The sequence below is a fragment of the Aulonocara stuartgranti genome, assembly GCF_965226115.1.
Source record: "Aulonocara stuartgranti genome assembly, chromosome: 20".
NCBI lineage: Eukaryota > Metazoa > Chordata > Actinopteri > Cichliformes > Cichlidae > Aulonocara > Aulonocara stuartgranti.
In genome coordinates, this window is record NC_138956.1 from 4,939,233 (window position 1) to 5,061,128 (window position 121,896).

Below are 121,896 nucleotides of genomic sequence, written 5' to 3' on the forward strand. Positions count from 1 at the left end.
TGAGAATGATAATTTGTGGGCTCCTCTGATGACCCCCTACCCCCTCTTCAATAGTGACTTCTCCCTAGGGACTTGATTGCTCAGGTCCCCGAGGGACATCCAGCCCTCTGTAGGAATCCTTTTCTCGACGGATTCCCTCCTGTTTCGTTTTGTACACAGACGATGATCCAAACTCAACAGCATGGGACTTGTACATTTGTTAGGCAATAAACCATGTACGCACGTTTAAGCAGTTCATATCTGGATGCAGACTAATAACCATAGGTGGGCTACCTCTTTCTGTGGACACCTCTGCGTCAGCTGTTCATATTTTTGTTGTTGTTGTTGTTGTTTTAAGAAACATTTACATTTTGCCACCGTCTCTATAAGCCTATTGTGTTTACCTTAAAGCAGCTGCTGTTGGGTAATTCAAAGCAAACAGTGAATATAGGATTTCTTTATCTTCCTTCCTAACTCCCAGCCTGTCCACAGAGGCAGCTTTAACCTGATTTGCAAACAGTTTAAAAAAGGTTGCCATGAAAATATGACGGACTCAGTTAACTTCTCTTGGGAGTATGTAGCCTAACAGCTGGATCCGAGTTCCCTCCCTTTAATCCCTCATGTTTACACCGGACCAGGCGCCCTTCTTGGCGGCCACGCGTGTGTGTATGTTCGCCTCCTCACCTCCGCAGAGCGGCTGCACGACCCGGCCTGCCAGCGGGGATTTACTGACTGGCGCTGTGCCCGGCCGCAGGCAGACTAGTTCGCTCGGTTCTCACGACCTCAGCTACACAAAGGCATCTCTGAACTATTAACTCAGACACGAAGGCAGTAGGAACAACCGCAGAACCCACACATGCTGCCAACTGGTGTTTCAGTATGCCTCCTCGCAGAAAGAAGCTGCTTGAGGATCACAGGCAGTGGGGTTTCAGTATGCCATGTACTGCCGGTGTCATCTGCAGGGCACTGCCACTTCAGGGGGGGGGGGGTGAAAGTGAGAACGCAAGTACACGAATCGACAAAGCAGTCCAACTGTAAAGGGGAGATTAAAACCAGGAGTTGTGACTACAAGGTATCACTGAAAAACACCCGTTAGAGGTCACGTAGGCAGTGCCACGGAACTGTGAAGAGATTCTATAAACAACATCACTTTATTTCGATTTCTTCACATGTTTTTAGTCTCGGAGCCTAAAACAGCTGCTTTTGGTTGGAAGGTATGAGCCCTAAAAGTTTAAATAACCCATTACGCTTAAAACTTTACGAACATAGATATTTTTCTATATTTGCGCACGCGTCTTAAATGAATGAAGCACTACAAATGTTTATTTTGCACGTGTTGGCGGCCAGGGCAGATAAAACACTTTAAACCCGTCTTACTTTTGGCCTGTGCCAGTCATGCACAGCTAAGGCGCGCCGGTGGAGTATTAAATGTTGAGGGGTTTTGACCGGGCTGTAACCTAATCCCAAGTACAGGGGCCCGCTGAAACACTGCCCTCAGTTCCGGACCCCACTAACTGGAGGAAGATATGTTTTCACCCAGGAGTAAACAGAAAGTGGGAAAAGGAAAGGGAGACCACTGTTACGCAGAATCTTCGCAGGGCGCTGTGCGGAAAAGTCACCTAAGCAGATGTAGGCCGCAGACTGGAAATAAAAACAAGGCAGTTTAAATGATTGTGTGTCAGCGCGTGGGATGGGGGATCGTAATCAGGTTACAATATTCCACAACCTGCAGTTTTATTTGTCTTCCAGTTCCACGACTTCCGCCAAGGTCCCCTGCCCTGAAAGCGAAGTCTAACCAAGTTCCCTCCATTCCGCTTGGAGTGGAATCGAACAATTGATCCACAAAAGAAAGCGAGGATCCTTCCATATTCTCCTTTCACTGAAGCAATCTGTTAGTGACATTAACCCCTGAGCGCATTTCCCAGGCTCTTGAATAGGGTTTGAGACTTTTTAAAGCTCCCGCTGCATACAGGATGAGACCCTTTTCAAACTTTTAATTACCTTTGTAGCAGCAGAAAAATACACCCTTATTGTCCCCGGGACCATTCTTTAGTGGGCCAGATGTAAGGAGCTCCCGCCAAACTGGTGACAAGGTGGCCACTTTCAACCTGTGGTAGCTTAACTGATGCAGGGGTTTACACTGTGAACATGAATATTAAAATATATTGTTTACCCCCTGATTTATCCTTAACTCTAACCACAGTTTGATCCTCGATATGACTTTTACGCGTTAAATAGAAGTTTTACGCATGGCGTGTGACATAATAGAGGCGCATACGGATACTTCATAAAATTAATTAATGACGTGATAGAAGCAGGCTGAAGACGAGACATAATTTCTGAAACCTCATTTATTAAAACAGTGGGTGAACACCCAACTTCTTCTCAAACACAAAACAACAAAGAATATAAAACACAGCTTTGGTATAACAATCAATGACACCGCTATACAAAACTAAACCTTTTCATAAAAAGTACTTCATCATAACAAAAAAAAAACAAAGAAAGAAAGAAAATCCTATAAATCTTCCATCTGCATGTTTACCACGGACATCCAAATGTTGGAATCAACAATAAATTATATATATAGATATACTTATAAAAACATGCGCCATTAGAGGCAGCACCTGTTCCATAAAACGAAACAACATGAACTAGTGGGAGGGGGTATTAAGTGGTTAGAGTTACCATCCCATAGCGGAAAAGTCACAGGTTCAACCCCCGTAACGTTGTGTGCAGTCACTTAAAAGTCTACATTGAAAAAGTAATGCGAACTGGATTGAAGTGCAGTCTCTGGTCCCTTTAAGCTACCACGGCCGCCACACAGGCTCGCTGCTCTCGGAGCCGGTGCTGACCCCCACTGGGCTGACCGCCTGGGACCCTCCGGAGAAGGACGTCATGCCATGAACAGGAGATGCTGCAGTGGGTGCTGAGCTGCCGTGCACCGGGCTGGCGTTAACCGCAACAGGCACTCCTGCGTTTGCGTAAAGGGGGATGACAGGGGCCGTGGTGGAGGTAAAGGCCGGGTTGGGGATCAAAAAAGCAAACTGTCCATCTGTTGCGGGCACCAGCTGGAACCCACCAAAGACCTTGGGGGACACGGCCTCAGCGGGACTGAGCTTGGGGCCCATTGCGGCCCCGCTGATGGGCAGAGTGGATGGAAGCTGCACATGCAGGGGCTGGGCCAGGTGTGCCTGCTGAGACGGGGACTGCTGCTGGTAGTTCATAGACATCATCTGGCTCAAGCAGTTGGATAGATGGTTGAGGAGCCTCGACCTCACCTCAGAATTCACCCCCTCTGAGGTGGAGAGAAAGCGGGTGACCTCGTTCATGCATTCGTTGAATCCGGCTCTGTATTTGCTCAGGACCGTGGCGTCAGCTGAGAGCGCTGCTGGTCGGAGGAGGGAGGACGCGATATTAGTAACTTATAAGCAGCTTTGAGACTCTTTCCAAAAGTCGTGACTTTACGACCCACTTTTGTTATTATATCAACTTACCGCTCATCTGTACGCGCTGCAGGTTTCTCAAGTGCTTCACTGTCATCTCCAGGATGTCTGCTTTTTCCAGCTTGGAGTGTCTGGAGCTCTGTGGAAAGGAATAGGAATATTTAAAACCAACTCATTATCTACGAATAAGAATAATACAAATATTTCATTACAAAAAAGTTTCTAGGATAATTTTGAACTTACATCTTTTTTAAGCGCGTCCAGGATGAGCGTCTTGAGCTGACCCAGGCTTTCGTTAATTCTGGCTCTCCTGCGTTTTTCCATGATGGGCTTTGAAGACTGCAAATAAAAAAGAAATTCTTAAGTAAATATTTTATTTACTAATCGCATATACGGATTTGCACGACTGCACGGTGATGTCATATCTCTAACATCTCGTAACTAAAGGACAAACTTGTACAAATATTCCTCACTTGAGGAGAATCCCCTCCGTTCTTTTAAAACATTAAATTACTTACTTTTCTGTGCTCGCTGGCGTTTTTTGGCTTGTCCGGTGTGTGCGATCCGTTTGCAGGTGCGCCGGCAATAGGGGATGCCGTCTGCTTTTCCATAGTGTCAGCTGGCATTGTTGATTAAACCAGGTAAAACAAAAAGGCGTGAAAAAGTAAATCCTTACTGCGAGCTCACGTATAAAAGGAGAGAGAAAAAAATCACTCGGGGCCACTGCAGAATATAAAATAAGATATATGCCTGACAACCGAGTCCCACGGACGAGTCTGCCTTGTGCCGCTTGTTATCACTGAACTGTCTTGTGAGTACGGTGCGTGCGGTGCGCCGCTCAAAGCCACTTTCCACTTCTGTCGCTGACACACGCCGCAGCGCTACTTATACCCGGCTCGCGTGCTCCCAGTTCGTGTGAAACCCTCTCTGCATTCTTTCCCACACTCGCTTTCAGCCAATAGCAGAGAGGACTCACCCATTGGGCGCGGGGCAGACCGCTGATTGGACAACACCCCCGCGGGCCGTCAGTCACGCGCTGCTCAATCAGCCCTGCAGAGACAAACAACAAAGCGGGGCGAGCGGCAGCGGCCCGGCCGGCCTGTGAAGTGATAAGGGAGGCAGGGAGGGAGGAGGTGGGGGTATTTGCTTCCAACTTTACTCCGTCAAAAAATGTTGTAGTGCTTGTGTGTAGCTAAGTGTGTGCTTATGTGTGTTTGTGTGAGCGATATGAATGGAGAGTCTATACACAAAACTTTACTGGGCAGACCTTCCTTTGACGTGTTTTCCCCCGGCAGCGATAACAATCAGTACGGGTTATTAAAATATTTGACGCTACATTGTTTTGATGCCGTGAATTAATTCATGCCTGTTTTAGAGGAATATAGTCTGCTTGGTGGTGACTGTATCCCCAGTAAATGCAGAGCAGAATACTTTTTTCTACCCCCGACACACACATTTTAAACTTCAGAACAAATTTACACTCTTATTTTAAAACTCCTCTCTGCCTCCGAGGAGGAGAAGACGTCTGTAACGACACGCGAAGCGGTTTGCAGCAGCACGCACCAAGCCAATGGCGTGCGGTCACTTTATGCAAATAACGCGGAGGGCTCTCTGATTGGCTGTCTGAACAGCTTCACGTCAATCATGCCGGCGCGGGAGCCAGCTCAAAGAGGTGGCGGTGGTGGAGGAAGAGAAGGAGGGGGGTGGCACATCTGTCCGCGTGCCATCCGCGCACGGTGTCTTCCCGTCTTCACGGAGCACGCGCCAGAACTCGCAGATTAGAGCTTGCAGACCAAGAAGGGATTGGCAATATGAAAACGTTATATTTAACACGAATAGAACAAAATAGAATAGAGTAGTTTCGGAAGATATTTAAACTGCAATAATAAATACTCGTGCTTGCAGCTCTGATCTTTCGGTGGAGCCTCTAATAATTGCACCAATAATCATATATTCAGTTTAAAGTACATACGTACTTGTAGTGGACAAATCACAGGTAGTCACAATTTCTTTTAAAATAAAATAAAGTCGCTCCAGCCAGACGTTTATGTCGACACAGAATAAGAAAACCTGGGAATCTGTGCGGATCTATTCAGTTTGTGCGGCCATTAAAACACACGAACACCTTTCGTGTACATTTGTGTATGGACAAGGACGTCCTTTCGCTTAAAGCTGCTTGGACTTTGTGCAGGAGAAGGGCGCCATCTAGCGATTGATTTGTAAAAGTTAAAAGTTAATTTACTTCGAAAAATAAAATAAAGTAGACCAAAGTTTAGGCTTTGTAAAGAATCGAGACATAAAGGCTTAACTATATTTACAGTGTAGTGTAAGCATCGGTTTTTACATGATTGTAGTTCTAGTGCGTCCCTTACATGAGATGCACCCACTGTAGTTTCCACGTGGCCGTGCTCTGCAGTGACGTCCTTTTTAAATTGGATTTCCTTTTCCTAAGAGTCCTCAGAAAAAAGAGTTTCTGATATGTGTGTGTTTTTAAATGTAAACTGTATGAGAACAAGTTTATGCAGTAAGGCAAGGATCACAGTCTTGAGATGACCACAAGGTGGCACAGCTCTGTTTAAACTTGCACCAAATATAAGGCTATTAGTCACTTAATTTATTTTAAATAAATAAAGAGAGTAATAGATTAAAGGAAACATATTACTTATGCCTAGAAAATATATTTATAGTATTAATATAAGATATACACACATTCATATTGAGACATCTAAAATATTTACATTTAATTCATGTTCAAGTTTGTTTCTCTACTTGTTCTTGTTGCCAGTAATAGAGGAGAATAGGGTGTTACACAGTAAAGGAGAAATAAAACAACTTTAGTTGGAGTGTTTCTCTCATTGCAAACATTATTTATTTGAAATGGACTAAGCAGACATCCACATAGTGTAAAACAAAGGTTTTTACAGCCTTGGACCTTCATATGATTAAAAAAATATATAAGTAAGATAAGTGTTTAAATCTCAGGAAATAAAATCAACATAAGTTATCAGTAAATATTTGAGACTTACACAGAGCATGTGCAAGTCATCCTTCGATAAATGAATATGTTAACTTTATATATGCTAAAAGCATTTAATTTTTTTCTTTTTACATAATAACAAGTAAGATTTGAAACTGATCAAATCCAAACCCCACACAGACAAAGCAACAGTTTTTGGTTACCCCACATGGATCTGCAGCCGGGACACAAATTAAAACTCAAACCACCAGATTTCCATGTTAAGCCAGTGGGCGCACTGCAACAAAAGGAGCATTACCAGCTCTAAGGAGGCGAAGATGTCATAGTAATCTTAAAACTGACGACAAAGTCTGGGGTCCTCTTTTGGCCGGCATCGTATTGAAACAGGCCAAATGTAATAAAACTTTGCTAAGCCGCGCATCAGTTCAGTGTATCAGCCATTGTTCAGGGTTTCATGGCCCCCTCACCCATGGGTGAGCTGTGCTGAGGCATGCTGGACATTTGTTTGCCCAGGATACTGAGTCTCAAGGGCCAGCTGTGTGTGCTTGGGTTCACGTTGGCTTTATTTGCTTTCGGATCGGCCCAAATGAAGCAGATCTAATTCTGCTCAGCTCCACAGGGATTACTTTGACTACTCCCTGCAGCAGAGGAGTTAATGGGATTTTGCTGTAATAATTCTGTACAGGTGAAATAGCACCTGTTGAACCTGATCTGGAGTCAGAAAAGGCCTCATAATTTTGATCCATCAATAATTCTCTCTCTTCATTCCTGCATTTCAAAGATCTGGACCCAGACAACAAAGAGAACAAAAATTCCCCTTCAACTCAAAGAAACTTTTCGAGTGACTTCATCACAAGAGCATCGTTAAAAGCTCATGCCGACATCGCCGGCCTGAGGAATGCAGAGAAGAGAAACGGCAGCCTTTAGTAAATGATCAACATTCGCCAGACGAGAGAGTACTTGCTTTTTGACTTAGCTTTATGAGGCGGCGGTCTGCAAGAGGAGATGTCGGGGGAGATGAAAGGGCCCAGAAGGAGGGAGAAGCTGTGTTTGCAGATTTAGCAGAGTTCAGTAGTCTGTTGTCCAGTCTTGCTGAATGCTCAGCAGCTCCTTTTGACCACTGCCTGCTTAATTTGTTGTTGTACAATAGGTCTGTGCACTTCTCCAAATCCATGTGCAGAATGCAGAAGGAGAGTCAATTATATCTGTATTAGCTGCTGTCGGCCTGGCAATCCCTTTATACACACTTCCCAATCAAGTGCTGGTAGATGTGTTTACCGCAGTGACTCCCCAACACTGAGCAGCTACAATGGCTTTTTGGGTGGCTGTGTTTTGTTTCAGATGCAGTGACCGATTTGGAGCAGAAAAGCAACAACTAAACATGTGGAATCATTACTTTGGTTTATGACCAATGTTCCCTCTAATTTTTCACGTGTCTGAGCGAACACACAAACTCCCTGAGCGGTCCCTTGGGCCACTGTGAGCAACAGCAGACATGTGCACTGTGGTCACGCCAGCATTGAATCCATCCAAGTTACATGGTTTATTAAAATAATCAAATTACAGCAATTACATTTATGTTAGACTACTTTTAATTAACTGCTTTAGCCCACCTACAATGAAAATTAAAAAAAAAATCTTGTTCATGACCTGTGTAGTATGTTAACACTATTGGAAGTAAAAAATAACTTGAACTCCAATATTGAAAACACAACTTTCTTTCTTTTCTTCTCTCTCTCTCTTTTTTTTTATAAAGCTCTGACTTGTATTATGAGTCTGTGGTCTGGGAGAGAGTCCTGTAACTCTCTGTCTGCAAAATACAGTAAATAATGACCAATGTTGGGCAATTAATTATATAGTTACTTCTTCAAAAAAGTAACTGAGTTATGCAAACAACAAAGTTTTTTGCAGCTGTTTACCTAAAAATGCAGCCAAGCCGTTTTTATTAAATAAACATTTCAAACTATTTACAGAACAATCAGCTGTTCTGCATCAAATTTGATGCCACACAAATTATTTGTGCCACTCCAAAAATAATTTCTGTCCACTATGAGATAAAGGAGAACAACAGCCTGATACCTGCAGGCCTGACAACAGGAGACGTATCACTGCTGTAACACCTGTAACATTCAGCAGACGCCTCATTGTTCTGACACACACAACAAAACTTTTTTTTTTTTTTTTGGCGCCTGTCCCGTTTGGCTCTTTTGCCATCAGAATTGTTGTCTAAAGGCAAAGAAAGATGCCCAACGGATTTACTTTACCAAACTGACCATCCCAGCCTTGCCGTAATGGTCCATTTGATTCACCTTTTATTGTTTATTTTATTTTCACTTACTGAATACGGGACAGACTTGACTGGGGGAAAGAAGGGGAGAAAGAAAGAGGGAAAGAGAAACAGCTGAGAAGAGGGACGGGGGAGAAGGGCAAAAGACAAAAACCAACAGAACGGGCAGAGAAAAAAAATGCATATATCAATCACCTGGATCACCTGCTGAGAAAGAAAAAAGAAAGCAAGCAGAAGAGAACAAGAGTAATAGAATAAACAACATCACAATGATATATGGGAATATGACAGTAAATACTAAATGTTAAACATTATTGTGCAGCACATAAGATCAACAGAACACAGTGTGCTTTGAGGTAGGAGCCAAAAAGGGTGTAGTTTGTGGGTGTGATCACCCGTGTGTACACCTGTGAGCATGGACGCGCTTGTTTACACAACAAAACTTTTGACTACACTACACACTAACTACACAAGATTTGCGCTAAACGTCGACAATCTCTCACATCTCAAAACACCGCCGTCAAACTTCCCCCTTCCTAAACAACTAAATGCCATGTTGCAATATCATTTTTTGATTGGTCGACATGGTACATTTTTCCACCAATAGGAAAGGGTAGGGAGAGGGGTTTGGTTTTGTTTTTGCTCACAGGCAGAGAGCGCTTTCAAGGTTTTCCTTATAAAAAGCCGTTTTTACCGTTTCTTCCCGCAGTAAATATAAACAACGATAGTATTCAGGAAGGAAACCAAACATTGCAGATATTTTTTTTATCATAACTCCAGTTTTACATGGCCTATCAACACAATTTAAAAATTGGTATAAAGTCCACAGTTTCCCGTCAATTGTTCCGTCTGTCCTGCTCACATCTCCAATGGTTGTATGCGTTGTCATTAACGTGGCTTCACTCCACATCAGGCTTTGCTAGCTAAAACACCGGTGTCACAAGGACGCTGTCATAGCCTGTCAACGACGTGGATTAGCTTCATATATACGAATGTGAATCGCGTTATTGGCTGGACTATGGGATAAGGCGGCATCGTTCTAATCCCATACAGCCAGTCACTCACTGACTAACACTGCAAAACAGAATTGTTAAAGTTTTAATTTTAATTTCAATTCAGGTTAGATTTTTTTTTTGTGACCAAGGCAGATTTTCTGTGCGCAGAGACCGTGCCAGCAGTGCGCAATTGCGCACGCGCGCAGTTTAGAGGGAACATTGACTATATCACAGAAATCATGGCAGTCATCATAGATGGTTAGAAATCTTTGCCATTTGAGTTTGTCCACAAGAGCACATTTGAGGGACTTTATAGATCTCTAAAGCTAAGAGGGAAGTATACTTTCTGCTGTAGTCTTCTTTAATGTAGCTAACTGTTAAAGATTAAGAGTATAAATATTCTAATTAGTATATTCACAAATTGTGAACAGAAAGCAATGAGCAAAATGTTCAAGCCACCCTCCATTTCTTTATATTTTGTGTAATTTTTAAAGTGGTCTTGAGCAACAGTTCTCCAGGCTTTTTGAAGGTCCTCTAAAGTTTCTTTGGATGCTGGCTGCTTTTTCCACTCATTTTCTGTCGAGTCTTTGCACCTGACCATTTTCCGAGGAATCTTCTTTGTTTGTTAAGCCTCTTAACACTGACCTATGAATTATTCAAGCATTAAAAGTCACCTAACTCAAGAGATGAAACAGTTTTGTGTCTGCACATTACAGATAACTTAGCAAAGAGCAAACTTTGAATTCTATCTTTAGGTATCTATGTAAAAATGCTAAAGATAAAACAGTTTGACAGGCATAAAATAATATTTTTTGCACCAAGAAGGTGATTACCAAAGCGCTTTGAGCCAAAGACCTTCGTGTGCAGCATGTTCTTAAAAGACATTAAGGAGATAACAAGTGGAGGGTTAAAAGAAGAAGTGGCAGACATGAAAACCTGTCTGCAGCAGATTAACAGTAACAACAAAACTCATGTCCTGAGAAAGAGGGTGCAAGTCCAGCAAAGACCTGAAACTGTGGCTGTCAAGAAGACGTTCTTAAGGAAGAAAAAAAGCACAGGTATACCCAATTAAATAATGTCTCATTGCCTTCAGTTCATGATAACAGTTTAATACTCATATGGGTCATTCAGCATGATAACACTTAGTCTTTCACTTCAGTCATAAAGCAGAACTAAAACTCAAAATGCAGCATTTTATTTATTTAGTGCGATATTAACCTGAATACTTCTTCCAGCATTGATTGATAAAAGTGAGGACAAACTCATCTGAAGGTTTCCAAATCTGAGATGACAGCAGGACTTCAGCGGTGCTAGTTAGTGGTGTGAGGTTTCTGAAACAAGTGAAGCCAGAATCCCGACCAAAGCAGATCTAAGCTTGCAACTGAAAGGACACCTGCAGCTGCTGCATTCACCTCTCGCTTTGGGGAGGCGGATTTACAGAGTACTGAAAACACTGGGTGGATAGTTTATTATGGAATGTGATTAAAGCAAATATTAAAGAAGGAAGGTGTGCAAAAATATGGACCTGTGTCCTCTCAGATACTGCCAAGCAATGTTTAGGGATTTGCCAAGTTGAGATATTTCATGCGTATTGTTGCTGGGGATTTGTCCAGTCTGGGAGCAGCCAGATGTTTTTCTTTAACACCAACTAATTGTGCTGGTATTAAATCAGCTATTTCCCTCTTCAGCTATTCTGTGTTTGATGTATAACCACGACCGCAGGGTGCCTTATAAGAAGTCAGTATTTGAATAAATTAATATGAATCTGGAAATATTTCTCATGGCATTTCAGGCATGGGTGCATTTAGTCAAAGGCTTCAAGGCTGCATGTTTGCACCACAAATGTGAGGGAAAAGTGGTATTTTCATTTTATTCTTCCTTAATCTCATTACTCCCTTAGCTGTTTTCATACCTGCAGAAAGGAGAAAAAAAGCCCCGAGATCAATTATATTTGCCTCACTTTTCAAGCGGCTTGTTGTCATTTTGCCATCTGCAGACCAGCATGTCCAGTACAATGTGGTGTATTCACTGAGCCTCTGTGGCTTTCTGAACAGAGAGAGAGAGACCCTTTTCTCTTGCCTCTCGCCCCAATTCAAGGCTTTCTTCTCCCTTTTAAGTGGGCTGTTGATGAGGTTAGTCTAATCAGATTAAGTCAACTCACATTGGTCTCCGCAGTTTGTTTTCCTTCCAAAGGCGTCCTGACATCTCCTATACTTTTTCTTTATCCTCCTCTTTGCACTTTTCATCCAGGCTTCCACCCCAAAAAAAAACCTTTCAGCGGAGGGCCCAATGGACTCTTTTATAAACAGCAGTTCCCCAATGATATAGGTTATTTAGAATGGGTCACTAGGCTGGAATACATGGGAAAGGCCTTTAAAGTTGTGCAGTGACGCATTTGGACATTTCCACCGGTGTCTGTGTGAATGCCAGAGATTAGGTAAACACAAAGCGCCAAATCAAATTTTGGAAATCGCTGGAACCTTTAATTTGATTCCCAAATAAATGTTCGAGGGATGTTTTGTAAACTACAAAGCTAATGCAATCTCCACTTTTATCCTGACGCTCGTACTTGAGCAGCAGTTTCACAGCTAACTTGTTAAATGGTTTTTAAGTGATATAAATACGATCTGATTGTTTACATAGCTCCAGACGTGACAGTTGTACTCAGTGGATTTTAGCAAGAGATTAAATTACGATGCCCGGTTCACTGTTTCTACGGAAGAAAACATAGCCAACCTTTGTGCTTTGTAAGAAAAGTGTTTGTTTTGTTCAGGATCATTTAGATTATAAAATAATGCACTAATAATACTGATGTGAATTCACAGTCATGTGCTGATTATTGTTAAAGTCCCTAAATAATTCATTAAGAATCGGAAGAGATCACTAAACTAAAAGTTATTGCTTCACATCTACGAGGGCAAGGTATCATTTTTTGAGCGTGTAAAATCTCTGAAGTTGTTGTCAGCAGAGGGCCGTAACTTGATTCCCCTCACTAATAACAGGCTTACAAAGACAATGAGCACAATGAGGACAGAGGAGGTCTTTTCAGATGACTTCAGAAGCCCCCCTGCTAACACCCCACCCCTTAGAAAAGACGTGGTTGCCCACTGACTGAATGAGGAGGGGGCGTGGGGCTGTAGCACCATTTCAAGCTAATGGATCTGAGAGACTGTCCACATAATTACATTACAGCATTTCAGCAGGCCTTTGAGCTCTCCACACTTGCAGCTCCGGCACACCACGGCACTCCACTCACGGTCCCACAGTGGAATGCACCATGACAGATATGGTCGTCCTGGGCGCTCTGGAACAAGGCTGCGCTCCATGGGACGGGCAACCCCACCCCCCCTCCTCATCCCTCTGTATACAAGTTGTTGGATTTGAAACAGGGGGTGGCTAGTGGAAGACAAAGGATCAAATGTGGGGGGCAAAGAAAATGTAAAAAGTTGACTTGGTGTCTGTTTGAGAGCTACAGTTAGCACATTTTCCTGTTAACTTTTATTATTCTTACTTCATGTCTTTGCACACGACTAAAAAGAGAGAGTTTCTGATAAATACTGCAATACATGACTTTTTCACTGTTTTACGTTGGTTTTAGTTCACACTTTACCATCGCGTTTGTCTTTTATGGTTTGCTCTTGATTCAGTTGGATTCCTTTCATACTTTTTTGCAATTTTACTTCATGCAGTTATTAAAACTCCAGGTAAAAATGAAGTTTTATGCACTTTATTAAAAATTAATTTTAAAAAAATGCTAGTTTTATCACAAACAACCAACACAAACACAGATGAATCAGGCATAAAATTAGCCTTTTTCACTCTTTAGGCTTAAATTGAGCTTGTGTCCAATCCATTCCAGCCAAACCAAACACAGCTACAAGGAGAACAGGATTTTTTTCACAGGCCACGGTGAATGCCGCTGAATGAGTCGAACACACACAAACACAATGTGGAAAAGAGAACATTTGTTTGCTGCATTAACATACTGACTCTTCAGTCAGTTTTTGATTTATAAAGAACCTTTTTTTAACCTTCCCAGGCCAAATTATTTAAATTTAGACTGATGTTTTCTTAATTTGTGACCGAGAGCGTAATTTCCACACAAAAGTCAATGTCTATCTGTGACTGCAGACCAAGTGGAAAATCCCCCAAACTAATAAAACACAAAAGCACCAATTTTGAGATTTCTCTTCCCATATTAGAAAGTGCTATTGATCTTTTTGTTTGGCTTTGTTGGATAAGGAAAATGCTTTGCTTTCTGGTTCGTCTTGGAAAAAAAAAATTACTCCTTTTATGGTGGATCAAAATCAATGCAAATTAATCCTTTATTCATTTCCCTGTGAATAATTCGAGTCTTTGCACTTTTGTTTGGGGCCCGTGAGCTAAACAAAATCATAAGAAAGGTGCAGAATGCGAACGTTTATTGGGCAGTGGGAAAGAGAGATGACCCTGCTCATGGGTGACAAAGAATCCTTTATGGCGTTGGTGTGAACCCATGAAACAGGGGTATTCCACTCTGACTGACCAGCACCGCAGGAGTTCCAACATGTGCTGAAACGGTGCCCCCGTAAAACCAACTCTTTTTACGCACGCATAAAGGAGGAGACGCCTCAAAAAAAGCAATAATCTTTGCCCATTCTTGAGTGCACGCTCTGAGGGACAGGGGCTGTGTGGCAGCTTGACACTGACATATTCATTACGAATTACTTTAGGACTTTTTTTTTAAATGGAGAATTTTAGACATGCTTTATATATCCTCTTGGATTACTGAAATCCACTAACAACTTACCTTAAAGAGTGTCTGCAAAAATCCAAAGGTTTATTAAAAAATCTGGAGATGCAAAGCTTGAAGGAATTATGAAGCATAAGGCCTGATTTTCTGTGGGGAATCTTTTTTAGAGCCTGTGACGTAACCTACATAAGTGGCTGATGTCACTGCCGACATTCGTATCCAGGTCCAGGTGTTTTATATGGAGTGTCTCCCTTGACAGACTGCCCTCAAGTTTTTCCACTTAGATGTCATGGTTTACCTCATCTCATATGCCTCATATGGACACATATGCTTAAGTTGCAGTGTCAAAAAGGGGAGATGGTATATTTAACCTCCTAGGACCAGGCGTCCACATATTTATTATGTGGATGGGTTATTTAGACCAAAATACTCAATTTTGCTCTACAAGGGCCTGATATCCACTTACGAGGACATTATACTGCTACTGTTCTATTTAAATTTTTAAACGACTATCGTCATATGTGGCTCTCATTTTTCTTAGAAATAAAAATTAGGTAAAAAAAACAAACAAACTGGTAATTGTTTGTTTTTCATTCATCAGGTCCCAGTCAGCCCAAATATCAAAGAGAAATTAAAAATGCATGCCATGAAAGAGTTCGGGTCTTAGGAGGTTAAAGCCAACAGGTTGCTAGTGACCAAGTAAAGTATGAAGTACATGCAGACTCCTTAAATCTGGGACTCTCCACCATTTGACCCGAGAACTGAAGAAGCTTCTCGGATGAGAGGTGAAACGTCTTCAAGTAACTTAAAGAAGTCCAGACGCTTTTCTTTCCAAGCTCCTTTGACTACATTGACCTGGATGACTGAGAACCTTCACACACATCCAGACTCCTTCTGTGCCAAGAACGATTAAGCTAGGTGGCTGATATGTATTTACACGTAAATGTGTTAGTAACATCTCTTTGGATGTTTTCCCATTACTGTTTTCATGTCGGTTTAAAATAAAATATACCCTTAGCAGGCATTGCAGCTTACTGCAAGTTACATTTCTGGGGAGGTGCACATTGTGCACAAGTTACGCTGTAGGGTTTCAAAGAGGTTTGCGGTCATGACGAAAACACAAATCGCCTCCTGGGTCTCTAACCAAACTGTCACTAGCTAAGCCACACTGTGAGTAATGGATGCAGATACAGGTTTCGCCAAGAAAGCAAAAAAAATGCCTCCGTTATAAAAGATGATATCTGAGCTTCTGCTGAGTTGGTTTTCATTCTCTTCGTTTTAAAACTGTACGTAATGCTACAAAGTGAAATCTACAACTCAGCAGCCAGACCACCGACCATAAGCACCAAAAGTTTTCCCCTTACATCAGTCTTGGTGTCTTTGTTGTTTGAACAAAACACGAGATGGTGACAAACTACACTTTCGCTCTCTTTCCAGCAGTTTGAGAGCAGAAGATGCTGAATTTACACTGCTGGTTGATTTTGACGACAGATTTTATGTTGAGGCTATAAGCTCAGCACATTCCTGCACAAGGCCAGAGTTTAAACACAGAACGCACACCATTAAGGACAATCTGACGAGATATTATTCTTCCAGACTGAAATGGCACAGGGAGCTATTGTGTGGGCTGTTCATTGTTGAAGTCATCTGAATGCACCGCTGACTAGCATTCACAATGGCTGAAGCGGGGGCAGAGGGATTATCGCATCTCCATGTTTGTGGTCACCTCAAACATCATCCCATCATCAAAGTCCCCTTTACACCCCAAACATCGCCGCCCTTCTTTTTTCCCTGTGATGTGGAGACACCAACAGCACGTACCCTCCCTTTAAGCTTTATTTTGGGCCAAACACTGCAGAGGAGATGATTTGTGTCTTTGAAAGCACACGTTTCAATCACATCAAAAGCCCGGGAAACAAAAGTGGAGGCTGGCAGCATCAGACAAACACTCTCATTAGTCACTGCTTTCTCTTGTATCTCGTCGAGGATGAAGGAGGGGTTGTTTACTCTGGAATATCTCATACTGTAAAGCAAAGGGAACCTACCGCCTGGCCCATTCAGCCGGCGTGCAAACAAGTGGAACAGTGTGTGGTCAGTCACAATAAACACAGATCAAAGAGCACAAAATGCACTTCTGTTTCATAATGCACCCTGTGGCACAACCTTTTTCCTTGCATGGCCCTCACACTCGATCTTCCCACACTCATGTACAAACTCACCATTAATAAGGGCTGAAAAGTGTGATTTTCAGCTCTCACTCTGGTGTTCCTCATCCTTGTCCCATCCTCAGCCCCCTGCCTGGTGCTGACCCTGCCAGCAGACTCTTTCTGCCCCCCTCCCCTCCACAGCCCCCTCCAACCCTGGGAAGAAGAGGCCCACACCAGTGCTAGAGCTGGGGCTCATTAGCAGCGCCCACCTGGAGGCTGGCTGGGGGCTGACAGAGAAGCGAGGCCTTGATCTGCTGGCTGTGAGCAGTGCTGTGGCACTCAGTAAGGACAGGACCACGTGCAGCGTGGTATACAAGCACAGGGAGCCATCAAATATATCCAGCGCTTCAACAGTCCTGAGCTGATCACATTTAATCTGTTTAATTGTTCAAGCAGACAAAAAGGCACAGCGCTCTCTGTCAGCCCAGGAGGAGCACCGTTTCATAAGTTCTCTCACAGAGACAGACAGAAAACGAAGAACTCCTTGTGTAGATTATGAAACTGTTTGTAAAACAAGTATGGAAGTGGATACCCTTTGTGCATGTGTTCTTTGAACTCTAACCATCTTATCTGCCCTTCCCTCTTCATTCTTATTTACAAATCTGTTTGTTTGGGGAAGTTGTTTGCTATGGATGAGTATTTGTTATGACAGCTGTTGGGGTTAGGGGGAGTGATGCTGAGGTATGCTAGTGTGTAATTAACTGGTGTAAAACGAAGGTATGGAGCCCCTGCGGATCAGCTGTCCCTGCTCTGGGAGGGGGCACACAAAAGGATCCCAGTGAAGGAACAGCAAGCCTCCCAAGTCATGCGGCTCCGGTCACACAAACTGCATCCAGAGATTCATGTCGCTGTCTGACAGCACAGCATCTAAACGACAGCATTTTAAGGGATTGTGGTGGTTAGAAACATGCAGGACTGTGCAAAGTGATGAACCTACTAGCTTTTTTTTCTTTATCTGACCGCTGACTGACTTTCTCATATTGAGATTGGGGCTCTAACTGGGCAATACCAGTTGTTGGGATCCTCATTCTTTGTGCTGCTGAAGATATTTCTTAATGACTCTGGCTGTATATTTATATATGGGGTTATTATCATGCTGAGAAAAATAATTCAACACCAGTTAAATATCTGCATCCACGATATATAAAAAACAAAACATATACACACAGACATGCATGAGTTTAGTTAGTGATGCTTTGTCTTGCTTCACAGTGCTGTGCAAAAGTCTTGAATCCCCACTCGTTCCTTTGTGAGAAGTGGCTCTTATCTCAGAACAAGTGGAGGACAAAAATAAGAGATGTCAGGCCTGAAAAAAAAAAGTATGACAATGATCCCAAACACACTGCCAATGAAGTAAAAGCATACCTGTTAATAGAAAGAAAAACACAGTGGAACACTGTCAGTCATGGATTGGGCTCCACAGCTCAGATCTCAACATTATTGAAGCAGTGTGTGCTATCATCTTGACAGAGAACAGAACAAAAAGCAGCCAACAGCCAAAAAAGATCTTTGAATGTCCCTCAAGAAATTTGGAGAACTATTCCTGAAGACTTTTTAAATAAATTACAAGAAATCTCCCTAAGAAAGTTTAGGCTGTGTTGAAGAATAAAGACAGTCATACAAAATATTGACTTTTAATCTCCTTAAAATTCTACAAACTCAATTTTTGCATTTTTTACTTTCTATATATCTTTCCACATTTTTCAAAAAAATCACTGCACCTATTTTGCATTTTATTAGCAAAATGTTAGAAAAGGACAGGTGACTCAAGACTTTTAGTCACACTACAAATGTTATTTGTTAGAGGACTCTTGTTGTTTGGTGAATGATGCTCTCAAACTGTTTTTTCCATGTTAATATGATTTATATGATCGAACATTTTTGACACATTTGTTATCATCAGCCAACCAAGATTTTTAAGTGTATCTGTAAGTGTTGAGCTGAACTAAACAGTAAAGTGGACATTGTGGTTTTGATTGGCCAGTAAATGGAAGCTGTGGCTCTCAGGCTCCCCCCCCCCCCCCCCCCCCCCCCCAACTCTACTTTATATTGTTTATCCTTGATACACTGTAACTGACTGTCTTTACACTCTTCCCTCTTCCCTCTTTTTTTTGTGATTGTGAAATTTTGGTCTTCAGTTACAGTGACGTTTTGGTTTGTCAGATCAAAGACGAATCTGAGGACTCTGAGTCGCTTCTGATGAACATGAACAATGGGTTGGTCATGATGACTGGTAAATCTCAGTCACGGACCACCACATCAAGGACAATTAGCATTAGCTTGACTCTCCAGGCTCAGCCCTTAAGCAGGATGAAAAAAAGTGACCTGCTGACTGAGCGCATTCCACCTGCAGCCTGCAGTTCAAAGGACTCCCATGATGATCGCCCTCTGCACCTCACTGCTCCACTGCTATCCAGCCACAACTTACCCTGAGGCAAAGCTCACCCTACTCCACACCACGGGTGATCCAATGCTTCGTCAACACCATTACAGCCCATTCATAACACATAGAACTGCTATGACCGCTACCTGCCAGCTCACTGCCTCAGGTGATGTTTGAATAGCTTCACTCCAGAATTAGCCACACCTCTCCCCCCCTCTTGAGAGAAGCAGCATATGGCCAGGGTGGATAAATTCCCCTACTGTTTCAAAAGGCGCTCATAAGCCTTCAGGGTGATCGGGACGTCACGCTCCTCTTTACTAGATTAAGTCTAATAATCTCCCAGTAACGAGACTTAAAATCCAGAGCGGTAAAACACTGGGCCCTGGGGTTCACTAACACACAATGCATGCTGTTTTGCCTTTAACACTTTATTTTATGACTACAAGTAAGAGTATATGTTCCTCATCAACTTTCCCTTTATCCACGAGCAAAGAGGAGGATTTAGTGACAGTTGGCAGAGACTGCACAAATGCAAGTGAGACGGTAACTACAATCTCAGGGGCGTCCTAAAAATGTCTGCAAGGATCTAAACAGTGGTAAGAGGTTAAAAGTCACTGATATATATATATGTGTTACACTGGGGTAAAAATACAGTATGTTGTCATGGAAATAGTATAGCAGAAAAAGACTCAGTAAAGTGGTTTCTATGATCTGGAAAACCAAAGGGTTGCTACAGCAAAGTCTTGAGTACACATGAAAATAGCAAGACTAATTAATATCAAGCTTCTCGTGTTCCTTTTTCCTGATGTTGCTATCACTCAGTATTGCTACAGCTATCACTTAGGCCATCTTCTTTTGCTTGTCCACCACTACTATGTCCTTTGGTTAGCCATCACCAGTTTGTCTCTCTTATCTGGAAATGCAACAGGATCTTTGCGCAGTCATTATCAACAAGGCCATAACTGACACAGATGTTTCTGTATACTATGTCGGCCACTTGGTTATGGCGTTCCATGTATGCCCTGCCTGCTAGCATCTTGCACCCTGCTGCAATGTGCTGGATTGTCTCAGGGGCATCTTTACTCAGCCAACACCTGGGGTCTTGCCTGGTGTGGTAGATCCCGGCCTCCATGGATCGTGTGCTCAGAGCTTGTTCCTGTGCTGCCATGATCAGTGCCTCTGTGCTGTCTTTCAGTCCAGCTTTGCTCAACCACTGGTTTCTGGATGTCCTCTATCTGCCAGCGGCACATATATTCCCAGGTACTTGTAGCTGTCCCCAATGTCTGCAATGTTGATTTCTGGTAGTACAATCCTCTCTCTCTCTCTTTGTTACCATTCAACTACACGTCTTCAATCTGAACGACATTCCAATGGCATTGCTGTAGATCCTGACGGTGTAGATCAGTGAATCAATGTCTTGTTCACTTCTGGCATTCAGCTTGATGTCGTCCATGTAGAGTAGGTGGCTTCCATAGTCGGTATTTGTAGCCAGCCTTGTCAGTGATCTCACTGAGGGGATTCAGGCCTATGCAGAGTGTATTACACTGTGTATTATATTTTCTACATGTGTTTTTGTGAGACTTTTTGAGACCTCTACATAATCAGAATGATTAAATAAATAAATTGTATAGTATATATTTTTTTAAATAGTTCACAAAAAATGTAGCAAATATGGTACAAATTAAAACTGATGTGCAAATTAAATTACGCTTCAATGAACACTCAATTATCAAAAAATACAATTTTCTGCCAATTATTTCATGTGAAGGAATTGCAGTTTTTTTTGTTTATTTGCTTGTTTGTTTACTTCCACTGTGGCTTCATTTTTCAGGCCTGGAGGTGACTCTTGATTACGTAATACTCATTTTCTTGAGTGATTTTAGTCTTTAGCACAAACTGCATCGATGCCTCTACTGCATCGCAGATTAGCAAAAGCAATGTGAGCTGTAGTTGAGAAAATGTGTGTGCGTGTGTGTGTGTGTGTGTGTGTGTGTGTGTGTTTGTTTCACATTGTTTCACATTACAAGTTAGAGTTATTGTTCCCCATTTGTGTAGTGCACTGTAAATTGATTCAACCTATAACCTGACAAACTTTTAATACAGTTTTTCAAACCTTTTTTTCTTGTACCAAAGAGTGCTGTGTGGCCTGTTTTTTCTTTTGTGGAAACTTTTAATAAAAGCGTGCGTCAAAAAGGCACCAGTGTAAAAGTTACCAGTTTCCAAAAGGACTCCCACTGGCCCGCTGATTAAGCAGATGCCTTCACTGGGTTACGGGACTGAGCGTCAGTCCCATCTCTTGCCCTCCAGGGAGTTTATTCATTCACTGTAATTCATGCTCAACAAGGACACTGCCCAGGTTGCTGCACCCTCTCTCCCTTGTGCTCATTTAATTTCGTCTGAAGCAGCGTGGAGGCAGGAAGGATCCCCGGAGACGGAAGATATTGGATTGCGAAGGTCGGCCTCAAAAACGAAATCCACCCTGATGACAAACCTCACCTTCTGTGATGTTTAATTGATCGCACATTAGCAGTTCAGACTTAACATGAACGAGTTTCTTCTGAAGATAGACATCAGCTGTTCGTCAAGAGCTTACTTAAGTTTCCAGAAGTGTTACAGTGAGTCTGCTTGTTACAGGTTGAGCATCCTCTGTCTTGAATCGCTTGAACTAAAAGACTAAAGTCAATGTCAATAACTAGAAAACTAATAATATAGTTTACTTACATGATGACTAATCACTAATATGTTCCAATTAATTTGTAAGTAACCCCTGAAATATGTTTTTTTTTTAACTTTCATGCATTTATTAAGAAAAGAGCACAACATTTTTAATTATTTATACTAAATAATATCCAATGAAGACTGAGATGGAAAAACTGCCACCTTTCTCTTGTCTGTTGTGCCCTAACAGAGTGCTGGTCTGTGAAAGGCCCGATGCATAATAGCAAACAACCCTTGAACCCCACATCCATTTTATTGTTGCCAACTATTCCTGCTCATTCTTGCACTGTGTGCTGGCCAAAATTACCTATTGTAGTGTAATGCTATTTTTTTTTTTTTAAGTTTGTTTGTGTGTTTAGGGGCATATAAAAAAATATTAAAGATGTTGGCACAGTGGTTTAATACTTCTAGCCCCACACTGAAAGCCAATCAAAAAGAACCTGTGAATGAGGCTGAGAAGTCCCCATTGAACATATGTAACACACTCTAGCACACTTGTCTTTGTCATTTTCTGTTGTAACACTTCAGTGTTCCCATCACATTAAACCAAGTGTGCTTTTATTACTTTAAAACACACGTGAAGACAATAGCATTCCAGCGTAGAGACAACCAAACACTCCTCACCAAAAAAATGGACAGAAACAAGGTTTCCAGTTGGCTCGGTGGTGTCTCTTCCGACCTTATGCCAGACAGCCGACTGGAAATCCCAGGAATGCTAGACTGCTGCTCGATAGGAGACCATGTTCCACTTATTGGCTACTGGTGGGCAGAGCCACGGGGACAATGTCCGAGATGAAATCCCACACAATAGGAACAAGACATTTATGACTCTTCGGCCAGGGAAAAAATGAGAGGTTCACGCTTAGGCCGCTCAGGGCTCTTGCGCTCCCACTGACTCTCAGAGAGAGATGCTGCTCTCGGCTCACACCCCTCACATTTTTGGGCCGTGTCTGGAGGGCTGAAGAAAAGGTCTCCCCTGAATCCAACCACGCTGTCCCATTTGAGGTGATTTAAATGGCCTCTTATTGCATTTCTTCTCCATTGACTCTCCGCTGGCAGACCTGTCTTATGATGCCTTTAATTATTAGTTTCACCAGTGCTCATTACACAGGAGCCAGCAAAATTCTGGCGTGGTATTTCCCTGGCATGTAAAAAATAACTACTGATGACCGGGGCAACCAAAATGAGAATATGAGTCTTACTTGCTCGTTGGCTTTTGAGTATCACTGAAAGTGACTATTAGGAAGGAATGACCAAGTTCAGAAATATGAAAACGTTTCATGTTTTAATTATGCAATATTTTAATATGGAAAGCCAATTGTGTTAAAGTGAGGGCTGGATCAATAATGTTAACAAAGAATGAGCAGTTTCAGCATTTTTTTAATAAGCTGTGATGATTATTATGAGTATTATTAGCATATACTGCATATAGTCGTGCTTGTGTACTTTTCTCATTTCCCCAAAAGACATCATATAATAATAATAATAATTAAAAGGATCTAACTATTAATTAAAATCAAACTAAATACAACAAAAGCAGGAAGTCATTGAGAACAATTTTTTTAAAATTGTTAGAGAAAGCAGAAACAGAGGGCTGCTGGAGATTTCTGCGCACTTAAAACTCCTGTTTATGCTTTAAAAAGCAAATAAAATTAATTTGACTTAATTTGTTGATTAAAATTGAATGATCACAATTTCAAACTACTCAGTCGGTGGTTAAATGCAACAGAAAAAAAGCATAGTAAAAACCAAAAACTAACCTAATACATTGTATATATTAAATGGCATCATATATACAACCAGGGCAACCAAATCTCAACAAACTAAGTGTGAGGCAGACGCTGTTTATTTTAGACAAACTATGAAATAACATAATCTAGATCATCTAAATGTCTGAATTTTATTTCACTTTTTTAGTCTGGATGTATCCATAGATCAACATACTTCTTGTTTTTAGCCAGATCTGACAGTTTAAACCATTCTGATCCAATTATGAAACACATATAATGTGTCACTAACCAACACATATTCCATCCTGAAGGAAATATAAAAATAAAAAAGACAAAAACTCGGTTTCTCTGACTATACAGCCACTTCATTTTCTCTGTTGTAGTTTCATCACATTTAGCAAAATCTGCAAATCTCGTGACTTTTTGGTGACTCTCCCAATGAGTATCAGACAGGCTGACCTTCATCTGACTATAACACAAAGCCTTCCCTTCATATGGACTGGGTAAAAGCCAGACGTGAGAAATGCAGGAAAAAAAATGTGGGAGAGTGGGACAAGGAATAAAAAATGGTGTCCAGTCCCATATAAAGAAAGATATGTGGTCACTCTACACCAGGGGTGCCCAATCCCGGTCCTCGAGAGCTACCGTCCTGCAGCTTTTAGATGCACCCTTGTTCCCACACACCCGAATCAAATGAATGGCTTGTTATCAGGCCTTTGCCAAACATGATGGCATGCTGAAGAGGTAATCAAACCATTTGATTCAGCTGTGTTGGAGTAGGGATGCATCTAAAAGCTGCAGGATAGTAGCTCTCGAGGACTGGGATTGGGCAGCCCTGCTCTACACGCACCACTCTGACAGAAAAGAAGGAACTTTAGGCAACTCTAGGCAACATGTTGCAAATACTAACATTATATAAATAAACCATTTATTGTTTCTTCAGATTATTTTTAATCTTAGATAGATGATGAGCCTCGATGTCTGACCTCAGAGGGATCCTTGCTTATGTTGCCTTACAGCCTTCAGGCCTGGAGTGCCACCTACTGGTGTCACATCATAAAAGCATGAAAACATATCTGGAGTCAGCCGACCAGGTTATCCACACATACAATATGCATTATCTTGAAATGCCTGCAGTTGTTGCAGCAAACGTCATTCATCCCTTTTCTGGAAATGTGAGCAATTAGTTGCAAGAAATAATAAAAAGCATTTGCACGTTTATACTGCCAATTAGGACCATAGGTACCAAGCCCTTTTCATGCATCCCCCACTGATAACCATTGTCACTTCAGCTTGTCCACTGCTATTTGAACCCCATATCCAGACCATTCCCAATTAGGCCCACCTTCCACTTTGAGGTTTACTTACTCCGATGAGTGAGAAAACGGTCTTTTTAAAAGAGGGCCCCTATTCTCTTGTTCACATGGGGAAGTTTACCCACATCTGTCTCCTCACCTAACCCCTGGAAGAGAGAGGGTCAGTGCCAAGGCCAGAGTTCAGTGCTTGTCCCTTTGTGAGCTAGAACCAACATGAACCCCAATCGAATACTGCGGTCAGCAGGAAACAGTGCCCGGTTGGTTTTTAGGGCCACGGATGTGTGAACTGAACAGGAGTTGTGCTTTGAGGTGGCTTGCTGCACGGAAGCGTTTGAAAGGGACTCTTTGGGTTTCTTAATTAAGTAAAGAACAAATAGCTGTCCTGCTTTGTTGCTTCTTTTCTGCGTCATCAATAGCCCGGACACAAATAGAGAAATAAAGCTGCAGTTTGAGAATTTGCAGGTGTGCACGGATGCGTGTGAAGTTACTGGAGGGACTCCCGCCATTCAAAAAAAAAGAAAAAGAAAAAGTTTATGTGGCACTCAAGGGGGAGGTCTGTGTGAGAACAGATCTAGTTAGGAGCGTCACAACAGATGTGACAAAACAGGCGGTCGGGTCAGGCACTGGCACAGCAGTGTTCAACCAGTATTCAAGGTGGGAAAAAAACAGCAATCTCACTCCTTTCCCCTGGTACTCCCTCTTTCTCTTGCTTGCGCTCTTTCACTCTTATCAGCAAGCCACCGTCCATAATTGACCTGATTCCCAGATTTCTGTTCCTCTGACCACCCTTGCCGTAGCATAAAAGTGGGCAGCATAGGTGGCAGAAGACAGGCTGGCTGAAGGAAAAAGGAAAGTAAAAGAAAGTATTCTTCCAACATCTTGAAAGCAAAAAAGGAAAAGGAAAATCAGCATAATGACCGTGTTCTCCTGCCACACATTCACTCTCTCACACTGCATACACACTCTCTGTCCACGCAGGCCCTCCTCCTCCACACCCATCCACATCCAAATCTTGATTAACCTCCTCTCTCACTCCTCCTTTCCCACCCACTCACATTCACACATACACACGGACACAAAATGCCTCGGAGGGCCCCCTGACAGATGGGGTGAGGGGTTTCGGGGGGTTCCTCTGAACAAATGGCACCCTGGTTTAGTGTGGTGTTGTCAGGGTTTGAATTGATCCCCGGGACTACAGAGGCTTCTCTCTGCCAGCGTGTCACAATGGCAACAAGTGTGCAGAGCTGGGAGCAAGCTTGTACAGGCATGGGACCCATACCTCATGAATGATAGCTTAGCAAATGGCCCTCCTTTCACTGGCTTTCATTGTAGGGCCATCTCTCGTTTTCTTTCATACCTTACTCAAAAAAAACCCTTGCCCAGCTTTGTTAGTTTTATTGGGTTTGATTGGTTTGGGATTCTGAAACGTGTTGGTTTTTGTGTGATTTTGTATGTGTGAACTATGGAGCAGGGCGGAGTGGTATCTGTGTATATGGGTGTGTTGGTGGTGTTCGGCCGAGGAGGGTGGGTGGGGGGGTGCATTTTTGTACATTTTTGCTTGTTAAATTGATGGGTGCCGTGGTCTCACGACAGGGGCCGTGGAATGATGTAAAGCTATCTGTCACTGGCCCAAACCATTCAGTGTGATTCAGTTTTATATGAATGGCACTTCCTGGGAGGTCGGTAGGATTTTTCTTTCTTTTTTTTTTCACTCAGCGAGGTAAACACCATGTGTGCAATTTTCACAGCTTACCATAAATTCAGATACACAGTGATGAGACTTTCACACAGTTATAACAATACATCCTTTCTTGTCAGCTCGGCTCCCGCTTGAGAATCTTTGCATCGGTTCTTCTGCAAGTAGCATCCTGTTTGTTCAGAAAGAGCCCACAATGCAGTGCATTTACTTTTGTCTCTTCAGCTCTAAAGTCATATATTTGTCTGTTATGGTCTCCTATATCAGCATAATGCGCGCCTGTCTCATCAGCAGATAAAGCCCGACTGAAAGTGTGACCCCTCGGCTGACCCTGGGTAGCGGTTTACAGGCTCAGGAACAATTGTCCCATTGGCAGATAACATCGGCATCATCCCTCCAGGCTCATTTCATCACTGTCACTTCTCCTCTGTCTGGTTAATGTTTCACTAGTCCTCCATTTTTAATTTTTTTTTCTTTTGTTACTCAGCTTGCAGGAGAGGGGGAGATGAACCGGCAGCACAGGATGCTTGGTAATTCACAAAAGGAAAACAAAGGTTGATCGATTGATTGGTAAACAAACAGGCCCTGGGAGCCCGGGCCTGCTTATCTTCCACATGTGGCATCTCCATCCGTCATACCTTATTATCAGAGCTGGGTCGAGAGGCTTGATGGGGATGATTACCACTACTTAAATGCCTGCTTTCAAACCTTAAGACATTGCAAACATAAGGACAAACTTTTAAACTTCCTCAAACATAGAATGGAAAATAATTTCTTAGTAGAAAATATTTTTTTCCTGCTTCTTTGTGTGCACTCAAAAGAATATTTATGCCCAAAATGCTGACTTAAGTCACTGGATTACATGTAAAATTCCCATCTAATTTGATACATAAGTAAAATAATAAATGTAATGGAATCTGATCAAATAAAAATTATTTGATTGGCAAACATGCTGTTTAAATAAAGCATATTTTCCTTAATGATTTCTGTTAAATGAATAAAGTTTTTATTTTAAATATTTCATCTGCAGTTTAATCAAAGTTATTGCTTCATGCTAATGAGGGTCATTAATATTGTCATAATGAGGGTGGAATGAGGACCCACATATGTAAATGCAAGGAAAAACAAAAAATAACCCTACAAAAATAAAAGTTCACAAAAAAGTGCCATGACGGAAATGCAAAGAGTATCACAAGAGACAGGAGTTAAATCCAGAATGAGGCACGAGACCTAATGAGGAGATAAGTAATAAATAATATTAATAGCAATAACAATTTTGGGGGGACTTTAATCAGCACTCTGCATATTACAAAGCATAAAGCTACACATGAGAACTCTTTAATAATTATTGATTTTTATTGATATTTATTGCATGTATTTATTGAGCTTTTAAATCAGTTTGTCTTCAAGAAGGTTGAACAGCTCTTCAGTGTACAGTAGACAGATGCTGCAAGATAAAAAGGCAGCACTAGCAAGAAATGTAATGGATTACTATGTGTTTGGGGAGAAAGGTGTGGGTAAATGTGTTTTTGCGATTATTGTGAATAAGAGTGCTGATTTTATTCCAAGAGGAATCATGGTGTGGCACTCATTCACCTGTTTTGCCTTGTGTCCTTTCCACGGTGTTCAGGTAAGCATGTCCCTGGTGGTCTGAACCCAGTTTAAAGCTTCTGGGAGAGACACATATAATACGCAAAGTTATTCTGAGAAGCTAGGAAACACCCCGAGCCAAATGTATTGAACCACATGTAGTTCATCAGCAGCAGAAGTAGCTGCGCTCGAGCTGTATAGAGGTTTCATAATAATCTGAAACCCATCTTCACCGTGACTCCTACTGGACACTTTTGCTATCAACGAGTCTTCATGTTGCTGCTGAACAGCAATATGAAGCTGAACGGGCTGCACAAAGGAAAAGCTACATATAAAACTAGATAGTCCATAATTGTGATCGGTACATGTTTTGGGGAAATCCACACAGCAGGATGTGACTGTAGGGAACAGTGTGTGTCAGCAAATTTTATTTTTCCCTTTTGTGTTTCATTGGCTTCGTAATTCAGTCCAGTGCACAAGAAACACTTTTTTTTAATCAAAGAAAACTGTTTATTTTGTTAGCCAAATAGGTTTTGTAAATTTGATTGTCACCGACTTTTTAGTTAAAATGCTGTAAGTACAGCCCACTAATCTTTGGGAATGAATGTAGCGAACTGAGAAAATCAAGTAACAATGTTTAAATCTGTCACGTGTAAAACTGAGTCCGTTTCTTCTTTTCTTTCTTTTTTTAAAGAAATCATCTTCCTAGCCTTGAAAAAAATTGATTTCACATTGCACACTTGCAGATGTGAAATAAATGTGCAGAAATGATAGTTATTCATTATTTATTTATTTTTACTTTTTTTCCAGGCTGTAAAGCTGTGGATATGCAACTCATCCCTGCTGATAACCTACTGGATCATGTCCACTTCAAACAAATACATCAGTGAGGGACCTTTTGATCTCTACAGGTCCATCAGCAGTCACACTCTGGATATTTTGGGTTTCACAAAACATTTACCACAGACTTGTCTGTTGATTCGTTTGCAGTGGTTTCTGGTGCAGATCCTGCTGCTGCTGACTTTCTGTGAGACTGAATTGTCATTAGACTTGTTCTACACTCGTTCAATCAAAGGTAGTGGCAGCAGGGAGTCACCTGTCAAAAATGAGGTGAAACACACCAAGACAGTTAGCCATGGTCAGGTGACATGTAAGCGTCAATACTGACAATCCCTAGTAATCCCCTACTGATCCTCACTATTAACATGAATTGTTTGATAAATTTAAAGAAAAAAAGGTGGTCTACCAAATCCTGCAGTGACTGTAGCCGATAGCTGCATAATGGTCATTTGTCACAGGCTTGATTATTAACCCTTAACAAGGGAGTAGGAAACACAGGAGGACCAGTAACACGAAGGGAGGAATCAGACAGACAAGGAAACACTGAAGGAACAAAATTACCACAAGACTAGAACCCAAACTGATAACCATAAGGTAAAAGCAAAACTCTTCTTAATAATGATAATGTCAAACTAAATCTCATATTCTATAGAATAATAAAGGGATCCAAAGTTCACCAAATACAAGAATTAAACCTCACTATGACAAAGAACACCAAACATAAGCCAAGACTCAAATATATTATTTTATAATCCAAAAAAGAAAAAGATGAAAACCTCCAGGACCACATCCAAGGACCACGAGAGTCACTGATGAGCAGCTCATATGGAACATGTGTATTTAATAAAAACAAAATGTGGGTCAAAATTAGATCTCCGTGGTTATTTTTTATTTTATTTTATTTTTTGTAAATCAATCACCGCAGAATCACTCTTTTTTTTTTTTATAGGTGTAACACGAGTAACCTAAACTTCACATGTGACTGAGAATGTCTCATAGTGTCTTGGCCCCAGTAACTATATATAACTTACAGTGGGGCAAAAAAGTATTTAGTCAGCCACCGATTGTGCAAGTTCCCCCACTTAAAATGATGACAGAGGTCAGTAATTTGCACCAGAGGTACACTTCAACTGTGAGAGACAGAATGTGGGAAAAAAAAATCCATGAATCCACATGGTAGGATTTGTAAAGAATTTATTCGTAAATTAGGGTGGAAAATAAGTATTTGGTCAATAACAAAAATACAACTCAATACTTTGTAACATAACCTTTGTTGGCAATAACAGAGGTCAAACGTTTACTATAGGTCTTTACCAGGTTTGCACACACAGTAGCTGGTATTTTGGCCCATTCCTCCACGCAGATCTTCTCGAGAGCAGTGATGTTTTGGGGCTGTCGCTGAGCAACACGGACTTTCAACTCCCGCCACAGATTTTCTATGGGGTTGAGGTCTGGAGACTGGCTAGGCCACTCCAGGACTTTCAAATACTTCTTACGGAGCCACTCCTTTGTTGCCCGGGCGGTGTGTTTTGGATCATTGTCATGTTGGAAGACCCAGCCTCGTTTCATCTTCAAAGTTCTCACTGATGGAAGGAGGTTTTGGCTCAAAATCTCACGATACATGGCCCCATTCATTCTGTCCTTAACACGGATCAGTCGTCCTGTCCCCTTGGCAGAAAAACAGCCCCATAGCATGATGTTTCCACCCCCATGCTTCACAGTAGGTATGGTGTTCTTGGGATGCAACTCAGTATTCGTCTTCCTCCAAACACGACGAGTTGAGTTTATACCAAAAAGTTCTACTTTGGTTTCATCTGACCACATGACATTCTCCCAATCCTCTGCTGTATCATCCATGTGCTCTCTGGCAAACTTCAGACGGGCCTGGACATGCACTGGCTTCAGCAGCGGAACACGTCTGGCACTGCGGGATTTGATTCCCTGCCGTTGTAGTGTGTTACTGATGGTGACCTTTGTTACTTTGGTCCCAGCTCTCTGCAGGTCATTCACCAGGTCCCCCCGTGTGGTTCTGGGATCTTTGCTCACCGTTCTCATGATCATTTTGACCCCACGGGATGAGATCTTGCGTGGAGCCCCAGATCGAGGGAGATTATCAGTGGTCTTGTATGTCTTCCATTTTCTGATGATTGCTCCCACAGTTGATTTTTTCACACCAAGCTGCTTGCCTATTGTAGATTCACTCTTCCCAGTCTGGTGCAGGTCTACAATACTTTTCCTGGTGTCCTTCGAAAGCTCTTTGGTCTTGGCCATGGTGGAGTTTGGAGTCTGACTGTTTGAGGCTGTGGACAGGTGTCTTTTATACAGATGATGAGTTCAAACAGGTGCCATTCATACAGGTAACGAGTGGGGGACAGAAAAGCTTCTTACAGAAGACGTTACAGGTCTGTGAGAGCCAGAGATTTTCCTTGTTTGAGGTGACCAAATACTTATTTTCCACCCTGATTTACGAATAAATTCTTTACAAATCCTACCATGTGGATTCATGGATTTTATTTTCACATTCTGTCTCTCACAGTTGAAGTGTACCTCTGGTGCAAATTACTGACCTCTGTCATCATTTTAAGTGGGGGAACTTGCACAATCGGTGGCTGACTAAATACTTTTTTGCCCCACTGTAGATGATAAAAGGTGTTTATAAAGTGGAATTACAACCAGCTCCGGGCTAAAGATCTGCTGAACTTGACTAAGAATTGTGTAACATTTTCACATTGTTATAATGTTCCATATTTATATGAATGATCAAAGTTAGTGAAAATAGCACACGTCAAAAGCATGGCGGGTAAATAGACACATATTGCACATTCTCTTGTAACACTGGAGCCAAGCTCTGGCTTCATCAAATACAGATGCCTGGATGATCAACTTGACAATGTGCGTGTGCAAAAGCACGTCTGAAAGCAGTAAAGGAACATCTGTGATTGAACAGCTCTGACACTGTTAGGCGTTGGTTGTGCAAAAGCTACTAATAACATCTACGCTGGCAGCTAAAAGAAAAACTTAAGTTTGAGATACAGTCCCAGGATCTATGAGTGATATGTAATGGTTGCCTTTCATTTGTTTAACAAGCAGGCCCCACCCCAGGCTATGGTCTGGGTCAGAGAGTAAAGATAGTCATCTCTTACATACCCAGGTGTCAGGATGGTGTAACCCTCCCTTTACTCTTTTTGTGCTCTCCTCTGCATAGCAATGAGAAGTAAATTGCAATATGTTTGAACTGTCGATGTGGGCGAGCGAGGATTGTTGAGGAGGTGAGGTCTGCATATTAAGAAAACACGGAGCGAGAACAGGCATCTGAAAAGACCTTTGAAAGAGAATCAATTAATTTTCATTTACCTCCATTAGCACTGGGCTGGGATTTGCATCTGTGAACCCATTGCCAAACTGGCAGTGGTCTTTTTAGCTGAGGGAGAGGGCCACATTAAGCTAATGATGGGGGGCAGAGGCAGAGACAAAGGGCTGTATGCGTGGGAGGGCAGGCCTGGCCGTCCTCTTCTCTCATTAGCACCTCAGTGCCCTGCACTGCTGTCACACGGTGAGCCCTCACAGGCAGATCATTAACCACTAGTTTGAATGTGAATCTTACATAGACTGAGAATTTTTTTTTAAAAAGGGGGAAAAACAGAGTGTTCTCATCTACTGAGCACCAGAGGTTTTATGGTTTGGTTTGTGGTTCTTTCTGCAAGCCTATGTGCTGTATTGAACATATTATGCACAGAAGCCAGCGATGCAACAATAAAATTTGGATCTAAGTAATCACAGGCACTGTTTCAAGACTGCTGCAGTTACTTCAATGCTTTCTGTGCGCATTACCCTTGTGCCATTTCATTAAAAGGGACATCTGAGTCAGATATATGCTTTGAAGTGAAAGTGAGGCATCATTAATCAATAATGTGGAAATCTGGAAAATGGTAGTTGCTGACAGTTGAAGAAAGTGAGTGATTAAAATGTCATCTTTTTTTTTGCAAAACTGCATCATGCAAATGAGGAAATCACAAATCTGCATATACACTTAAAAATATCTTCACACTCAAAGATGAAGCAATAACTTTGAGTAGAAGGCAACTGAAATATATCAAATCAAGGTTTAATTCGTTAAAAGTATGTAATGAAAATTGTCTTTTCATTAAAAAACCAAGAGACAATTCCAGCATTTTAATAATTCCATGACTGCCGTGGAAATATGTATCTTAACTGAGCATGTTGATATTCTTCAGAAATATCTTATAGCATGCAGACATGCACCACAAACATAAAGTTTACAAAAGGCTTTTTGAAAGTAAGTGATCGGAGCAGCAGTAGGTGACATTAAAGCGATGCTGTAAGGGTGGATGCCTGCGGAGGAGGGTCATCTTTGCAACACCGCTGCGCAGGGCCTTGCCTCCACGCGCTGGGAGGAACCCAGACAGTATGAAATTGAGCGGAAAGCATGAGCAGAGAAGAGGATGAAAGGAAAAATGGGAGAAGGGAGCAGACAGGGTCACAGATGTGACATTACATTAACAATAGGAATGGCAGGGGTGAAAGTGTGCAGACAAGCAAAGCTGTCTCGCAGCTGCTTGCTTTACCTGTCTATTAAAAGGGAACATATTTCTTCCCTTCTTTGCAGGGAGAAACATATTTATTAGCCCTAAAGGGTCGGTGGGTGGGGGAGGCTTTTATAGCTGTTTGATTGTTAGACAGGAGCCAATAAACTTTTCATTTTGCATACATATCAAGTATTCTATTGGGGCAGAATGCATATAAGTATTAGCCATTAACAGATTTGTAAGCAAATTAATGTTAAGGAAAAAAAAACTCGACATTTGGATGAACCTCTACCCAGAGAGTTTTAAGATATTTATGAGCACACGGTGATACATTAAAAGCCCAGACAGATATTGAAGTGACCTCGAGCCCTTTCCTGTACTCAGGCAGCCCCGTTCTGAAACAAAGCAGACATGACCAGAGGAGAGGGGGAGAAATCAGATGGCTTAATTGTTCCTTGACAATTAGGCCATCACTCAAGAGAACACTGAGAAACCCAGCAAAAGTAGCAAAAAGGAGGAGGGGACTGAAGAAAGGGATGAAAGAAGAGGGCTCTAAAACACCCACTGAGTGAGAGGGAGTGAGAGGGAGAGAGGGAGAGGGCCCGGCTATTGAGGACCCGACAGGGCAAAAAGGAGCAAAAAGCAATTTACAATACTGTACAATGCTGTTCTGCACCATTAAGTGGCATGGAGGGCAGGGCTGGGACAATGGGCTTCTGTCCCCGAGGAGAAGGCCAGCCGCTCCAGAGGAGTCCTCCTTTTCAACCCATATGTCTGTGGGTGCCTCACAGGATGCTCCTCCTGCCATGGCCGCATGCTCAGCATCTGGACACATAAGGTCCACCGTCTCTCTGCAGTGACCAGTGCAGCGCTGGGGAGGGCAGCAGGGTTTCCCCGGTAACATAGTAGTGATACACAAGGATTCAGGGCAGCACTCGAGAGATTAAGGAAAGGAAGTACTTCTAGTCCGATTGTATTGGATTTAGAGCCAGAAAAATCACAGCGCAAACACCAAACACGAACGAATCCCATGGCAACAACAAGCTCGGCTTATTAAAAAAAGAACGTCGCCTACACAGTGACAAAACACGTGTAATAAAGTTTTCTAAGGCGCTGCAGATGAAAGGCATCAGAGTGTGGATAACAAAGTTCCTAATTGCAAAACCCTTGGACATCATCTCTGATTTCTTAGTTTTTTCAGGGTACTCCTTCACACGTGTTTGTAACACATTTATTTGCATCAGTGTCACAGTTGGACAGTTTATAAAAGGACCACTCGCACCAAAGCTTTTGTCCAAACAAAAAAAAAAGAAGTGTTTTTTTCAAGGAAAAATCCAATTGCTTCTAAACAAAAGCAGATGCATGTCTAAACCATTTACATTACTTTAGCTAGTGTATTTTCCTTCATGCCCAAAGCAACTGTGACTCCTGTCTCCTTTGGATTGGTGACAAAGAGCTGTCAGAATGATAGATTATGAAGCTGCTGCCTGAAATTCAAACAAGGAGCCTGCCTTAACTCCTGTCCACCCTTAAACAGACCCACAAAACCCCCTCCAAAGGAGAAAAATATAAGCAGAACGACCACAAGAGAAAAGAAGTTGGGGGCGAGCCTGGAGAAGAAGAATCTTAACAAGTGTTTACCCTCTTTCTGTTGCCAGGCTGTGGAGCAATAACCTACCGTAGCGAAAGGCAGTGCCTGATCCAGGAAGAAAGGCTTCAGTCTGCGGGGTCAGGGGTCACTAACTCCACCATTGTGTCTGACAGGGCAAGCACACTCCAGCTTTTCTCCAGCTTTGAAAGACCCATGATGGGGGTGGAAAGATAGGCCTGAAAACACTGGGTCAGGACCAGGGACTTTATGGTAGATGAGGAAGAAAGATTCGGACCCCAAAGGTTAAATGAAGAGCGAAAGGGCCCTTCTGTCCAATTACCGAGGGACAAATGCTCTTCGCGACCCATCGGGGTCAAAGTTCAGCCGAGCCATTGGCAGAGGCACACTCTGGTGTTTTGTGGACCAGATGAGATGAACCTCCACTGTGTTTATCTAAGTGACACCCTGACCGATGGTAAAAGCATAAATAATCAGGGTGGTGAGGGGTGATGTGCGCTGCCACTTAGCAGAATTAATTTATAGTCCAGTACTTTGTGGCAACACTTGGCCGCACTGTGGAGCAATTCATGGAAAGGCTCTTGCAACTCTTTCACAGACAACATGAGTAAAAATATTCAAGAGGAAATTTTAAGCGAGGAATGCCAAGAATGAGGATATTCGGCTGATAAGTAACAGAGCATAATATATGCTGAGATTTAACCGCGGAAAATAGAAAAAGGGGGCACATTAATGAAAAAGCCATCCCACCCCTCCCCTTCGTCGAGCACTCAGTCAACCCAGTCAATAGTTCTCCTAATCATGTGCCCATCTCAGTCTCGGGCGGCACTTGTGGTGTTAATACCTGCTGATACAAAGGCCCAGTGGAGCAGCACGGTGAGAGCGCCCCATATCCGGAGATGACTGGATTAGAGTGTTTGAGAACCTGTGGGCCGCCGTGGATTAAGTCTGTGAGTTTTTTCATTTACATTTGTTAGGTTAACAAGCACGGTACAGTCATAAAATGTATTCAAGCACCTTTCTGTAATTTCTTTTTTATACTTCCTTAAACCTGAAAACAGTACGTTTTGTGAGAGTGACAGAAAGATCAGCTACTTTGAACAAATTTTGCTATTCTTTAGATAAATACAGATTAAGTACAGTGACGTATGCGCTGATAGAGAATGAAAAGCAATATTTGAGCTCTGTGACTGAACCCTTTATTGATTCAATTAAATACAGGACATTCATTAGAAAGCAGAATTGAATCTGTGGTCATACAAATGCCCGGATGCCCTGGCAGTGCTGGGTAGTTTACGTCTGATTTTGCAAAATCTCTAGAGGATAGAGAATGAACCTGAGAACAATCCATCAAAGGCCTGAGATGCGGCCACCTGGAACACACTGAGAACTATGAAAGCTTTAAATCCCTTCCTCTGCAGAATCCATTTAGCATGGCTTTGCCACACTCGCAGGGGGGTGCTTCGGCTGGATACCAGGCGTGGTACTGCTAGGATAAATTATGCATCCAGTGTTTGTGTGTGTAATTCCTCGCTTGTGTTTTCTGTGTGTGTGACTGTGGGTTTGTGTCGTGAATGTAGAGGATTTTCCCCCCTCTGAGTCTCCGCACTGCAGGTCCTCTCAATCCCTCATGAGCCAGCATAAGCTTGTTGGACACACATCGGAGCAGTGAAGGGGAGTTACTGGGAGTGAGCCTGGCTCCCAGGGTCTTACAGGCCCTTAGAAGGAGTGGGATGACCTATAATCAGGGATCAGGAGTCCGAGCTGCAGCTGGAAGCCCACAGGAGCACTGACTATGGCCGAGGCCCCCAGGTCATACTACCAGCTGGGCTGTCCACCTTGAGCCACTTCACTGAGGCAGACTTAGGCCGGATGAAGTGCTCAGTGCAGGCATGAGGTGTACTTTTATTACAGAGTCTTAACATTCATCTGCAAAGTCTTCATCTGCATAGTCTGAACGACATCAGCAGCATGTTGTACCAGCAGTCTCACTCGCTTCCACCTAAATCTCCTTTTTATCTTCTTGTTTGCCTTTTTGACCCCTCACATCTGAAACTTAAGTTTCAAAAACAATAAGTCAAGTGTTCTGGCAGTGACTGGTGGAAAACTTTTGGGTGAACTTGCTTTCATTGTTATCGCTACTGAAGGTAGTGCCAAGATGGAATGATGAGATGTCAAACTGAATGACGTTAAATGCTGAAAGCTTCTCTGCTTGGGGTCAGTGCATTTGCCAACACTGAATTCTCAAGGACTCAGTGCACTGAAAGGGGTACTCCATTTGTTTAACACTGGACGTCTTTACCATATTTATATTTAATAAAAATATTAGATTCATGCAACAAAGAATGATCCAAATCAAATGTGCAGATGACAGTTTTAAACTCTTTTTTTTTTATCACATAACCCTGAAAAAAAAATCATACATTTTCCATGTTAATCTTCCTAAATGCCCAGTTTTCTCTGGAAAGCTTCTTCCAGGATTTCACAAGATGTTAAACTGTTGTTCAGAGGAAAAGGACAAAAAATGAATCACCCTTTCAACTGATCTTTAAGCGGAAAATTAATCAATTAACAATTAAGCCCTCTTAAACATAAAGTCACATAAAGTGCAGTGAAAAAGTTTTGGTCATATGTAGAAGTTGCTTTTAATCATATTTTTAAAAAATGCATTCATAAGCTAATTTTGAATTTGATGACAGCAACAAGTCTTAAAAAAATTGGGACATGGCCATGTTTAACACGGTGTGGCATCCTCACTTCTTTTAACAACGGTCTGCAAAACATCTGGGAACTGAGGAGACCAGCTGCTGGAGGAAAGTTGTCCCATTCTTTTCTGATATTGGATTGTAGCTGCTAAACACTGCTGGGTTTCTTTGTTGCATTTTACATTTCATGATGTGCCAAATTCTTTTGGTTAGTGAAAAGTCTGGACTGCAGGCACTGGGACGCTTCTGTGACAAAGTCATGCTGTTGTAATAGATGCTGGTTGCAGTTTAGCATTGTCTTGTTGAAATATGCAAGGCCTTCCCTGCAAAATGCATCATCTGGATGGGAGCATATGTTGCTTTAAAACCTGTATACACCTGTCAGCATTGATTGGTATCCTTCTAAATGTGCAAGCTGCCATTTCCACAGGGACTAATCCATAGTCCCCCATACCATTAGAGATGCAGACTTTAGGACTGAGTGATGCTAACAAGCCAGATGCACCCTCTCCGCTTTAGTTTAGAGGAGGAGCCATGCACGCGTCCAAATATGAATTTTAAATTTCAGTTGGTCTGAACACAGAACCGTTTTCCACTTTTCCTCAGTCTATTTTAAATGAGCCTTGACCGAGAGAAGACGTACAGCCTGATATCACTGTGTTGGTGTTGTGCATGTAATTTGACAGTGAGCCAAACTTTATAATATATCTATTTCTTTTTTATATTGCATAAATTGACAAAGAAGTATCACCAGTTGATCCAGAAGAGAGTTTTGTATGAACTCTTTTCCCCACGTTGCAAAGCTATGACATCACAACACTGCGAAAAGTCAGTTGCAATGATGATCCCTGACCAACATGACACTGCAGGAACAACACCGACATAGTGATATCAGATATACCGTTCACAGGATTATTTTTGGAAGTGTTCCTGACCCAATGCACTGATTTACATGACAAAATCATGCCTGTTTTAAATGCTGTGCTTCCTGTTATGTACTGATAAGATATTCAAAGTCTTTCCAATTTTAATGTTGAGAAACACTGCTCTGAAATAATCCCATCTTCACTACTGAAAAACTTTCTCTAAGATGCTCTTTTAACGGAGAGATCACTTAACATCGATGGATCCTCTGTAGGGGTCGTCAAGAGCCCCAAATTCCTTGGTATTCACCTGGTGGAGAACCTCTCCTGATCCCTTAACACCAGCTCCATAACTAAGAATTGCCAACAGCGTCTCTACTTCCTGCGGAAGCTGAGAAAAGCCCATCTCCCAACACCCATTCTCGCTACCTTCTACAGAGGGACTATTGAAAGCATCCTGAGCAGCTGCATCACTGTCTGGTATGGTAACTACACCGTATTGGATCACAATACCCTACAATGGATAGTGAGAACAGCTGAGAAGATCATTGGAGCATCTCTTCCCTCCATCACAGACACCTATTGCACCAGCTGCATCTGTAAAGCCACCAGCATTGTGAAGGACCCCACGCACCCCTCACACACACTCTTCACCCTGCTGCCTTCTGGCGAGAGCTACCAGAACATTCTGGCCCTCACTGCCAGACTGCAAAACCTTCTTCCTGAACACCCAGTGACTGGACTGACATACACACACATACCTTTGTACAAGTCACTACCTCAAACACTTATCTGCACAATTTCATACACGCACACACCCACACACCTTCATACATCGAGTTACTTTTTGCACAATGCTCAATGTTTTTGCACAACCCACTGTCATTGTTGCACTCTTGTGTCTGCACTGTCTGGTTTTGCACTGTCTTTGTTTTTTTGCAATTTATGCAATTTTTGCACACTTGCACTTACATAATCTTGTGTTGATTGTCTGTTATATGTTGCACCATGGCCTTGGAGGAACGTTGTCTCGCTTTACTGTGTACTGTAACACTGCACATGGTTGGAATGACAATAAAGCCACTTGACTGACTTGAATTGACTAATAGCTGATCATCCTACTGACCTGTTTCCAGTTTACCTAATTTGCAAACTGCTCCTCCAGGTCCAACATTTTTTTTGTGCTATGTTACTGACATGAAATTCAAAATCAGCTAATATTTTTCATGAAGTTTTCTATGCCTGTTTTCTATGTTCTGTTGTGAATAAGATACGTGTTTATGAGAGTTGCAAATCACTGCATTGTGTTTTTATTTACACTTTAAACAGTGTCCCAACATTTTTGGAATTGGTGTTGTCCACAAATTTAATGGATTTTTGCTCATTATCAGAAAGAAAAATTTTATAATTTGTCCTATGTCTCCACAGTCTACTTTTACTCTTTGGTTTCCATACTTATTATATTATTTTATTATACAATTATTATATTATTCAAGACAAAGATACAAAGATTAACATGCACTTGCCCACTGGGAGCATGGGAATAGCTGGTTTCACACATGAACTCCAGACAATGTCGAAAGAATCAGGTCGACACCCTGTCTGCAGATGGCCTTTCTTACGTGCAAAACACAACAGGAGATTCTCTGCTTCTAAAACGGCCTCACTACTGGAAATTTTTGTCTGGGAGTTGCCTCAGTGGGAGGCGTGCAGAAAGCAACACGCAGGGACAATTTGCTTGTTCTGAATTCACGGGACTATTACCTCCTCTGTTCTCACAAGCACAATCGGACATCACGCTGACTCTGCAATGGGGAGCTGGCAGGTTAAAGACCATTTAATGCCCAATTTGACTACACTGGACATTAGAAAACTATGCTATGGACACACACACACACAGACAGGCGACCACGATACACTCTCCTGCCACCTAGGGGAATGCAACCCCCTCCCCTCTGTCACCCACCATGAGGATTAGCCCCCTGCCCCCACCTCCCTGTGCACTACCATCCCCACTTGCCCTATTATCATATTTGATCCACACTCACCCCGCTTTACTTATTTCACCCTCCAATATACACCACCAGCAAGGCATGCCCCCTTTTCTTTGACCACTCTTAGGGAGAAGAAGAGGAGGATGAAGAGGCAGGGGCTTTCATGGGGAACAATCTGCCAGGGAGACGAAGAATGAGCGGGCACTCAATTAAGGGCTGCCCATTGAGACTGCGGAGTGAGCCTGAATGTGGGCCCCTCCAAAGGAATGGAGTCCCATGAATAGATTGTGGGCCTTCATGAAATATTAAAGAGCGGACGGATTTCCCACAATATTTGTACACCTCCCTTTGTGGGGATTTCTCCCTCCATTGAGCCTGAAACTGTTAACACATCCGCTCTGAAGCACGGCCCGCAGACTGTGCTGAAGAGCCCCACGGTCCAAGCATCAAACCCTCCCCACCTTTAACTCTTTCTCCCTGTCCCCTTTACCACATCTGTCTCTTTCCTTTTGTCTTTCTTTCCCCATCTCTCACTTTTGCTTTCTTTCTTCCATAGCCTTGCCCATGAGATATTCATGGAGGGGATTACAGCAGTTTTAATCACCACCTGTTCTCACTGCAGCACTGTGTTGTGGCATGCCAGGCCAAGAAGCAAGCACCCCTCCAGTATTAAAGGGTCACGGTGCTAACTGGTGACCCCTGTCTCCACTAACACAAGCCTGACAGTGAAAGCCAGCCAGACGGCTAACAACTCTCAGCATTTCTTATCTCAAAGATACCCACAAACAAGTGTGCGGGAAACGCAAAACTCAAAGGTGCAAAATATCAAATAAGGTGTCTTTAGCTGGCCTTAATCAGTCATCATTGTATGAGACACCAACTTACTGCAATGCAACTCAGCAAAAGTTAGATTCTCCTGCATACATACTCTCTGTCACTCTCTCTCTCTCTCTCTCTCTCTCTCTCTCTCACACACACACACACACACACACACACACACACACACACACACACACACACACACACACACACACAGGGATCAAGTTGAGTGGAGCTGTATAGAGAGTGAGAGCTATGTGGTTAAGTAGGTGGTTAAAGCTGCCATTAGCATCAGAATGACCACATATTCTGCCATGAGTCAACATTAGTTTGTGTCAGAATTGAGGGGTTGAGGACAGGCCAGCGACTCTCACTGACAAGGGTACTTTGTTCATAGTTTGATTCATGGGGCTTAGATGATTTGTAAATGTGTGAAAGTGTAAATGAGGATGTTACTGTTGCTCAGGTTTTTGGGTTGGTTGTGGGGGGTAGTGACTAGGACACTTCAGGTGATTATGACCTGATAATATTTGTTCATATCTGACCTCTTGCACGCACTTTTAATTTTCTAAATATTTTACAGGTTAAGCATTCAACATGAAGGCCTGTTGAGTAGCTTCAGCCAAGTAAAACACACTCTAACGGAAAATGCCAAAGGCAAGCAAGGCATCCATGCTTCTCCAGCTCTTTACTGCTTGAAAGCCGACCAGGAGCAACCCTTGAAATCCTTTTCTGGACTGAGCAATTTCTGTGATATCTCAGGCCTGCTTATAGAACAAAATGACCTAGTGTGCTTTACTCTTGGAAGAATCCAGAAACTATTCTAATGGTCATCAAACCAAGTATTTATTGCTACATACTGTCAAAACTTGTCCTTAAGAGTACAGGGGAGGTCTTCAAATGTCGTCTTTATGGGGGAAAGATCTAGAATAGACTGCACCGCCATCCAATACGCATACCACATACCAGCTCTTTTTGGATGAAATAGTTTTGTCTTTAATTTTGCTTACAAAGAATTGCCCCAAAAGGCTTTTAAAAAGGACAGCACGATGGTGTGGTGAATAGTCCTGGGTTTGAGTCTACCAGCTGGCCCCCTACCCCGTCCACTCTGGGTACTCCGGCTGCCCAACCACAATCAAAAGATATGTTAGACTAATTGGCAATGCTAAATCTGCCATAGGTATGAATGTGAGGGGTTGCCTGGCTTTTTCTCTGCTGGGTGTATCCTGCCTCTCACTCTGTGACAGCTGGGATGAACTCCAGCTCCATGCAGCCCCGAACTGGACGAGCCAAAGAAAATGAATGGATGAAGTTCTGATTTCAAACGTTGCCCTCGATAGCACACAAATTGGTGTCTCTAGAAACATTTAGAGCTTCTTGACCACTGCTTGTAGCTCTTTGGGTCCAAATGATGTTGGTGTTATATTAAATAACTCTTCCCTGATGGACATTTCCACATTTAATATGTCATAGAATAGAAGAAAAGTTGTAAATCAAACAGGTAATGAATTTATCCTACTTACTTTCAGATTTTTTTACATACACGTGAATACAACAGTGCAGTCGTTATTATTATAAATACACCCTGTGGTCTCCCTTCTGTGCTTTATCCTAAAGTAAGAGCTCTAAGAAAGACCTTCTGTATTGGAGATGTGACAGAAATCTAACAGAAAGTAAAAGTATGGCCTGATATCGTTAGAAGTAAATAAAACAAAAAGCTTTCTTTTTTGATGGTTTGTTTTTGTTTTGGAATAATCTGGATGAACTGACCTTATGAGCAACTTGTCTGTGTTCATCCAAAAGTTTAACTCTTCAGGTTAAACTTCACTATAGAGCGTGTAGTCGCACTAGACTGCTGCCCACTCCAGCAGAGACCCAGCTGTGGAGCGCATTGGAGAGCAGGACGCTTGGTCTGGCCTCCATATGCTAGGGTCTGGGGTCCAGGCTGTCAGCGTAGCTCCAGCACATGGAGGGCTGTTGGGGGTGTTGTGAGGTTGTGTGTGGTGGTCGGGGGGGGCTGCCGTTCCACCAGCATTGTACCATGAGGACAAGAGCTGAGCACTACCCAGCAGGAGAGTTGGGGGGGTTTCTAAAGAGAGATCAACTGGAGCTCCTTTTCTCACACCCAGCTCACTTTGCCCTGCTCCGTGTCTCCTCCCTCCCGTTCCTCAGCAGATTGATACACTGGCTGAAATGTAATTTTCTTGTGTGTCTCATATGAAACTGCGTTCTTCTGTTTGCTTCGCCTTCCCACCCACTCATCTGACCGATTCTCGAAGTGGAATTGAGCTGCTTTGTTTCTCAGGCATCTTGTCTACATCTACATCAAAGTCAGTCGTGAGAAGATGGTTAAAAAAAATAAAAGAAAGAAAAGGAGTAGGGGGCCAGGGACGAGACAAATCTCTTTGGCTTTCCCTCCACACAATGGTTCTCATTTGAATTTCCCCATATATTGCTGATCACCAGTCTGAATGGTGCCCCTGATGAAGTGTTGTTTTTGTGGTTCCACACATGAATTCCAAAAACCCCAGGGATACATTTTCCTCTTTTTGTCTTTGCCTTCAAAGTTATTTGGAACGGGACGTGATGGAATGAAGAAACTGAGAGGTCAACAGGTCCAAACGCTCGATGCTGCTTACCAAACTTCTCACCGTGTCAAAGAGCATTTAAACTGACTGCAAACTAAGCTAAACAAATTTCAAGCAATCAGACTTTGACATTTTGTTTTAATGAACTTTCTGACGGGTTACACCTACAGGCAATCCATGCATAAAGCTCCATCCTGTCTACATCTTTATTTTTGATGACTGAAGTTAGTATTTTCATAAACCTGAAAATGCATCAGCTTATGCCGCAGTCACTTGTTTGAAGCCTGTGAAGATATATTCCAGCATTATTTCTCTGTTTATGTTAGTCTGCTATTTAACATAATATTATCTCATTTTATTTTAAGAGGCTGTGTAGATAAGCTTAAGATATTATATAGCATTAGTGATTCTTGGCTCAGTTTAATATGTATAAATCACTTCACAGTGTAAAGGTATCCGCACATTCATTATCCTTAAGTACCGGGAGGTGTCACCCAATTTCACGTTGCAGGCTTGAACGCGTCACTCTGCTGCCCCCTGCTGTCAGAACTTAGAAGAACCGTGGAGGCGTATATTTTTTTGATGTCATGTATCAGTATCTACATTACAGGCTTTTTTTGTGACTGATATACACGTATACATCTGCAATCTTCTGAATAAATTGCACGCTTACCTTTTTTATTCTTAGGTTTTCCTTTTTTTTTGGTTTGCAACTTATTTATTTGGTTATTTACAACCATAACTCAAAAAATGCTGGGACTCTAGCAAAAATGTAAAAAAGAAACTAAATGCAATTATTTGCATATCTTATAAACCCATATTTTCTTCAGAAAGAACATTAAAAGCTTATTAAGTATTTAAAATGAGATAATGTAACATTTTTAGATGATTGATGGGGCAGTGCCATGTTTACCACTGTGTAACATCCTCTCTTCTAACAGCAGCCCATAAACATCCAGGAACTGAGGAGACCAGCTGCTGGACGTCTGGGAGAGGAATGTTGTCCCAGTTTTGTCTGATACAAAATCCTAGCTGTTCATAAGTCCTGGGTTTTCTTTGTTGCATGTTTTGTTTCATGATTTTTAATTTGATTTTCATGAGTGCAAGCAGGTCAGTTCATTACCCAGACTCTTTCATGAAGGAGTATGTGTTTTAACATTAGCGTGCTGAAATAAGCACGACACTGTCTAAATGACACATCTGGATGTTCCTCCCCGCTTTAAGATTTCCAAGTTTCAATTGGTTTGAACACAGAACAGTTTTTCACTTTGCCTGAATCTATTTTAAATGAGCTTTGGCCCAGAAGCTGCGGATGTCACAGTGAACCGTGTTCACAGAACTATTTCTGGAAGTCTTCCTGGGCCTGTATAGTGATCTCTATGACAGAATCATGACCATTTATAATGCAGAGTTGCCTGAGGGCCTGAAGATCACAGGCATAAAATATTGATTTTCGGACGTGACCCTTTGCGCAGAAATGTCTCCAGATTTTCTGAATCTCTTTTGATGAATTTCTTTTGATGACACTATGCACAGCAGACAGAGACAGATCTTAATAATTTTACATTATTTGAACATTATTCTGAAATAGTTTCATAATTTGTGGAGACGGCTTTTTGCAGAATGATGAAGCTCTGCCCATATTTACTTCTGGGAAGCTCAGAAGTCCTTTATCCAGTCATGTTACTGACCTGTTGCCAGTTAGCCTAAATATTTGCACATTTTCCCCCCAGTTATCTCTTTTTAAGACAATTTACTTTTCTACAGTCCCAACTTTCTTGGAATTGGGGTTCTAATTTTATTATTTTCATCCTGTGGATCGGTAAACGCTTTTTAAAGATGGAAATAACTTTTTTTGTGTAAACTTTATTGTTTATTAGATCGTGGTTATTACTCTTCTGTAAAGTGACCCAAAACACCGAGTATGGTGAATTTTGGGTGATGATGATAGAAATTTTTCCTACTCATTTATGTTAGGGCAAGCACGTTTGTGCCACCTCTACTGTAATTTGGTATAATTCTGCATGCATATTTGTCTTCTCCCTTTCAGCCGTCCAGTGAAAAAGCTGCACTCATCAGTGAAAGCAGCTGTAATGGTTATGTCTAAGACAAGGGATTTTAGAGTCCACATCTGTTTTGGTGTCATGTGTGCAATGTATTGATCCATACAGGTACTATATTTGTATTTTAACTCCAAGCTACAAGTGTGAACTTTAGAAGCAATCAGCTCATGTGATAACCGTGACAGGGTTATAGGGTTAGCAATATCTCTGGTCCAAAATTCAGCCAGTCCATGAACATTTTTGTGGTTGACTGGGTTTCTGCACACACCAAGAGTTTGATCTAGATACTATAAGTTGAGGCATTTACACTACAATGTGTGCTTATTTTCTATAAACAGAGAGTACCATTAAAGAGTCGATTCCTGATTTGGTTTAGTGCTTCAAAAAAAAAGACCTTAAAAAGATCAAAGATCCAGCTCACTTGAAACAGAGGTGTCAATCTCACTTTCCATTTGACACTGTCCTGGATGAGGGTTGAGGACAGGCTGGCGTGCAGTCTGGTCTTTGTTATAACAAGCACTGTGTCTTGAGAAGACCTACACATCTGTATTCACTGCCAATATGTATAAAAGAGAGTGTGTTTTAGTTACTTTACCTTTAACTGGAACCAGTTCAGCCTATAAGGCCAAACTGGAACAAAGGTCCACCTTTTCCTTTCTTTTCTTATTTTAAATTCAATAGCTAATACTAAACGTTTTTAAAATAAATTAAAAGATTGTTTTCAGAAAGAAAAAAAACTACATAAGATATTCATTTGTAAGGGATAATTGTGGTTTAAATATTGCGTCACTGATGGCTTCTAGCTTCTGAGGTAGGTTCTGGGGTAAGTAGTTCTACATATTACTTTGATCATGCCGTTTCCTCTTTAGTTCACCCAAATTAAATGCTGGTTTAAGCTGTGTTTAGTCCTTACATTTCCATTCTGCAATTTTACAGACAAATGAGAAGTCAGCTGTTTGGTAGTCAACTGGTTACATGGTATGCCACATAAATGCATCCTTCAAGAGTTAAGTCTTGCCTGACACTTCAATAATAGTTTACTCCCTTGTTTTTATTTCTATTTTATACTGTACAAGCAATCAAAGCAAAAGACAAAAAGCAAAATAACCCAAAATTGGAAAAAAACAATCTGCCTCAGCTTGCTCACAGTAATCTGTCCACACGATGGCGAAGGAGAGTAAAAAAAGGATAACGAATGCCTGTTGGTGTGTGCCAGGACCAGGTTTTTAAAGGTTTTTAAAGCAGAAAACGTGGATCATGTGCACATCCAACCGAACTGAGACATATGGAGAATTACTCTTCTTTCTTTTTCATGTGTTTAAAATGTATGTTAAAAAAAAGGTGAAATGGTCATTTGTATTACATTTCCTGTACGTGCTGCAATCCTGTCTTTAAGAATGTGTGTTAATTGTTTAGGAATGTACTATCTTAAGTTGATCTAATACAGCAGGTAGAGATCTAAATGTTTTTGTTATTGTTGACTGTGTATACATATGCTGCTTTTTTTTCATGGATGTTTGCATCTTGGGAGACTTACGGTAGCATATTGCATGTTTATAACTAACATTTCAGAGCATTTTCATTTTTCTTCATATACTTAAATGATTTTTGCAGTGAAATTGAGCAAAAAAGAAGAAGAAGAAGAAGAGAACACATTTTAATTGCAAAAAAGGACAACTAAGGTAATGCACAAGAGCGCTAAGAGGACTAAAGCACAAGGAAAAATGACAACGCATTCTCATGTGGGAACATGCTTAGTGATCATTCAACCATGGCTAGAATTTGGCAGTGTCCTTATCACATAAGTGAGATCTAACTTGAATCACTCATCTCATGCCGATGAGGAAGGGCACTGAGTCAGGCAGAAATCATTTATCATTGAGATGTCATGATCTTTGCTTTTATTTTGTGGTCTTATGTAGTCGTAGCTCTTCTGTGGAAAGGGGGGGAAAAAGGGAAGAAAAGGTGAGTGTAGTGTAGCAAAAACAGCTTCAAACCAAGAGCGCACATGTGGCAGCAGGCTAATCTAGAAAACAAGAAAGAAAACAAGTCAAACAGGACAGTTGTCAGTTTGATTTAGTCCAGTACTTTTTAGGTCCGATACTAACAAGTTCCTGTAGATGACTGATTCCATCCCTGATTGTGCAAGCTGAACACTAACTATGCGACTGTAAGACTATTTAATGCTACACTGAGGCTTTTAGCCTCATCCCAGTGACAAAGGAGTTTCCACTTTCAATCTGTCATTGAGGTATTCATGTTGACTTTGTCTTGGCAGAGTTCTTATTGTAATATCTGACATGAGGGTTCAACAAGGTTAGTCTTGATGCATTCTCAATCATCCAGGAAAGTAAATCTCCAAAAGTTCTGTTCATCTGGACGTAGCTTTTTGTGGGAGAAACGTTTCGTCACTCATCCAAGTGACTTCTTCAGTCTCATCTGACTGCAGGTTTCCCCGAATCTTATAAACAGTACATTTGCATAATGACTGAAACCAGCCCACTGAGGGAACAATGGGCTGGGAGGTCAGAAACCTGCAGTCAGCTAAGACTGAAGAAGTCACTTGGATGAGTGACGAAACGTTTCTCCCACAAAACGCTACGTCCAGATGAACAGAATCAACTTTTGGAGAAGGTTAATTTAGCTGTAGACCTGAAGCCAAGGGATACAAACGACAAAGAAAATGTGAAAGAAATTTGCCAGATTACCTGCCAGAGTAAATCATGGATTTAAATATATGTATATGTTTAACAACCAAGAACACTGGCATTCACTTATACCTCAGTAGTGTTGGTTCGAGTTGGGAGTGGTTTGCTGGAGATGTGGGCTGCAGGACCAGACTGGCACAGGGCTGGCTGTCGGGCAGTCATGTAGAACCCCACAGAGCAATGTACTCTGGGAGGTGGTACAGGTCAGTGGTAGCGTGAACTGAACGGGGAAGTGGTGTAACCCGTCTGAGAGCACGCCACTCCTAGTGTGAGAATGTAGCCAAAAAGCAATAGCAGACAAGCAAAAGACATGATGGTAATTATCACCTGTCATGTGACACATACAGCCATTCTGTAAACACAGAGGATTATCAGTGTTTCACGTGGTATTACATTTGTGATTTAGCATTTGATTTAGCACTGTTGAATCTGATTAGTTTTGAAAAAATGTTGACTTTTTGGTTTGTTTGAGAGCCAACATTGTCTGGTCTGTCACTACCAGAGCAAAGTCAGGCATCTTGTAATCCGCGGATTAGGAAGGTCTGGGAGTGGTGCCTGAAATGACTACTAAAGGAGCAGGCTGCGGTTTACCATATGTGCTTGTGTTCAGACAGAAGCCTCAACACATGCAGTTATTTCCTTTCATCACTGATGCACCTTTGCAGGTGCCCCAATGACAAGTCACTTCCAAACTGCTCTTCCCACTGTACTCAAATATAGACATGCGTAACACTCATTATTTTCTCCACACAGTTTAGTGGTCAGCCCCTTGTGCTGTGTTATGGTTATGAATTACTCACAAGTCAGTTATTAATGGAAACTAAAGCTATTCTCATTTTTGTAATGAAAACTAACTAATTAATTCGTTTCGGGGCATGGTCTTCACCTGGCTCACTGTCACTCTGTCAGCAGACACCCAGAGCGATCGTTAATGCGAGTAACATCTGTGTTTTTCCTACTATTGCAAACCAAAAACATCAGGTGTGAAAAAGCGGTCTGGTGTGCAGGGTTATCTAGACAGTGCATAGCCCAAAGCAAATTCATTATTGTTCATTGATGGTTAAAGTATGTAAAAATGAATGAATAGTGATGGCAGCATGAGAAGTGTAGTGGTGGGAAAACGTGGGTAACTGAACATCACTCATCTCACTTATAAACGTCTGAGTATCGTGTTTCACAAACCTGAGCAGGTTCAGACCTTTTTTAGCCTCTTAGCAGATACAGCATTGTACCATGTGTCAATCAATCTTTATACCCATGTCAGCATGCAGGAAGAACAGGAGGAAAGGTGTTGAGCCACCTGATCTGTTACGAGAGTTTGGTTTTCTGGACTAGTACAGTTCTGTAGCCACTGTCTATGCATAAAAGGTATTCATGGTATGACTGCAGGGGAGTTCCTGATTGTAGCAAGGTGAAAAGTCTCTGTTTTTCTTTCAAGTACCTGTCCTGGCAACTGGTACAGTAGCTTGCCAAAAACCGGTGTGGCAGAAGCATTCTACTGAGCAATGCTTCGATGTAAAAGTGCTCTGACCACTTTACTGCTTTGACTTTGACTTTTCTTTATTGTTGCATTGCTGATCTCCAGGAAAGAAATTTCAAGCACAAATGAGAAAGACTAGCTTTTCTTAGATTATTAAAATATGCATCTTATTTATATTACAAAACTTTAACTCCTCTCAGTGAGCTTACAGACTAATCAATCAAATTACAGTTTACATCCATACTGGTCTGGACTCATATACAGTCGTGGTCAGAAGTTTTCAGACAGTCATCATGGGCATGAATTTTATAGTGATTTGTAGGTTTTAATAACTTAATTGAACTCTTCTTTTATGAGAGTGGAAAGACTGTACATAATACAACTTTAGTGACTTTAGAAAACAACAACTGGGTGAAAAGGTTTTGAATTTATTTTGGATTTTCTCTAATCCACACAGGATGAAAAGTATACTAATACTGGGTTAAATGTTCCTTAGTAAGTTACACATGGACTCTGACACATTTGGCACCCATCAACAAGCTTCTTGTATAACACTCGCTTGATATTTGACTATTCTTCTTGGAATAATTGGTAGAGTTGATTTAAATTAGTTGGTTTGTTGGCATGGACTCTGCTTTTAGGCAAATTTTAGACAGAAGTGACACTGAGGCTTTGGGAAGGGCCATACATCCAACGAAATTAGAAATATGATCAGTCTGTCCTTCTGTTCCTCAAATCATTATGTCACAATTAAATTTGCCTTTGGGATATACTGGTCACTTTATCCTATTAGACATTTGTGTGGAACTTTGACATAACTAGCAGCGCGTAGCTTGAACCAATCCCACAGGGCAAGAGTACTAAGTGCCACCATTGCACACGTTCATATCTGGAGTCAATTTAGAATTTAACTCACGCTAACTGTGGAAACAAGTTCCTGGAGAGAACATGGAAATTCCACACAGAAAAACCCCAGACTGTTAGTAGATTTGAACTCAGGACCTTCTTGCGTTTGGGCAACAGTGCTAACTGCTGCACGTAGCATGGAAATGTGTTTCATGGTGGTCACAGTAACCTTCATCTATTACCACCGAATTCAAACCAGTTCATCCTCGATTTAATTTCTCACATATTTAAAGAAACTCTGTCGTGGGTTAGATGAAATATCAGGCTCATGAGAATGAAATAGACCGTAGGAAAACATAATAATAAAAAAATTTCTTTTGGACTTCATTAAATCTGCTTAGTTGCTTTCCATCCTAAAGTAATGCTTCTGCACCCATACGTGAATGGTACATTAATGATGGTATTATTTATTTAAATTTTTTTTATAGCTGTTACTACTTTGTTGACTGATGCATGTATTTATTGTTTATTAGAAAGTCATCATAGTAAAAGTTGCTGAATTGGCTTACAGGAAGACGTTATCTAATACCCCAATAAACTCTTAATATCTATTTGTATCTTCAAGAGAGCTGAATTGTGAAAAAGTGAAAGTACTCTGCACAGGAATCATAATCTATTGTGAAACACCAACACTTTAAATGAAGAAGTATGGTTGGAACAGACTGCAACAATCTCCTTTTAAAGTCAACTTCAGCATATTACTTTAAATCTGAAGGCTGTTTAACACTTGCAAACATGGTTGCAGTTCTCTGGTGCAGCCTTAAACCATTTTTGCCTCTGTTATTGTTCTGGGTCAGAACTGAGAGTAGTGTTCATGATCTTTGTTTTTGGCAGTTTTGTTGCATTCTTCTTTAATCTCAGATAGTTTCAGGTACACAGATTGTGTTTAGCCTGGCGCCTGTCTTCACTCATGTAACATCAGGAAGTAAATCTATCTTTTTCTCTGAGAAAATGCACAGTAGGCAATCTAATTTCCCTTTGACGTTTTTACATCTCTGCCCAGGGCACAATAATTATTAGTTTTCCATTACTCCATTCTGTCGACACCTCAAAATTGCCTTGAGGGGATTTCTTTAATTTTGTCAAAAAATATATGATTAAGCTACTTTCACAGAGCCCTGAATTTTGAATTTTTCTACACATTTCTGAAGACCGCATATGCAATAATGAAAGTCTGTATGATGTCAGATTAAAGCTACGGTCAAACTGAGTAGCGAGCAGCTAACATTCTGGTTTATTCACTGCTTGTGAGTCATGCCTGTTATCTCCTCCGCAATATATCCATGCAGCTACCTTGCCTAAACTACAAGGAGTATTTCCAACACTGAGAATGCATCTGAAAAACATTACTTCCAGGTGTGAGAAAAACTGAGAAAAACTGATAACGGTGTAGAATATTCTAAGCTCATTTTTCCTGAATTGCAAGAAGTTCATGTGTTTGGCTGGCAAGTTAGAATCAGTGGTTAAACCTCAAATTCATTATGACCACACAAAACACATGATCATTACTCAAGAACTCACACATATTATTATTATTATTATTATTATTATTATTATTATTATTATTATTATTATTATTATTATTATTATTATTATTATTATTATTATTATTATTATTATCAATGGTAGTAGTTTTACTATTTTGCTTCTGGGGATCCAGACTGTTGTCATTCTTTAAGCAATAGTTTTCCAGTGGCAGGCCTAAAAAAACTATCTACAGCAGATTAACAGTATCTGAAAGTCATGTCCTTAACAGCTAAAAATAGGTCTAGCAAAGACCTGATACATGACCTACATCTGACCCTTCATTTAATCCCTCTACTGTTCACTAAAAACTCATCAGAAATAGTCTCAGTGGAAGGGTGGCTGTCAAGAAGGCAAAAGGCTTTGGTATGCCAAATTACACAAGAACTGGACTAAAAATCAGTAGCAACATGTCTTGTGATTAATCTAAATTTAAAACTTCTGGCTCAAATTATCATCAACGTGTACTGAGGAGGTCAGGAGAGAAACACAACAGCAAGTGTCTAAAGGCGTCTTTAAAACAGGGTGGAGGCTCTGTCAGTGGTTTTGGAGTCGTGTCAAAACTGATGAAAATATAAATGAAGAAAAGTCAGATTTTGATGCACCATGCAGTACTATCTCAAAAGCCTCTGATCGATATCGACCTCATATTTCAGCCCCGAAATTACCCCAAAGTCATTGCCACTGCAGTTAAAGCAAACCTGGTTCAAAAACACAACAGAAGTCTATCAAACCTCAAAATTATTAAAGCAATGTGGAATCATCCCAACAGAGAACAGAACAAAGAAGAGAACTAATGAAATATCCCTTAAGAAACCTGGAGAACTACTTATTTAGAGTACATCAAGAAATTACAAGAAATCTTTCCTAAGAGAGTTCAGACTTTGTTGAATGCTTTTTAGAAATATATACAAACTCTGTTTTTCCCCCTTTGAAACTGTATTTCCATGTATGTTTTCACATGATTAAATAAATCACTGCACCTTTTTAACATTTTCCAAGTAAACTATTAAAAAATAAGTGTGGACCATTGCACAGAAAACAATCGATTGCACTCATATTCGATCACATACATGCAAACTATCTGGTGCAAAATGTCGTTTACAGTATATGGTGCCCTGACCTGCAGACTTGCTCAGTGTAATACATATTTTCATAACTTTTAATAGAAAACTTCAGATGTGTTGTGTTTATATGCACTATGAGAGTTAAAAGCACATTTTAGACAGTATAAATAATCAAAATATTATATGAGTTTACTTAACTTTATTAAACAAATATAATGGTGAAAGCACCATTCATTAAATATTAATAGATTTACAGTAACAACAGAAGCCAACTGAAATACCCTCAAATCCTCTGCAAACACATACTAGTTTTCTTTCCACTGGTTGCTCTCCTATTGAGATCAGTGTTTCCCTATCAGTTCAGGGGAGACAGACTGTCTGGTGAGAGTAGGTGATCATTATCTACTGTCCTCAGCGGACAGACAGGCCTGCTGTTCATGCCTCACTGTATGTGGGTGGTATGCTGAGCTCTGATACCTGTGCTGCTAGTACCTCTGTGCTTGTAGCAACATTAGGAGCTGGAAAGCCCCAACCACCACGTGTCTCAGAGCTGAAACAATGTGTAAAACTGTAAAAAGGCAGCTGACTGTAACAGATCACAGATCAATGCAAATGTGTGCACGTTTGTGCTGCTGTTAAGACTTATTTTAATAGTACATTTTGTCATTATTGTGCAGCATGCTTTAACGTCTTCGACAAGTTCAAATAAAATAGTAAAACTATGTGAAGAGCATTGCTTTTAGCAAAATGTCATATATAAACAGCTTTCTTGAGTTGTTAGTTTAGGGAAGATCAAATCTACAGTTTAATATTACATATGTTTTCCCACCTGTTGCCTTTCCTAAGGTCGTGGAGATCAAATGTAGATAAGATTTTAGGATTGCTGTGTGTTAGAACATTACTTGTCACTCACGTAAACTCAGTACACCTAAATAAGTCTTTGATCGCCCTGCTTCAAAAGGGGGAATATTTTTGACTGAAGTTAAAACACAGCCTCTTGACCCCTGCTTCAACCTAAACAGCCTCCACGGTTTCACACACAATGGCATAAACAGTGTGAGAAACCCGGTGAGATCAAAGCTGGCAACAACAGCTGCGCGGTACCTGTGGGAGGAGTGTGTGTATGTGTCCGTTTGCACCTGCAGACACAATCATAGAGCTGCCTTGCTTACCGGGCAGATAGCAGTCGCAGCCGGACCCACAAACAAACCGATAGCTTACCTGAGTCATGGATGCAGAGAAGTCCCCCCAAGGTGCGCAGATTCTGGACATCGGCTCAAACTCGCCCCCTTGTGAGCCTAAAGGTGCGCAGGAGACCGGACAGCTGGAGAAGCCGCCGTATTCATACGTGGCTCTCATCGCCATGGCCATCAAGGACAGCGAGAACAAGAGACAGACTCTGAGCGGGATCTATCAGTATATAGTGTCCAAGTTCCCCTACTACGAGAGGAACAAGAAAGGTTGGCAAAACAGCATAAGACACAATTTGTCTCTCAACGAGTGCTTCGTCAAGGTGCCCAGGGTCAGCGGAGGGGACAGAAAGGGCAACTACTGGATGCTGGACCCCGCATTTCAGGACATGTTTGAGAAGGGAAACTACCGACGGCGGAGGAGGGTGCGGAGACCCTACAGACCCCCGAGTGTGCCTTACCTGGGCGGGAATCCCGTGGAGTACTCTGAGTCGCTCTACCTGCAGCCTTACGTGAGCAGCTCCTGGAGCATGTGCCAGCCCGGCTCGACCCCACCGACGGGATATGCGTCAGCTACGGTCAGCACGGGACACAGCCGCAGCGTGTCCCCGGGCACCTCCATGACCTCCTACTGCACCCCTCCTCCCCACTTTCACCATCCTCACTATGGCGCTTACCGCCGCCACCCGCCCGTGCTGGTCCCCCACAACGGGTATCCTTACGGCGGGGTGACCCAACCGATGAGCCCGGATGGAGGCACCGTTTCCGTGGCTTGCAGCTACCAGCAGTTCACCTCCTACGGCAGGCCAGCGGACCCAGCCCTGGCTTATTTAATGGACCAGTAGGACTTTTGAGTTATTTTGTGCTTTGATGGCAAGTTCACATCTGAGTTCGCCTCTCACCATTTCAGTTCGGCTGTCACTGGTTTGTCAGGTACTTGGTTTAGTTTGGCAGTTTCATATGTCTGTTATAAATAATGCTGTTGATGATTTTGTTTGTATAGATTTTGTACAGTTTTTATAAAGTTTGGGTTTTTGTAAGAATTACAGACGGCAGGTCTACCATATACCATGTCATTTTATTTCAAACTTGCCCCCATCAAGTGTGAACGGCAGGAAGACAGCTGATCTAAGGGTCTGAGGTTTGAGGTTTGCATTTTTATTTTGTAATTTTTTTTTTACTGCGGGTTATAGGCTTACAAATAAGCAAACTTTTGTTCTTTTTCTCTGTTTTTTTATATTGGTATATAATTTTGAATAGGCCTGTACGTTTGCTGTAACGTTATTTATTTGTTTTCTCCGGATTTATCCAAATGTGTGAGCTGCTATAAAAGATGAATGACATTCAAGCACTGACCCGTTTTCTCATTCGATTGTGAATGTTTGTTTGATGTAAAATACATCACGTTTGTTCAAATAAAGTTATTTTTGCATCAGAAACTTCACCCTCTCCAATTTGTTATCATTATTATTCATTTATTAATGATGATGATGATGATTATTGTAGAAGACTTGATACATTTTAAGCGAGGCTACCTGAAAATGCAGGTTTTAAAATGGATATTAGCTGTAATATTTCACAGACCTGTATGCTTTGTTTAAACTGTTTCTAAGTATTGAAGGTTTTTACTTGTGTAAAGTGATGGAAACTTTTTCAAGCGGAAGTACTTTGATACTGAGGAAATATAGGAAAACCTGATATTTCTAAGAAAAGTTCGGAAGCCAATAACAATAACAGTTAATAAAGTTTTATGTCCCGAACACGCTTTTTAATCTGGGTTAATACCCTGTCCCGCATTCCAACAAGATCATAGCATGTATCCTCTGCACAGCTATTTACTTACCGTCGAGGAAAAACATGCTTAGTTTCTTTCATTTTTAATTTGTTTTACTTTAATAAACACCGCCACCAAAATGTGTTATTGGGCGCAAATTAAAAGCAGCATCGTAAGCGTTAGAGTGGACAGCAAGGATTTAATGAACCCTATTGGAATGCGTCCAGGTATTGACGTACTTTCCGTTTCCGTTACAGGGGCGTGAACAAAAGGAATCGTTTGCCGCGTGCGCGCTCGCGCCGTGTTTTGCAATCTTAAAACACTACGTTTAATGTTTTTGCGAAAAAAGATGGAGACGCTTAGCAAGCTTCTGCTGGAATACCCCGAATTAATGTACAGCGGAGTCGGAGCTACGGCGTTTGTCGCCGGCGGAGCGCTCATATATAAAATTGCCACCAGGTAACTTCTCCGACTTCTGGCACCGCGGCGGTGTGTTTGTAGCTAACGCTACATTCACGCTAGCACAAGTTAATGTGTGTGGAATAAAAGAAACACACCAGTTGATTTTTTTAATTGTGACATTAAAGAAATAGTGCTTCCTGTCCTGCTCCTATTGCTCCTCTGGAGAGATCTGTGTATTTACGCTAGCCCGGGCGCTCACTTTAAGAGCAGCTGTGCCGCTAACTAACTTGATGCTTTGCAGTTTTGTGAGTCCAACTTTAGCTAACCCCGTTTGATGTTTACAGTTAGTATTTATGTCACGTGACATCAATACAATGGGCATATTCAGATGTCTCAGGCTAGGTTAAGTATTTTTGCATAACTGAACAGCAGCGGTTGCCACTGAATAACACGCTGGATTTACCTTGTTGCTTACAGAAAGAAGCCCACCCATGCAAGTGTTAACTGCTGGTTCTGTAATCAGAACACAGTTGTGCCCTATGGGAACAGGAACTGCTGGGATTGCCCCAATTGTGACCAGTACAATGGCTTCCAGGAGGTAAGTGTTATACACTATGTAACTTGTTTCTTAAGTGTGGTAATTCTTTTTCTCTAACGCATATACATTTTTTTAAAACTGTCTGTGTTTTCAGAATGGGGACTACAACAAGCCCATTCCTGCTCAGTACATGGAGCATCTAAATCATGGCATATCTGGAAGCCTTCCTTCATCGGAGACACCTAAGACTCTGCAGTGGGTCAACTGTCAGATGCTGCTTTGCCGGAAGTGTAATAACAACCAGTCTGCAAAGATCAAACAGTTGGCCTCATATATCCCGAGGGATGATGTATGCACTTTGTTTCTGTCACATCATAGTATTGCCCAACATGCTGTTCTGAAGAATAACACCAAATGCCGTTTCTTTCTCCCGTAGGAGAACTACGATGAGGAAATTGAAGCCTACAAGCATCACCTGGAGCAGACTTATAAGTTATGCAGGCCATGTCAGACAGCAGTGGAGTACTACATTAAATATCAGAACCGCCAGCTTCGTACGGTGCTTCTTAATAATCAGCTGCGGCGCACCCGGGAGTCAGACATGGGCTTTGTAAAGGTCAGTGCAACCCAATCTCACCCAATCAGGCAATATTGTGAATTATTTAATAAAAAAAAAATCACACATAAAAGACACTAAATGACCAAATGCTGTAGCATGCAGGGTGTTTGACCTTTAGCCAGATACTAAATAACATGATTATTTTAGCTGAGACGAGCAGGAAACTGCCTTAATTTTAACTTTTTTTCTGTGATACCATCTTGTTGCTTTTTCATGTTTAACATAATTTGTTCATCTTGAAATGTAAGAGGGAAACTTTCATCCTTTTGCTCTTTGTTGTTACACCTAATGACATAATGCCTTATCAGTAGCTATTTAGTGTGCATTCGGATCCTCTTTGACCTACTCAAACAAAATAGGCAAGTGTTCAAACAGTGAAGCGATCAACAGGTTTCTTGTTTTCATGGGTCTGCTGATAAGGATTAGCGCTTTGACACAGTCAAGTCCTGCTTTTCAGCGTTTAAAGTGATTAATCAATTGTTACCGCTTCTGCTCCAGTGTGATCTGTGACGTTAGGCGTCATGTCTAATTTCAGGTTGTGTGAGGATACGAGTGAACGATATTTAACCACTGCTGTGGCTTTAATGGAGTGCATTAAACTTTGACTTTCTTATTCACACTAGTGATTCATTAATGTGGTGCAGTCCTGTTACCCGTTTCTTGGTAAAGCACTGAACTATAACTAACAGTGCTTTCAGTTCGTTTAATTGGCATTCAGACCCCTGTTGTAGACTTTATTAACACTATGTTGACATTGTATGCTATTAATTTCAGTATGCTGTGAAAATGTCACAATAAGAGCCTGTTTTTTTTTTTTTTTTTTTTTCTTTGTTTGGTTTGTTTTTTTCCTCCTGCAGAGTGCCCAGTCCCTGTCCTCTCCCATGGGAGTCGTACTCTTGCGGGCCCTTGCCTTCCTAATATGTGCTTTCCTTGCTGCCACAATTTTCTGTGAATTGCCAGACCAGCCTTCGTCACCTGATGGCTCGCAGACATTAAGTGGTGGGGTTGTTCCTCCAAAGCCTCAAGTCCACAATGAGTCTACCCACACTGATAACAGCAGCAGAGTGTCGCCTGTGTGGCAGAGTCTCCTGGAGCTGATCCCAGACAAGGCCATAGAAAATGCCGAGCTTGCGTGGCAGCATGGGAAGGACAACCAGCTGGCTGTAGTCTCTGTTGGCCTGTTAACTTGTCTCACTGGTATCTTCTTAGCTGGACCTGCAAGGTAAGCAGCCACCATTTTATTTGCCTTTGGATGGACTGTTCATAGTTCCCAGTTTAATTAAAACAAAAAAACTAATCTTGCTGCATTTCAGGTTGAGGAGAATTGATGCTGTAGCCTCTGTCCTGTGGTTCTTCATCCTGTGCCTCTACATGGCCGAGAGCTACATGACTGATGCCTTGAGCTGGATGTACACAACGAAGCTTGTTGGCGTCTCCCTCTGTTGCCTCGTCAGCTTTGCTGCTGCCGTGGCAACTCGTAAACCGCTGGGCGCACGGAGAGCCAGATACCGAAGGTCAGAACCTGAGCAGTACTGTTCACATTGTATTTGAAACCGTGGATTATACAAAAACATGCCGTCTTTCCATGAATGCTTCGCATTCATAAGCATCGGATCAAAAAGCATCAATCTAACAAGTGTTATTGGTGTATTTTTAATGTTGTCATTTCTTTTCATTTCTGTCACTGTCTGTTTTTAAACCTTCAATCTTCCAGCTCTGTGTGAGAATGACTGTGATGTTCTGACATGTGAATGATAATCTCCAGATATGGCACACGACCTGAAGCTAGTCCCTTCTCCTTACCAAATCCCACCTTCAGCCACACAGCCACATGCTGAGCAGGTGCTTGATGCATCAATTTTTGGCAGTTAAAACAATTTTGCATCAGATAATATTGTTACCTCATGGTAGTGCTTTGTCCTTCTGCTTTGAATAATTGTTATTGTCATTGTTTTTTATCTATTCACTGAGAGAAGCAATGAGGAAACATTTCAGTAATCATAATATCATAAAGGTATTATTTATAAGCTTACTCTAATTATTATCAGTTATAAAGTCCTAAGAAGGTTAACAAGTAAACTTTACAGGACCTTCTGACATTTCAACCTATTGGTGTTCTCTATTCAAATGACTGATTATGTATTTAGCATCATTATTACTGCACCATATATGTGAAAAAAATGATGTTTAAATAAGCTCATTTTTGCAACCAGTATATTGGGTTATTAACATTTTTGGTTTTAGCTACTATTAACTGCTTTACACTTTACTAGATTGTTTTGAATGTACTCGTTTAACACTGTTAAAGCTGTGGGGCTTCTAACTACAACTCACTGCATGAAATACTAATTTGTGTAAACACTTTATACCACACATAAGATGTGGTATTTGCGTAATCACACTCTTTCTCTATCGCTTCACATCACCTACAATTTTTATTGGCGTTGGATATTTTCTAATGCAGCCTGTTCTGGTGTTTTTACCTCATGTCTTTGGCAGCACCAGGAGGTGACGTGGAGCATGATGTGTAGTGATGTTAGCTGACAGAAAATTTGCATGCCTGCAAAATCTGCGAATTTTAATCGACATTTACTATTGTAGTTTGTTTATTTATTCATTTATTTATTTTACAATGGTTTAAGTATTTAGCTGCCCGAGTTTGTTATTCCCAAATTCTGCAGTTTTTCTCCTGTCTCCATTATTGTTGTGACCTTGTACCCTTTTGATTTACTTTTAGAACATTCAGTATTCGTCTGAAGTTGCATGATCTTGACTTTAAGCAATTTTTGCAAATACACATTTTCTTTGAACTGTATCATGCAGAATTGGCCAATATTTGGCCTTGCAGTGGCATTAGTTCACCTTGAGACAGTAGCATGAAGTTTCTCAGTGTACTTGGCAGATCGGTTGTTTGTTTCTTAAAGCTTCTTTGAGAACTTATCAGTTCTTCTGTAGATTGCCTTTGTTACTTGTCTCACTTAACACTGAGTCCAGTATTAAAATCGGTTCTCTCCGGTGGTTATTCATTCATCAGCAGGGCTCCTTGCGTTGTCTTGAGTTTTAGATACTCTTACTGGTCGCTTCGTTACTTACTGATTGCTAGTACCAGTTGGACCCCCTTTTGCCTTCAGATCCATGTTAATTCTTCAAAACAGATTTAAGAGGTGCTGGAAACTTTCCTCAGAGATTTTGGTCCATATTGATATGATAACCTCACACAATCTCCCGTTTCACCTCATCCCAAAGGTACTCTATTGGATTGAGCTCTGGTGACTATGGAAGTCATTTGAGTGCAGTGAACTCGCCGTCATGTTCAAGAAACAAGTTTGAGATTATTTGAACTTTTTGACGTGGTCTGTTAAGATGGCGACACTGGTCATAAAGGGATTGACATCCAGCATAAAATCTTGGCCAAATCAAACATGCAGATCATGAATACATTTAGTATTAGGCCTTTTTCCATTACTTCCTACTCGACTTGGCACGACTCGTTCTTCATTACTAAAGAGTACCAGCTAATATGGTTGAGGTCGTTATAGCAACGCGGTGGAACATCCATTGACATCATTTATTTGCGACATAACAAAGGTGGACGTCGAGGCGATGTGATACCTGCTGCTCGGCCTGTGGATTTTTGTCAGGCTCTGGGACCGTGGTGTTGTTTCTCTGTCGTTTCCCTTGTTTCCAGGTTACAAAAATGGTGGTTTTCAATTTCGTGAAGGAGATTCTCTCCTGACTCATCATGTGACACCACTGACTAGCTGATCAGTGGTATGCAGTCTGTTGAAATCACATTTTCAGATCGCCTCAGAACCCTGGTCGCTTGGAATACTGATCAAGTAGGTACCAAAAAAGTGAGCCCATGCGAATCGTAGCCTCAGTTTACGGTTCTTAGCTGTTGGAGATCAGAGATGCTGTAGCCCATCTGCTTCAAGGTTCAGTGGGTTTTGCATTTAGAGATGCTCTTCTACATACCTTGGTTTTAACAAATTGTTGTTTTGGTCGCTGCTCCCTTCCTATCAGCTTGAAGAATTATGGTCATTGATCTCTGATTTCTTGGGTTCAACAAAGCTTTTTCACCCAGAGACCTGGCACTCACTGGGCATTTTCTCTTTTTCACACCATTCTCTGTAATGGTTATATTGGAATATCCCAGTATATTAGCAGTTTCTGAAATACCCAGACCGTTGAACAGGTTTGTGTGTGTGTGTGTGTGTGTATCCGGCTGTATGTTTGGGCTCATTGTGACATCGAGGAATGATCAGAGCCCATCAGAGGCCTCTGATGGTGCAGCATGATAAAGAGCTGCATATGCAAAGTGTTCAAAGGTTTTGGAGAGTATTTATGTGTACTTCTTTGTGTCATATTTTGATGCTTTTAGCTGTGGGCTCAAAACTCAAGTTCAAAATAGCCTGTAGGTGACTACCTGACAGGTACTTGGCTTGTTTCAGCATTTGAGGTATCTTGTGTAAGCATCAGTTCCTGGTGCCCCACCCCTCTTTCATTTTTAATCGGTGCTCCACTCAGCAACATCTTGGAGTCTTTTCTCAGGATCAATCTTAAATTGTCCTGCACAAGCTCTAAATGAGGCGATTTACAGCTAAAATGACGACCTTACATCACTCACAACCGTATTAGCTTCCATTATAACTAATGCTACCTTTGCCAGTATTTTAACAAGTTGATATGTGATAAACACTAATGACCGTTTTAAGTGCACGTGCTAACATTTCATCTAACTTGTTTGAGTTTCATAGTTATGTTTTACTTGTGTTGGATGTAGGGGGTATTTATTTTACTCTGATGTGAGAAGGTGTTACAAAATAATGGGAGACAAGGTGCTTAGATTGTGATTGCTCATCAGTTTTGTAGTGTTGTAACTGTGGGTTTAAACTGTGTTGCGCTGTTCTGTTGAGAGATTTATGTTGTCAAACCAGCGCCTGTGGTGTAGTAGACTTCACATGCTTTGAGTCTAAGATGGTAGATGATTGATCAAGTTATGAACTTGTGTGACTTTTCACACCTGATATACATCAAAAAAGCACAATGCAATGCTGTATAGTGCCGCAGTTTTTAAAAAGAAGAAGAAAAAAAAAGTCATACTGGCTGTTTATACTGTGACGTTAATTGCTAACGACTTGAAGGCTTTTTTTGTTTTGTTTTTTGAACTGCCGCATGTGACAAACTGCATCTTAAACTCAAAAGTAACGTTCATCACAGAACAAAACAAGCTGTATTGGTTAGTTGTGTGACGTACAGGGTGTATCAAAAAGAACCATCACGAATTCAAAGCGCTTTAATCCTGCGGCCGAAACGCATACCGTTAAAAAGACGGGGCTTGTCGGTTTTAATGCGGTCGCTGGTAGCACCAGCAGCTGCAGTGGCCCCAGACATGCTCATACAAATATGGGAGTTTGACTATCGTTTGGACATGTGCCATGCGTCCAGAGGGGGGCCAAATTAAGGACAACATTGTATGTAAAAAATTTTATATTCAGCCATGTAGTTTAAAATTTACCACAAGCTTTTATGTCCAATATTTAAAACGATAAATAAATAAATCCTTTTGAAACTGAATGATTCGTCTTGCTACACCCTGTATTTGGACCATTGTGTGTACTAAGGGTAAGAAAGAAAGTATTTTTACCGTTTGGTTTGCATGTTTTTTAAATGATATTTGCATAATGTCTGGTTTGAGTGTTTCTATTTCTGCGTGTTATTTTTTTTTTAGAGAACTCCTGTTTCTACCTGATGAGCTGTATGACTGTAGACCTCTTTGTGTCAAGTGTCTAGCTCTAGAAGCACTATGTTCAAAGTGTTAACTGTAGAATTAAGCTACTATATGTGACAAATTATTGTACTTCATTATTATACTACTGTTACTATTTATCCCAAGTATGTTTATCTAAATATTTTAGTAGCGTCTGTTGGAGAAACACTTGGTACTTTTTTAAAAAAGGACCCGTTGTTATGCGAAATCTTGATACTTTTTTACAGTTTATCACAGTTTGATCACCGACGATGTGTTTATATATCCTGTAACAGCCTCAGAAAGGAGCTCCATCCCTGCTCAAAGGTTTCCTGCAACATGCTCGATGAAACACTTTGCGTTTTGGGTGCTTAAATGGTTCATTTGGGTATCTTGCTTTTAATGATGTGCTCCATTTCGGAGGCTTTGTGGTAATGCTTGCTGTACATGGAATATAATAAACGACTGATAAAAGGAATTGTCTTCTGCTTGTTTTTCCACCAGCATCCTGTCTCCTTCTGCATGTCTCTTTCCAGTCTGTAAAACTTTATTACTCAACTTTGGAGGCAGTGGAAATAATCAGAAGTGACCTGATTATACAAAGAAGCTTTATGTCGCTGCTCTGTGTGGACCCATGAGTGTGTGAAGCGTTTCTCTCGTCTCTCCCCGTCAGCTGCTGCGTGCTGTCACACAGCTGCTGCAGCGTTTCAGCGACAGCCTTGTCGTAGCCTGCCTCCATTAGTGCTGACATTAAGGGGTTGTCAGAGCTCATTTCTAAGTGTGTCCCCAGTTTTCTTCTCGCACTTGGTCTTTAAATCAGCATATGTTTAATTGTGGTAAGCAGGTAAAATTCTTAATTGTGTTTACACTATTTGCTCTATCAGTACCCAATTTCCTCTCCTCAGAAGTATTATGTTAGACTTTCTGTATGTAAGTATTTGTATGTTTTTGCTGCTGTGTTACAACTTTAATTTCAGGTAGTAGACCATTCCGTTGCTCTTGTGTTGCAGATACCTTGCAGGCAGCTCCACAGTCCCTCCTTTGAGCTCCACCGATGTGGCGGACACTTTCATCCCCACTCCGCCCCCTAACCTCTCCCAGCTCATCAACCGCCACCACGGTCGTCACGAGCGGAAGGCTTCCCCCTCCTCTCTGCCCGGGCGTCTCAACAGAGCCCTGTGCCTCGGCACCATGCCCTCCCTCACCAGGACAGGTAGCGCGGGATGTTTTCCCTTTCAGTTTGTGCTCGTGCTGACAGATATTTCTGTGTAATCCTTCTAATGGCTTGTTGACGTTTATCTGTGGTCTAACGGCTCAAAAAATAACATTTCAGCAAAGGGAACCGACACATCTGTGCAAATTAATCAAGTAGCTTCAGGTGTAGGTTGGGTTTAGTATTTGGAATTGTTTGTTTTTACAGTCAGTTACACTGTAGCACTTTGCATGCTCATGAGGTTTCTAATTACGTAGCTCAGTTTTTATGGAATATCAGCTGAAATATTGCCTCTGTTTACACAAACGTATCTACAGTATTTGCATTTCTTACTAAGAGGTCATTTATGCTGAAGTGTTTGCATAAATATACATTATTTTTTTAGACACTATGCAATGGAGACAGGATTTTTCAGAAATCTCTGGCACATCTGTGCTTAAATTTCTCTATTTTATTTCAAATGCAAAAATTAAAAAATGTGTGTTTGCAGTGTAAAGCGTATGTTTTAGGAGCAGTCGTGGTCCTACAGTAGGCGGCCCATTTGCAGCTGCTTAATCTGACAGATTTGTCACTAATTATTTACTAATATTGTGGATTTTTAGTGTGAAGACTATCAATTTTTCTTTGAATGTGATAAACTAAAACCTGAGTCTCAGCATGAAGTTGTGTAGTTTTACGTTTATGAGAAATGCTGATGCAGGTTTAAGTGAAAACATCAGTTTGTGGTGAAAAGTTTTATTCATTTATTTATTTTTTAATTTTCAGATTCTGGTTACCTGTTTAGTGGAAGCAGACCAGCCTCACAGTACAAAGATTCACAATCTTCAGGTATTGAAAGTCCTGGCGATTCTGTGACCTCTGTTCAGTTTTTCATTGTAAGCAACAGCTCGGTGCTTTTTTCACTAAGACGTTGCTTAGTGAAAACATTTTTCACCGCTCTCTTTTTTGGCACAGACTACTTTTCGCTCAAGTCTGGGAGCCGCCCATCATCCCCGGGTCCCTCCCCAGCTCCTTCGGTAGCTGGTTCTGTTACATCCAGTTCAGGTTCTGCCAGACAACGGCGTCCCCTCATCAGCCCTGCTCGTCTCAACATTGGTGGCCAGAGACTCCGGCTTTTCTCAGCAGAGCCAGAACCCACGCTCATGTTCCCACCTGCGTCTCCATCACATCTCCTGTCTGAGCCGACCCCTTCGGTTTACAGCGGCTGCTTTTCACCCGATGTGTCACCCTTTCAAAGTCAAAATGGCAAGTATACATAAGGCTGACTGTTAAAGGAAGACTTCTGGCAATATTTCTTATTTTGTTTGTCTGTTATTCCTGAAACTACCACCAGGTGGCAATATAAACTTTTTTGGGGGGGGGGGGCAAATCCACCACACAATGAAACAAATCGACTTGTGAACATGTTTAGATGGTTTGGTTTGTGGTTTAATGATTTTACCTGATTGGCCTTGCAGATTTGAGCTCCTTGTTAAGAGACGATAGTGTGATTGAAGAGGAAGAGAAGCGAAGCAGCTCCTCAGGTTCTTCTGCTTGCCTGGTCGGTACTACAACTCAGTGTCCAGAGGGCAGGCGTTCTCCAAAAGGTAAGCAGTTTGATTTCAACCCTGCAGGGAGATGGATGTATCTATGTCAGAAAATTTAATATTTGTATCATGCCTGTTGGCTAACTGGGTTTTAAAAGATTTCAGTCTGCTTGGGCTGATACATGAGAATGTCTGTGTGTATCATTTGAAGCTGCTTTTGATCTCTGTAGATCTCTACAGTGACTGCAAACAGATTTCCTCTTAAAGCAATTTCAGTTTAAGTGACGGGAACTAATGCAGCATCCCATGTATGAGGGACAGAATATTAAGAACACTGCTACCACACAGCTACCTGTGGGTCTTTGCTTCATTAAAATCAATTCAATGAACTTGATTGTAGTTTCTGTAACTTCTTCTCTATTTGTTCTGATTTAAAGGAGGGGGGAAAGTATTTTGTGACGCAGACACAAAATGTAAAACCAGATGAGGTGGTTTGATGATAGGGCTCATGGCTCACGTTTGCCTTTTCTCTCCAGATTTTGCGAAGCGTCTCATATGGCCGGGGCTTCTGTTTGCAAGCCTGACTGCCAACCTGTTCTTCGGCTGCCTCTACATGTACAACAACTGGAGATGAGTGTCGACAGAGCTGCTGCTGCTGCCCCGTACAGAGCAAGTGTGCCTCTGGCCCCTTGACTAACCTGTTGTTCCTGCGCAACGAGAGGACATACAGTAGTGCAAGAAAATATCACCTCTCTGGTGCTTTACCTACTGTTTGCCGATGCAAATTGCAGATGTCAGAAGAACTGTGCAGTAAAATCAGATCTTATATTTGTGAGTCATTAGTGCTCAAACGTGAAATGGGTTTTGTTTTTGCCTTTTGATCACTGCTCCTCTTACACAAAGACAGGTGCAAATGATAAGAAGGGGCAAAAAACAAAAAAAAGATGAAATTGCACTGATGGCTTTTTAAAACCTGCGCTGTGAATTGTGCAATAAACATGTACTGTTCAGTCGACACTGCTTGGGCACAAAGTCGCGTCTTACCTACTTACACTGACCGAGTGCATTACCTCCCTCAACTGAACATCGCTGGATCTCTACAGCAGCCAGAAACTGGTAAATGTTAAGCGACATGTTTTCTTGTGGTTTAGGTTTTGTTTTATTGGTATTTGTACTGGTGCCATTACATGTCAGCTGAGGAAAGTAAAAAGTGGTGCTCCGTTATTGTTGGCCTATTTAGGGTCAAAATAATTCCTAACATTTCCATCTCATAAACATTTCTCAGCAGTTCACTACAAAAAGGGTTCTCACCAAAGCGATTCAGTTTCGGTTCTTTCTTACTGTAAAGCTGTTCATAAGCAAGTTTGTAAGTGTGACAGCTCCTAAGGTCAAGTGTGGTTTAAAAATAAAAATAAAACATTTCCAGTATATGGAAGAAATTATGTTTGCTGTCTCTCTGTCTGCACAAGCAAGCCGCAGAGAGGGAAGTTTTCCTGCCAACTCAGCTGTGAACTAATTTATACGTTACTTTTGTTATTACTCATAGTCAAGCATGTACGTTATTACAGATTGGAAATATTTTTGCACTTGTTTTTCTGAATTGGCGGACGTGTTCTACTTTACGTGATTTAAAAATTGTTTGAAATTGAGAGCACGGATGTTTGATTGTTATTTGTGTGCATGTTAATCAACCGATTCTCAGAAAACTTGTGCATTTTTAGACTCGCAAGCTGCAATTAAATAGGTTTGTGTTTCTTTTGCATGTGATGCAAAACAAAAGTCGTATGAAATTTGGAAAGATTTTGTTCTGTTCAGCTGATTATTGAATTATTAAGTGAGTAATTTGACTTTGTTGCAATATTAAGTTTACTTATTGGTTTATGCAAAGTTACTTTGAACCAAAGTTATAAATTATTACATTTGTCTGGCAATAGTTGTAGAAAACTATCAATGGACGGCTTTCTAATGATTTGTAGTGTTCATTTTAATCATTCAGTGTTGTATGCAGATATTTGTGCTTGACTTTTTTTTTTTTTTTCCTGACTCTAAATTGACTCAGTCATTGAAAAAGTATGAAATGTGCTAAAATCTTGATGCTTTCTTAAATCCCAGTTAATTTTCTCTGGAATGGACAAGCTATCATTATTTTTATTCACTTGAAAGTCAGTTTGTTTGAACATGTATTTGAACTTAACTGTTTTGTTTCGCAGCCTACGTCATCAGTTTTTAAAATCAGAGGTTGTCTAGTTGTTATTCCCTTGTACTAAGCAACACGTTTGATCTGTAATTGTGGAACAACAGTGGTTTCATGTGGACCTGTGCTTTTTTTTTTTTTTTTTTAAATAAATAAAATTCTTTCCCTAATTACCTCTGTGTAATTACACCTGCTCTATCAAAACAGATGTTACAAAATATTGCCAAAAGATATTAGCTCATCTGCCTTCACACACACACATATGAACTTGAGTGAAGTGCCATTCTCAATCCATAGGAAAAGCTTTCCATAAAGTTCAGGAGTGTGTTATAGGGATTTTTGACGTTGGATGAGAAAACCCGGCTCGCTGCCTTCACGTCAATTCAACTCAAAGGTGTTGTGTCGGGTTGGGGTCAGGCCAGTCAAGCCAGACTTGCTCATCTGTGTCTTTATAGACCTTGCTTTGTGCAGTGATGGCGGTCATGTTGGAACAGGAAGGGGCATCTCCAAACCTCTCCACAGTTTGAGAAAATATTCTGCATACCTAGCTGCTCCATTTTATACACATGGGGCCATGAAAGTGATTGAAACTTGTGTTCAGTGTGCTTCCAAATGTTGTGCCTTAGCCTACCTTAAGCTCTCCCCCTTCTGGCACCGTTAGGCATTGTCTGAGTCTTTAAATATTCTGATCTCTGGCCTGCCTCAGCAAACTGAAGCTTGCACTGAAGTGTTAAAACATATGATTATCTTTAAGGGTTGCTATGGCAATGAAAAGCTGAATTTACACAGCTGATGAGAGATTAACTGTAAGTGGACTGCAGGCAGCGGTCAAGGGTGAAGGAAAGAGTCTTGTAGGAGGGAAACTTCGATTTTATAGCCACAAATTCACTCCACTATAACCATGATGGGTTGGGATCTTTTGTTTTTAAGGTAAATGTGTGTGTACCCTTACATTATAGAGCCACTATATACTTCTTTTCATCAGAACATTTTCTTTTTATTAGTTCTAAAAAGGCTTTAGGTATAAAAAATAATTATTTATGACCAAATAATACCATAAATCATGCCATTATATCTTTCTGACCTATCATGGGTAACTTTATGACTCTTTCTAAAATAACTTGCACATAATAACAACATGAATTATGTTTGCGCTCTGATCTTAATGTGTTGTTTTCTTGTCCAAAGTTCATAAATAGCCATCTTCATATCTCATTATTCATCATCTGTGTAATTCTTTATTTCCTTCCCTTTAAGCCCTGAGCTGTACTCCTCCACTTTTGTTTTCTCCACTTTCATTGCAAGTTAAGTTTTGATGTTATTTTTGGTTCTTCCTTTTTCCAGAGAATGGACGACCCATTCTGCGTTAACGTCAGATAAGTTATTTTGTTTTTTCCTCTCTGCACATCATCTCACCTTTAATCTTCATAAATCGCATTATCATCTTAAGGAAGGGAGCCTAAGCTTAACACTGAGTCATTGTTTAGAATAAATGGTGAAATACAGCAAATGTAAACGGCAAACGTGTTCGAGATTGCTCATTGCACCCTCTGTAACAACCATGACTCTACAAACCTGAATGCTGAATTAATCAAACAAATTAAATTGTGCAAACTTGTTTCAAATCTTTTAAGTGATATTTTCTCCCTTTTGAATTTTAGAAATTCAATATTTTTTGATTAACTTCAACCATTTCGCATTGAAGTTGGCATCACTCACAAGTACATTTTCACTCTACTTACTGAACGAGTGAGAGGAAAGCAATCGACATGAAACCTCTTAAGCAGGGACCAGACTCCAATCTGGACGCCAGTGACCAGTTATAGTACACCAAAATAAATAAGTTATAGATTTCTGTAATTTTAAACATTTACTACTTAAAATCTTTGTGTTGTAATAGCACTTCATTTTCTAAATAACATATCTCAAAGTGGGTCATATATGACCCGTGATATGAAAGGAGTTTAACCTCCCTGCACCACTGTCTATGTTCACTTTTTTTTTAAACAAACACAAAACTACCCACAACATTTTGTTATTTCAATTCATCATTTGTAAGTTATGCTTTCTTAATCCCATGGAAAACATGAATGAAAGTAATATAGTTTTTCATTGAGCTGACTTCATCATTTTAAATCCAATCAAAAGCTACATGCAGAAGCAAGTCAACATATTTAAACTGTGAAACACTGGAAGTTTGTTATGCTGACTTCATCACTAATTATGTGCTGATGTTCTGCAGATATGATGCTTAAAATGAGAAGCAGCACTGCAGTTTAAGTAAGGTGGAGGTGATGAGAATCGCATTACATTTGCAGTTTTTGAATATTTTTGGAAGAGTGAAATATTTTCACCAGCTGAGATGAAGAATCGGGTGATCCCTGCGGTTAGTAAGATTAATAATCTGGGAAACAGACGACTCAAATGTCTGTACAACAGTGTCATTGCCAGTTCTTCCACTTGGAGCTAAGATGTTTAGCTTTTCCATCTAGAGCAGTGTGGTAGAATCTGACTGGTTGCATTAGATCAGACACTTTTAGAAATAAATGCATTTCTTTGAGTCACTGCAATTATATTGAGACATTTTGTAGATTTAGGAAATGAAACTTCTATAAATTACTAAAATCTAATTTTAGTTACTAATGCTGCTGTTTTTCTCCTGTGACACAGCACTTCTCTGGACTTATATTAATTGCAAAGCACTGGACTGTAGGGGTCTGCGGGTCTACCCTACAGTGCCTGACAGAACATTTTCCGTCAGCAAGAGCAGTTTCTCATCCTCTTTGCTGGAATCCCCTGTGCACTCCCTCAAAGATTAATCTTAGGTCCAATCCTTTCACAGCACGCTTCCTCTTTTTCAGATCATTCAGACACACCGCATGAATTTCACGGCAAAGGGTGTGAAATACATGCATCAAAAGCCCCCTTGAAACTGCAGGTGGGGCTAACCAAGTGAAAAATACTAAATTAAACTAAACCGAATAGATATGTTTGCATCCAAAGAACAAGAAGATGAGTTTCCTGATGCTATTGTGCTTACCTTTATTTAATTCAATCCAATTTGGATCCTGTTTTATTCTAGATAACTAAAAAAAGTGCTATCATGAGCTATGCTGCCTTTGTTTGTACATGTATTCATGTCCAGTTATTTACTAATCAGTATCTCTCAACTATCTCAACTAATAATTTCCCCCAGGGATCAATAAAGTATTCTGATTCTGATTCTGATTCTATCCCCTACCCCCAAATAATGTTTATTATTATAATATTTGGAATAAAATTCCAGCTGTAATAAAAAAAATGTACTAGCTATAGTAACCATGTGCACATAATATAGTATTTTGGCTTTTTTTCTGTCTTTTTTTCTACTTCTATTTTTTAATATATCTCTAATTGACCTTTTCTTCTTGTGCTGCTGTAACAAGTGAATTGGCTAAAGAGGAATCAGATCTGTTACCATTAATTTTATGTGTCATCTTTGATGCTGTATGTTTTTATATTTATTTTTTGTTATGTGTTTTCTTCTTGTACTGTGAATTTTCATGTTGTAATTTTACATATTGCTGTCTGAACCATACTGCTGTACACTGTCTGATGTTGTGTTAACTTTCCTATTTTTTTTTTTTTTTTTGCTCTGACCTGGCAGGTGAAAAGTGACATGTTGTTCATTAATATGCACTGTTCCCTTTAAATAAATCAATTGAATTAAAATGTATATACAAAATACAACACCCTTAATGTAAGGTTTCCTCTTCTTTCCGCTTCTTTTTAAAATGTTTTACTCAACTATTGCAACCAAACTGGGCTCATCTTCAAATCTCTTCTCATCTCTTACTCAATTTTAGTTCCACAAAAACTACATTGGGTGTCTGGAGAAGTCACGAAACTCACAGGTAGCATTTAAATCTCTTTTCATCTGTGTCTGACCTCACGTGAGATGATCTTTAAGGGCAGCAGCAGAGTTTTGGCTCCAGACTGTAAAACCATTTGGGAAATCTTATGAGTCAAAGTGATGCAAAGAAGCTCTGAGTATCGTGACTAGACGGCGAACAACGTGCTTTAACGTGGGTGAACTCAAAACCAAATGTGCTAAATTATGCCAGCTGGAAAACACGACTCCTTTTCAGCACATTTTATTACATTTTAATCACATCTAGGTGATAGACTTCTCTAGTGGATTGAAAAAAAAAAAGAAGAAAACTTTCATTTTCTACCTGAATGTGAAACTGGTGGGGATTTCTGTCGCATAAATGAGCCAAACCGATGTTAAACAGCGGCTTTCTCTGAACCACAGAAATGGGGACCTGATAGTACTGACAAGCCACTTTGCTCTGTCGTATATTACACAACCCATTAAGAAAGAAAGTCGAGGGACAATAAGAGAAAAAGCATATGAATAAAAAAAGAAGCACGAGCTCTTAAGAACGCACAGAAAGGAAGTCAAGACCCTTTTCCTGATGCACCACAGAACTGTGGGTAAGCTTAAAGACGGTAAACAAGGCACACACGTCTGAACATCACGTGATCAAACTACATGTGTTTATATGATGACTGTAAAAGTTTCCTGTCTAAACTTTGTTGGTGTTTTTTTTTTTAATTTTTTTATTGTGCCATGTGTTGGACTGCCTGATTAACGGCTATGCTTTCAGTTTTATCGAAACTGTAACTCTAATGTTTTCTTAATTTGAGTTTAATCTTGAGTTGCCATCAGATTCGAGATGAATAGCGCATTTACGAGATTCAGCTCTGCAGCTTGTTTACTGTCGAGGGGTTTTTCTGGCTCGTAGTTGAAAAATAGTTCCGTTCGGGGCAAAGGGTGGGAAGCATTCATGCTTTCAGTCTGCCGATCTGGCCAAACAGTTTCTCTTCTGCACAATCACTTCCTGTTTTTTTTTGTTGTTTTTTGGGTTTTTTTTACCAGCTGGTCTGAGGTGAACTCACAAACACATATTTGTGTGTGTTCTCTAAATACTGATCAGAATCTTGTAGCTCTTGAGTGCTCAAGACAGTAGCCTCTCATTAAACAGGAAGCTAACGTATCTAGCAGCACCAGACCACAACTCAGAAATATCAACACCTGCAAACCAAACTGAACAAACACAACTGAGATCATCTATTTATTTGCATGTTATGTGACTTGCTAAGAAAAAGTCTGGCACAGAATTCAGAGAAAAGAAAAACCTGTTTTGTCTGTTTGCTAATGTTAGTTAGTGAACAGTTGTAAAGTCACGCTGCTGTTGTTGTTGGCCCCTGCATTTCCCCTTTCTATGGTAGTACAACCGCCGTGGTTCGGGAGCCACTTCCATGATGAGCGCGGTGTCTTTGTTCACTGATTGTGGTAAAGCTTAAGTACAAATAGTCTTAAACAGATATAAGAAAACAGGAAGGCAGGCTTCCCAGCAAGATTTTCACTTTGACAGAAGACGGCAACATTTCAAGAAGAAGAAAAAAATTGTCTGAAGAAACACGATTAATTTTGTTATTTAAGATGTTTGACTGGCTGCCAGCTGGAATCTACTGTCTTTCCTCCCCCACAAAATATCTGCTTCTTTACATTTATTTGCAGCTATAAATTCAGACATAAATAACTGGGAATGTACTGAATTAAACTCTGTGTGAATTCCAAAAACTAAAAGCCTCGTCTGATCTATTTTGGCTCGTGAAACTCGCAAAAGTGGAAGGAAATCAAAAGAGGAAATAACCTACTTAAATTTATCTTTGTTCATTTAATAAATTACTTATGTTTTATTACCCTCACTGAAAGGTTGGCAAAACTTTCCTAATTTGATGATGTTGCCAAATCAAGAGGCAAAATGATGATTTCATTCATTAATCTAAAGATTTATTACATGAATAACTGGTTAATTAGTTTGCCTATAGAATAAGTGAGACTGTTTTTTTCTCCTTAAAGCCAAAAAGGTTGCATTGGACTGCTCTTTAACTTCTATACCATCATTGAAATTAAAGCATCAGCTTACAAACTATGTCCCTATTACTCAAAAATATGTCTCGTTCATGTCACTCATTCATGAATGAAACAAGCCAAATGTTGCATCCCTCACAAGATTTTCAAATATTTCCCCTCAGGAGGGGGGGATCATTTTGTGTATCCACATTGTGGTATTGCTACTTTGAAAGATTTCCACCACTACCGCTACCTTCCAAATCCCACGTTGCCTTTGTAGTCACGTGTGACAACGCGTTGTAACACACACACACACACACACACACACACACACACACACACACACACACACACATATATATATATATATATTCTCCAAAATGAAAGAAATAATAGTTTCCCATCGACTCGGTGACGCACTGAGTCCTCCTCTTATTTAACATCGACAGAATTATTAAACATCTCTTTCATCACAGGCTTTTACTCACGCAGGTGCTCCCCTGCTGCCTGTATACGGAAATTAAATCAGCGTTAATAGCGTGAAAGTTCCAGAAAGTGACTCACTTTTCAGACACCAAACATGCCCTCATACCTGCTTGCGACTAATTCGGCTTCTACTTAAATTCTTATAAATTGGTTTTAGTTAATTGTTTCATTCTTTAGCTTGAAATAATTTTTTAAAGTCTCCTACATACATCACCTAAGACAGGAGGAGGGCGGGAGGTGGAGAGAGCGGTGTACTTTCACTTCGCGCAAACTTTTGGCGGACGGTCCCTTGGCCCGCGCGCAGAGAGAGAGAGAGAGAGAGCGAGAGAGCTGGTGAGGCAGCGCGCAGCCGCTCATCCGTCAGGGTCAGCGCAACATCAGCGCCCCACTGATTGACAGCGCACAGCACCGAGGCAGGGAGGCACTCCACTGCTTCACAGGAGCCGTACGAGCGCTCGGATTTACAGCACCTCACCCTGCTCATCTCCTCCTTACGGATAGATCCTGCAGCCGCCGGATCTGAGCGACCCACGTCTCCGTGATGTTCCGTCTTCCATCTTCACTGCGATAAAAAACAACAAAAAGAAGAAGACGGGGGGAAAAGGGGGGAAAGCCATGAAGAGATGACCGGGTTGTAGAGCTGACAGGCAAGTGTGTGCGCTAACAGGTTGGCAAGGCTTTCGCCATGACACAAGTTTTACTGACAACGGCGCAGCGTCACGTTTGCGTGTTGGATTGGATGCGCCGTATCTTTTTATTTCCATTCTAGCCTTTCATTTCAAAATATACAGATATATCACAGCGTATCTGACATCCATCCGGTCCTGTGAGCTTCATTTTAAAAGCTTAACATTTATTTATTTATCATTGTTTAGGCTGTGGGCACAAGTCAGCCTACATCTGTTATTCACATACAGCGCAAGTTTCCTCTTACCAAAGAAAATCAATAGTGTAGAATTACTTTACGTTGCAAACCCTACTTGTTCTCGTTGCACACACACTTCGTTACATTTGCGGGAAGCAGAAGCACATTTCCATTTTTCTGATTTGCATTTTATTCAGCAGATGTACCAGAAAGCTGAAGTTTCTTTAAGCGCCGTTTCACCTGATTTGACCCTTGAATATTTCCTTTTGATCATTAAAGGCAGAACTGCACGTAGTAAACGTGATAGAAGCACTCAGGTCGTCTTAATCTTCTTTTTTTTTTAAAAATATCTGTGTGCTCTTATATCACCACCAGGAGGAAGGGGATCAGGTGCAGGCCAGGCCCTTCAATAAGCTACCATTCATTCACGTTATTTACAACCTGCACGTCCTCTTCCTTTTTCAACTACAACCTCTTAAAGATGCATTATCCAGTGTTTTGGGAACAAACAGCAGACAGCTCATGCAGGGACACTTGTTAATAGTGGACATATTAACCCCGGCTGTGCTTGCTCTGTGTGTGGACAGCCGGCTCGTGTTCTGGTGAGCAGCAGAGGAGCTGGCAGTAAATGAGAGGCCGTCACCATGCCCCCAGGGAAGTATGGGATGCAGGAGGAGTGGGAGAAGGAGGGGGACCAGGCGATCAACATGGACTTCCTGCTGCCTACTGGGATCTTCCTCAAATTCCCCGTGTCTCGAAACGACACCATCAAAAGCATCAAAAAGGTACAGTGTCCCTCCCACCCCAACCCAACGCTCACATGCATCGGCATCTGCTTTTAAAAGGGTCTCTGAAACCTCAACTCCTCACTGATATGTGGATGTGTAATGTAATCACACGTTGCGTCTATTATTAGAGAGCACTGTATTTCCAGGAGACTGTAATTGATTGACTGCAGCATAACAGCTCAGACGCTCAGACTGCAAAATCTTGTTGTCAGTCACAATAATACGCTTTTAAACAAATTGGTTGACTTAATGTTTTCTTCAGACATTAAACTAATTAAAACGCAGACAATGCTCCCCGGTTCTGATGCTTCCGACAGAGAGGGAGCTTGCAGCTTTCCTCCCTGGGAAACACAGCCAGCACTCTGCCGAAGCAGATCTGCTGTTAAAATGTGAACGTGCTGCTGAACGGGCCAACACTTCTGCCACTACGGGCTGTTTGATTTAGCTGCGTTAGGTAATGATACTCATGGATGCTGTTAGGATGATTAATAGATGAAATGGCCCTCCAGTCATTGCTAATTCACTAGGAATTTTAGGAAAGCTTTAGAAACAATGATTTTCTTGCTTTATTTCAGCTCATTAGATTAATCAGAGGATCATTTGCTTTTGTTTTAATTTTGAAAACAGTAACTGGACAGTCTTGTTTTTTTTTTTCATGAAAACTGGGCATGGCAGCTCATCAAAACTGGGGCTCTTGTGTTCATTTATCCCTCTTGTCTCTTATTTCAGATGGTTTGGAAAAATGCGAGAAGTGAGGCCCTGTTCTGTGGACTCGGCGATCCTGATGGATACGTCTTCACCTGCATCAACGAGACGGCGGAAAGGGAAGAGCTGGAGGAAGAATCGAGGCGCATAAGTGATGTGCGGCCCTTCATGTGTGTTCTGAGGCTGGTGGCGAGGGAGGGCGACCGGGTGGAGAAACTCACCAACGCCCAAATCAGCCTGTTAATTGGCAAAGGTGGGCCTCTGCAGTGTCTATAGAGGGTTTTTTTGTTTGTTTTTTTGTTGTTTGCTTTTAAGGGTTTGTGGTACTGTTCTATGAGATTAAATCAGTCATGATTACAGAGAAGAGTTCTTGTCATTAAGCTATAGAGATATTCCAGTCTGGCTCGAGTCCCCTGAATTGCTGCCCAGTCTACTAGATTTCTCAGAGTCAGACAGAACAAGTGACTGTATGCATTTAAAAAAGAGAAATGAAATGAGAGTTTCTGACTTGCAACACTCATCCTGATAACGTCTTAATGTTTGCACAGCAGCTTTGATCTCATCCACTTGTCACCATTACTGTGGCTCTGCTATGTTCTTAGTGCCACAAAAATGTCTTCTTTTGCTCAGTTGTTGATCCAGACCCCTGCAACAAGTGCCACAGCACACTTACAGCATGAGAACTGATGAAAAGTTGCTGTGGTTGTAGTTTTGAAGCCTTGGTTTGGCAGAGTTAAAATGCTAATTGGAACAAAAGTATTCTTATTTTTCGGAGACTATAAAGTTAGCAGAATAACACTTTGCTCAAAAGAAGGAACTATTAACAAAAAAGCATTTTCTTTCTGAGTTACAGTATATCCACGATGCTAATCGTCTTTTTTTTTTTTTTACAAGTAAAGCAGGTTGCTGGCTAGCTATAAGCCAATAATGTCAAATATAAAGCCTAGGGGCCAAAATCTGACCAGCAGAGATTTCAATCTGGCCCGCTTCACAGCTTTGAAAAATGTGAAGGTTTAAATTTGAGATATAGGTTTTACAGCCATTGCCGTTCATATTACACAAAAGTAATCATTAAATGACAGAAGCTTTCTTGTTTTTTCACTGCTGTAGGAATTTCTGGTTTTTACAGTAGGTTCACAGTAATTAAAAATAATGATTCTGTGAATTAACCAAAGATACTATAAGCTAATGTAGCTAACCTGAAAAAGTAGGGCTCGGCTAGGCTAACTAGCTAAAGCTAATTTATTTGTTTAGCAACCCCCCCATATTCTCATGTATTCTGAATATATTATGAGTGGAATGATAATTATTCTTTAGATAGTTATAATATGATTCCACTCATATTTTACGTGTAATTAACTTTTGAAAAATTCAGGGATAAAGTTTTCAAATATACAGACTTAAAGCTAAACGTGGCTAATAGCATTGTTACATTTTAGCCTATGTTTCTTATAGATTTAGTCAGGGAAAATTTGCTATTCTGATGGCATAATTTCTTTTCTATGTTTTCTTTATTCATCTGAACGTTTTTCGTGTTTCAGTTAATTAAATGATAAGCTAAGTTCTCCTTTTACTTTTTAACCAACTTTCCAGGTCTGCATGAGTTTGAAGCTCAGAAGAATGACGAGGTAAATGAGTTTCGGACCAAGATGAGGGCGTTTTGCGAAGAAAAGGCTCAAGATCGACAGAGTCTGCCCTGGCAGAAGTGGATGGAGTACAGCTTCCCATGTGAACTGGAGCCATGCTGCTCCCTGCCGCAGAGCCTCAAGACAAAAAACATCAAGAAGATCTTCATTAATGTCAAGTTTGAGGCTTCTGACGTGAGTTCATCAGTTGTTGTTTTTTTAAGTTGTCATGAGTCATACAGTCCAGTTTGTTCAAACTAATCAAATTTAATGTTCTGGTATGATGGGGCAGCAGGGAACCCGCAAAAAGCAAAGTAGCTTTGATTGGAAAAACTGTGGTTCCACCTTGTGCAGACACATTGTGGAGGTGATTTTAAGTAAATGTGATCACCTTTGGAAAGCCCCCTCCCACACCATAAACACTACCTTCAAAACAACACTCAGGAACAAGCAGCAATTTTAAGATTTTCTGTAAAGCCGTACTCTTTATTTGAATGATGTTGTCTGTTGCTCTTACAGGAAAGCTTCATGCTACAGCAGGACCCTCATGACCTCCCCTTGGTTCTGATGAAGAGCGCTCTGAAGAAGAAGGCTACCGTTTTCCGCTTAATGCGACAGGAACCTGAAGACTACACCTTACAGGTCAACGGGAGGTGGGATTTCATCTATGGGAAACACCCACTGTGTCAGTTCAAAGTGAGTTAATCGAATAAAATAAACTCTTGGAGCAGAAAATTGTGTGAAAATGCAGCATAGAATTTTTTTTTTAACTTTATCACTTTAATTATTTCTCTTTTTTCACAGTTGGTTTTGTTGGTTTAATGACTCAGTCCCATTTTTGTTTTTTAACCAAATTCTGGACTAGAAATTTTAGATGTTCGTATTGTGGCTTTGAGGCAAATCCTGTGTAGGTTTGTCAAATTTTATTTTGGGTTTGTGTTTTTGTTGGATGATAATTCCCAAGAGTCCAATTTTCTTTCAGGCTCATTTTCTGCCATGATAGCTTTTGTATTTCGCTTCTAGACGAGTTGCAGAGAGACATAAAAATGTGCTAACAAATAATCAGCACAGATGTCATTTTTCTTTCTGTTTTGCCACAAAGAAGTGTTTCAGAGGGCACCTAGGGGGCCTTTATCCTCCTCGTTCCTGTGGGCATGTGCTAGACTCAGTATGAACTATTCTACCTAATTGATTTCATATCAGCATCCGTCTTTAAAAAAAAATACACATGCTCTTTGACATATTAACCCACAGCGCCTTTAAGATGAAGGTTTATCTATTTATTCACAAACTGAAAAACGAACTGTGAAAAGTTGGACTTTCTCTGCTGATCTTTGTTGAAACTGTGAATTGCATTCTCTATATTCTAGACAAGCTGTTGTTTTCTCTGTGAATGTGTGCGAGTTTCTGTTTAGTGTCGTTTGTCTGCGTTCAGCCTGTGCAGGTGGGTCCATAATAACTGAAATGACTGTCGGTTAGGAGTAGGGTAAGTCAAGATTTTGGTGGCCGGAGACTCCACTGTTGATTTTGAAACTCCAACTACCTGCAGGGGTGACTCATATCTGTATAGCAGCCCTGCAGAAAGGAACTGCATCCATCCACACATAATGAGATTTGAGCTGCATTAACCTACAGCAAATGAACAGCCTTCAGGAGCTAACCAGCGCTATCAGAACACTGGGAAATATCTGTGGGTGAACTGACTGATGGCTGTGCCAGTAAATCTTCTGTTGTCTCTCTGCTCAGTACATCTTCTCGTGCTTGAGAAATGGCCAGAACCCCCACCTCACCATGGTGCACTACTCCACCGTCACCAAATGTCAGGAGGAGCAGGGCAGAATGTGCAACCAGGTGTACAAGAGTCGCTCCTTATCCAGACCTCCTCCTCTGCCACTGAAGAAGGTAAGAGGTCAGGCGGTAGCTGTCGTTCATTAAAAGAGGAGCACATGCTCTTTTTTTCCCCCTTTTCTCTTTTCTTGCAGTTGTTACTCGACTAGCCTGCGGACTTTGGCACACTTGAAATAAGCCACGCAGCTCGGTGTAGATAATTTACATCTGACGGCTTGTCTTTCATTTGCTGTAGTTGCGCATGCAGCATACGTTGGAACTGCTTTAGCATAATAAAAAATATCGTTTTATAATGTTTTGAAACTTTTATCTGAAGCTCGTCAGATAAGCAGCTAAAAATCTTTTGGCAGTTGTCTTCAGTTAGAAAGTCCCCCCCCCCCCAACTTTCTTTTGAAAGTAGATGTTACTTTGCGTCTACCCTCTTTTCGTTTTTTTGAGTTGTGGCCAAACAGGAAATTGGAGCAACCGTGTGAATGCAAGGCAGTGAGAAATTAAATTCCCTTTTTTCCTCTGACTTCTTCCTACAGCAAAACACCTCCTCTCTGTGGTCCATCAATGAGCCTTTCCACATTCACCTGGTGCAAGGCAAACGAGTCAACGCAGACGAGGGAATGAAGGTCGGTGTGGTTTTGCGTGGGTTTTCTCTCACTTTGCTGCTCAATGAAATGTGGCATTCACTTGTTTACCAATATCTCAATTTCAGTTGTAGGAACAGCGGGGCTGACATGTAAATGACAAGGGGGGTCACATGGTACAGACCACACATTTCCCATAATTCATCAAGGCGGTTGGTTAAAACTTCAAAACAGGAAGTGGGGAGTGTCTATCTGGTTTTTACGTCTCATTCTGAGGCCTAGATTCTAAGAAAAAAGACAGACTACATGCTCTCCCTCTTTCGCTTTCAAATGCACTTCTTTTTTTGAAGGCGTTGCATGTTACTATTGCAGACGGGCTCCTGACCTATCTCAAAATTTGACAACTGTCAGTGAGCGTACGAGAACAGCCAAAGGATGTGGAAACATCCGCTGATACTCCATGCTCACCCTTCCGTGTCAGAAGAAAGAGTGAAAGAAAGAGTGGGAACTCTGTTAATGTGTGTCTGTCTTTGTAATTCTGTTTCATAACTAACTACATTACTGTTTGGATGGGTTATTAAGTGCAAGTGCACTCCTGGGTGCTGCTGCCTTAGAGCATCATGACTCATGACTAATTTTTCCTGCTGCATAATTATCAGTCATGTCTGTGGATGTCAAGCAGAGGTTTGAAAACACAACCCCTGGAGGGAAGGGGGGAAATCAGCTCATATATTTTGTAAATGTTAATTCGGACTATCTTGATTTGGCGAAAGGCAGGAGCTTAATGGTCGTGCAGTATTAAATTACGTCTCTGGCGGTTGTTTTTTCATTTGTGTCTGACTCTGCACGGAGACCTGTTTGCGCTTACGAATGTGTAAACTCTTTGACTCATAGCTCGAATTACACAGGAAACTCTGAATCATCTCGTGAAGTCTGTAAATCTTCCACAAACAATCACCTTCACACTAAAGTGCTAAAGTCTTCGGCTTCCAAACCACATGTCTTGCCTCCATCTAATCACTACTGTGTATCTGTGGTTCCCCTGCAGCTTGTAGTGCAGGCTGGTCTGTTCCATGGCAGCGAGCTGCTCTGTAAGGTGGTGACGAGCTCGGAGGTGACAGTGAGCTCCGAGCCGCTGTGGAATCAGAAGCTGGAGTTTGACATAAACGTGGCCGACCTGCCCCGCATGAGCCGCCTGTGTTTCGCGCTCTACGGCGTCATTGAAAAGACCAAGAAGCCCCGCGGCACCAAAAAGAAGAACAAGAAAGCGGTGAGTGTGTCAGTAACTCGTGATGCTTTTGGGGTCTCAGCGTACTACTCGTTCGATTGAGTAGGCCAGTGTTTTGGGCTGGTGGTGTGAATTTGTTCGCAAGCACAAACAGATCTGTTTCCTCTCTTGTGTGTAGTGCGTGTAGCTTCTGTGTGGGTCTGTTGTTTCTGCTGCGTCGGGTTGTGCAAGTGTGCTTAGTGGCAAGGCTGCGGTTAACACTTCATCCGCTTCAGCCCTTTTATCTGCACATCGGTCCAAGGAAGGAAGGAATTGGCTAACATTTTCAAGGAATTCTAAATTCATCTTCACAGCCCTCATCTCTCTCTCTCTCACACACACACACACACACACACACACATATATATACACTGAACCTTCTAAATTTACATGCTCGCTGACAGCTTAGAGGGGGAGGGGGATTAAGACATTACAAAGCAATTTTATCTACAGCAGGGCTTTGCAACATTTTTTTGATTAACAAGCATGAATTCAGAAAAGCCAACAAAGAGAAAGGCACAAGAAAAGTGCACACATTAAATCCATGTAGTTGGATTTACACCTGCAACTCTTCTAGCTGTTTTAACAATTGTTCAGCTGCATTTTCAAAGGTTTATTCTGCTGTAAGGGCTGCAGCAGAAGACAAACTCTCTCTTTGATTGACTCTTTGCTAGTATATCGCATTACGACAAAAATTGAATGAGTGAAGGAGTGCACTAATGGGCCACGCAAACGGCTACATTTTTATAAAAGATATATATCAAACTGAGGATTAAAGACCTACTTCTCACTGATGTTTTAGGCAAACAAACACAACACAGGATATATATATATATATATATATATATATATATATATATATATATATATATATATATATATATATATATATATATATATATATGTGTGTGTGTGTGTGTGTGTGTGTGTGTATATATATGAAACAAAGAAACCTCACTGCACACAAAGGCACACGTGCGCCTACAACAATAAGCATGACAGACAGCTTTTATATATAGCTTTGCATACATTTATACATGGCTGGCAAAGCATGCAAAAATGATGTGAAATTACATTTTGAAGAGTGGAGCACATAGTAATAATGGTGATAATATAAAAAGCATTGTAATCGTTTGCACAAAGCTTTACCGCTTATGATGAAGTTTTATTTCTAAACAAAAAAAATCATAATAATTTGTGGTTTAAACTAATTGTTTAGCTACAGCTCCATCATTGAAAATAATTAGTATTGACTAAGAAGTATGTGATACCAGGGCGACACTTCAGTGTAATTGTTAAACTGAAAAATTAAGGCTGATCAGGACACCTGAAGGTCTGCGAGGCAAACACTCCAAGAAAGAGTAATTTGTTTGCCAAAATCCAGTCAGTAACTGAACGCTGGTTTAGCTGACTGGGTTCAGCAGGACACCTGTATTTTGTTTGGCTAATGCAAAAAGTTCAGATCCGCCCAGAATCCAATTACAGTGTGTCTTCCCCTGTGTCCTGACACAAGGAAGGCCCAAAAATATAGTTTAAAAAAGCACAAAATGTAGATACTAATGACAATAACACCTGATCTGACATTAATGCACCAATTATCTTTAAAACATTTATTACATTAACTGCTGAATCAGTCATTCAACTGACAGAAATTCATGAGCAGCTACTAATTATTAGTAATTTAAGAGAATTTATGCTTTTCTTTTCTATATAACAAGAAGTTTCCAGCATAGAGAGATTTTTAAACTTTTAACCTGAGGGGAAAAAACATACTTTTGATAAAATTAATTAATTGACACCAATGCCATACACATTTCTGTTTATGGTCGAAATGACAAATGTTTGTTAAAAAAGCTCCACTCGGCATGTTACTAGCAAACAAATGACCTCTCATTTTATTAATACATGCAAAATTTAATATGTTACTTTAACTATAAGCAAGTTGGATTCAGTTGGATGCTGATTGGCTTCAGCAGCTTCTTGCAGCAGCTCCTTTTATGTCATATAAATGAATATAAAATATGTCCTGTTCAGGACGGTGCACAGCTGCTACAGTGGTGGCAGTACACTCAAATACCACATTTGAAAGAGCCCCCACAAACCTCCCCTGTATACAATGAAAGGTACAGTGAACAAGAACAACAAATTCCCCTTTTACTGTAGTCGCAGTATCTTCTGTTTTGAAGCGACGCAGCAGCTGTGCGCTCGAGTTTGTGCAGACCTCCAAAACATGTAGCCCAGGTGTGTTTTATAGCCATTAAGACCACTTCTGCTTTCTGAGCCACTTCTCTCTTTGTTTGCCTGGAAGAGAAGTCCTGCAGCCAGACGGCAGAAAGGCTGGCGGAAGTTGAGCTATTTTAGCCGCTCTTGTTTATGTGCACTGCCTTTTTTTCTTCTTTTTTTTTTTAACTTGAATGTGTTAACTGTGTTTTTGTTGTTTTTAACACACTGAAATAATGGAAGTCATTTTTCTACTGATTTCTTGGAACCCAAATTCTTTTTATAGAGAACTTTAGAAGTTAGAAATACAAACGAATCATTCTCCTAACGTTTTATTGTCATGTTTTTGGAGGCGGTTCTAAGTCTAACGGTGAATTAAATTAAATATACCGCAATCAAGGTTCAGAGTGTTTATTGCAATTAGAATATTAAAGTTTTGAATTCAAGTGAACCTTTAAAATAAAGCACATGTTGGGCAGGAGATGGTTAATTATTCAAAGCATTTTAGATTAAAGAATAAAAAAGCTTTGCCTTTAGAGAATCTTGATTTTAATTTTTTATGATGCAAAAAAAAAAAAAAGATTTCTCAGTCAAACGTTTTTATCTTCAGAGAGGAAAGAGCTTGAAATATAAAAGATTTGTATTGCCCAAGTATTGCACATGATTTTATTACAACTGAGGAAACATAATTCAGCTCAGGCTGCAAGCTATGCAGGTTCGTTTTCCTCTGTACATCTTTTAAACCATTTCCAAGATCCTCAAGCTTGAAGATGGTGTGTGAAGTGAAACAATAAAGTTTCTCTCTTTGTCTTTTCAGGATTGTCCAATAGCCTGGGTGAACACCATGGTGTTTGACTACAAGGACCAGCTGAAGACTGGGGAGTTCCACTTATCCACATGGCCGTGTGTTCCTGGTACTTTTCAGCCTTGCCTCTTCTTACATTTTCATCCTCTTCAAAAAATTTAAAAAACACCTCCTCCACAACACTTTGAAGCACGCAGAGAGCTTCTGAAATGCCCAGAGTGACACGTCTTGCCGCCCAAATCACACATAGTGACACATTTTGTGTTTTATGATGCAATAAGATAGCCTGTTTGCAGATGCTGAAGTACCTGTTTGCCAGGCGGGGGAGTGGTTTTCTTAGACGAAAGACTAAAAACTGAGAAGAAGATTCCACCAAATGGAACATTTCATCATTTCATATATGATATTTTTATCACAGATGAGAAAAGTGACCTGCTGAACCCGATGGGAACTGTTGAGAAGAACCCTAATGTGGACAGCGCCGCTGAACTTCTCATTCATTTTCCCAACATCCGGCCACACCCCCTCTACTACCCTCCACTTGAAAAGGTACTATCTCCCAAAAGACTACACAAAAAAAGTTACAATTAAAAAAAAAAAGGTGAACTAACGTGAAGTACAGTGTAAAATTTTATTAAATTTAATGGAATATAGTTAAATGAAATTTATAGGATTTGTATACATTCAGTTTATACCAAAAAACATTTTCCTTAATGATGAAGTCATTTTATGATTTTTACACAGAATTATTGTGTCATGTTTATTGAGGCTGAAGCACATATTTGGATCTTTGTTTGATGACAGTCAGTCCAAGCAATAATCCTCACGTGTTTTCAGATATGTGACATGGAGAGGAATGGTGATCTAAGTTTAGCCACTAAAGACGAGGTAGGACTCACATGTGACAAATTTTACATAGTTAGAATTTTTGTTTTGTTTTTAAAGCAGAAAATTGAATAACTTTGTGTGTGGATCATGTGCTCTCTGTAGTACTTTAAGCTCAAAGAATTCATGGACAACAAAAACTACACCGAGTTTTTCGAGGACGAGAAAGAGCTCCTGTGGAAGCTCCGCACCGAAGTCCGCGATCATTATCCTGAAAGTCTGTCCAAGCTCCTCCTCATCACCAAGTGGAATAAGCGTGAGGATGTAGTTCAGGTACGAGTAAAGCGTTATTTATTCTTTGTATTTTTCACTGATGTCTGTAAGTCGATCTGGAGATGTAAAACCTTTTGTTTCAGATGATTAGCTTAGCTTTAAGGGTTAAAGTGGCCAAAATTTCAAACAAGGAGTGAACGAATCAGAAAAAAGCTCAAAGAAGTCAAATTTTTCATCTGAAATGATAGTCTATATAGGATTATTAAAACTGGGATGAATACTATGTAGTGTAGATAAGTGTGTATCTGTGTGTGTGAGTGAAGGGTCTATAATTCTTTACAGTTACACATATCCATATCAGTATGTATTCTTAGTTTCTTATATACAGACAACTAATAGTTTATATTGGGTGTTTTATTTTGTTTTAGCAAACGTCCATGAATGCCAGCTGTACTTCATTCTTTTACATTTTCAAAATAAAGTTCTATCTATAGAAAACAGGCAACCATGAGCTCTGATCTATGTAATATAATATTTATTTATAATATTATGTTGGTAATATTTACCAACCACAGAGGTCTTGCAGTAAACCTTTGTTGTAACAAGAGCAAGAAAATGTGTGACTTTACAGGTTTTTGGAGCTTCAAAACTAAGGAATGTTTTAACAGTGAATCATGCAAAATTATAGTAATGTCACTGCCGCAGAAAGAAATATCGAGTTGTGAATTAACATCAGCAGCCTGCTTTAATCTTCAAATTGTCAAAATCTCCTTGATTTTTCTCATCATGTTAGAAAATAATTCTTGGATTCTCCTCAGATGGTGAATTTACTGAGGAACTGGCCAGACCTCCCTGCCATCCACGCCTTGGAGCTCTTAGACTACAGTTTTCCCGACCCAGCGGTTCGTTCTTTCACTATCAGATGCCTCAGAAAGCTCAGGTACACACACATCTGTTTCAGAAGCTTACAGTGCCAGGCATGCTGTGTTGTGACTGTTAACCGCATAAGCCACATTTCTCTGCACACAGTGATGATGAGCTGCTTCATTATCTGATCCAGCTGGTCCAGGTCCTGAAGTACGAGTCCTACCTGGACTGTGACCTTACCACTTTCTTGTTAGAACGGGCACTGTCCAACAGGAGGATCGGACATTTTCTGTTTTGGCATCTCAGGTGAGTGAGAAGGGGCTAGCTTTAAAAAATACAAGCTAGTTAGAAAAAAGGGAGCAGAAAGAAAAACAAGATCGAGTCAGCTTTTTGTTTGACTGGAGATTTGTGTCTATTGTAGGTCAGAGACTCATGTGGCATCTGTGGGTTTGCGCTTTGGCCTGATTCTCGAGGCCTACTGCAGGGGAAATATCCATCACATCAAGCTCTTAACCAAACAGGTAATCACCTCCTGATTCTTACTCACCTTCGCTTTGATCTTGTGTGTTTTCAACTGATTCTCAGTCTCTGTGTTAACTCTCACACACTCAGAATGAGGCTCTGGGCAAAATGAAGGCTCTGAGTGACTTTGTCAAGTTGGGCTCCCAGAAGGTGACGGCAGAGGACCTGAAGCAGTGTATCAGACAAGAGTCCTACCTGGAGGCCCTGTCAGACCTTCTGTCACCACTCAACCCGAGCATCATCCTCTCTGAGATCTGGTTAGTGGCCCAGAAAAACACACAAATGCAAACGCACACAAGAGAGCATAATTGTTTTATGCATTATTGTCCTCCTTATTGGATTTTGCAAAGGCCACTTTGGCTCCTTTTCTGGCTTTACTGAATAAAAAAAAATACATTTAAGTGGTACACGGAGAAATTAACTCTTCAGTTGATTCAGGATCACAGCAACTTACTCTCATTTCTCCCTCCTACAAACATATGAGCGCATTGTCAGTGTCGTCATGGACAAAAAAAAATCATTTTTATACAACAGCTCACAAGGGATATCAGTTACTGAGCAAAAATATATGTACAAGGATGAAAATGAACATGAGCATTTTTGCTGTTACAGTACTGATAGATGCAGATTTATGGACTCCAAGATGAAGCCACTCTGGCTGATGTTCAAGAATCCCGCAGTTGAAGGAGACATGGTGGGCATTATCTTCAAAAATGGAGATGGTAAGAGACAAGAAGGTCGAACATGCCTTTCTCAAGGTGCCTGTTTTAGTTTAAGGGCTGGTTTGCACATTCAAATCTGCTGGGAAGATAAAAACTGTGGGTTTGGAACGAGTCATGCGAGAGAAAAGTTAGGATTAGATATATCAATTTCTCCTTGTCACCTTTAGACCTTCGACAAGACATGCTGACCCTGCAGATGATCCAGCTCATGGAGAATCTGTGGAAGAAAGAAGGTCTGGATCTCAGGTAAGAGCTGGTTCTTACACCAATTGCCTCTTGTGCACGGGGAAATCTTGTCCACCAGCCTTAACGCTGTTCATTTTTCGACTTGGCAAACACAGGATGATCCCGTACGGCTGCCTGTCGACCGGGAACAAAATGGGGCTCATCGAGGTTGTGAAGAACTCTGACACAATTGCCAACATCCAGCGTAACAGCAGCAACAGCGCCGCTACCGCTGCCTTCAACAAGGACGCCTTGCTTAACTGGCTCAAATCGAAGAATCCCGAGTGAGTACGATGAACTCTGGCACAATGGCAACTCTCAGAAGCTCTCCGATTGTCATCTTATTTGGTGTAGACACTCTGTAGAGGTGATGACCCTATTTAACCTCAAAAAGCAAAGCAAATTAGGTGCATTATACACACAGCCAAGCATGACATAAAACCACACAGAAGACACAGAGCAGGAGTGGGGTGAGCTAATCCGCATATGCACCCTTTTCCCCCCATAAACCTCCCTCAGGTTGTTGTGGGGACTTCCCCAAGTCCTCCTAGGACAGCGCTGACTTGTCAAGTGTCAAGAAAGAAGTTTTTCAATTTGAAATTCGCGATAACATCATGTGAATTTTCCAAAGCGGCATCTCATCATTTCATCGACTCCTCTTGATTTTAGCACAAAGCAGCCGCGTATATTGAGCCACAGATGGGTATTGATATTTTTTAAGTAAAACAATAATATGTTTGCGATCAATTATCCATTTTTGTTCATGTGGAAAAGAAGGGGGAGGGGAAGGACAGAAAATAAGATTTAAGAATATGAAAAAAAGGGTGTTTAAGGCACACAAGCCTTCATCCTATTCCCAGTCCCATTCAGGAAAACTTGCATAGTTTGATATAAATATTTCACTTCTTGTGAGCAGTAAACAGTACTGCTTCATCTTGTAGTTTCTTTTTCTTTTTTTTACTTAAATTGTTTTCTTAAAAGTGTTTTTTTCCTTGTAGCATTTTAAAACCGGATAGAGCAGCACAAAGTAGAGCAGCATCTTTAGCAGCATTAAATGAGAGTAGATTTTTATTTGATGCCAGACAGTCTGAAGGTCTTGTCTATTCTAAAAGCTCCTTGAAGAAGTAATGAATAAGCCTCTGTACTTCACGTTGGTGTGTCCAGGCTGATGGCCCCACAGAATACAAAGATAATTAGCCCGGACACTGCAGCGTGAGAAAATTAGTATAAAAAACACAATGAACCCTCCGCACGTCTAGGCTGCGAAAGGATGTGACGATCAGGCGTTAATCAGCCACAGGAACTCCTCTTTGAACATTTCATATGCTCTGTCACCGATGACACTCTGCTTCATGGCTGCGTTTGTGTAATGCAGGCTGATATAGGAAATATAAGAGAAGTGTGAAAGCACTGTAAGAACACAACTCGCTCACGTTCTGCTTCCTCGTTTCTGTGACCTTTTATGTCACCAGGGACAAACTTGATCAAGCGATAGAGGAGTTCACACTGTCCTGCGCTGGCTACTGTGTAGCTACTTACGTCTTGGGCATCGGAGATCGTCACAATGACAACATCATGATCAGGGAAACTGGACAGGTAAGATTTACTGCACGTTTGAATCTCAGCAAAATTATGTTGTTGATTGATGTGTAATGTTTTTGGTTGGAGTTGGTAAAAAAAATGTGCTTTGTAATATTCTAATAATTTTTTGGTGAAACATGCTGGAGTCAAATTGTTTAGGTCAGTCAGTGTTTGGGAGACTCAGACGTAGTGACTAAAGTGAGACTTTGCTTTTTAGCTGTTCCACATTGATTTTGGGCACTTCCTGGGCAACTTCAAGCGGAAACTCGGGATCAACAGGGAGCGCGTGCCTTTTATCCTGACGTATGACTTTGTCCACGTGATCCAGCAAGGACGAACAAACAACAGTGAGAAATTTGAGAGGTACAATAAAAACATGTAACTCTAACACACGTACGTAGTTATAGTTATAGACTTTGGCACAGTGGTGCAGTGGCAAGCGCTGTCCTCTTACAGCAAGAAGGAGTTGGGTTTAAATCCACCTGTCAGTTGGAGCCTTTCTGTGTGGAGTCTGTGTTGTCTGTCTTGGCCCTGTAATAGACCGTGTACCCTGGCACAGGAACCAGGCACCTTGTGACCCTGAATTGAATAAGCAGTAAAGGATGGATGGATTGTTCTGGGGTTCTGCTAACTTATGAAACGTGTTTGTTTTTGCATCTTTTGCATCAGGTTCAGGGAGTACTGTGAGCGGGCCTATAAGATCCTGTGTCGGAACGGGACGCTGTTTGTCAACCTCTTCGCCATGATGAAGGCAGCGGGGCTACCTGAACTCACGTCCTTCAAAGACATACAGTATCTAAAGGTATGCCACAGTTATGATGTAGCAGTTAATGATTATGAGGAGAATGACAACAATGTTAATAATTAGTGGTTTCTTGTTTTTAAAAGGACTCTTTAGCGCTGGGCAAAACAGAGGACGAGGCGCTGAAGAACTTCAAAGTAAAGTTCAACGAAGCCTTGCGGGAAAGCTGGAAGACCAAGGTCAACTGGATGATGCACTCACTGGCCAAAGATAATAGACCATGAAGAACACTGAACCAATGAAACATGAGGCCCAGCCAAATACATGGATTTTTAACTTATACACATAAACACAGTCTAATATTTTACTTGACAGAAGGAATTCAAAGACTCTGAAAAGCTCTTTAGCAAACGTTTACATCTCAGTGGCCTGTATGTGGTAAATAACAACTAAGCAGAGGCATCCAAAGATAATGAGATAATCCTGGAGCATCACTTCCACACACACAAGTATTTTCACAGTGAAGAAAATCCATCGCACTCATCCTCCTCCCATATATCAGTGGAATGTCTTTGCCACGAGGAGCATTTCAACCCAGAGAATAAACCTGTTTTTGATTTGCTGAAATTGCTACTTGAAAACCACCTGCTCATGCAAAGTGTCATGAATCACCGAAACAGAAAGTTCATCTCATCGACTGCATTACTCAACAGGGAGCAAGCTGCAAACTAACTTTATGATGACTTGAGGCTCTGTTCGGCAGGGAACAGCAGTTTCACCTCAAGACTTTCGTACGGTTTACAACCCACGATAGCTGTTATGAGGTTATTTCCTCTCATTTCAACTGTATCTTTGCAAAACGTGTCTTTTTAAAAAATATATATATTATCATTATTGTATTTTTATTTAACTGTGGTAACTACTTAATGAGTGCTGATGTACTTGTTAGGTCGCAAAGAATATTTCAAAAAGAGGTGATGCTTTTTGTCGTTCTAACATTGTTGTCTAATGTTGCCTTGAAGAAGAATATGTGCCAATACACATGAAGCATTTTATAGTATAGTCTAAGAAAATGTAGGACTTTTATTTTGAAAACATGCCTGTGTACCAGGCTGTGTGTACCTATAGCTAAAGGTACCCTGATACTACTCTTATTTTAAGAAATACACTTACTTGCCTTTTAGCTTAAGTGAGATTTAAGTATACTAGGTTTATCCTATCCATTTTAGGGTACTAGGGAAGGTGGAGCTTATATTATGTGGTATTGAGAAAGGGGCGGGGTAATGTCCCTCCTCGCATCCATGGACATCTATGGACCATTTTGGATGATTGGTTAATCAAACAAGCATATCTTTGGACCGCGGGAGGAAAAACCTCACAGGGATACGCACAGGAGACCATGCCAACTCCACCACAGCCCCCACTGCAGACCAGCCTTATTTCTTTGAGGTGACAGTGCTCACCACTGCAGCACTGCGCACAGTCCATGTTAATTGGTGATCTTTAAAAGTGACTGTTTCCTTTAGAAAGACTAGCTGTTTTGCTTTAACTATGCTAAGCTAAGCAGACTGTCTGCTGACTCCAGCGTCATATTTAAAAGACACCATGAAAGTGTAATCAGTTTTATTTTAGATTTTGAAGTTACAATTCTATTTTATTTTTCTATTCCCTTTTTCTGGAGAAATATACGATTTTTTTTTTATGCGCAAGGCAAAGATCTCATATATGTTTGGTGAAAAGAACAGAAAAAAAAAGCTTCAGCAGGTCCCAGAATAAGACAATCCGTAGACTCATGTAAGCCATAGACTTGTGGATGTTTTTCTCAAAATGCAGTATTGATGTCATGCCTTCTTTGAAAGTGTAAACCTGGACTAGGTCTATGATCTTAGAAAGAGCAGTACGCATCTGTGAGTGTGTGTGTGTGTGTGTGTCTGTGTGTGTTCTCTAATATTTAAATATGCACTTAAACTGTGATCTCCATTGCATTTTTTTAATGGGTGTACAAGGTGCCATGAGGGCGATTTCATGCTTGCAGTGTCAAGCACAACCACACTTTGACATATCTGATGCTGTAAAATATGGCGTTTATTTAAAGTGAGCTCGTATGCTGTGTCATTTCATTTTGTGGTGCATTCGCATTACTTTACATGCTGTATGTCATTCCGTAAGTCGTGCAGGGTCCACTTGAATGAAAGAAAATAATGTGCTATTTATAGCCTCTTTTATTTTTGCAAAACGGTTTAAAAGGTCTCTACTTTTTGTACAAGTCTCTGTACAGTTAGAGCAAGTGTAGGTGTAGATTACACAGCATGAGGATTTAAGGTACCTTAAACTACTGAGCGATTCACTGTGGAACAGACCTAAAATACAGCTCGCCAGTGTCCTTCAATGTGGGCTCCACTAAGCACTGCATGTTTAAGTCAGGAAAAACAAATTAATGGGCTACTCTTTGTTGTGTGTGTGTTTTTTTTATTTTGCAAATTGTAAAGTATATTGCTGAATCAGTTTCGGGCTCTGCCCTGATTAACATGCGTGCAGCTAAAAATTATGAGATGCAGTATAGACTTTTCTCTGCATCCTGTTTTTACTTGTGCTTCAGATGTTATGAGGAGGTAAACATGATGTCAGTAAACAGAGTGTAAAGGGAGAACTTTCTAGAATCCAAGCCATTTGTTAACTCAATGTTACGCTCGTTTTTGCAACTTCAAATAGGCAGATTGATTGGAAAAAGGCCAAATCAACCAAAGTCACCCCCATGTTCCATTTCTCCCTAAATATTCATCAGCATTTCAAGTCTGAGGGACTTGCTTATCTCCAACTATTCTTTAGGTCATATCAGTCTGGTGTGCAACACCACTACAAAAATAAATTACTAGTTTCAGTACCTCCTTATACACAGTAGCCCCCTTGTTTATTAGAAACATTCGCAGTTTAGCTTCCATATTTGAGGAAGTGGCAATAAAGTGATTTGTGATAATGTACAGTGGTTTTTGCAGATGTGATAAAGTCCAACAAATGTGTCCGCATCTGTTTATTGTTTTGGTATAGATGTTGGTCACAGATATTGCAGTCTGGCCTGATTATCTGTATTAAGTATGAGTATGTTGTGGAAGCTATGTAAAACCATGACTGCTTTTTTGTGTTTTTCTCTCTTACTTGATCATATTTCATCGAAATATTTGAGAGTGGTAAAGCAGTATCAATTTTTCTATTCAATTGGCTAATAAGTTTCTTGCAGGAATGTCTTTTTGAAAAGTAAGAATCTGAATTGTTGGTTGTTTTTTTGTTTTTTTTTTTCAACAAAAAAATTTGAAAATTATATTTTTCATTGGACATTAATTAAAAGTGCTGCAAAACTAACTGAGTGGTTCTTTGCAAAAGAATTTTGTGAGCTTTCTCTTAAATCAGGAGTGTCACATTCAGTTTTGCTTATAGGGCATATATGGCCGAAAACCTTTGCATGTAATGAACAATCCAGACACAAAACAGGTGATGAACAGCCTGAGGTATCTTATTGAAAAACTATTACACACGGAAGTGGCTCAGAGATGTGCGATGGTGAGGCTCATTTAAAAACATATTACAACATAATCCCTACCTGTTTGACCCAAGTGACTCCTTTTTTTACTTTTATTTTTATTAGTATTATTTTTCTTTTTAACTTTTTAACTAATTATAATCACAATCTATAAAAGCTATACTTGTGTAGATATAAGTATAGCTATATGAAGCTATAAGGTTCTAACTTGTAGTTAGAGACTCATTTATACTTTAATAGCCATATGTATGATGATAATATGTTGAATGATAATACTAACAAAAAAGAAGATGACGATGACAATGGAAATAGGATGATGATGATAATGATGGCTATTAGTATTATTATTTTATTTTATAATGGTTATAATTATTGTTATTAACTACGTTTAATTTATTTTTTCTTCTCTCTCTTGAGCCAAAAACTAACAAAAGTAATGCTTGTGTTCAGCTTTTACGCACTGCACATCAAATACACCTTCAACATTAACCTGTGTTGTTGTTTTTTTTATTTGAATGTATGTTATTTGTATTTAAATGCACAGTTTGTCTGTCTTGTCCTAATTTGTCCTGTTGTTTTGTTAGTGTAGTATTGAAAAAAAAGGCATAAAGAGTCTACACCACAGTTAACCTCCAAAATAAAAATAAATAAATAAATAAAATTAAACAAACTAATTTTAAAAAGAAATAATCAATAAATAAATAATTTTATGCTCACAAACTCACATGAATGTAATTTAACTTGAGTTTATAGACCTAAACGAATATATTATTTTACTATTTATGATTCCTTTAACTTATGAAGAGCTAGAAATACCTTCTGTACATTCTCACTACTTTGTATTAATTCCGGCATCACCTTATTTATTTCTTTAAAAAGACCAGCCATACAGAGATCCGAATTTACCCTTTGGTGACCCGGCTGTCGGACCCAGACCACGTTTCACGGCTCAGACTCCACTGATGAGTGTGCAATGATGGCTGAGCCGGTGGCGCCCCTGGTGGCCGGCAGGGGTACCGGGGAGCCAGCAGGAGAGTCGCTGCGTTGAGTCAGTTCGCCGTAGCTCTGCCGACTGGAGGGATGTGACCCCGGAACAGGACGCCCTCCTACAACAACACACCATTCAAACAGAGCACAGAAGAAAGTAAACCTGGACCAGGAGGGGTAAGCACAAATCTCCAGTTTTCTTACGAGGGAAACGTTGTCAGGGGGTTTAGGAACGATGCGTGTGCTCGAATCCCAGCGTTTGCACCTCTGGCAGAGCAGCGATACCTGGATGGTGTTTGCACCCATAGGAACTTCATTCAGGCTTTTGTCTGGGGCATGCTAGCGAGCTAGCTTGGTTAGCATCGCCCGCTTTGCCAGTGTGTAGCGCCTGGTTGTTGTTTTCCCTTTTGGTGGAGACTAAATGAAGCGGGTGTTTACGTTAAAACAAAAGCCACTCGGAAGTTAAAGAAACGAGTGTGGTCCGTACATTTTTCCTTCCCGTGAAGGATATAGCTTAAGACCCGCATCGAAAACGGACTGAGGCTCGCCGCTTGCTAGCGAGAGCGCTGCTACAGTTTGAACAGTCTGCGTCCCGCAGCATGACAACGGAACCAGTCCACGGTCGTGCGTGCCCACCTCTTAGAGAAACAGCTGTTTTTATTTCACTCTGGGTTTCCGGGCATTTCTGTTGCTTTATACACATTTGGGGAAGATTTAAGAAGACTTGTAAATGACCCTGCGATATCGTAGCTGTTTGAATCACTTGCACTCACGCTCACGATGTTCACAATATTGTTCATAACGTGTCTCAGATAACGGCTCCTTCTGTTTCCTGCTGGAAATTCCATGCGGTGCACAGTACATTTGTCCCAGTCCCCAAACACCCACCCAAAGGCAATGCTTGGGCTTGGAGTTTAAAATTTAAACATGAAGCTCCACCAAAGCGTTTTTGGCCACTTTCTTGTGTTCAAGTTTGCTTTTCACATAACCCACAAGCCTGCTTTTCTATTTTTGGATGGTCTCACCCATGGATGCATTGTGCCACACCGTCAGTTACCCATGTCTGCTTACACCACCACCACCTCCTCCTCCTACATGTCAGAAAGCTGACAATTCCTAGAGTGGCAAAGCTGGCACCCTATTGGGAGCAGGGCATTGATGAGTGTGGGTGTTGGGGCTCTGCCACATTGGCAAGCACACTTGAAATCTCCTGACGAATACCAGTCACGGACCGCAGTAATGTAAAGCCTGCCTTAGTTTGCACATTCTCCTAGCTGTCTGGATTTCTCAGAGAGATTAGGACCACTGGCCTCCTCGTGCTCGCTGCTCTTCAGCCTCCTCGAGCCCCGAGGGGACCTCATCAGCTGCCTGCCAGCAGAGTTTGGGAGGCAATGCTGTTTTATCTCATGACTGCTTGCTCTGTGTTTGGCACAGCACTTGTCATCCTGTCAGCATTAACCAGGCCACGTAGTAGACTTTTGTGGATTGACACCGCAACACTAGAACTGCTTGCGTCTACTCGTGGCTTACACGCCCAATCTCATTCCCAGTGAACACCAGATTAGATTTTTTTTTTAAAGAATTGGACTTAAAAACACTGTTTTATGGAAGTTAAGAGAGATGCTCATGTCTGTCTGTTCTATTGTTCCAAGCACATAGATCTCATAAATCAGAATTTAGTGCCCTGCCTTTAACGTTGGTTCTTTTGAAAATCTTGCAGCCAGTGCCCTCGAGGGGCCATCTTAAGGCAGCAGCTTCCGTTTCAACTTGACAAGCTTGACAAGTTCTGTGATCGTAAAAAAATAAATAAAATTATTTATTTTGTAATATGGTACAGTCTGTGGGAAAAGTGGCTTTATCGAATTAGACGTAAGAAGACAAAACCGCAGAATCAAGTCGTGTGAATTTTAATGTAAAATGTTTCTGCAAAAAACTTTTTTTTTTAAAAATTCAAAGGAAAGCCGTGACATTACAGATGTAAATTTGCAATTAAATTCTGAACCATCTAGGAGGGGAAAAAGTGAAGTCGGGATGGACGTAAAGAATTAGCTGAAGAATAGTTGAATACATGGAGAAGCCCTGCTAAAGCTTGAACACTTGGGCAGGGTTGAGTTCATGCCTCACATGGTGACAACAAGACATGACCTACTTATCAATCATGTTCCCACAAACTAGTTCACGGCCATTGTCCCCCATTTACTGTCACCATTGTTGGGAACATTGTACATATGAAGAGGTGACAGCATGCAGACAGACACAAAGTTCAAGTCGGAGCCTTTCGGCTTGTTGTGTCGGGACCTCGTTCTGCCCGTTCAATAGGGATTCAATTCTCTGGGTGTCAAGTAGACTTCCTTATGTGGGATGTTTGGCTATGACAATTTAAAATTTTCACTTAACAAGGCCCGAAAACTCTCAATAAACCACAAAATGAAAATTACACTATGTTGATATTTAATATTTAATCATCTCAGTGCATGCTGCATCCCCGTTGTGTTAGTATAGAATTCACAAAACTGATAAGATTGGGCTAAATTTGCCAAACTACAGTGTTGAATGGCAACATTGTGCCGCCCTAATTCCAGTCGGCTAGTTTTAATACACGCAATGACCCATTGGTAGAAAAGAGCATGTGTTCGTAAATGTGTGTACCTGCAGCAGCACAGCTGCTGTGCAGAACCAGGCCAGGTTGTTGGCAGCTCAGCTGGCAGCCACACCAAGCTTACTTAGGTTTCTCACACATTTGCTCGGGATGTTGCAGCAGCCCGTGACTCCATTCAAGTTATTTTACAGTCTCGGCTTTTCCTCCCCCAGTTTAAGCTGTTGACCTATCAAGAGCCCTATGCAGTTGAGTTCTGCTGGCCAGAGGAATTTGATTTGTAAATCAGATGTCATGCATCATGTGAGCAGCTGATTGCAGAGCCAGTAACAGTGGCAGCCTCCGCCCTGCTTGACCCTCAGCAAATGTGAAGACCTATCACATTGCATCCTGTAATCCCTGGCAGCAGACCCTCATTGCACTGTTAGGCCAGGCCAGAGTCCTGAAATGGTCTTGAGAAGTTTATGTTTCTCAGAGACACTAATGGGTACCAACACACACATAATCACAATTCAACACAAAATATTCAGCATGCGAGCAATAGGCCTGTCTCTATTTTTAAAGTGGCATTACTGAATGTGTAGTGGCTTTTAAGAGATGTGGCACTGCAATGACATTTGAATCAAGCATAATCCCATTTGCTGGAGTGGGAGCAATCTTTAACTGTGCACTTTTAGCAAACATTGGTGACAGTAGTCATTTTAAAGTAAGGCCTTTGCTTGTTATTTCCATCTTGGCAAGCATGACACGCGTGTCCCATGTTTCACCCTGATAACAGGAGAAAACGCACTGATGAAAAAAGCAGTACAATGTGATCTGTCATTCTGGTTGTTTTACGTGCAGACACTAGTGGAAACAATAATTGCCTCCATGTTTTTAAAAAGTGTATATATAATGTTAGTGGTGCACTGCAGCCTCACTGCAAGAAGGTTTCTGGTTCTCGAATCAAGTTTGCATGTTCACTCTGTGCCTGTTAGGTTTTCCTCCCACAGTCCAAAGACATGTCTATTAGGTTAATTGGTGATCCTGAGCTGAATGTTGATGCGAGGTAGATAAAAAGCTTAAAATGTGTAAAATACTGAAGGAATGCATGATTTGAGTACATATTTCATAACACGTTGAACTACACAGTTTAACGTGAGATTTATTTTCCTGCACGTTTATCATAACTTGATTTAAATTTTAATCTGAAAAAGTATTCATAGAGACCTTTTACTAATCCAACCAAATATGAGCTCAGAGGTGGGCGATAAAGCCCAACAGTTATATCATAATTTTTCAAGGAAATTTGCAATAATGATATTTCTGAGGACAGTTTTATTGATGTTTACAGCTTGCAGGCAACAACATTTATTAGTGCAAACAAAATCGTTCTTTTGAAATGAGACAGACTACGTAATTCAAAGTGCGAATCTGCTGAAACAATGTGCCAGCAGTAGCATTATGGTGCACCAGTAGGGTAGCAAGGACAATATAGTCACATATTAAAGCTGAAATTAAAAATATTTCCTACCTGATATTTTTCTCTGTTTGACCAGCTGCTTAAAGCCCTCCTTTTCCACAATGCAACCCCATCAGTAATTTCCCTCCAATGTTTGCTCTTCCTGTTGTATGGAGTGCACTTAGCCGGCACTCCGGCGATGCTCGGTTCAGTCATTTGTTTACTTTTGGGTTGCACATCAGCAGCTGCTAGCATCTCTTCACACACCTTCGTAGCCTGGTTTTACACGACTGTGTTTTTCTTTTGCTGTGAGTGGTGAAACAAATTTGTTGTTTCCACGTTTAGCGCGAATAGTTTTGTGGGTACTAAATAGTCATCGGAGGCTGGCGTGCAGCTCCTGCTGTCAAAAACAGGATCTGGCCTTGTCGGATTGTTGCGTGCACTAGATAACATAAACACTTTACATGTTTAATATATTATCGATTGATGTAACATGACACTGTTTTGTCAGTTTTCTGCCTGTACTGTCATGGATGGTATGTTGTGGCACAGCCCTAGTATGACTTACTGCAGAAGTCAGAGATACTTAGTCTCTTACCACATGCAATCAGGGCAGGGCATCTCAGTACTTTTGTTCATGTATAGGCCGATCTTCAGTTTAAGCTAAACCTCATTTATGTTACACCCTGATACCTGTAAATGGGGAGTACCCATTAAATCTGTTTATTTTATTGAAAAGGGACAATGCACTTTAACTGTTAATGACCATTTAGGTACATCATATAAATGGGCCAGATGTATGCCAATCATTACACCAGCATAAATATCCCACAATGCAATGCAGTAGTACATGAAAGAAATTGCTAGACAGAGATTAAGGCAACTGAGATCTAAGTCAGTAGCTCTTCCTTTGAAGTGTTTAAATATATGGTTTCACTTTGCTAGGCATAATATACTTTTAAAAATTTTCCTAATCTTTACTTGGTTAATCTTAAACGAGGTTGGGTTACCATGGTAACATATCTCCAGCCAGTTCTCAAGTAGTAATGTGAATGTACTAAGTAGTGCATCCGTAGAAATGTATGCTAATAGTAATTCACAGGATAGGCTGAACAATGGCACATAGCTTGGGATTTCAGATGCAATGCCACATTAATCAAAGACATCAAAGAACTTGGACTGCGACTAACTGTTGTGTATGCCCACGCCATGCTGCATAACTGCCCTTGTTATTTGAAGGTTTAAAAGTCATAAATTATAGAGGGTTGAACTGAAATTGTTAAAATGAGCACTGTAAGGATACACACTCAGTACAACTGGAAATTTTAGTCCATTTATAGGTCAGTCATGGACAAAACAACTCTTAAAAATCCATAAAATAGAGACAAAAACACGATAAAATTCCAGGCATTCTCATTTTTAGACTCTTTAGTTTAGTTTCAGTGATGATTTAGTTTAGCTCCACTGCCTAGAGGGGCTCAGAGAGCCTGATGTCTCAGCTCAGCCCAACAAGACAACACTGACAAAAGCACAACACAGGCAGAGAGGGGGGAGATTATAGCTAGATCAGCACAAAAGAAACCCTTTGATTATGTCTGGAATATTAGCCGTATGTGTCTGGGGCTGGCTGAGTATCCCTCGAGGGATTAGCTTTGAGCCAGCCCACCTCTAGAACCTAACCTCGGGAACATACAAAGGAGTCTGACAGGATCCTTATTGTGGTCCTTGAAAGGATTTGAGACGTTACACAGCAGAGCACACCAGAATATTGCTAGCATGATCCTAGTAGGCAGCAAATATCACTATGCCTAACCATGTTTATATTCGGAGCATTTCAGCAGAGCAGGAGACAGTTTTACTCCTATATTGCATCTTTAATGTCTGAATCTTTTACATACATATACAATCATTATGAAGTTTTCTGTTTTAAATCTTATGCCTTATTGTGCTGATTAAAAGTATCAACTTTTGAAGGCATGTTATCTAGTGGTAGACACCAGATGTGTTGTCTACTCATGAATCACAAAATTAATGTTGAGATCACAGCAGTTGACTTTCTTTCGAAATAAGAAGATTTAGGTGAGCTAGCAGCTAGCGATGGTTGGACTCCGGTGCACGTATTTACAGTATAGAAAAATCTGGTCAAAGAGGCGTTGCTGAAACTTGGAAACAAAGCCTATGTGAGAAAAACCAGGATGTGGAAAAAATAATGATAGACACTCTGGACAGATGAGTCAGAAGTTTAAAATATTTGGTTGTAAATTTATGGTAGAAGAAGAGCTAAGAGCACTACAACAGGCAGCGCTGAAGAATATAGATTCTTGAAGGTTTGGGTCTGGGGTTTTTTTGGCAAAGAATTGATCAGAATTAGTGGCAAATGCAGTTCTACTGTTCATAAGTCTGATCCAGATGCCTCCTGGATGATATTGTTAGTGGTTTTCTGTGCATGTTCTGAAAAACCAGAGTAGAACAACCTGCAGGTTTTTATCTATCACGATTGATGGGTTTTATTGACCCCCAAATTAATTTGTGCAGTGTGATAGCAATCCTGAGCATGTAGTCAGATTCGTGAAGATTTGGCAACGAGAAGAGCCGACAACAGATGGCATGGCCCCCATGGAGCCCCCAGCATCAAGGAGTCATTCTGAGATAACATAAAGAGGCAAGACAGACTAAATCCACAGAAAAGCTGCAGCAGGCACTCTAGGAAACACCTAATGACCTTCGTGCGAAGGACCTTTCAAAGATTGATGCTGTTAGAGGCATAAGGTGGTCACATCTCACTTAGCAATAATGTAAGTTTTGCACTGTGCATGAAGTCACTGACTGAAGTTTGATGTGGCTTTTTTATTTGTCAGATATGTAAAAGTAAACCCTGCATGAAATAAACATGATTGTTTGGACACACATTGTTATATGGTTTGAAAATCATCTCAAACTGGACTTTACCCTACGCTGGTGGGTTGTTTGGTTGGTTGTCTGTTTTATTTTGAACATGTAAATAAAATAAAATACATTGTACACAGTAAAATTAAAAGGGAAAAAACATTAATTTGGCATTGATATCTTAGTGTTTATCAATTTAAAATTAGACAATATACATATAGAACTACATATTCTGTTTTCTGCTCTCCCACTGTCACTTGTTATTTAAGCTTAGTTTAGCCTTCACTGAGAGCATCTACAGAGTACATGTGAATTATTGTTGGGTAATTATCAACGTGGCTGGAAAATCAGTTTGTTTAGTAGGATTGCATGTGTGAAACTACTCGATCTATAAGCATCTTCACAGCGTTAATTACAGCGTTGTACATTTTGTAATCCGGTTCAGTTTGTACCAGAGCTGTAATTATTTTATTTTATCTCTGTAGCTGCTCTGCTGCCCAAAATAGTCATCTGTGAATTAATCCTTCTGCTCTCTACCAGCCAGGAGAAGCAAGGATGAAATCCACAGAAGATTCTTTTTTAAGTGACTCTCAAACACATTATGATAATGTAAAAAATATCTCTGATCGTCCTGATTTACATTTTCCACATTGTTTCTCATTTCTGTCGAAATTGTCCTTATGGGACTATGCGGCATGTTTGTTCTTCTTACAGCAGATATTGCTGTGAATGTGAGATAAAATAAAATCATTTCAGGCTGATAAAAATACAAATTGTAACTCTCTAAACAGTAGTGAGGCCGGGTAGACATGGTGCTAAATATGGACAGTTTTTAAACTTCAAAAGGAAACATCAGAGGATCTGAAATGCCTCAGTCATGAAAGCAGTAGGCCTATTTATACAGATGGTGAATTTTGAATATGTCGGTCCAGCAGCAGGAGGGGGAAAATGGTTACATTGTCACATCTCAAAATATGACAGACAACTGATGGGTCTTTGTTCCATCATCATTTCAGCCTTCATAGATCTCAAGACAACACTTTTTGGCAATTAGTCTAATGTTTCACTTCAGACGCTCTCCTCATCCTCTACTCTTTGTCTAGTCATATTCAATGACTGTCATATTCCCAGTGTGCAGGCAGATCGGAGCTCCTGAGTTTCATTCATTCTTCATGCTGCTCGTCTACGTGCTGGTAGGTCTCTTTCCGGGAGTCTTAGCTCTTGTGTTTGTCTGAGGTTAGGTGCTCGGAGAAGTGATCAAACGTGTCGCTGCTGCTGATCTAAAGACACTGACACCTCCCCGGCACCCTCTACCAACATCCTCCCTCCATCACTACCCCCATCCAAATAAATTCACACAAGATCACCGCCAATCCCCTGAAGGTTTACTGAGCAACCGAACTGATGCTGGCAAGCTCGTCTCAGTCTTTTCATGTCTTTCTTGCTTTGAGTCTTCTGGAGCAGCTCTCCAATTAAGCTACAGCTGATGCTCAGGTTGAAGGGAATAACTAATGTATTTATCTGCTCCTCGTTCAGCGTCCTGCTACTTCCTTTAGCTGACAAGGAGACGTCAAGTACTAGCTACTTGCAGTAAACAGTCACCAAAGATTGCTATAATTACAAAGTGCCAGAAGCATGGTCTCCAGCTGCTCTGATCTGGATGAATCCACATGCTCACAGTGGCAAACGCTAGCCAGTGGCCTACGGTACCCCATTCATCCTCTTTCCCCAGGGCTCTGGAAAGGGGGAACAGCAAGCCAGCTCCTCAATTAAATATAACCCTACATCAAACAGCCTGTCAACATGCATTAGTGGTCCTTTGTATAGATAAGAGGCCAAAATAAATTGCAAGTGCTATCATAGTCACTGTGGCTCTTATGAAATATTCTCAGAAGAACAAATCCTGCCATGCATGCTGATATTTTCTCTCTATTAAATCTTTTTTTCCTCACATAATTTATCCTTTTTAATGATTTATTTTGCTCTTTTGTGTGAATTGTTTCTCTTGTGTGTTTACCCTTTGCGGTTAAATTCAGGGTTGATATGAAGACGTGCTGTATGCTTGTCTGGTTGGTGCGGCATAAAAGAGATCTAATGTGACAGCAGCCGACCTTGGCGTGTGTGTGTGTCATATCACAGCAGAACCTTTTCCTGTCACACACATTGGATTTGGCAGCTCCTTTTATCACCTTCTTTTTGCTCCCGGTTTTTTTCCCCCCTTTGCCTGTTTTTCGCATCTCTGCAGACTGACAGTGAAAATAGGTCATTAGTTAGATGGAGAATAAGAGATGGAAACAGGCAGGGGCGAGCTCTGTGTAAAAACTGCCATGCAATATTAATGATGCTGCAAAGAGCCAAACCTGCACTTTAACTATATGAAGTAGTCTGGAAGTACTGGAAGACTGTGGGTGTGGCTGTCCGATATATCTACATATCAGAACTGCCTTATTTTTTGTGGCAAAGCAAACAAGGTGCTGGAAAGTTTCCTCAAAGATTTTTGGTTCATGTTGATATGATGACACAGTGACGGTGACTGTGGAGGCCATTTGAGTACAGTGAACTCACTGTCACGTTCAAGAAACCAGTTTGAAATTATTTAAGCTTTGTGAACTGTGGTCATTAAGAGTTGGACATTGTCATGAACAAAACTCAGGTAGGCTGTTGAGCCTAAGAGCCTTGATTATATTCTGTTTCGACACGGACATCTGAACATATGTTTGCCCAGTAGTCATTCCTGTTATACTTTAAAATCTGCGGCCTGTTGTGGATATATATTTGGTACATTTTTTTATCTAAATTTTAATCTAAATGCTCAGTAGAAAGATCCTGATGGACAATGCTGATGAAATTTACATAAATCGTACCCAACCAGACCGACCAATGCAATAAGTACAATGAAGGCCAAGGTGTGGCACAAAAATATTCTCCGCACCACCCGCCTGGAAAGCAGGATGGATCCATGCTTTTGTGTTGTTTGTGACAGTTTATGACTCTACCTTCCAGATGTTGCAGCAGAAATTGAGGTTCATCAGATCAAGCAGCATTTTTCCAACCTTCTGTTGTCCAATTTTGGTGAAATGAAGCTTCAGTTTCTTGTTTTAGCTCACAAGAGTGACACGGGGTGTGGTCTTCTGCTGCTGTTTATTCTCACCTGCTTCAAGATTGGAGGTGTTACACTAACAAAGATGCCCTTTGACATACCTTGACCTTAGCTTTTGAAAAGTGGTTGTTTGAGTTACTGTTGTCTTCCTGTTAGTTTGAAGCAGTCTGGCCATTCTCCTCAAAACCCTGATATCAAAAAGGCCCAGAGAACTGCCACTAACTGGATATTTTCTCTTTCACTGACCATTTTCTGTAAACTCAAGAGAGAGGATCAAGTGGGGAAATTCCAGTAGATCAGTCAATTTGTGTCTTTAGTTTGGTCAGGTTGAATATGCAGAATAACACAACTGCTGAAGATACTCGTTGAAATGGTCTAATCTTTATTGCCTAATCACTCTTTGAGCTTGGCTCTTGTCACACTGTGTCACTGAAACAACCCAGTTGTCTCATATCAATACTGTGTTTGTGTAACTGATTTTCACAGATCTTGTGTAATGCTGATGTGTTTGTGTGTCCAGAGCCACAGGAGCAGGGGGGATGAACCGCGAGGAGGCCCCGGGAAAGTCTCCTGAAGACATGTACATCCAACAGAAAGTGCGGGTCCTGCTCATGCTCAAGAAAATGGGATCAAATGTAAGGAGACACATTGATTACCGCAAAACTTTGCCATTTGAAGTTTCAGATTTAGGCACGCACAACTCATGCACACTGTGGTTATTGCTTTAGTTGGCAAAGACACACATTATAATAACCTGAAATCCATTCCCTAGCCAAACCTTCAACTGATCTATGCAGTTTGCACAGGTCATCACCTAATAATGATGTTGTTAGAGTGAAACAACAACAGAAGATAGTCCTCAGTTTATTTGGCACACATTTTGTTTGTTCAAGCAATGTGTGCTAAAGGAGCAGAGAGAAGAAAAACAGATCAATTTCTTTGAAATAATTAATGTTAAAAATCAAAATATTTTGGATCTAAATTGCCTCATGGCTGTTTCTGGGAGAATTGCTATGTTTCATTAATCAGCATGTTGAACAGAAGTATTTGACTTAGTCTTTGAGGTCAGTATTTCAATTTGTTTTTACTTTTTTGTGATTTTTAAAGTGACTTTGTTCACTCCTCTTCAGCTTACGCCGAGTGAAGAGGCTTTTCTCCGAAATTACGCAGGTGTGGTCCACAGTCAGATGAGCCAGCTACCGCAGCACAACATAGACCAGGGTAAGGCTGTGACACACACACACACACACAGTTTAACGGTGCAGTCATTTTAGCTGAAGCATTTTTTTATTAGGAAATATTTGTTCATGTAGTTGCAAAATACATTCATGTGAAAAAGTTTTCTCAGCACTTCATGCTGTTCTGTGAAAAATGAACTACGCCCTTACTGCTTCCATAGAAATTAACAGGGCAAGTAGCCACTAGGTGCTGATAAACAAAAGCACTTTATTAATTGATTATAAAATCAGATCTGTTTGTCAGTTGGCATTAATTTAGGTCTGGAGCATTAGGTGTTTAACACACTGCCACACTCTTCCCTGGAAGAATGTCTCACTAAATTCACCCCAAGGTCAGACTGTTCAATACAGAGAGAAATTGCAAAATATCCAAGAGCTACACATCAGACTCCGCAGGTCTCGGTTAGCATGCTAAATGTTGATGTTCATGGCAATACAATTAGAATAACACTAAACAATTATGGCTAGAAGGGTTGCCAGCAGAAGGCCTCTTCTCTCTAAAAAGAGCTGGGCAGCATGGTGTAGGCTTGCAACACTGCATCTGAAGAAACCACAGGACTTCAGGAACAATGTCCTTTGGACAGATGAGACCAAAGTGCAGATGTTGGTACTCTAGAGTCAAATGCGAGACCATATCCCTGACAGCTGAAGCTTGGCCCCCACCGGGTCATTCAACGGGACAATGTGTTGCAATGACCCAGACGAAGTCCAGACTTCACCCACATTGAAAAGTAGTGCCAGGGCCTTAGGAGAGCTGTACATGAATGATCTCTGGCAAACTTCAATGAACTGAAGGAACTGTGTAAAGAAGAGTGGGCCAAAATCCCTCCACAATGATGTGAGAGACTGTTGAAGTCATACAGAAAATAATGACTTAAGTTAATGATGCTAAAGGTGGTTCTACAAGCTACTGAACCATGTGGTGTGCTTAGTTTTTCATAGGACTGCAGAAAGATGGTTTTGGCACGCCCCAGTAAGTTTTATCCAGGGTGAAAAGAAAATCACTGTTATTGTAAAAAGACAAATTTTTAACTATCTTTGTTTATCAAATGGCAGCGAAATTCATAGAGATGAGGCCTCATATTCAACCCCCAAAGGCTCAAAAACCCTGTTGTACTCCTATTTTGCATATCAGTATAGTTCTAATTTTCATAGTTTTTTGTAAATATGTACAAATCAAAGGTGTTTATGGCAGCGTGCTATTGCTAAACATTTATAAAACATTAGCCCACAGACACCACCCTTAGAGGAAAAAATGCCCGACCAAAAACAAGGGGAAAATCCCTCAACACACATCATCCTTTACAGTCTGCACCCCAGCAGGCCGAACTGGTTCGCTGACTGTGCACAGGAGGCCGACTCAGCAGCCCACCAGCGCTGCGAGATTACTCACGCCACAAACAGCATGACTGGCTGGAAACAACTGACTCATCCTCAGCTCAAGCACATCACTAGTTTCTCCTCTGCTTTACTTAATGGATAATATTTTGATGTTTGCTCTGTAAATCACTCTTCATTACAGATGTAACCTTACAAATGCTGGTCATGCCTTGTCAAGACAGCAGAGGATGCTGTTGAGCTTTCTAAACCTGTCTGTGGTGCTCCTGAGCTTAATCCACCTGAGGGCGCTATATTTAACAAAATGTTATATGTGAAAAGGCACTGCAGTTACCTAAAAAAGCAGCAGCATTGTTATTTTATTTATTTATTTGTGAGTAGACTTTAGCTCAGTCCAAAAACACATCTGCGAGCTCGGAGTCCCGCTGTCCTCCTGTGGTGAACCTGCTGGGGCTCCGGTCTTGCTTTGCCCCTTATGATATTGGGTTCCCCAGGGGAGCTTCCAGCTTGGAAAATTGGCTTTGATGCTTCACCCAGAGGGAAGTGTTAGGTGTCCTTGTCTGCGTCCTTGCTCTGTGGGGAAACAATCATGTTTGAATTTAGAAACATCACATTTTCTGCGTCGAAGGGATTAGGCTGTGATTATATAAGGTGTTGAGTAAGGTGCGGGTAAAAGGTACGACGTGCTGTGCCGCGCCGTGCCGCCGAAGTACATTGACATTTTGTTAATCGCGCCCTCACTGTGCAGTGTGGGACGCGACATTGAATTTTTAATATGGGTCATTGCATCACTGATGATGTGTATTTCATTATTAGACTGCGTTCCTTCATCAGGCAGCAGAATATAAAGAACTGCAGCAGACAGGACGTATGATCGTGTCATATATTTCAAACTACAGCACCCGAATGGGAGATCAGTACTGGTTTGAAGTCATTAATTTATGATGTACATTTTTCTTTTTTTAACTGCAGTCTAGCTGTCAGTTTATGCTGCTGTGCTCGCCGCCTCTCACTCCATGCAAAGTCTTTGCTTTGTCAATAAAGCTAGGAAGAGTCTCATCAATTATGGAGGAATATGGCGCTCCAAGTCTGCATTATACATCACAGAAACGGACACATTTAGTGTCATTTGGCAGCATGCCACTTCCTCGGTGTGCCAGTGGATAATTTGTGGTCTGCACTATGTCTGAGGTATTGTGATTAAGCATCGTGCAGATTGCTGAGAGTTAATCTGTTTTAAATATTGAGCGCTGTGCTGAAGGACAGCGGTTTGTAGGGATCAGCACACATGGGATCTTTTCAGTTGGTGTGAAGAGAAAGTCCAGTATTTGATCTCATTTACACTTGGTAATTGGGGAGTAAAAAAAGATGAAAGGAAGTATATTTGTTGCCTGGTAGTGAGTCACACAGCAAGCTGATAAACATAGGTAATTATGCTAATTTTATTCATACACTTTGAGGAAAGGGCGTTTGCACTAGAATGTATTTGAATGTGTATTTCTGCTGCTAGACAAATTCTGAACACCTGTACCGAGAGGTTTGACTCATGCTGTACTCTATCTAGTTTGCACTGCTCACACTTCATTATAATGACAGGAGACCTGTACCATCCCGCCGGATGAACCAGCAGAACTGTCTGTACCAGCGAGTTATCTTCAGTTGTTTGGGGTTTTCTTTGGTTGCTAAATGAGATTGGCAAGGATGTCAACACTGTTACTAAAATGTTGCCATAAGTGAGGGTGGGTCAAGCTGGCAGTTGCATCTCCATAAACTTCTGGTTAATCTCTGCAGCAGATGCTGAAGCTACAGCTTTAATTATTATTCGCTTCGTAGTACTTAAGGGGTTGATATTGATAACGTTTTATTAATACCAGCATCATGATCATGTTGAATTATAGGCCTCATTTTTTTTTTCAATCTCCTTATTGAGTTTTTCTGTCTGGGGAAAAATTGGTCTGCCCATGTTCTCAGCGTCGCGAACGGGTGACACGGTCATCAATACTGGTTTGTGATTATGTGAAACGCAGCGTAGTTTGACCATGCTGACGCAGGATGCTCTGATACCAGCACCCTCAAGGGGTGTCAGCATGGAGCGATAGTGTCACACATGGCGTCATAGATCAGGTGGTGGGGTGCTTAGAGGGCGCTGCGTGCACAGTGGAGTAGTGAATGTCCTCTGATGTTATTCGAAATCAAGGTTAGGTTGTCTGCAAGACATCTCCTAAGGTGTAGCTCTACTGATGTGACTGATGGATAACATCAGGGTTGCCGTCTGCTTAGCACGTTCTGGTGCAAAAATGATGTGCAGCAGAGAAGTGTTCAGTCTTCATCATGTCGAGTGGACTGAGTGGGAATGTAGCTCACATGAGACTCATTTTCTCAGACTCTGCTCAACTGCCAGATTTTTTTTTACTGGTTCTTCCTTGTGGGGGAAAAAAAACAACCAAACAAAAAACAATAGAAAATCAGCTTTCTGCCACTCATATTTCTTGTAAGAGTAGGGGTCACTGGATTTGCATTTCAGATAGTTTTAATTGGCTGATTACCATACATGCAAATACAGAATTTTGTTTTGCGATTTTAATCAGGCCAAAGAGGAATTCTCTGCCGAAGGCTCCGTAGCTGAGACGGGGTTTTTTTCCACACAGCTTTTTAATGTAATGCCTTAATGAAGTTGTTTTTTTTAATCTGCATAGAAGGATAATAAGCTGTGCTTAAATGCTGTTACCATGTTTGGCATTGAAGTGAGAAATCCTGAAATTGTGTTTTTTGGCACTCCCTTTGAGTGTTAATTGCCACTTTTTGACTAATACTGAACAATAACTGTGTCTATTTAAAGCGAATTAACACGTTATGATGCAGAGACCTCGTTGACACACTAGTTGACGCGCAGTAATACAGTGGTTGTCTTTGTAATAGGGCTTTTTATTCCTCCTCTTTAGCTCTTTTATCCACAGCTTTCTGTAATTGGCGTCATGTCACTTTAAACAATACGGTTTGTCAAAACGCTCATAAAGGCAGCAGTCTCGGGGCTTGTTATCCTTTCTGATTTGACGAGGGAAGTTTATTCCTCCCAGAAGGATGCTGCATGGCCTCAACAATAGAGGTGGAGGAGGAGTGGGGTTGCCATGGCAACCTCAGATGTCCCAGGAAAGCTGACCTTCCCTTCTGGGCCTCGGTGGTGTTGTGACGTGCTACACTGGTAGGAGTGGAGCAGGTGTCATGAAAGGGCCAGGCTGGGGTGCTAATTGCACAGCCTGGCTGTGATGTTCGGGTCTCTTTCTGTCTGTCTCATCCATTCATTCACCGCAGCCATGTTTGATCAATATATTCAGACCAGGTCAGAGCACTGAGCAAACCCCCTCCCCCCGCTTTGTTTGGCTTCTTGGCTTGGCCATAGCCGTATTGATCCTGGCTTTATCCGATTCCTCACTGCAGCATGAGTCTGCTGCCCAGCACTCAGATTTATTAAGTACCACGTCTGCCTCAGTTTCTCCTTATATCTCTATTCCAAATCTGCCAGAAGGTGTGTTAGAGTATGTCTGAAAGAACTGCTTTATGATCTCCTTAACCAAAACTGATTTTTAGTTCTTTTCTCTAAAAACAAATGTTGTTACAAACAGATCAAATCTATCTGTACAGCCTTGTTTATAAAGGATAGCATTAAAATAGTCTTTTTTTATTTTTAAACCACAAAGTTTTTGAGCTTTATTATCTTGTTTAAAAAGACCGTTTAAAATTATGTTGTTGTAATAATTACTAAGCAGGAAGAAGTGCAGGGCTCTGAGCCGACAGACCCACTGTGTTTGGTAAATATTTTGAGCTGGACCACACACACTTCCCCGCTGTGTGTCACGCTTCTTAACTCGCCCCTGCTGTTGTTGAGTTTGGGGGGATGATGGGTGTCCCACGCCTTTATCCCCTGGCCTGACCCTGCACAGATTGTGACCTGAAGTGTTGCTGGTGCTTCCTCGCTGCTACACTAGAGTCATCATGTAGAGGCTGGAGACACCCTCGGGAGTGCAGCTTGGCGCCTTTGACATCAAACAAACTTCTTTTTGGGTTAATTCACAGTTTTCTTGTCCTCTGAGGTTTTTCTGCAGGCCTGTGTGTTTTGCAGTTAATCCCAGGCAACCACATTTTGATTTGTAGTCTCAGAGAAGCGAAGAAAGGCTGCTTGCTTATGAATATGTTCATGTGAACGCATTAATGTTCTTATTTTTTTTCTTTTGGTGGGCTGAGCACATTTACTGTCACTGTATTCATATAATCCACCATCCGGTGTTGTGCCGCTCTCGTGTGGCGAGGAAGGAGCCAGTGTGAGGTGGGTGGGGGAGCAGGAAGGAGAAAGGGGGCTGGACGCAGAGCTGCAACGAAACAGACCGAAAGCTTTTTGCTCATAGGCCGCAACGGGAGTGATGCAGTCGTGATTTTTATCTGTCGCTAGGCAACAGTGTTGAGGGACCTGACGTTTCCATTTTGTTGGCGAGAGTGTGTGCGTGTGTGTGCGCGTGTGTGTGTGTGTGTGTGTGTGTGTGTGTGTGTGTGTGTGTGTGTGGCAGGGCAAAGTGCTCAGATAAAGCCCTTCCATCCATCTGTGGAAGTATTTGGAGAAACTATCGGCTGCTTTATTCTGCCCAAGTTGCTCAGAGCGTGAACCGCCCGCTACACAATAACGAACTCCCATCACACAAAATAATTCAGGCAGGCGTTTATTCTGATGAATGGCTGTTATTACACGCTGCTGCACCAAAACATGATCCGTGCTATTCAGCAGAGGTGTAATTCAGGTCGACTCTCCTATTGTGTGGTATTACATAATTGTCTCTTTTTCAAGCACCATTTATCCCCACGTGGTGTCTCAGAGCAGATGAGGTTTGTGTTATGAGCTGAAGTCAAGCACCATGTTTCTGATACTGTTTTTTTCTTTCTTGTACGGTAGTCTCTTTTGGGTAAGCCAGGGAGCTCCCATGGGAGGGGGAGCTTGAAAGATCACATTAACCCTCCGCCCCCCTCAAAAAAATCTTGATCTCATCAAGCTCCAGGATGACCTGAATGCGCTATAGAAAGATGCAAATTATTTTCCCAGAGCGATAGCAAATTAAAAACAAAATTCTGCTTTTTTGGAGGGTCTGTGCCGTCTGATGAGGAGGGTCCGCCCTTTGTGCCAAATACATGTGAAGGCTCACAGTCCCTGGCCTACTTTCATATCTCCATAATAATTAAATCTAACACGCACTTCAGGGCTGAAGAGAAGAAAGGCTTTTTATAGCAGGCACACACGAGGTGCTGATAGAGATTCTTCTTAACCATTTGAAAAGGTGTGGAGCTCGGTGTTAATGAGATTTCTTAGATGTTGCTTATTAGATGGTTTTTATGTCATCACATGCTCATGCGTACTGTGGATGTAGACTATTGCACCTTGCTATCGTTTTTCTCCTCTCATCGTTGAGGTAGTTTTTTTAATTTAAGGTTTTGGGAGACATTAATGGGGTCTCCCACGTCATTCTCAAATGAATCAGGTTGGGACATTATCTTCCGCTAGGCTTTTTCACATGTAACACGCAACAGTAGACTTGAAATACTCTATTTAGCTTAGATGAGGGTGCTGCCTGCTTAGAGCTTGCATAAGGGAGGACACATGACCCCCAGTCACTCGTTGTGATTTAGCTAAGCCACTGTATTATCACATGGGTGCAAATCAGCCTCTCCGGCATCACTCTGACTTGAAGAGCTGGTGGAGGAAATGCCCATTGACATCCTATCCAGCAACAGTTATGCAGTGGTGCAAAAGTACTTGATAGTCATGTGACAAAGAAAAGACAGCGTCTTAAAAAACACAAAATCTAATAAGAATAAACAGGTATCTGCACCTCGAGAAGTAGCAGAGGGTTTGGAAGTTTGCTGTTTCTGCAGCATTCAGGTGTGTGTTAGCATGATGCCAAGGAGGAAAGCCATCTGTCGTGATCTTAGAGAAGCAATAGTTGCTGGTCCAACAATCTGGGGAGGGTTAGGAGGCCATTGCCAAACAATCATTGCCAGTGTGCATCCCAGCAAATTCACCCCAAGGTCAGAAAAACAAAACAACAAAATAAATAAAGTTTCATCTCAGCTTCTGCAGGCCTGAGTTAGCATGTTAAATGTAAATATAGCTTGTCTGGAAGCTTTGTCAGGAGAAAACCGCTTCTCTTGGGTTTGCAAAGTTGCACATTGAGAACAATAACCTTCAGAGTTGCAAGACCAAAGTGGAGACGTTTGGTTATAACACACAGTAACACATTTGCAGAAAACCATTTGCCCGCATCATTTCAGCACAAACAAGTCAAACCAACTGTCACCGCAGTGGTGGGGATGATGATTTGCACTTGTTTTGCAGCCTGTATAAGTATTTAGAGTCAAATGTGAGGCTGTCTGACAGCTGAAGCCCACACTGCCTCATGCAGCAGGACAATGAATCGAGCAAAGCAAAACATCTGTAAGAATAACTGAAAAAGAAAAGAATTAACATCTTGCAGTCAAAGTCCTGACCTCAGCCTGATTGAAATGCTGTGGGGGGGACCTTAAGAGAGCTGTGCATGAATGAATGCAAACACACATCAATGAACTGAAGCAATGATGTGAAGAAGTTGTGTTGTCCTGTATGTAAAACCTTAAAATTAAAAGAGGGAGAGTACTTCCTTTTTGACAACTAGATATTTTCTTCTTTGTTTAAACTCTGAATGCCGGAGTGCTTAATATGAGAGAACAGCTGAATATATGAGGCACTGAATTACCTTTGTATATTTTATTTAATGTTATGTGAACAGAAGTGGAAAATGTATATCCACTTATGAGAGTAAAAAAACACACTCGGTGGGTGTGTGTCCAAATCACTTGACAAATCACAGTTGGCAGCAGACTAATGAATGATTTCTTGTCAAGCAGAAGCCAGCTGAGAAAGTCCTTTTTGTGTAGCTGGCAGGATTCATTAGTTGACTCAACACAAATGAGGCTGTAATTATCGGTTGGTCCTCATTAAGGTGGCAAAATGAAACGAGCACAGAAAGAATAAAGGAAATGGTAAACACTGATAGTTTTTTCCACGAATTGGAAATCTGCTGGATTCTCACACAGTTTACTGGCAGACACACTTGTACTACAGCAGAGGACACTGACTGGTGCTGAAGCCTCAGATTTAAGTGTTATCATTGCAGAGCAGGATGTAGGAGGTCAGTGAGCCACTCAGGGTGTTGCAGTATCTCCAGTCAGAGTGCTGTGATTTCAGATTGAGGAGGGTGGGTTCCCACAGTAGGTGATACATATATGGCGATACACGAAATTACCTGCATGCACCAAAAGGATTTTCACAGCAGGGTATTCCCCTTCGGCTTTATAGTCACAGCTGACAGGATTTACAGGATACCGACGGGATCCTAGGACCTGTGGAAAACTTGTCTGGCTTCACACTTTGAACTCAAACGTGTTTTGGGTTTTCCGATAGCACAAAACATGTGGAAGACTGACCGGGATTAGGGCTGCCACGATTAGTCGACTAGTCACGATTATGTCGACTATTAAAATCGTCGACGACTAATTTAATAGTCGACGCATCGTTTGAAGCTTTGTAAGATCACAAAGGACGCAGGAATTAGTAGTAGGATTTAAGAGTGTAATAACGGACTGAAACAGAAGATGGCAGCACTGCATGTACAAGGATGCCAGCTGCCATTAAACCCGAAGAAGAAGAAGCTGTGTCCCAGAATTCATAGCGCAGCTGTCAACAATGGCGGCAGCTAGTTAGTTTTAACTTTACTCTTATTATTCTTTCTGGGTCACAAAATAAACCTTTAACATATTTTCAGGCGAGAATGTAGCTGTGTAAACCTCAAATATCTGCTCAGTTTATCAAGACACCACGTATTTTCAAAAGCGCTCCGACGTTTTCGGAGACGTCTGTTACCCACTAGCTCGTTAGCTAGGCGGGGGCAAGGCTAACTAGAGCCGTGAGAACACCGGACTCCCGGCAAATTGTTTTCAAACCCACCGCTGTCTTTCGCTAGTCAGGTTAAACATATATATAAGTCACTTAGATAACTTAAAAATGTTATTGTTTGGCTTTCTTTAGTATTTTATTTGTTCCTGAGTAAATCGGTTTGGCTGAGATTAAAGTTATAGTTTTTGCACAGCTAAAACTGTCAAGCAGACAGCTGATTATCAGAAGCTGGAGAATATACTCCGGTGTCCTGTTATATTTTAGAAAGCAAGGAGTTTATTAAACTTCACCGAAACAATCTGCAAATTTCATTAAAAATTAATAAACTACCATCTTGTCTTTATTTTTAGTTAGCACAAACACTTCAAGCTGTAAGCTAATGATAGTTATATAAGACCAGATGCTGCTGGTGCAATAAGCTGTACGCTGTACCTCCAATGGATGATGATCTGATTAGTCGACTAATCGCAAAAATAATCGGTGACTAGTCGACTATCAAAATAATCGTTTGTGGCAGCCCTAACCGGGATAGATGCATGTAGCTAGAAGAATGCAATTTGATCCCTCACGGCAGAGAGCGGCCTTGTTTTTTGTGCATGCAGCCCAACAAATGTTTCGCAGACTTGACTTTGTTGTAAATGCATCAGGTAACTTTCATAAGTCTCTGCCCGAGGCCTCTTCTCAAATCTTTCATGACTGGCGCAAAAGTTCCTTAGTATTTCTGTATGGTTGTGTTTGCACTTACTGCTTCTGTGCCTAGTCCAATATTTAGACCGACTCTAAGAAAAGGCAACAACACGTTTCCTGTTAGTCAGAAAAGTAAATAGTTTCTTTTAACAGCTTATCTTCTGAAGCTGGAAGTAAAGTTTCCTTCCCAGTTGATAATAAAATCCTTACCTTTTTTGGTTTTCCATCATGTCCTGTCCGGGTGGCTACTAGAGGTGGGAAATATAGCCTCAAAACGATGTCCCGGAATAAAGGAAATTTACGATTATGATATTTCTGACAGTCTGAAAAAGAAACTCTAAATAGCTTTTTATCGATGCTTGCAGCTTGTGCAGGCGGCAGCATTTATTAGTGCGAACAAAATGAAGGGCATTTTCCATCCTTTTCCAATGTGCTGTTGTCACTGATGACATACTACTTCATTCAAAGTGTGTATCTATTGCCACAAGGGCCCAGCAGCAGCAGTGTTACAGTGCAACAGTAGAGACACGGCATAAGTCAAATGTAAGCGCACAAGTAGCCCAAGTAGTGTTTTTTTATTTCTTTTTTATCCTTTCTATCGTACTTTATCGATCGATGCTGGTGTTAGATAAAAAGCATGTCACATTAAAAGTCTGTATTTGTGTCTCACGTTGATTCTCAGGTGCAGAGGATGTGGTGATGGCGTTCTCACGGTCAGAGACGGAGGATCGACGACAGTGACCCTGGCTCCCGCGCCCCTCGTCCCACCCACCTCACCCCCAATCCCTCCCTGCACGTGATCCACACCACCTTTAATCTCCACAAACACGACCCCTGCTGAGCTCAGGAGAGGAGGTGAAGGGAGGATGCCTGAGAGGGACAGAAGAGGATGGGAAGAGACGGGGCGGGGGCTGCCTCACCCTCCACCCGGCCTTTTCCACCCCTCGACTCCTCCTCGTACAAGTCGGCGCACCATTACCTGAGATACACTCAAGTGTGGGTCACTGCGGGCTGAAGCTTTGGCACCAAGGCAGTCAGTGAAAACACTCAGATCGTGTGGATGATTATCATTGGGTTTTTTGTTTTTTTAGGAGGGTTTGGATGTGTATCGTTCTGTTTGTATTGGGACTTCTTCTTTTTTTAGCAGTGTTACATGTTGTATCTGCTGTTGCTGGTAGAATTGACCAGCGGGCTGACCGAAGCAAAGAGAATTATAGTTTTGGTCAAGCAGCGAGAGCGATGATTGATGAGTGTTAGAGGAGAGATTTTGATTATTTCTGCTTACCCCGCTGGGCTGAAGTTGTTTTTGGTTTAGCTGTTGTGTTATAAAGGCTTTTGTTTGCTTTCCACCATGGGCCTCATTTATAAACATGAAAAATGCAAAATGCTCTCCCCTACAGATACAGATGTTAACTCGACCCTGCATTCTGGAAATAAAGTAAAATGCGTTGAACCCCATCAATAGGACAAAAAAAGACATATATTATTTTGTAGTTCTGCAGAGACGTAAACATTCCCATTAGTGGAGTTTCCGTGTAATTTGGTAAACATCCATCCATTCTGCCACTTATCCACGTCCAGCTCAAAGGGAAGGCACTCTGTGCTTAGATGCTCAAACCTCCCTCCCCCATAGCAGCTGCCTCCAACTCTCCTACAGGGACACTGAGGCTTTGCCGAGCCAGCGGAGATGATGTTATCTCTTCTAGCTGGACATGCCCGTAACATCTCACCTATAGGAAACCAAGTGCTCTGGACCACCTCAGCTAGCTAGTTTTAGATGGAGGTGATAGCAGGGTTACTGTGAACTCCTCCCGGGCGATTGAGCTCCTCAGACTATCTGTTACTCTGCTCGTCTTTCTCAGGAAGCTCGTTTTAGCCGCTTGTATCTGTGGGCTCATTCATGACCCAAAACTGTGCATGAAGTTGGGAACATAGATTCAGTGTAGACCACGCCAGCCCGTGTGTTAATCTCCCGCTACCTTCTTCCCTTCCTTTGGAAACTCTTCCACTAGACACATCAACTCATTTCCATCCCAGAGTTGGCACCCCATCCTTTTCTGCCAGACAACCACGCCAGATTTGGAGGTGCGGATTTTTAAATTCGCCCCTTAATACTCCACACGGAAATGTCATCAGCTAAAAGAAGTAAGCCACAGTGATATCTAACCCACCTCTGCTCTCCTTCATCAGATTAACCCAGAATGTTTTCAAAAACAAGTATGACTTGAGATCTCTGGAATTTTCCGTGTGGCTTGCATGAATACTAGTACGATCAGCTGATTGATGTGTGTAGTAACACTCTCAGCAGGCCCGTCATTAATCATTCATCTTTGACTACATGGGTTAGCAGGCTCACGGCATGACCAGCGGGGTCTATGTAAATGAAAATCGACACATTTCTCTTTTTCTTTTATTTCTTTGTGAAATCCATGGATCGGTTTATAAATGAGGCCCCGCTTGTTCTTTCTGACGCTTAGTTTTCGACCCGCAGGCTGTAAAAGAGAGAGGGAAGAGTTAAAAACACTACCAGACGTAATCACATCAATCATGAAACACAAGTGTGCACGTTCACCCCAGACGTGACATGTAAAAAAATTTTTTTTTAATTGTACAGATAGTTGGGAAATAGGAAACATGAATTAAGTGTGCCAATTGTTTGACTTTTTTATTTCTTTATTTTTTAAGTTGTAAGATGAAATTGAGAGTTAGGAAGGAAACAGGCTGTAGTTGTAATTTATTGCTTACCGAGTCGACAACCGGCTCTTCAAACACACCATTAAAGGTGGGAGAACCACGAGTCGCTCTGTAACGTCATCAACCATCAGTGGCTCTTTGCTCACACTAAAGTCACAAACTCTAATTTTTAACTACCTGTAACTAAAGACATGGCGCCAAACACGAGGAGTGCGTGCGATACTCTGAGAATTTAAAAACCTTTCCGCTTCCTTTTGCTTCAGCCGACTTTCAGAAAGGTAACGCAAAGCGGTGCGTTTCTAAATCCTCGGGAGTATGTTTCTGACTGTACTGTATCTATTGCACTATTATCAGTGGGATATTTGCAAAAAAAATACATTTTGATATTTAGCACAGAGAGTCTGTTTGGTTCAGTGGATTTGAGAACAAAAAAAACTTTGTAAACACGTTTTTATCCTGTCAGTGTTTAAAAAAAATAAATAAATAAATCTTGTTAATTGACACGACTGGAATAGCTAAGCGGATAACACCGGACATGCTTTTATTTTCTAGTGAACTGCTCAGTATTAAATGTGTTTAAGTACAGTTTGTTAACTTGTATAACTTAAAATAACTGTAATGTTTCGACGCCGAGCATGTCTGCCTCGTGGCTTTTAATGTTCATTCAGCCGAGGATCTTCAAAGCCTTGCCACAATGACCATTGTTTGTACATTCTTGATGTTTGTGGAAGCTACTAGCTCTTTTAAAAATGTTTCTGGAGAAAGAAAAACCAACAACAACTAAAAAGATGATCTCTTTTTTATGGGTAAGTGTTATCCAAGTGTTATATCCTGTTGGCAATAACTTCTATTTGAATGTCCTCAATCATCGCAATGTAAAAGGCCAACACAAGAAATTTGTCTTTAGGTTGACTTTTATTTTGAAACTTTTTTTTTTTGTTGTCTATGCATTGATTTGTTTTCTTTGTTTTGTTCTCTCTGAGGTGTCTTACTGTACTTTTTTGCCTATCAGGGTTGTTCTGCAGCCTTTTATTCGAGTTGTGAGTGAATGTCAGTTTGTGCGAATCATTGAACTTTCAGCATGCTGTTGAGTTGAGACTAGGACTGTGCGTCTTTTTACTGTGATCACCTGACGATGGCTAAATTGTCTTCTTTTTTAATGTATGTGTGTTGCCTTTGTTTTGTTTTTTTTCCCCCTCTCAAGTCGATGTTAATTAGTTGGTTTCGTTTTGTATGGCTGCTGACCATGTCTTGACTCAATGCTTCCAAATCCTATACCAACTGAACAATTAAAGAACTTTCAAACGGTGAAAACGTCTTCCTCTCGTTTCTTCCCGTTAAAGTCGATCAAACTCAAAGAAACTTTGAGGTGAGGCCAGATCCAGGGAACAAAAGCATTCTGGAGTCATAATAAGGGCAAAATCACAGCTGTTTGTGTTCAGCTTATCTGCCTTAGAAAGAGAATTAACCTTTTGTTCCTGTTGATAAGTGAAAAATGTAGTTTGTAGACCAAACCAAGGGGCCACATTTGATCAAATCTGAATTTTAAGACACTGATCTCAAAACTGCGGGAGCTTTAGCTTGTGAGCTTGAGCTGCA

General features: G+C 41.1%; 5 protein-coding genes across 6 annotated transcripts; 4 read left to right on the top strand and 1 right to left on the bottom strand.

Annotated features, from left to right (window-relative positions):
• Positions 1 to 2,312: 2,312 nt before the first annotated feature.
• On the bottom strand, positions 2,313 to 4,340 carry her9 (hairy-related 9). 2 transcript variants are annotated; one of them, XM_082519310.1, is made up of 4 exons: positions 3,944 to 4,340; positions 3,669 to 3,764; positions 3,477 to 3,564; positions 2,313 to 3,370 (listed from the first exon to the last, which is right to left on the bottom strand). In XM_082519310.1, the coding sequence occupies exons 1-4, from the start codon at positions 4,049 to 4,051 to the stop codon at positions 2,787 to 2,789; spliced, it is 876 nt and encodes a 291-aa protein (XP_082375436.1). In that variant the 5' UTR covers positions 4,052 to 4,340; the 3' UTR covers positions 2,313 to 2,786. The 2 variants fall into 2 exon arrangements, with proteins under 2 accessions (XP_082375436.1, XP_082375437.1); XM_082519311.1 differs by having other exon boundaries at positions 2,313 to 3,367; positions 3,944 to 4,338.
• Positions 4,341 to 54,860: 50,520 nt separating this feature from the next.
• On the top strand, positions 54,861 to 56,415 carry foxl2l (forkhead box L2-like). Its single transcript, XM_082519315.1, has one exon. The coding sequence runs from the start codon at positions 54,998 to 55,000 to the stop codon at positions 55,802 to 55,804; it is 807 nt and encodes a 268-aa protein (XP_082375441.1). The 5' UTR covers positions 54,861 to 54,997; the 3' UTR covers positions 55,805 to 56,415.
• A 574-nt stretch (positions 56,416 to 56,989) lies between these two features.
• Positions 56,990 to 69,136, top strand: tmem201 (transmembrane protein 201). Its single transcript, XM_082519314.1, has 11 exons — positions 56,990 to 57,192; positions 57,613 to 57,733; positions 57,828 to 58,022; positions 58,110 to 58,289; positions 59,150 to 59,514; positions 59,606 to 59,806; positions 65,052 to 65,254; positions 66,020 to 66,082; positions 66,209 to 66,499; positions 66,712 to 66,840; positions 67,317 to 69,136. The coding sequence occupies exons 1-11, from the start codon at positions 57,065 to 57,067 to the stop codon at positions 67,412 to 67,414; spliced, it is 1,974 nt and encodes a 657-aa protein (XP_082375440.1). The 5' UTR covers positions 56,990 to 57,064; the 3' UTR covers positions 67,415 to 69,136.
• A 6,520-nt stretch (positions 69,137 to 75,656) lies between these two features.
• On the top strand, positions 75,657 to 95,180 carry pik3cd (phosphatidylinositol-4,5-bisphosphate 3-kinase, catalytic subunit delta). The gene is made up of 23 exons (XM_082519312.1): positions 75,657 to 76,012; positions 76,818 to 77,015; positions 77,748 to 77,976; positions 79,317 to 79,543; positions 79,868 to 80,044; positions 81,095 to 81,250; positions 81,724 to 81,813; positions 82,820 to 83,041; positions 86,076 to 86,172; positions 86,482 to 86,612; positions 86,901 to 86,951; positions 87,054 to 87,221; positions 87,980 to 88,101; positions 88,191 to 88,334; positions 88,450 to 88,549; positions 88,641 to 88,807; positions 89,163 to 89,272; positions 89,440 to 89,518; positions 89,614 to 89,781; positions 90,970 to 91,093; positions 91,296 to 91,441; positions 91,748 to 91,880; positions 91,967 to 95,180. Exons 2-23 carry the CDS (start codon positions 76,875 to 76,877, stop codon positions 92,102 to 92,104), a joined length of 3,120 nt encoding a protein of 1,039 aa, XP_082375438.1. The 5' UTR covers positions 75,657 to 76,012; positions 76,818 to 76,874; the 3' UTR covers positions 92,105 to 95,180.
• Positions 95,181 to 96,364: 1,184 nt separating this feature from the next.
• On the top strand, positions 96,365 to 121,611 carry ctnnbip1 (catenin, beta interacting protein 1). Its single transcript, XM_082517746.1, has 4 exons — positions 96,365 to 96,522; positions 106,889 to 107,003; positions 107,499 to 107,589; positions 118,286 to 121,611. Exons 2-4 carry the CDS (start codon positions 106,908 to 106,910, stop codon positions 118,342 to 118,344), a joined length of 246 nt encoding a protein of 81 aa, XP_082373872.1. The 5' UTR covers positions 96,365 to 96,522; positions 106,889 to 106,907; the 3' UTR covers positions 118,345 to 121,611.
• The last annotated feature ends 285 nt before the right edge of the window (positions 121,612 to 121,896 follow it).

Bases quoted from the DNA above. Each gene is read 5' to 3' on its own strand.
- foxl2l (XM_082519315.1), top strand. From the start codon at position 54,998: ATGGATGCAGAGAAGTCCCCCCAAGGTGCGCAGATTCTGGACATCGGC.
- pik3cd (XM_082519312.1), top strand. From the start codon at position 76,875: ATGCCCCCAGGGAAGTATGGGATGCAGGAGGAGTGGGAGAAGGAGGGG. The intron at 77,977-79,316 runs GTGGGCCTCTGC...CCAACTTTCCAG, and splicing joins CAGCCTGTTAATTGGCAAAG to GTCTGCATGAGTTTGAAGCT. The intron at 88,335-88,449 runs GTGAGTGAGAAG...TGTCTATTGTAG, and splicing joins TTTCTGTTTTGGCATCTCAG to GTCAGAGACTCATGTGGCAT.
- ctnnbip1 (XM_082517746.1), top strand. From the start codon at position 106,908: ATGAACCGCGAGGAGGCCCCGGGAAAGTCTCCTGAAGACATGTACATC. The intron at 107,004-107,498 runs GTAAGGAGACAC...ACTCCTCTTCAG, and splicing joins TCAAGAAAATGGGATCAAAT to CTTACGCCGAGTGAAGAGGC. The intron at 107,590-118,285 runs GTAAGGCTGTGA...GTTGATTCTCAG, and splicing joins GCAGCACAACATAGACCAGG to GTGCAGAGGATGTGGTGATG.
- tmem201 (XM_082519314.1), top strand. From the start codon at position 57,065: ATGTTTTTGCGAAAAAAGATGGAGACGCTTAGCAAGCTTCTGCTGGAA. The intron at 57,193-57,612 runs GTAACTTCTCCG...TGTTGCTTACAG, and splicing joins ATATATAAAATTGCCACCAG to AAAGAAGCCCACCCATGCAA. The intron at 65,255-66,019 runs GTAGCGCGGGAT...TTTAATTTTCAG, and splicing joins GCCCTCCCTCACCAGGACAG to ATTCTGGTTACCTGTTTAGT.
- her9 (XM_082519310.1), bottom strand. From the start codon at position 4,051: ATGCCAGCTGACACTATGGAAAAGCAGACGGCATCCCCTATTGCCGGC. The intron at 3,565-3,668 runs GTAAGTTCAAAA...TCCTTTCCACAG, and splicing joins TGGACGCGCTTAAAAAAGAT to AGCTCCAGACACTCCAAGCT. The intron at 3,371-3,476 runs GTAAGTTGATAT...TCCTCCGACCAG, and splicing joins GCAGCGCGTACAGATGAGCG to CAGCGCTCTCAGCTGACGCC.